This window comes from Falco punctatus (genome assembly GCF_963210335.1).
Source record: "Falco punctatus genome assembly, chromosome: 7".
NCBI classification, from domain to species: Eukaryota; Metazoa; Chordata; class Aves; order Falconiformes; family Falconidae; genus Falco; species Falco punctatus.
Window position 1 is genome coordinate 44,607,372 of NC_137587.1, and position 121,896 is coordinate 44,729,267.

Consider the following 121,896-nt stretch of genomic DNA (forward strand, 5'->3'; position numbering starts at 1 on the left):
CTGCAGTGCCTGACCCTCTCCCCTCCAGCAATGAGTTTCTCCACCATACCCTCAACATATGTCTGCTGAAGCGCACAGACCTTACAGGGCAGAACACAGGAAGGACAGTCACATTCACCACCTCATTCACTCACCACCACAGGCTATGCTGTCCTACACTGGTTCAGCTCCAGTCTAACACGTCTCACAATGTTAATAACCCCTGGTGTAGCCTAGCCCCTGCCCCCGTTTTCCTAGCAAGACGTATCGGAACATCCTTCTTTCAAATTAATGCAAGAGCAATTACTTTCATTATTAAGAGGGCAATGAGGTTATTTCTGAAGTCGGAACCAGAGATTTAGCTTGAAGGCTACAAGAAAGAGAAGGCAATCATGTCTGCGGTTTTTTTTTCCTCTAAAAAATTCAGTGATGTTCATTAAAAAGAGATCAGAATTCTACCTTAAGCAAAAGCCTAAGACAAGCCCCAGAAAAGCGCAGCCAACGGTTGGCCAAGCACAGGTCGCTCCCTCAGTTTCCTGAAGAACAAGCACAGTGCTGAGGTTTGAACCTCACACCTTTTACAGAAGGTGCTTCTGCACGCATTGACCCAATGGCCCACTTCTCATGCCACCCACCTACAGACAGCACTTACGCCCTGGGGCTTCCTCTACCTTGCCTGCCGTAAATAAAAACACCCAGGAGGCTTCAGAGGAAGCTTGTTCCACAGCTGCCTGCTTTGCCCAGTACTGCATCCAGGTCCAGTCTGTAAGCAGGGCCAGTTCCCCACACAAACCCATTTTTCCGGCTCAGCCATCACGCCACCGGTAGAGCCTCCTTCCTTATCCACCTGAGAAGACAAAAGCATATGACTTGGGCCAGGCATTGGGGGGGGGGGGGAAAGCCTTCCAGGCTAAGGGACAGGTGGGCACCATGACAGATTGACTGAGGAGGTTCCCACGGGTGGGTTAGACACGTATTTGTCAGGTAAAATGAACAGGGAGCTGGCTCTGCCCGGGAGCAGAAGGACAGACCAGGTGCCCAGGGAAGGTGTCTTCCCCTCCTCTTCCAAGGATTTTGTGTACGTTCTTTGACAGCAACAGGGTGGAGGGGTTTGCTTACACAACACTTTCAGGAACAAAACTGTTAGATGTGTAAGAACATCTCTAAGGATGTGATTAAAAGGAAACCAGCTTCTGACAGCTGATTAGACATCAGAAGGGCTGAAATCCTAGTCACTGCAACTACTCCTAGTCTACCAAATTTTTTCATTTACAAAGTAAGGGAGATAGAAGCTTCTGCTCTTTCAAATGCCACTGGTCCTCCATAACACAAAGATAGCTTCTGGTGCATGAGAAATGTCATGACCCGTTCCTGGTCCTCATTCGGTGCTCATTTCAGTAACCTATTGCACAGATGCAATGGATTTTTGAACAAGATCTATTATGTTTCCTGCCAGAGGCTCAAATGTGTACAGGTTTTCAAAACACCTTGCCAGGTAGTTGCTTTTTATACTGACTCAGTAGGTGCCGGCAGTTGCTGCCAAACATTAGCTCCATCTTACCAGTAGGCTGGGAAGTCAGCACTGCTAATGAAATTCTTCATATTATCTGAAAGATCATCCTCCCCACCCATCCTGGAGCAAAACTCAAGTGATTCTCACGCTTAAGGACCCCCTCCAAGGCAAAGAGGTGGGATTTGTGATACCCAAGGCAGAATTAGCGTCACCTTTTCTGCCCCCCTCTTGCCCCCAGCCCAGCCCCACACAGCACGTGTTCTGCAAAATCCTGCAGGGCTGGAGCTGCCGTATTGCCCCACAGAGGAACTCCGTCCTTCACGTCCCCTCATCTCAGAGACTGTGTATTTATATACTTTGCTTTCAAGCCCAAGCTCTCTCAGTATGACCTTGGGAATGAAGGTGGCACTGTCTCATTCCTGTCCTGTGCCAGCCAGGAAGCCCAGAGCCTGCCAAGCGCCAGCCAGACACCACAGAACATCACAAAGTGCAAGGGAGGTTCTTCCCTTCCACGGCCCAAGCCAAAACAGCCATTTGATAATTAACCACCCGGATCAAGCCAGCCAAGCCACGATGATGAAGGTGAAGATCACAGTGCTCCCCCCCACGACCTGCACCCCGCGGGGTGGCGGGGAGGAGGTTGGGGGCTGACCCCAGACCTCCCTTGCAGACAGGGCAGCAGATGTGCTGGGCTTCCCCACAGCTCCCCTTTGCCTGGCAGATGCTGGCCTCTCTGGGAAAGCGCTAAATGGATTCTGCTGAATCACTGCAGCAGATGGTTTGTAACACCACCTGGATAGCACAGAAAAGAATTAAAAAAAAAAAAAGAGAAAAAAGAAAAAAAAAGAGAGATAAGGAAGGTTGGGGAACAGAGAGTACCTAGTGTGTGGGCTGAGTTATCCCTAGGGATAAGTAACCTGTGGATAAGGTCATCGTTTGCACTCTTGTTTCCCCAAATTCCTATGTTATTAAGACTGATGACACCCCTTTCCTAGCAATTCTGTCCTGAGGTCTACATTATACATTGCTTCAAACCCTTTGGGAAGAGCCTGGAAGACCTCTCGGGATGCCAGAGCCCACCTTCTGCCGCAGGAAAACGCTGGCAGGGCTGCCTGGCACAGGCTGCTTTGCCTGGTGGCAGCACCCACCTTCATCCCTGCCCGCACCACATGCCTCTCGCTGGGTAGGGCACCTGCACAGCTGACGCACATACAAGGCCCAAGAATATTAACAGGGGGTTGAGGTTTTTTTACGTTCGGTTTTGGTCTGTCTGGAGTTTTTTTTCAAGCTACATTGGCAAGTACTTTACTTTTCTGCAACAGATCATTTTTTGAAAGGGCAGAGGAGCCAGCTGTGTACAAAGCATGCAGCTGTATGAGAGGGAACAACAAACAGGAAACAGGTAACAGTAACTAACATGTTTGCTCACTTTCCTCCTGTTAAACAGCATTAGCAATTATTTTAAATTTTTTTTTAATTGGGATGAAAAGAGCATGTTAGGAAGAGAGCAGAGGGCTACGGCACACACACAGAAGGTGCACGCTTGGAAAATGCTCAGCATCCATCTGCAGCCACTTACCCCCACATATGAAAAGTAAGAAACCAGGATCCATTGGTCCAGTTGTTATGGAAGCTGCTCAACCTGCAGCACTTCCAGCCAGGCCCGCCCTGGCACAAAACATCAAAGTCATTTGACACAAAACGTTCTCTAGGCAGGTTGGTCGCAACCCCACTCACAATTCCTCCTCCCCCCAGGACAAGGCATTTTCACACACTAACTGCACGGTAGGCTCAACTCTGTTTCACTTGAGCCCAGCTTTGTCCTACATCGGCTGTTTTTGCTGGGTCACACCTGCCATTGATTGCCTCAGATAGCAGCTGCTGTTTCACATTCTGCTGTGCACCTTGCTCAGCAGAACGGCGCAGTAAAGTCCTCATGGGCCAGCGAAGCTCAGGGTGGCACAATCTGATCCTGAGCACCAGTAGAAGCTGCATGGTGACAGTACTACCAGCAGGCTGGGCAATACAAAGATCCCTCTACCTCAACTCCTTCTTATGGGCATCATCTGTTAATGAACAGACTTGCAAGCTCATTTCACCCACAAGAATCTAACTTGGGCAATCAATATGGTCCATCTGCACAGTGCTTCCCACAATGCAGGATCCAACAGCACCAGGGACCTCACCTGGTGACATCCCCACTGGTCAGCATGAATTCTCCTCAGTGGCTGGGAGGCACTCCATCCAAACCCGCATCCCACCACCCAAGCTAGGAAAAAGCCGTTCCTCTGTAGTCTCCAGCTGCGCAGTGGCATTCGGTGACGCATGTCCAGATGCACCCAGACATCCACAGCCACCCCTGTGCATACCAAGGCCAGACGACCTCCAGAAGGCACTTTGCACTTCAAAACAAAAGCTAAAAATAAATAAAAATGTCTCACACACACTCACTCCAAGGAGAACCAGGCTGCGCCAGGGCAGCAGGAACCCAAGCAGCTGGCGTCGGTAGGACTGACCCTTGCCAGCCCTGAGGAGCCCGTTACGCAGTGCTGTAATCCTGGAAGATGACAGCTCTTGCGGCCTGGAGTTGGGACAGCCGATGCTCCTGGGGGACACCCCCTTTCCTGTAGGGAAGGGCAGCATCACTCCCAGCACACCCATGAGCTGGCAGGCAGGGAACCCTGCCTAGAGGGATCCCATTGCTTATTTGGTACGTACAGTCACCCCCCCACACACACCCCTTTCCAGTATCCGCTTAGTGGCCCGGTTTCTTCTCAAAGCTTTTTATATTTCACATTCCTAAGATTTAATTATGTTATCAGAACAACAGGCATCAGGATTTGGAGTGCCAGAATTCACATTAGCAATTGCTATCAACAAAGAAAATGGGCACAGCATGCCCATGCCAGAGTAGATGTGGGCTGCTCTCCTCAATCTACTCATGGTTATTTATAGCCTGTTTGCAAGCCATCCACCTCCCAGGTTTAGCTGCAAGCTTGCTTCTTGCTGAGCACTCCTTCCCTCAAAGAAAAGCCTTTTGCCTCCCCCTTCCCTAGGACAGCACCCAGATTTGGACACATTGATTTTTTGGGGAGGGGCACTGTAAAACACCTTTGAACGTCCTTCCAGACATTCCCAACAGCAGAAAACTCAAAACAGAACATACCACAAATAAGCAGCTGCAGGGACACCCACCCCTCAATGGTAGAAATAATAAAAATATAACATTTATAGTTTCTAACACTTCAACACACTGGAGTAAGACCACTGTGCATCTCTAGCAGCTCTCTGCCCTCCCTGCAGACAGGGATGGAGGCACAAGCACCGCAAGGCGGGACACATGCTCCAACGCAAGAAATACTTATTTTGAGACGATTGCAAAGCAGCAGCTACGTGACAGCAGGAGGGGAGAGGCAGCTGCGCCTCCACTCCAGCATTAACTATAGTTTGCCCATCCTTCAACCAGCCCCATCGAGGCAGTCTGATTCTGCCAGGATCCTTCACCTCCAAATATTTAAGAAAAACAAGATGTGGCGCATGTAGTACAGGCGCAAACCTACCCACCAGCTAACTTTCCTCCCCCCAGCAGCAGCTAGCACCAACAGCTCCTACCCTCTTCCTCCCCATCCCAGCTCTGCTGGAGGCAGCCAAAGTTTTCAAGCTGCCCAGCAGGAGCTGGGTCAGCCCTCAGCCCCCCCAAGCCCGGGAGATATGGCACATCAGAGGACCCCTTCACACAGGAAGCCAAGGTGCCTTGGGTCAGCCCCAAGATGCTGGGATGCCTTGGCCAAGCCATCCTCACACACCGCACCGCCTCCGTGCTTGCCTGCTGGCCACCTGGTGCCCAGCACCAGCCCGTGGCCACACAGCGCTGGTCCAAGGCTTGCTCAGGGCATCCAAGGGAGAGCTGAGCCCACAAAGCTCCCCCGATGCTCAAGTGGTGATGGTGTTAGCCCTGCCCAGTGACTAAGGAAACGCTCCATCAGGGTCCGGCTGAGATACGGCAGCTCCTCACACGCCTAAAATTCCACGTGGCCCTGGAAAACAAAAATTATTATAACACACAATAGTAATTTCGACAAAAGCAGCACAACCATAACAATGAAATATTCTTAATCAATAACGATGAAAAACCCAAACACCACACCCCTTCCGCTAAAGGGGGGAGGAGGAGGCTCAAGCTTACAACTCTAGCACATTTTATTTTGTGTAAATTTATAAAGACAACAATCCTAGTCACGATTGTCACATTGTACAGCACATACCAATACAGTTGCAAACAGAACTCCACGCAAAACTAAGCGCTAACAGTAGCTTGAATCACTCTTCCTGCGATTGTCGTATCTAGACTAACAGTATTACACTAACACTGAAGAAAAAATAGTTCACTATAAAACAGTGATAGAACGTTTTTATAAAATATATTCCATTCCAATAGCTTTTCTACATACTGTATACTATAAAACTCTCCCACAAAAATTAGTGTCTTTAAATATACATATTTAATCTGAACTGCACCAAGATTAAAAACAATTAAAAATATCAATGATTTTTTTTTTTTACATTAACTTCACAGTATTTGTTTGTAGAAGACAAATCCAGTGTTTAAAATGTGGAGCAGATCTGTTCCCTACAGAGACAGCCACCACCCCACGGTGAAACAGTTTATGAAGAGCCGAGCATTAAGTGTGCCATGGTTTTAGTACTTCTCTGTAGAGTTGTGAACCATTTTGAAAACATGCTCCAAGCTATTGCAACTTAAAAAATAAGAGACACACACGGACAGATAGCCAAAAAAAGTCACCTTAAGAACAAAAATAAGTGCAAACATTTTTTTTTTTTTACTTTAGAAATTCAAGCTATGAGGAGTGGGAACACAAATACCAGACTATGAGAACAGTGTGTTCGTGATGTAGTCAAGAACGAGAAAGTCTTTTTTCTTTTTTTTTTTTATAAAAAAAAAAAAACCTTTGCCCCATATTCACTGCAGTACAGAGCATGCTCATAGCATCAGTTTCATGATTTATTTCTACACTAAGATCAGACACAAATTTGTTTCAACTTTTCCCTGCTCCATACGCTCATGATGTTCTTATGGCACATACTATTTTATGATCTTAAAAAAAAAAACAACAAAAAACAACTGAAGACTGAAATGCAAAAAAAAGCGTCACAAGAATGCAAAATTAAGATTACCAGCTTAAGTAATGCTGACTCTACATTAAACTCTTTACATGTTGTTCAACATGCAAAAACCATTGTTATGAAATTTAAAGTGAAGTGTAAATTAACTACTTTTGAAATAGATTAACAGTAATAATTCCACTTCAAAAAAAAAATCTAATAAATACTATATCAAGTATCTTCAGGAGAAAAAAAATAACTTAATTTTAGTAGAAAGAAAAATAACTTAATTTTAGTAGATTTTGTTCAGTGCTATTTCCAATCACAGCAAAAAAAAACAAACAAAAACAAAAAATGATTAAGTAGGATAAGACCACAGTACCAAAGCCACTTATGTTCAAAATACAGTACTCTCCCACAACTTTCATATGTAACAGGTTCAGCAAAAATATTTTACAGTCAAGAAATTCGACTGAAAACAAAACCCAAAACTATAAATAGAAGCAAAATTTCACATTACATGTACATTCATAGTTTAAGAGATGAATAATAAAAGGAGGCTGTAACAAGTATATCCTGATTTTCTTTAAAAAAGGAAGTACTTATTTAAAAAGCAACCAAAAAAAAAAATCCCGTATTATTTACGTAGGTAGTGCTCAGGTTTTGGACCAGAGGGGGAAGGCATTGGGAAATTTTTTCTTCTTAAGATGAAATACAGCATTTTAAGCACAACTTTCCAAAACAATCTAACTCAGTGCTTCAAATGAATTTTACATAAATGCTCAAGTTTCACAAAACAACTCCAGGAGTGTCAGGAAAGCTGGTGAAGCAACGCTAATGCAGCAGAACAACATTCAAAACCCTCAGGTATTATTATATTTCAGTCCCGTATACATGTACCTTGAATGGGTAATTTGACTGGAAGGGAATAATCTGATATTTACTGACATGCACAGACCAAAGGATGCTCTATTAGGCAAGTAATTGAGTTATTTGGAGTAAAACTGGTTATAATTACAGGCAGCCTCAGTTTACAAAAAAATGAAAAAAACCCAAAACCAAAAAGCCTAAAAATACCCCACAAACCTCCCCAAAAAGGTGGGACATGGGGGGGGGGGGGGGGGGCGGAATCTTCAAACTGCCCCTTCAAAACACCGGGGATTGCACAGAATTTGGCTCTGAGGGAATCAGTGACTTCATAAAAAATCCCACACTGCTGATTTTAGCATAGCAGCAAACTTTTCGGACAAGATAGCAGGGCATCTCCTAACACCCACGGTACGAGCTGCCTTGAACTAAGAAACCCCAGGACCTGACACCTGGAGGGGTTATTTAGCCGCTTTGGGGGTGTTGTCCCAGCGGGGGGCACGCCATCAGCCCCCGGGTGTCAATACGGGAATGCAAATATTCGCACATCCTATGAATTTTTATTCATATGTCCTAGCGTGCATCCTTCAACAGTTCGGGAATGGATACGCTGCAGATTGAAAAGAGTCTTTCCATCCATGTTTTACGCTCAAAAGCAGCTTTTCAAGGAGGTCATCCTGGGGAGGGGGACGGGTGGGAGGGGGAAATTTCAGTCCAGTCCCAAGGCAAAAAACTTCTCATTCTGATTTTAGGAGCGACTACAGAACTATTCCAATATAATAAAGAGAATCAAATGTGACCAGCACCAAAGATGTAGCCAGGAATTCTCAAACCCCCATATAATTTGGGCTGATTTATAGAGCTAGACGAGACCTTAAAACAAGAGTACATCCGCTTACTCTGTGATATGCGGACAAGTTTCTCTACCCTTAAATGTATTTAAATCATAGTTCATCTCTTCAGATGTTTCTATGCAACACGCAGAGAGCATTAGGAGAGCTTAATGGAATCCAAATTTTTCTCCGGAATTTGCTGATAATCTTTTTTTCAAACTAAACAAAAAAAAAAAAAAAACAAACACCCAACCGACCAACCAAAAAAGCCTGACCACGAAGCAAGTACTTCCAGCATGAAAACAGATGCTAAATCATTGCAGAATTACTTAGATCATTTCACATTAATAATGTAACATGGGTGCGCAAGAGAAGACCTAAAGGACAGTACTGGAAAGGGAGGGTGGCAGGGGAAGGGGGGAGATGGAGAAGTGGAAGGATTGCATTAAAAGGCCTCTGGAGTGTACACCTCTGCATCTTTTAAAGATCATATACCTGAAGTGAGTATCACCAAAATAAAATAAGGGGGGTGCGGGAAACAGTAATTCAGATGCTGCCTCTTTTTTCCTGGGGGTTTTTTTCAGAAGGGGGGGAGGATTCAAAAAAAAAAAAAAAAAAAAAAATCACGCCTCTCAAACAACCAAGGACTTTACAAGGCCACAATGAAATTTGCGGATATGTCTGTACAAATCCCCAGACTGCGTGAACCGTCTCTCGCACCACTTGCACCCGTGGGGTTTCTCCCTGGTGTGCACGACGGCGTGGCGGCTGAGGTTGTGGGAATACTGGAAGCTCTTGCCGCACTGGCCACAGGTGTAGGGCTTCTCCCCGGAGTGAGTCCTCTCGTGCCTCTTTAACGTGTACATGCAAGAAAAAGTCTTTCCGCAGAGGGTGCAAGTGGGGACGGACCCGTCAGGGGACAGGCGGGTCCGGGAGCCGTCCTTGTCACGGAAGTGAGAGCTCAGGTGCAGCTGAAGGATGTGCGGGCTCGGGAACACCTTGCTACAGAGGGGGCAAATGCAGATATGCCCAGGAGGCACGAGGATGCCTGAGGAGGAGATGTCCGACGAATCCATGTCGTCCTCGCTCTCGTCTCGCTCTTGATCTATATCCTCCTCTCGGGCATGAGAGCTGCCATTCCCCGCGAACATGTGTCCTAACCCTGTCACTAGGCTTTTGGCTGAATTCCCAAAATGCTGACTCTCCGGACTCCTGGCTTCGCCGTCCTCCTGATCTGACAGCAAGTCTTGTTCATCTTTAACAAGTGGCTCGGTACCCTGCTGCTGGCTGTCGGAAGCCAGCTGTCCAAAGACATAGGAGGGGTGTAAGGAATCTCTCCCCGGCACGGGCTTGAAAGACAAATCCAGCGCACAGTCCACATCACTCGAAGCCAGGGGATGGTTAACAGACCTTTGGGACAAAGGTCCTGTGGAACTATTGACATTAGCCTTTGTTTTTCCAGCTGCTGCAGCGCACGGTTCTGCCTCTGTCGGCACAGAGCTGACACTTATATGATCAGAGGACCAGGCGGGGTGACTGCTGACCTTTTCTTTGCCTGCTGCTCTCTCGTATTCTGCAACGCTGAATTTTTGTTTGTTTCCTGGGTCAAACTCGTGGACCAGGGGCACTCCAGCATCTAGAAAATGCTCCGCTTTCTCCAAACCAGCCGCCTCATCATTAATCTTCTCTTCCAAACATAATTCTTTATCTTTCAACTTGCCCTTGCAGACTTTCACAATGTCATACATGTGAAGGTAGCTAGCTGCAGCCAGCACATCTTCGACCGGGAGACTGTTGAATTCCAGCTTTCCCTCGTACATGAATTCGAGCAGCAGGCTGAAGGCAGGGGCCGTGACAATGTCACTGTTCAGATGCACAATATCCCTTTTGTCTAACTGGTCCCTGTAGAAAAGATGGAAGTACATACTGCAAGAGGCAAGAACGGCTCTGTGAGCTCTGAATTGAGCTTCTCCAACTAAAACAGTACAGTCACACAGGAAGCCCTGGTGACGCTGCTGACTCAGACACTGCAGCAACTGGCGGCTATGGTCTGGAAACTCCATTCTTCCTTCATAACCTGTTCAAAACAGGAAAAACTTGAATGCTACTGTAAACTAAAGCCTCCTAGCAGCTGTAACAAACAGATCGGCTTTTCGGTAACACAAGCCAAAGAAACAGCCTTGGAGATAACGTTTACTGTTAATTGTCTGTGATAGTTTGGGGGGGGGGGGGGGGCGGAGAGAGAGAGGAAAAAAAACCAGAACACAACATGCTTCTCATCCTTTCGCACCTGCTCTGAACAGGAAAAACTTGATTGTAAGTAAACAAAAGCTAGTAAAGCAGCAGCCCCTCCAACCTTTGTTTCTCCCACTAAGCACTTTAATAAAATTAAGAGGAAAGCACACACACACACGAAAAAAAAAAAAGCAATTAAAAACAAAAAGCATAAACTCCCAGGCTGTCTGTCTTCCCGGCAACACTAACTCGGGGCATCTTTTAATAAAGCGCATTACCCACGTTACGCGCGCACACGCACATTTAAACTTTATCCTCAGTCGTTACGCACCGAACCACAACCGGACCGCGGCGGCGGCGCGGGGCAGCGGCGCTGCGGGAGGGCGGGCGGGGGGATGCGGGCAGGGGCGGGGGGGGGGGGGGGGGGGGAGGGAAGGGAGGGGGAAAAGTTTCCCTTGAAGTTATTAAAAGGCAAGGAGGAAAATGGGCGTAAGGACGGCGAGAGGGCCGGGCCGGGCCGAGGCTGCAGCCCCCCGGCGGCGGGCGCTTACCTTCCCGCGGGGCGCGGCGGGGCCGGCCGCGGGCGCGGAGCCGGGCGGGCAGCACGGGCGCGGGTGCGTGCGCGAGTGCGAGCGAGGCGCGGCGGGAGGGGGGAGAGAGAGGGAAGGGAGGGAGGCAGGCGGGAGGGAGGGAGGGAGGGAGGGAAGGAGGAGTGCTCGGTTTGCTAATTACACCGCAAGCTGGAGAGTCAGCTGCTCTGACTTCACTGCGATGGAAATGCTACCTCCAGCTGTGCGCCTTTTAATGCCATATGTTACTCCAAATCTCGCTACCAGCCAACCACAGCTTGCTGCCTTTTAAAGTTCCAGCAGCCCCATTTATAGCCCGCGATTAAATCCCACAAACTTGCCCCGAGCCCGCCCCCCCCCCAACGCGCTCCCCCCCCCACCCCCGGACGCCACCTCCCGCCGCAAAGTTGCTCCCCGCAGCCCGCCGCGGTGACCTTCGCCGGCGCCCGGCTCCGCGCAGCGCTGGAGGAAAAGGGGGGGGGGGGGGGGGGGGGGTCGCAGCGCGGAGCCGCTTTTCGGAGCCCCCCCCGCCACGGCAGCCGCGCTCCCCAACTTTGCAGGGAGGACTTTCCCCTTGCGGGGAGGGCGGGCGGCCGCCCCCCGCCGGCTCACCGCCCACTTACCGGCGTGCGGCGGCAGGGCTCAGCGTCCGCATGTGCGCGGCGGTGCGCGGCGCTGCGCGGGTGCGGCGGGGCCGGCGCGCGGCGGTGTTGTGGAGCAGGTTGCTCGCCGGCCGCTCTCGCGATACTTTCCCTCCGAGCCGCGGGTGTGTGTGTGCGTGTGTGTGTGTGTGCGTGTCCCCGCTGGTGCACACAATAGCCCCCACCGCCCCGGCCAGCCCCGCCGCCAGCGGCCGGTGTGCGCTGCCGGCTGCGCCCTCCCCCCGCCTCCCTCCTCCCCCCCCCCCCCCGCCCCGGCCGCTGCATTGGCAGCGCGGCCGTCCCGCTCCCAACTCCGCTGCGCCGCCGCGCAGAGGGCGCGCCCGCCCGCTGCAGCCCGACGTGCGCTGCGCTGCGCTGCCCGGCGGGGAGCGGCGCCGCCTGCGCGCCCGCGGAGAGCCCGGGGGGGGGGTGGTGGTGGGAGTTCCGCGGCGCCTGCCCCGCGGTGCGGCTGGGGCGAGGGGCGAGGCGCTTCCCCGGATTGATCTTCGGTTGCGCGTCAGCTAATAAATACCAGATGCCTACGGATTTTTCAAGATGACCTTTTCGATAGTTGATTAGAATTTTAAATTTTAATTAGCTGTAATCCCATCAAAAGTGAGCGCCTGCGGGGCAGCGCGGGGCCGGGCCCGGCCGCGGTTCCCACCGCAGCGTCGGGGTCGGGGGTCGGGGTCGGGCCCGGTACCACCGCAACGCGCCGCCCACCTCCGTGCGCCGGTAGCGGCGCCGCCGCGGGGCGTCCCGGGCGCTGCGGGGGCGGGGGGCGGCTCCGGGCGCGCTGGGGGGTCCCCGCGGGCACCCTCCCCGGGCCGGCCCGAGCCCCCGGCCCCGCTGCAGCTTACAGCCAGTACGGCGGGGAAGCCCCTTTCCCTTCCTTCCTCGGGGCCGCCTTGCCTGGGTGCTGCCACCCGTAGGGTCGCAACTTTTTCTTTTTTTTTTCAATGTCTGCCTTCTGTGATGTGCAGTGGTAGCGTTAGCACCTTAAAACCTCAGGTTTATTGCTTGGTGTGTTTGTTACTCGTTTAATCCCTTTCCTTGATATTTTATCTTCAGGCTTTCTGTCACAGAGGGCAGGGTCTGCACTGCTGACACCGCTTCTCTCGAAGACCTCAACTGGTTTAACTCCGTTGGCCGCAAATGCTGGGGTGTTGGGTGTTTCTGAACATCAACGACCGCATTGCCACAAAGCACATTGGTAATGCCATTGTCCAAACTGTTCAAACTGGGAAACTCCGGCCCAGAATGTGGACGTGCCCAGCTCCAGCGAAAGAGTTAAAGGTCCTGAGGTTAAATCTGTCACTCTCAGAGAAGCCCAGAGCCTGATCTGTTTGCCCATGATGGCAGATGCGATCAGGGAACGGGAGCTCTCTGTCCTTTGAAAGACGGCATCATCCCACGGTCGCAGCCTGGTAATACAGGCTCTGCCAAAAGTGGAACAATTTCTTCCCCAAAGTGCAAGTGCAGTTTCCATTAAGTTACTCTGTCGATTTGTCGACTTGTGGAGTTTGGCTGTCTCTGTACACTGGAAACGTTAGACAGTCTCTTGTATTCATATGAACTATGCTGCTTGGCAGAAATCCCTTATTTTGTTTAATTCATTGTTCATTCTTCCCTCTCCCCTTTAATAATCAGGGGAGAAAAAATAAGATTAAAAAAAAAAAAACCCAAGGTTTTAATTCCTGTTTGGGTGCTGTAAGCTAGGAATAATTTTCTGCAATCTAGCAGTGTCTTATTTTTAGTAAACCAATTACAATTTCACAGTAAGTCTGTGGTCATTACTGAGTTTGAAATGTCAGAAAACGCAACAGCATCCCTCTTTTCTCTAGGTATCCATTTTTCGTGTTGTTGGCTTGCTTTTTCGGGACTCAGAAATACTATACTCATCTTCACACCAAGGCAGCGATAGATACAATACAGGTGTTGTGCTGATTTAACTATGGCTGTATAAAATACTGGTAGTACAACTCTCTAATGTAAACAAGCCCCAAGTCATTTCTGGAGGCAAGGCAACAGGAAGAACTGCCCCAGAAACTTTATTCCAAGAGCTCCTGCGTTTCTGAGGGCCCTCGTGAAAGCATGGCATGGTCAAGAAACCATTAGCTTCCACCTTGCTGGCCCCCGAGCCCTTTGCAGGCTGAAGGCTCCCCTGCCGCAAAGCCCAGAAGAGGTTCCATGGTCCATCCTTCCTCGAGGGAGCAGAGCCAGGCAGCAGCTGCTTGGCTGATACGGAGCTCTCCGACCATATCCATGCTGGGGGGGATCACGACCGTCATGGGGACAGCTGAACGTGAATGGGGACTGATGGAAGATGTCAAATGGGGACTGATGGAAGATGTCAGGGGCCACCATGTTAAGCATCTTTGTGCAGCCATGAGCATTCCTGGGTCTGGCTGAAACCCTCCTGGGTACCAGTGAGCCTTGTGCTGCTTATGGAGCCTTCTCGAGTTGAGCTGAAAGCCCAGGTTTAGGGCAGAAAGAGTAAAAATCAGTGGTGCTGGCAGGGCTTTCGCTTGCCAAGCAAGGCTAGCCCTGCTCCTGGTTGTTTATGCTGCCTGGACACCAGCCAAAGCCCACAGAAATTAGTAGAAAAACCAACTGGATCAGGTCCATGAAGCCTGAGGACTTGATTCCATCCCTACCCCTTTGATCCAACAAGAGTATATATTTACTGAGCGGGGCCTCTCTAGCCGTCTTTGTTGGCCAAATGCAGAAGTGGTAGTAACAGGTTTTTCATGTGATTTAATCATTTTCTCTCTCACCGCATTGGGCAGGAGCCTCTTTGTGTTTGTTTCTACATGATTTCAGTGCTTTTATGTTCTTTTTTTTTTCCCTCCTCCTTCTTATTTTTTTTTTTTTTCCCAGGGCAACTTCTTTGTGGTAGTCCAGTTTCATTTCAGAGGGAGTCAGGGCCTGAGATTGTTTGATACTTGCAGGATTGAAGATATTTTAAGTGTGTTTGTCATAGCGAGGTTTTTTTGCAGGAGTTCTTCCAAACTTTTCCAAAGGTTGATTTATCCTGTGCAGACAGCAGCGGGCATTAGAAGGACCGAATGCTTCATTCCCTCCTCTGAAAAAGGGAGGAATGTAACACCAAAGGATGCTGAGCCCCGTGGTGGTAAGAGAAGGAGCTGCCATTGGCGTCCACAAATCTTCCCCAATTAGCAATCTACTCCAGCACTTACCCTGCCGTCAAATCCAAGGTCAGCATTCGGGGGGTTGCTCGGTTTGCAGTCAAGTCATAAAAGTGGGCATGACCTTCCCAAAGATCTTTTCGAGCACGTCATCTAAGACTCAAGGAAGCATTAACTTGCACTATTGCCATTCCAGACATTAATCAGAGCATATATTGCAGACAGTCTCCTCAGCAGTGTGCTTATATGAGTCGTATTTGGTTTATGGCTGTCCTGCAGATTCCTCCCTGATAACGAGACCCTGTGTGCGCTGGAGTATTTGTGAGTATATATTGCAGCAGCTAGGGCCGATTGTCAGATCATCCGACCGAATGCATAGGCTCACAGCACTAAGCTGCATATATAATTACGTGTTAAGTTGTATTTGCTACAACACGGCTGTCAATAAGGATACACCGATCTAGCGACACACGTTCACAGCGCAAAGGACTCTGCAGAGGTGCTACCGGCACAGGTCACGTTCGACTCCGCAGCAAGAGCTTGCAACACCCCCGGCCAAAGCAGCCAGGCATTTAACACCACACCTGTACTCAGCTCCTTTCTCAGAGCCGGGAGACTGCTTCCTCGGTCATTCATCCTCCGTAGTTTCACCCAGCCTGCCTAACCCTCAGCTTCTCTCTGGTTTTCTTACAGTCCGCTGTGTTCTGGATTTCTAGAAGTGGTAAATGAAGGTGCTTTTTCAGCCTTTTTAAAAATCCATTGGTTTTTTTTCCGCAAAGGGAGCACGCTTCTTGGTTTGCAGCAGTGAAGGAAATTTGCATGGCATTGATAAGGCACATCCTCTTCTTCGAGAGGTTTTTTTTTTTCCTCTTTCACCCTTGCTCATCACCCTGGCAGCCATATTTTAATGCCTGGCAGCCATATTTTAATGTTGCTTGGGGTTTCGTTGGGACGTTCAGAATATAATGTGTGTTTGCTTTAAAAATCTATTACAATTAAGCATGTTATTTCCTTTTTGATATTTGTTTTATTTATTTATCCATCCCCAGGAAGGAAATCTGAGAGCCCAGGCTATAAATTAATAGGTGTGTAGAAGTTTGTAGCAGGATATATAGAGAATGGCGGTGCAAGGCCATAAATACCAGTGGACAGTGAGAGACAAAATTGGTGTCTGCTTTGGGACCAGGCGTAAGATTTATCAGGCCCAGACAAAAGTCTTTAAATCAGAAGCTGATGCATTCTCAGATAAGCTGAGCAGCACTGGTATAGGGTCCAGCGTAGAGTTACTAATTTCTTATTAAAGGAGAAGTTCTTAATTGGCGTTGCTCTATTTGTAAGCAAATAATACACCATGTTAACAACGCACTTTATTTTAGTAACTCCCAGAAGGAAAGAGAGCTAAATATTGCAGAAGTGTTTTGTTAGATTAGGACTGGGAAATCTCACAATAGAAATACTCACTAAGCAAAAATATAACCTAGAATAAAGGGCTTTGTACTAGCGATGTTCTGGTGCCAGTTTAGCAGCAGTTCCTCAGAAAATGTTTTGTCCCAGGATAAATCAATTTTACCTCCAACTATTAGCCTGAGCTTTGTGAGGCAGAGGGTTGCCGTACCTGCCCTGCTGTCTGTAAAAGGTCCCTTAAGCAGGGTACATTCCTCTCTTGGGACTTGTGGGGCTGCCTGAACATATTCTTAGAATAAGTGTTGTGATCCTCATTAGATAAATTTGCAAACTTCGGGCATAAAAGACTATCTTTTCCCACGTGTGGCATATAATCTTGGTCTTCTCATGGTTTTTGCTTTTCCAATGGGGTTTCCAAATTAACCCAGCCTGAGCAAATACAAACAAGCATAAGCATCCCAGATGCCAGTTAAAATAATAAAATCCCAAACATCTCACTTTTCTTCATTCCCCACACTAAATAAAACCTTCATGTGCTACAGTTCACATCGTTATTGCTACAATCTCTTTGTTGTTGGCCTTGGTGATGCCCACTTACGCCCCCATCCGGATAGCTGCAGCAATCACCTCTGCTATTGCTTTACTCTTTCATCAGGTACTGAATCAAAACCAAGCTCCTTGTCCCACCTCCAAGACCCTCTGTAATTTGGAGTAGTTATACTGACATCACCTTCCAACCCCATTCCCTACCCTCCCTGGACACTTTCTTCCTCCCTCACCCCTATATCCTTTTTCTGCTGTCATATTAGGCCCCCTTCAGCATGAGCATCTGTCTTGCTCTTTGCTGTGCCTCAACATTTCTTTGGTGTCATTCCCAGCCTAGTCAGAGGAGCTGGGCTGAGGATTTTGGGAGAAGCAGCACTGGATCGGAAGGATTTGGGAGGGAGTCTGGGAGCTCTGTGCAGAAAGAAGCTGGGCTCGGTGTGCTCCCAGCCTCTGCCTGACTCCTTTGGGAGCCTGGATGCCAAGCCTGCACCTCTGAAAGTGGTCCAGCCCCCAGGGATGGAGAGAGAAACGGGAGGCTGGGGATGAGGAGAGCAAGACAGACCATTTTTCTAGTTAAAAAGAGCGGGTGTTGTCTCAGGGCTGTGTAGTAGCCATCACACTGGTCGCTCCACTTCCCTCTGATGTATTCCAGGTCGAGGGGAAGTCCAGAGAATGTCATGTAAGAAATGCAAATAAAAATATCTTTCTAGACTTCCTTCTCTTATGTACTGTCTGCCAAAACCTTCGCTCCCCTCTTTTACTGTTTTGCCTATGGATGTGTTTTATGCTTTTATCTTGCTCTTCTGGTAAAAGAAGAAGTACTTGCTGTGAGTTTACATAACTTGCCTTTTACTGCTCTGGAAATGAATGTGGAACTTTGGTCTTAATTAGACTCTCAGTGTAAGTTCTGTTTTAATGAATCAATGAAATATGTGAATATCATTAAGCTTCAGAATACATCTGCAGAGTTGGAGACTTAAAGCTGGTGGCCCGGCTGGGTCTATGGGGAGACAAGTGCTTAGCACCCAGGTGAAGAAGGTGTAGCAAGGGGGAGGGGGCTCCCTGAAACCAGAGTAGGTTTGAGTGTAGTGGCAGGTAGACCCCTCTGCCCGTGGAAGGGTTTTGATTTCAGAGCCCGTAATTGTGCACTGAGTGCTTTGCTCCTGCATCACGGCTTCACCACAACGAAGCGACGGACTTCACAGCATCAGAGGTTCAGGCTGCAGTTTGAGAACCAGGCTACTATACTAGTGAGTTCCTCCTGCCACGCAGCGAAGAGCCTGAGCTCCACCTGCACCCGTGGAGGAGAAGGTGTTTAGTAGTTTGCTCATGGAAACACAACAGGATGGAAGAGATGTCAGAAAACATGCAGAACCTTGGGGAAAAAATACCAGCTCTTTAAGACATACTGCTGATGCTTTCGCGAAGTGTTGGTCTTGTCTGGCGAGCCCGGTGATGCTTATTAAAGAGCGTTTGGAAAAAAGGCTGCCAAAAGACACTCAGAACCGCACTTAACTGGAGATCAGCCTGTAACAGTTAATAAGTGAGAGGAAACAACCTGGAATGGTAATAACCTGCCAGGGATTGTGGGTGTCACTGGTAGGATGTCACCCGCTTGAAGCAGGGTGGGATGAATGGACCACTGTCATGGCAATGGTGCTGGTGACAGTATTTTCCGTTTCAGTAATACAAAGGGGTTTTGCAGCAGTTGGCACGATGATGAAATGTCCCTTTGCAGAAAACAGAAAACAGACTAAACTAACACTAAACGGACTAGGACAGTTGCAGAAGAAGTAGTAGTGGGCCAAAACCCTGTGGATTTTACATCTCTCTTAGCATGGCTGACCTTCAAGACCCAGACTTGAGGATGTGCCTAGGTGATCCATTTGGCTGGGATGACTGTAGGATCTTTGTTTGCGTAGCCAGCAGCATATACAAAGTGATGTGCGACTGCTCATGTCTGCCTTTAATTCCATAGTCCAAAAGGCTAAGTACTTATTTTCAGCTGAGTGAAGCAGAGATAGCCTCCAGCTCAAGTCCGGAGCAATGTTCAAACTACACTTTGTAACTGGGATACTCTCAGGCTCCCTGCTGCGTCTTAGGGATGGATATGGGAGAGGATCTGCGACTATACACACTTAGACCAGACTTGTAAGAAGGCAGAGGAAGGAAAGTAGAGGTCCTTTTAAGACCAGTTACAATGAAAAAAGCCCTGGAATTTTGGGTTTTTTCTTTGGTTATTGGGCATTACACCTGAACTCTCCCAGCTCTTCCAGTGCTGTATTTGATGCAGAATCAATACTGAGAGGACTGGCTCTGATGCAGAAACTGAAATCCAAAAAATTTCTCTCTCCTAACTGGGAGATCAGATTGCCGATTTAACTCATGTCTGCAGGTAACGTGGGGAAATGTAGAGGGATTTATATGGAAGAGAGATTGGAAAGAAAGAAATTGCAAATTAGATGGTGTTTGAAGTGAACTCTGGGGAAATAGGCAAATCCTGAAGAGCAGCAAAAGGATAAAGATGGTGAAGTTCTCTAGAGATGCTGAAAAAAGTACATTTTATTTACTGGAAAAATAAGATGGGTAAAGGCTAAATCCCACAATCCCTTACTCATGCAAAGAATCCTGTTGACTTAAATACTTGTGTAAAAGTATTTCTGTGGGTAAAGGATTTGTTGGACTGCATCCAAACCCAGGTTAAGGTTGATGCTTTCACAGAGACAGAGTCTTTTGTATGCCACCCCAGGCAGTAAACGACAATCATGGGACACATTTTACAAGACGTACCAAATAAAAAAAACCAAAAAACCAAACCAACCCTTTGCCTAAGTGCGTGGGAGGTTCAGGGTGGCAGGGGGCTAACAGGAAGGTGACTCAGTGACCTGGGAGGTGGTTACGACTCTGCCGTGGCCAAGTGCGGACCCTCTGCCGGAGAACGCTGCTGCCAGCACAAACTAGCCCAAGTAGTTTTGGCACCTGGCCTAGAACAACATGGGGCTGTTTTTTCCCTTTTGTGCTCAACTGCATTGCACTGGGACAATGTGAGATTTTCAATTTTATACGCAGAAGGAAGAAAAAAGGCAAGCTTCTTTCTTTTTTTTTTCTTTTTTTTTCTTTTTCTCCACTGTACTTACCTTCATCTGTGGTAATGTTACAATTTATATTTGTAATTTAATTTTTAATTAATATTAAATAAAAATAAAAATTTTAAAAATAATAATTGTGGCAATGTTACAAAGCTGGGTCAGCAATACTTTATTCCGGTGACAGGTTTTTGTGCAAAGGTCACGGGGGGTGGGTGGCTCTGAGTGACCAGGACGCCTGTAATAGTCACAGAAGAGAAAACCCCGGTTGTGCTGCCCCCCACCTTTACTTTCTGTAATAGGTTCCTCAGCTGTGGGCTGCCAGGTCCAGCTGATGCGGAAAGAGGGAGAGAGCAACAAGCGGGAGCAGGAGCAGCGGGGTTTTAGGTGCCAAAAGCCTGATAGACAAATGAGATAATAAGTCCCATCTCCCCCATGCCCTGCTCTTGGCACCATTGACTCAGGGCACCAAGCTGCAAATCTTGCACTTGTCCAGGTGCGCCTGGGTGGAGATGAGTGACTGGCCATGCACGACTCTTCCCACATCTTCAGCGCAGCTGTCAGTGACCCTTGTGCGTGCCTGCACAGCAGCTCCAGGAAGGGCTCCACTCTGCCCACATAAGCCCAGTTGGAGGAAGGTGAACGAAGAATTGCTCGTCACCCTCATCCTCCTCCAGAACTTTGCAGAAGGTGCCGTGAACGTGCACAGCCCCAGTGTCATTGAGGCTTAGCACTAAGCAGGTGCTCCTCGGATCAGGACCTAAACGGTTAATTTTCAAGTGGCTTCTTAGAGCAGATGTTCCCATGTGTATCCCCTCCTTCCCTCTTCTGACACATTTCCTACACAAACAGCAGATTGCATTGCTGCTGTCCTTTTGATCTGCAGGAGGGGGAGGAAAATCCCACACAAATGATATTAGTTATCTTCCAGGCAGCCTGGTGACGGTGCGTGCGGGCATGTGCCTCCCTCCCACCTTTCTCTGCCCAGATGTCTTTTCTGGGACTTTATTCTTTAGCCTCTGCCCACTTCTGGAGCTGCATTTAAGGTTGCTTACCTTAAGGTCTGGAAGGAAAGAGTAGGTAAGGTTGGGCAAATTGTGGAGAAATTCTGATTGCAAAACATTGCTGTCTGTCTAAACACATGCAGAGGCTGCGGTACAGGCTGATCCATCTGCTGCCATGCTGCTGGCACTCATGCAGTGACTTGCACTTAGGTACCTGCACTCCTTGCGGGTGCTGAGGAATTAAACCACACTGCCTGGGTGAGGCTTAAGGTCCTACCAGACAGGAGACTGTCTTTGACAGAGCTTGTGTCCAAGACACTGGACATAACACAATCCAAAATTTGCTGTCCGGGCTGGTTGGATGTCAAACCACTGTGCCCGCGTTGCCTCAGAGCGGTTGCAGAGGGACAGCTCTTGCAGCCTTGGTGTGAGGTGACTAAGGGAGGAAAGCAGGAGCCTGCAGGATCAGATCAGTGCAGGGAGATCAGCCTGTCCCTCTTTCTTCTATGATCAGAAGCAGGGGCAGTAGATAAACCTGGCAAGATGGGAGGTTCGGGATGAATTAAAGGAGGTGACTCTTTACAGGACTGTAGTTAAAGTGTGGATCTCCTTGGTACAGCACCTTCAGGGTGCCAAGACTGCAGGCATTTGGAGGACTGTGAGAAAATTTCATGGTCAATAAATTCACCAAAAGGTGTTAAATGCACTGCACCAGTTTGGGCTTAGAAAGCCACACGGTGTTGACGCTGTGAAGAATATTCTGGGGAAGCATCACTGATCTCTCACCCTGTTCTTACATTTGTCCCTCCATATCACCGCTGTTCTTTGTCAGAGAGGAGGTGCTAGGCTGCATGCACCTTTGGTCTGCCGCGGTATGGCCTTCTCCGTATTCTTAACCTGAGATAGGGAGGAAAGCTTGCTTTCACTCTGCTACTGGTGGAAATTGCAGAAGCCCTCTAGGCGTATGGTGGAGATGATGGAGGTAGGTGTGGTGGCCTTCTAATTCCTTCCTGTGACTTGACTGGTGCGAAAAGGGCAAACAGCTCTTCCTGAGCTTTTTCCTAGAAAGACCAGGCATCGTTGTTCAGGAAGAGCCTTTGGGATGGCTGGGATGCTTAAAGCAGCTGGTGTCACTGGCCTTGCCACAGCAGTGGGGTAGGTGCACCGATGCAGGGCAGGACACATGCGTGAGCTAGCCTAACACTGAGCTGGCTGCCACTGAGAAATCTAAATGTAGCCAGCGGAGTTTCGGAAATTGGATCTCTTTCTTCATTTAATTTTGTATTCTTTTCCTGCTTTAGCATCATCCTCATTTCTAACCCCCAGCAGTAGGCTTATAGTATCAGGGCTCTCTCCTGTTGTCTTTGGAGGCTTCTGTAACAAACACCTAATTATTACGAGAATGATGTTTCTTGAGGCAGGGGATGGGAGGGCTCAAACCTGATACTGTGACCAGCCGAAACAGCAAGTGACTGATTGAAACGCTCTAAATAACAAATTCTTTTAAACCAAAAACAATTCCAAAGAGACTCAGCTTATTTGCAGATGTTACTCATATAGAAGGAGAGTCAAATATCATCAAATAACCCACTAAGCCTGACGTGCTCACTGGCTTAGAGAGGATACACTAAGCTTTGCACTTTGTTTTACTCGGTTTCTTGAGCTTGTAACCAGAACCAGGTAGTTTGCAGCAGTCAGCCCGCATGTTCAATTCAGCTCCTTCTCTGTCATTAAAATTGTTAAAATTGCTGAAGAGTATGTAATGAAACCACCTCTGCGCGGCTGTTCACCGGCATCTCTGTACCAGGCATAAAGTACACGTGGATGTTGGGTGGGTCTGTGTGGTTGCGTGTATCGAGGTGGGTGCATGCAGCAATGCAGGCTGGCACGGGCAGCGCCAGCACCAATGCTTTCCCAGCGCCAGCACCCCTGCTTTCCCAGCCCCAGCACCCCTGCTTTCCCAGCGCCAGCACCTCCGCTTTCCCAGTGCCAGCACCTCCGCTTTCCCAGTGCCAGCACCAATGCTTTCCCAGTGCCAGCACCTCCGCTTTCCCAGTGCCAGCACCAATGCTTTCCCACTGCCAGCACCTCTGCTTTCCCAGTGCCAGCACCTCTGTTTTCCCAGTGCCAGCACCTCCGCTTTCCCAGTGCCAGCACCTCTGCTTTCCCAGTGCCAGCACCCCTGCTTTCCCACTGCCAGCACCCCTGCTTTCCCAGCACCAAAACATCTGCCCCTGGCACAGAGCACCGGCACCAAGCAGTGCTGCTCTTGGGGTGAGCCCAGGCCTTTGCAGCACTCAGGCAAAAAATACATGTAGCAGCAACAGGCAGCCGCGGGGAAAGGAAAGAACGGACCTGTCACACTCCTGGAAAGAAAAGTGCAGGTTGTTTTTTGTTCACGGCATTTCAAATGCAGCGCCTTTTCCAGTTATATTTGGGCTATTTCTTAGGTGGCGATTTCCTGATATCCTTGGATTTCACAAATTTCTGATGTTTAATGATTCACCTTGGCTCCAGGGGAAAAAAGAAACCTGCCCAGTTCTTTGTCTTCCCCATTTACATTTTCTCGTTATTCCTCCATTGCAACCCTTTAAGTGAGCTCTCATTTCAAAAAGTGCAGGGGTAGAAAAGCCAGAGTTTGCTGTACTTTCATTTCCCTGTAACTTTTCTGAAGTTGGTGAAATGATGAGAAGTTAGACACTGAAAAGAAAAGCAATCTGAAAAATGGGGACAAATGAATCCCTCCCAATCCTCACCCTGGCATCTCCCCAACATCTTTCATTTTATTTTGTTCAGCAATAACAACAATAAGAAACAGAATTATTTATCAAGTAATCAAATGTCCTTTGTGACTGCTCAAAAAAGTGATTTTTTTAGCTTATTTCCATAAGTACTGGGCTTCATTGTTATACATTCTCAGGACTATTCAAAAAGAGGGTTGTTTTTTGGGAGCCCACTTTTAGTTGAAAGGACACCAGAGCTGCCTGAAGCAAATTAATTTCAAATTCAGATGGAATAAGGTGAAGGAGGGGGGGAAATGGGAAAAGTTAAAAATAAAAGCTTTGGAGAAAAGCAGGTTATGGTAGGCACACTCCCAGCCAGGAGCTCAGGCTGAATATGGGAGACAAGGATTCATCCAGAAGCGTGGGAAGACCAGGGTCTCCACAGACCATGCAAGTAGACTTACTCTTAGATATTATTCTGTCCATCAGACCACATTCTCTCTATGATATCAGTAAAAGCTGCAAGCAATGTCTTTGTTCGTTCTTTTCCCAAAGCTGCCGGCACCCCCTGTTCCCAGCCCGCAGCTGGCCCATCGCGTGGTGCCGGCTTTCCTTCCCGGCTGCTTTTACAGGTCGTCCTGGGAGCGTTACCAGAGCTCTGGGCTTAGGTGGTTGCCCTTCACAGCAGAGAGCATATGATGCATTTCAGCATTTAAAAAGCTAATTTTATCAGTTTCATTGCCTTGTGTGTAATAGATATTTATGAAGTCTGTGTCCATATGATTTCTACCATTGAGCTCCTAACTCGGTGGCAGCCCTAACGCTTAGCAGGCTTACGTGCAGCAAGACTCAAATTCTTTCCTTTTAACATCAAATCATTCATTATTGTGTGATTTATTCAAAGGCTGCAGCATGGAAAGTAAGAAATGCCTGTTGTTGCCAATAATATAATCACATGTGGGGCTTAATCCTGTAAACATGCACAAGTAAAGTTACTTACACATCTAAGTCTTTGGTGCATGCAGCCGTTTGAATAAACTCCTCAGCCTGAATGTGCATCTGTACAGTATTTAACGCGAAGGGTTTAAGCCAGCCTGGGGTCTTTGTGCTAAATATATAATAATTATTATAATGAGGGTATTAATGATTTGTTTGTGTACTGTTCTTACATCTAGTGCCAAATATTATATAGAATGTGTATCTGGGAAGCATGTAGCCCTTCGTATTTTATATCTGTAATAATCCATGACTGAGTTGCTGGATTCCATCTCATTTGTATATGCCATATTTTTTTCCAGAACATCTGTTTAAACCCACACTGGATAGCTGCCAGATTAGTGGAAAGGATATGGTATAAAGAAGACTTTTGTTTCCTCTGAGCAAGGAGAAAAAATGAGTTACAAGTCGGTGCATATTGCCGAGAAGCAGCAACTTTTTCTCTCCAGAAGCAGATGTCCTGTAGTGTTTGAAAATGAAATGTTTTTGTGTCTCGCAGGCAAAGGTTCTGCGCTTCAACAATATTGATTGTCAGTTAGTACAGGCTGTCAGCCTGCCGTGGTTAACCTACCAGTTGTTGGAGAGACAATCATGAGCAATTAAGAATCACATTTCGCTGTTTCAAATGCCTCCATATTGCCACTTTATTCAAAATCCTTTTTTTCATGTTGGAAAGTACGTTGGTGAGAGAGAAGGAGTTTTCTTTTTTCCCCCTGCCAACCATATTTTCATTGCTGGCCAAGTTAAGAGAGATATATATTGCTCATAAACTTGCTGCAGTTTCTTGATTAAAATCTTACATCCAGCCCTCCTTTCAACATCAATCTATAATAATAAGGAAGGAGCACATTGCATTGCATGGCTTTGTATTATGCCTTGGATGCAAAGCACCAGGGAAAGACTGAGCTGCAGAACAAGCAGTAGCAACATGAGCCAAGAACTGTTCTGCATGAGGATGGGCCTTTGTGATTTGAAACGGGGGAAAGGACAGGAAGATTAAAACCAAGAAGAGCCAAAGGCTTAGCAGCCGAAGTTGCAACAGTGCTGGCTCTGCAGCCAGTTGTGGGAATGACTGGTAGAAGCGAGGTAGCAAAGTGCTGAAATCAACCTGTTTCGCCATGAAAAACAGCCCATGTGAGATGAAAGCGAGTGCTACACAAACCAAAAGCCAGCAGTGCCTAGAAAGCTTGTGGCTCTTGTCACCCCACTGCCAAGCATCTTCCGAGGCTTTGGTAGCTGGTGGCCTTTTGGAGAGAAGTGTCAGAGGCACTGGGGTCTGGGCACTCCATAACTCAACGTGTGACAAAGCCTGGGCCAGGCACTATGCACCTTATGTTGTGACAAACGGTGTGCAGACCGTCACCTCGGCTGCTTGTTCTGGTCCAAACACCTGGGAACCATCTCAGCCTCGTGAACCAACATGACTTAGAAGGACTTTAGGCAAAGACAAATCCTGTCTCCTCTTCCAGAACTTTTCCAAACCAAGGAATTTCCTAAAAGCAACAAAACCCCATAAGCTCTTCCAAGGGAACACACCACTCACGGCCTCACAAGAGATTTCTGACCAGCAGATTACTGCCTCCACAGGGTTCCTCAGCACCCTGAACCTCACAAGCCCTTCCCACACCTCTGCCCCCAACCACTCATGAAATCCATGTGTGGTCTGGGTCCATAACGCTCAAAGGGACGGGACCTGGGGCAGCACCAGCAGGTTTCACTGGTGGGAAAAAACCCCTTGCAGAGCATGAGGTTCTACCCTACACATGGGGAAGGCAAGTAAATGCCAAGTTCTAAGCAAAACCGTATACATCATTCAGGGATTGTCAAGAGCAACTAGTAGAAAATGTCAGCACACACTTCACAATTAAGAGGCTAAAAAAACCAAGTTGTATGTGAACCCGTCCATGGAAACGTTTCATTCCCGCCTCACACTCCCCTCCAGCCCATCACCAATTACAAAAAACCTCCCCAAACCTTAGGCAACAGCAAAAGGCACCAAGGCAGAAATGGACCTGAGCCAAGTCCCACAGCGCTGCCTTGGCATTGCAGCACTGACCGATGAATCAAGTGAAATCTTTGTGATTTAGGATCTCAGCAGAAGTATTTCAGAAATTATCAACAATTTAGGGCAGCAGTACTAGCACGTGAAAGGTGCTGAAAATGGGGAATCACAAGAAAATAAAAGAGAAATTATGTAGCTGAATAATATTAAGAAATCATCTCCCACGCACATATGTACCCAGGTTCTGATACCAAGGCTGGTGTGAGTACAGAAGTGAAGAGTTTCATCTTTACTAAGATTTTGCCAATTCAAAACTTAGATTAAAGGGATTTCTGTGCAGTAGCTCTCTCTGACCATCTTCACCTCTGCTCTGTGCAAAACACAAGTTTGTCGTCTCACAATCACATTTTCCTATTTTTAAAAAAATTTCTCTGCCATCTTGCTTTGTGGGAAAGACACTGAAACTGCAAAAGAAACTGTGTTGCTGGAGGAAACTGAAATGGCTTCGTGTCTGACATGTGAACAACAGAACAAAGTAAACACTGACAAAAATAGAAAGCAGTGTTTTATTTTCTCTCTGATCTTTCATTTTTTACAGGATATTATGATTACGGAGAACTTCCAACATTTCAGGCAAATGGGAAATTTTTAAACAACTGATGTAACAGAGAGTTCAGGTCGTAGCATGCAATGAAACAATATCTCATTCTTGCTGACAGCAGGATACAAAGATTTCTTGGATTTAGGACTCTTCCTGAAACTAGCAAGAACGATGGATAAATGTCTTTAAGCTGACTGCAGATCTTTGCATTATGCTCAGTCACTAAATGCTCTGTGTCTTTGATTCTTCCAGGATTAAACATCCAGGAAGACTAAACATGATTTTCCCCCCTCTCCCGTGTTTGCCTCTGAGTTGAGGAAAAGTTTTCTATCAAGCTATTCAAGCTGTGGCAAACGTCAGGTACCCTGAGCACCTTGCTCTGATTTACGATCCCCAAAATCTTGATCCTGATACCAGAGATGAGAAACGTGGATCCCTATCGAGAAAATGACTTGGTCTTATGCTGATCTCGATCAAACTGTTGACACTGGCATTAATCAAACATACTATGGTGTAATTACATTTTACACTGATCTATGAAATATTCATGCAATAATAACGAATACATACGTGCAATCATACAATATCATCATCATAAACTGTGGTCAAATACGTATGATATTTGCAATGCTTATACCTTGTTCATATAAATAAATATTCATTAGAACTGAAACTAATTACTGCATGGTTGATGACAGCTGAGAATATTAAGCACCGATACTGAATTATGCCTTCAAAGGCAATTTTGAAATGACATTCATTTTCAAGTTGTGGGTCAGTTTATTTGTCCAGCTATGATAATATTTTTTTCCAATGGAAAGAATAAAGTTTATACTAATTGTCATGAGAATGCCTAAGCATTTTCTGTGACTAGTAATCAAATAAGGGAGCTGCGAGTGTCTGTAAGTGCACCAATGTTAGTCTATTTTCGTATTTAAAATTGGCCTTTCCCACAGCTCATTCAAGTTTATGTTCTAGCCACATGTCCCACAGATAAATAAACAGATGCTCTATATAAAGAGCTAGATCATATTCTGAATGAGCGAGGAACATATGTCATCATTAAGGGAAGCTTTGGTGCCAATGCTGGCATTAAGGTAGAGGAAAGAAAACAAGGAAGAACTTGAAATAGAGCAACATAATCCCAAGGAAGTTGTCAAAACCAGAAGAGAGGTTATTTGTGCTAGAGTTGGCAAGAAAATGTTGTTCGGCAGTTTTTGCTGAAAAACACAAAAGAAGAGCAAGAGGAATTTTTGATTTTTAATTAAAAAACATCCTCTGTTGTTGGTAGTTTTGGGCTGAAACCGAAAATTATAGGTATTTTACCTCAGCATGCCCAACCCCTAAATTTTGTTTGACCAGAACTTTTTGCGAGGGATTTAAGGTGCCCAACGAAAATGACAAAACGAATAAAACTGAAATTTCCCAAGAATATTTCTCTTTGTTAGAAATTAATTTTTTTTTCCAGTAAGAAATTTTCATGGTGTTTTTTTTTTTTTCACACGCCGCTGATGAAAGGAGGATATCCAGATATAGCTGATAATGGATCTTTACTGTCTGAATGCAACTAGATGACATTGTTTTTATTGTTGCTATTGTGTCGTGTGCTTCATAAATAGAGACTGGAAAGACAGTTCATGCCCAAGAGATCATTGTAATCTAAATATAAGTCTAGAGGCTTTATTTATAAAATGTACAGAATCAGGGTTTTTTAATTGCGTGCAGAAATATTGTTCAGAGAAAAATACTGTGCACGCATAAAAAGAATTTTAGTTCCCACGTTTTGTGAAAATCATAACTGAAAAATCAGGCTGTAAGTAAGAAAAGGAAAAAAAAGAAAAAGTTAGCTGCAAATGCCTCATGAACTTATCTGCAATTTGATCACATCAAATGAGCAGGGGACTAACAGAGAAAACCTGCAACAGCCCAAAGAGCTCCCTGAGGTACCAGACGAGGGAGTGGAGTCTGTGATGGGCAGCGGAGCGATCGCTGGTGCAGTTAGAGGGTTTATGTAGGACATTGTTTCAGGCGTCCGTCGATTTCCTACTAAGATACATCCAAAGGTGTGCTGAATAATAAAGCACAAAGCACTGGAAGGACAGAGCTGCTGTTACAGCAATTTGTATCTCTGAATTCCCTAAAAAAGAGTTTATTTCTTGCATGAAATCCACAGGAATTGGGGGATCCAAGAGTGGGAAGGGAGACACTGTCTCGAGGGAAGGAAAAGACCCATTTCCTTGCTATTGGTGTAGCATCGTGGCGTTGGGAAAGTGGGGGGCAGGCTGGGGGGCTGCTGGCTGGTGGGACGCGGTGGAGGTGGGGTGCTCTGCTTTGGCACATCGTGCATCACCTCCGAGGAGGCTGCTGGATTTAGCGAGACGCTTTTGGCTGCCAGTTGCCTCGGTCAGTGGCGGTGTGTAAAGATTTGGCAGTACATGGGCGGATCTGTGCGAGACTTGGCTGCCTGCACCATCTTTTTAAGCACTTAATTTGAGAAATGAGTACACAAGAGAAATTTCTGGTGGCCTGACATGACACAAGACATCCAGCGCTCTGTAAGCTGAAAACCTCTCATAAAGCCCCAGATCCAGGTGTAGTCCTATCTGAAGGAAACATCCACCTGGTAGTCCGGATTTGGGAAATAAACTTTACTCGGGAAATTGTCAGAAGGTTTTTTGGAAGAGGACTGTTCACACCAACAAGCTCCGGGCAATTTCCACGGTTGTGCAATTGCCCTGCTGCCCATGGCTTCAGCACCACTAAAGGGGTCCCACACCAACCAGCCCCTGCCAACAAGTCCTGAACATTTGGGAGTGAGGGAAAGGAGCAGCCTGGTCTAGGGTGGCCACTTAAGCTGGTGACCACTCCCAGCTGTTGTGGCTATCACGATCTGCTCTGGGGCTCTTGGCTGGGCAGGTCTTCTGAGGTTGACTGGAAGAAGAGCAGAGCCATGGTTTGCCAAAGGCAGTCAGCAGGCGCTGGCAGCCGGTCGGCAATCAGGTACGTTCCTACCTCGCTTCAGCTATTTCATTTATGTGACAGTTTGTGGGAAACATCTGGCACGGCATCTGACTGACACATCTCCAGCTACAGAAAGCTGAGAAAAATCAAAGCAGCCACCAGGGATAGCAAAATACGGGTTTATGCATCTTCAGCCTCATTCTCTTCTCTCAGCCACCAGACCTGCGACAGGGGTAATTCAGCTAAGTGAAGTGAAGGGCAGGCTAAAGATAGCGTGAAGTTTGGTTAAAATGTTCCTGCTTGATGAGACTTTTCCTGAACCAGGCCACCCAGGTTCCCCTATCTGCACCATCGCTGATTTGGTGTATGATCCTGGGCAAGTCGTTTTCCTTTCCCTCACCTCACTTTCTCTCTCTAAATGAGGGAAACAAGAGACTGCTTTGGTCACACATGTTGACATCTGCCATGGTAAGATAGTGACAGCCATTCTGGCTCCATCGATGGTTGTATGTAACTTTTGGTGATAGTTCAACAGCCAAATGTAAACCAGGAACAGAATCTGGAAGGTGAAATGTTTCCAGCCCAGCCTGAATGTGCAGAGCATGTTTTTAGAGCAGATGATGAACTGCTGCAATGGCTTACCATTGCCAGTGGTGGGGACTCCAGGGAGAATATCTTCAGGCAGCCTGGATGGTTTTCTGACATTAAAGGCAGAGGTTCTAGAGGACTAGAAATGTGTTTGAACATTCAGCTTTCCTTCATCCAACAGCTGATGTCCTCACTACTACAAATTAAAGGTAATACTATTATGTGAGGGAAACCCAGGTCTCTGCAGGGCTCAGACGCACAACCCAGTTACTGCTAGCAAACAAGCTACCTCATGTCAGCTGGGATGTGGTAACTCTGCAGGTACTTGCTCCTGCAAGCAATAACAATAGCTCCCTACAGCAACTCTGTGCTATTTCAGTTTTGCTTTCCCCACCACAAGAAGTACCATTCCACTGCCTTTACAAGAGACGAAGCATGCACGCGGTTGTAACAGTTGCCCAGCTCGGTTGGGCTGACAAGCACTAGCTTGTCAAACGGCAGTAACTTGATCGAATGTCTGAGCACTAACTTTGCAACTTCACTTAAAATGAGAAGACCTCTTTGGAGATGTGTTCATTCTTAAGACATCATAAAAGTGGATGTGGTTGTACGGCAGCAAAGTTCAAACAGGTAGCCCACAATCTTCTCCCCACGTCTACATGAAGCTCTCCAGCTTCTTAACCACTCGCTGCTGCTTCTATCCAAAGTCAATGCTTAAAATACTCTCTGCTGTTGGAATACACCAGAACAGCCCTCCTCCCACATCCAGCCCCCACACAGAACCTAAATGCAAAAGAAATAACAAAAAGAGTGGTTTTGGAAATAATTAGGTCAATTAGAATGTAACAAGGAGAGTGGTCTAGACATAGATGGCATTTACATTAGCAACAAACTGCTCCATTTGGGTTCTTCAGTTCAACCAGCTATTTAATCATCAATTCATCTATGTGAATTCTTAGCAAATTAGAGAATTTGCTAATTTAATGTACCCTGAAGGTGGTGACTAAATTATGTATCAGTCACTGATGCCTGCTCTGTCTAAAGCATAAGAGAAATGCAGCCAGATTCTTCAGAGAGGGGCTTTGGTGTCACACGCTCTCCAGGGCTCACACAAAATGCTGCATTTTAGAAGGGTCTGTAAGGTTGAAAAAGACAATTGGGTTCTGCATCAGCCAGTCTCAGTTTTGTTTAAACTTTCTTCCCTGAAACCAGAAGACCATGCGCAAAGCCACCAATAAAAGAGAGAACTGAAATAAATTTCATTCTCAACATGTCCCGCACTGCGAAGTGGCAGGTGGCCATTTTTGAAGCCAAAGGTAACGAACAATAATCACTTCTGTAAGTGACACAGTATAAGCAGATCTAGAAGCAGGAGATGGTATAGGAAACCATAGTGTCCTCTTGCATGATCTGCTGAGACACTAACCCTGTGGCTTGTACAGCACTTCTGCCGGGACATACAAGATGCCATCAGCCTCTCCTAGTGGGGCTAACCCTTACCTGGGTGAAACCAGCCCCTGTGGAAAGCCTGCACAAGGGTTACCCATCACTCGGGTCACTCCTCTAACTGCAAGTGGCACATAAAATACTATCTGTCCTGGCTTTATAATTGATGCCCTGCCAGAAGCCAAAGTGTCCTTCCTCTGGGGCTCAGACGTGATCCTCTCATGCCCTTCTTCAGGACTGACTTCAGGTGAGACTGAAGTCGAGCTCTGAAGAAAACAAGTGTATGGCACATCTCTGAAAGGCATCTTTGCAGAAAACATGGGTGGGGAGGGAATGGGAGATGAGGAAGTTGAGTGGGGCACAAATGTGGGAGGAAAACAAAACCGGAATTTCTGAAAAGTCTAATTTTATGCTGCGCCACCTGTGTGTTTTACCCTCTTTCTCATTCAATTTCATTTTAGACTCAGCAGTTTGAGGAAGCCTCTACTGTGGCGTGAGTAACAGATTGAGGGTTCAATCTTGGGCCCTGTCTGGAGCAAAAAAGATGGTATTATTTGTCACACACGGTAGCTCTGCTTCAATATCCCCCAGCAAAGGGCATGCTCCTGTCTGGTGAGACTAGGCTGGCAGTCCCAGAGATCCTTTCAGGTGTGGTGGATGGAGTGGTACCTCTACAGGTAAGAGGCAGCATCGTTCCGGTGCGAGGTGCGCTTTGTCAGCACTCCGTCATCTGCAGGGGGTTCTGAGAGGTTCCGTGGTGACTTGAAACCAGGCTTACTGTCAGAGTTCAGGTGCTTCTCGAGTGGTATTCAAATGCCTAGAGATATAGGGATGGGTGCAGCCTTGGCAAGATTTTAAAAGCAAGATAAAGAGAAATGAATAATTAGGCATCTGACTGGAGCTGAAAATTCACATCCCTCCTCAGGATTGGTGAACTGCTTTGGCTAAAATAAGATGCAATTTGAATCTTTGCCAGTTGCCTGTATTAAACTGAAGTCTCTTTTTTTTTTTTTTTTTTTCCTCCTTAAGATCAGAGATTGCTTTGTTCAATGTTGGAGCACGTCAGAAATTCTTCTGTGATCCTTGGAAGTCTAAGTGGGGGGAGCAGAGAAGGAGTTGCCATATTGCTGCATTTGGCACTGGGTGCAAGCGAGCGAATGCTGCCTGCAGGTGTGTGATGCAGTGGGGATTTTGATAAATTGAAGAGGCTGCAGAGCTGCAGGTACCCACCTTGCTACCTCTCCACGCCCGTGTTGGGACATTTGGCTTGGTTCAATAGAAATGCCAAAGGCAGCGTCCCCCTACCGCCCCGGCGCTGGCTGCTGTCAGAAAGGTTTGCCCTTCAGCCCAGGACCTTGCACGGAGCCCAGCTTTCTTCCACAGCCACTTGCTGGCTTTAGAATGACTTGCTCCATTCCCGGACGGACCTGATAACAGCACAGAGCTGCCTGGCCCCAGGCCCTCGGGAGAGGGGTTACAAGAAAAACACCCCTTGACTTCAGCAGAAGTGAGATTATTTGGGCAACAAATGAACACAGCAAGTATAGGCTAACACAGCCAGATCTGAAATGAAAATAAAGACAATTTCAGTACTGGGTTGCAGTGGCTGGTTGAAGAATTTGGTCACATGGCAGGAAAGGTCACTAAAGAGAGCTCTTTTAACAGAAGCTCATTCGTATTTTAAACTGGTCACATGCCTTTTCATTTGTGTCTTCTCTGATGCAAGTCTCCCCTTCATCTTTATTTACACTGGTCTCTTTTCATATTTTGCTGTGAATTGCAAGCAGACTTTTCTCTATCAGCCAGTTTGAAGGGGTGGCAGAGGCATCCCCACTCAACTCCTGTTTGCCCTGTGTCCGAGAGGAATCATTTTTCCTAATGAAAGAGCATTATGGCAATCACGTTGACATGACATATGACAAAACACATATGCTGACTGATCAAGATCAATTCTAGAAACAAAGTGTAGCACGCGAGTGTTTCTACTTTTCCATTTGTCTCTGCAGCCAGGCACACGTCAAATATATTCCATCTCACATCACAGACCAGAACAAGAGGTTTGCATCTAAAACAGCAGGACTCATAGCTAACATCATCGGAAATGTTGCATAGTGATGCCACCGTAGCGAAACACAAATTTCTATCCGAGAAACATATATCATGCTCGGAAGGATAGCAGCGTTTGTAAAAGCATGCAGTACATAATGAGAATTTCATCACAAAGAGCAAGGAGACACGTCAGTGGCTACAAAGCAATAGGTTTAATTCATACCTGAGAATAATTTGATCCCGGGTTTTCCTCCACACTACTCACTACGCCCAGAGAGCTTGTATGAACTATTGATGGGCAGAAATTGTTGGGGACTTAGGGCATTTTAAGATCTGACTTTCTCAGCAGTTATGAATGCCAGAGTGGAATGCTGATTAGCTCTAAGATGACATATGCATTAAAAAAAAAGGACCCTGAGAATATAATAATCCAAGGCTACTTAAAATGAAATGTGTTTTTTTGTAAACATTATGCAAATACTGATTTGGGGAATCTAAGCTCCGTTGAAAGCTGGGCTGAATGCATTCCCAGGGAATGTGCAGTTAGTACCTGGACTGTGATAAGAATACAATAAGCGTTTTCGACTATTGCTAACGACGAACAGAAATTCAAGCTGTGTGGGTCAACGTGGTGACTCAGCAATCAAAGTTACTTCATCCTGCTGCAGTCAGGGGACTGCAGTTTGGTCTCCAGCACCACGTTTAGGATTTCCAGGGAGAACAGGAGATGAGTCAGGGAATTAGAGCAACCTTGCATTACTTAACTAGTGCTTGTGGCTTGATCAATGGCACTGGGAAGGTTCTGCTGTACGGAACCCCTGCAACAGTGTCGCAGTGTGCTTGCTGTTACAGAGTGCTGTGGAGGCTGCCAGTGCTGTCAGATGCTGGGGGGAAATAGGGGAGAGAAGGAAAAAACATACGGTCAGCAAATAACATGAGAATTTCAGTAGCATCACATGGCAGATAGTATTTACCTTATTATGCATGAACTCATGCATATTGTATCCCAGCTGTGATGCCGGCAAACACAAAACTTTATATCCCATGACTCAAAAATACTGCTGTTCTCAAGGTACAGCAGATCAGCAGTAAACTGGAACACACACAAAACCCACCACGTTCCTAGGGCAGGAGTGTGTCCTCACCAGTCAGCTGCAATGTCAGGCAGGTATTTAACAAATGCCTGGGTACAATGAGCAAGGTCTTGTTTATCAATTAACATACATACTATTAATTGGCTCACATGTCAATTTTAATTGAAGTGATTTGTATTAATAACGGTCGTCTGTGCAAGTTGTATGGCATACCTGCAGGGATCCGTGCTTGCTCCTGGGCTTAACTTTTAGCAGATATTCTAACCTAGGAAATATCTTCACAATTTCAAAATACGAATTTTTTGAGCGATAACTAGCTGTGTAACTGATGCCTATTTGTTAATAGAACCTCTACATGGAAACCCATCACCTAAGAACTATGTCTGAAACAAAACCAGAATAACAGCATTATGTAAGAAACTGTCTAGCCGAAGCCCTGTCATAAAAAAGCCCCAGTGACACACATAAGGGGGGTAACATTATTTGCAAATTATAATAATAGCTTTCCACATCTGTTCTCATGAAGAGGGAAAGCTGTGTCGCTGCTGGTGTTTTATTTAAGGTTTGAACTCATCCATCTTGCTTTACATTTTGTAAAAAAACCCTATGACTCTCCTCATTTTACCTTTTCTTACTTTGTTAAAGGCAATGTTGTAGCTCAGGTTACTCTGGGGTTGTCATCATCCCAGGATCAGGTTGAGCCTCTTCTGGAAGTGAATTGTCCCAGGTGTGCTTTCAATTTAAAAATGACTCTGTGAGGACAAATATTAGGGTAATCACAGCTGCTTCTGAAGATGATTGTTATTTTACCATTTAGAAGATTGCCAGAGCTCCCTGGTGCTATGCAGCGTCCTGGCACCTTGCAAGAGGTAACGTCTATCCCCAAGGATTCTATAATCAAAAACCAAAGAAGGGACTGGGGGAAGGGAATTAATCAGTGATTGACTTTCTCTGCATTAAATACAGGAGTGTCTGAGGTACGGATGCAGTGACTTGGTTACGTTATGCAAAGAGGCTATAAAAGAATTGGGAACTGAAAGTAGCCCTCTTCCATCTAAATTCGGACATGCTGAGTCATCAGTCAATAACAAGACTGATTTCCATGGCAGTAGTGTTTGGAGGCTGTAATCAGCCTTCATGTCCTATTATGCTGGGTGCTGTGTAAATATAGAATAACAGATACTCTCTGTAGGCATGTCCTTAAACAGATCCCCGCTGATTTCAGTGGAACTCTACACATCCAGAAGGATACCCTGGGGTAGATCTGATTTTCTAAATAGGGATGAGATGCAGTAGGCGGGAGTATAAACCTGCAGGATTTATAGGGAACAGGTTATAGGTAATGGGATCACAGGGGTGCCTGTGTGAGGTATGCAGTGTAGCAACTTTGTTGATCCTTGTTTTATTTTTGAAGAGGGTAAAGGAACAAGGGAAAATCATAAACTTTTTTCAGTGGGAGACTGGAACCTGTATGCTTTGAAGTATCTGAGTACCGGTGTTTTACTGACTTGCAAAGTTTTCCTGGCCAAGAATAAATCAAAAATACTTCAAACAACTGCAGCAAAACTCTTTTTCTCATTTTTTCTCATAAACCGTCTTTAGGAAAGAGTAACCTCTTTGCTGACTTAAAAGGTGACATGGTGAAAGGTACATGGAAAATAAAGATGCTATAATGAGAAGAACCGTGAGCACGTTCAGAGGACATCTGCTGAGATGTTATCGGTGGCACAGAAGCCCTGCCCATTCCATTCGGTGACATCATTTTCTACAACTGCCAGCCTGTCCTGGCAGGCTCAGGGGCTGCAGCGGGAATGCTGTGTGAGAGCCAGGCTGGATGTAGCAGAAAAATACCCTGGGCCCGATTCCCTCCCGGCTGGCAATGAGTGTGTGGCCAAGGAGCAGCCGCTTCTCCAGCTGAATGCAGATGGCAAGGCTGAGGGCAGGGAAGACTGCAAGGCAGGTCAACAGATTGATTTCTTTCACAGCTGCCTTTATTATTTTTATGTTTAGTATCTGTTAGATAAGCACCAAGAAGGTCCTGCAGAGACTCCCCTTGGCACTGGGCACGGACGTGCCAAGAGGTAGGTCTTGTTTCACACAGCCCCAAAGGGATGGTCGCATTGTGATTTGTGCAGGCTCTTGGTGGACCCAGCTTAATGGGTGAGCATTCTGTTCAAGGCTGGGTTGGGAATTTCAGCAGACAGGCAATGTCGGACAGCTTGAGGCCCAAGAAAACCAGTTATGTGCTGCGTATGGGGGGGGGGGACGGGGCGGGCAGGACAACTAAATAGGTCCTTGTTATATCAGCACACAAGCAAGTTTTTTAGCCTGAATTTTGCAGTGTTTGTGCATGTGCCTGATTCTTATTCCTAGTATCTTCTTAAACTACTACTTCTTCCTAGTATCTTCTTAATTTCTGGATGCCTTCAGCTCATGTGGCAGCAACGTTTTCAATGCCTGTGTCTACATTGAATCAGGAGTGTGCTTTTAAAGCAGATCTCCTGATTGTACCGATTCACTGTGCTTCGGTCTGTATCACACGGACCAGTCTAGGAGTGCATGAACTGGGCCTCCTTCCAGTGAACCTAAACCAGTGAGATCCTTCAGACCAGTCCACATGAACTCTGACCACCACTGGGCAAGCAGTCCCTGGGACCCCGTTACAGCTAGCCCGAAGCCCCCCCCCCCCCCCCCCCCCCCTTCACTGCAACACCTTTGGTGTGGAGATGGGATCCTCAGCTCCCACCGGATCACTCCAGAAAACCACTCCTGTGGCCAGTGCTGCTCATGCATCATGGGTTGCTGCTCACAGGGAACTGCAGGCTGGGGTAGGGGAGAGGAAGAGGATTTGGGCTTGGAGGGGACCCTGTCCCTCAAAACAGGACGGGCAATAACTCGCTCCGGCCACAGGGTGCAACAGCCACAAACCTCTCTGTAGGTGCAGCTAAGAAACCCAGCCTAGATGTAGCCAAAGGGTAGCAAAAGCACTTGAAAGCTTTGTGACAGTAAGAAGTCAAGCAGAAAAGGAGACCTCAGTGATTTCAGTGAGGGCAAACAGTAGCAGGAGCTCAAACTTGGTTAGACATGAAAGAGCTACAGGACAGAGATACTTAAGCAGCAAAAGATATATTTTAAATATATATTTATTTAAATTAATAAATGATTTATCGAATATAAAAATTACTATCAGGACTCTTCTTTCGTAGAAGTGCTTCTTGTGTGATAAATAAGCAGAAACTCATCTGGGCTTTTTCCTCCATAAGCTGTTGCATTTTATTTGGTGTCTGATCAGCGTGGCTGTAGAAACAAGTACACAACAGGGCTCTGAAGTAAAGAGTGCACCAAAGATAGGAATTTCTTTCTTCGCTTTTCCTGTTTTTATTCATGGTAGTGTCATCTCTTACCTATGAGTGTGAATACAGATGAAGACATCGCTAAGTGCAATTTTATGTCTGAAGTAGCCAGAGGGTCAGACCAGAACGATGCTGAAATGATCACTTCTGCCCTTAAAAGTTTCCAAAGGATACAATTTTGAAGTGATCCAAAGGACAGCAGATCTTCACGTGCATGCAGATGCCATTAAGAATGCACTGAAGAAATTAAAAGCAATCCCTTCTCCTCTAGCGTTAACATGCAAACAATAAAAGCCCCTACCAGTCCACTGGATAAATGTCATATGTATGACATTTTAAAGGATCTAGGAAGCCCCTGTCACCATGATGCCTCAAACCTTAACAGCTCGATTACAGCTCTTGATCTCTAGGAAAACTGCACGTATCATGAGGAAGATGACCTGCTCTGCACTGGCTTTCCCCTGGAGCTCAATGCAGCCAGGACCAGGGCCCCAAGAACCCATGGCTGTGCCAGTGTCCACATCCCGCAGCGTGGCCGCTGCTCCTTCCACGTTTCCACGTGAGGACTTGCAGGGGTGATCAGCCACTGCAACTGCATCCAAAGGAATATGCCCACATTGTATTCAACTCCATAATTTTGGGTTTATAGCAGAATCAGGGTTGGGTGTGTGAGAGTTGGGAAAGCAACAGGAACCTGACAAGTTTTTATTTTTCTTTTAATGTATGTCTATACCTTCAGCATTTCAGTCTCAGAGGATTTGCCTTTCTGACTGTAGTTAAGAGCATGATGTTTCCTCCCACAGATCATTGAAATTTCAGCATTTTCAGGTATCTTCCCAGAACTAAGAACTCCCGACATGTTACTTTATAAGCAGTGCAGCGGTTTGAAGCAGACTTCAGTCCTTCAGATCAAAGACCATGGCTTATGATGTGTCTCTACAGTGCTAATGCTGCCTGGTTCAGACTGGGGCTTGTGGTTAGTACTGTAACAACAAAAGCAACTGCAGTGGTGTATGGGACAGAACTGATATATTTGCTATTTTTATATGTTCTATATCTAACTAGCGCATTTTCTATGCAAACCAATGCAGTTCCTGTTTATATACCAAATTCTCCAGAGCGTGTTTGCTGCCCCTTGTCATGGCTATGCTTATTCCTGGTGAAGGGGGCTGTGCTGCTCGCACCGTGGAGTTTGTCAGCAGCATTAGTGACCCAGCCAGAAGAGCTCTTTGCTGGACTCTAAATGCAAAACGTGCCTTCTTCCTCCCGCTCCAGCTGCAGAAAGCAGACTGCCACCCCGGGGCTGCCCAGCTTTAGCATCCTGGTGACCAGGAACAGAAGCTGGAAACCAAACCTAGGTCTCCTGCCTGACCTCTGCCAAGGCCTTTAGCAAGCCGTTGGGAAGAAGAGCTCCCCAAAAATGCTTCAGCAAACAGGCATCATTCAGCTTGCTGCTCTTCACGTTACCAGTTTAGCTGATGCTTATTCTTGTAGGAAATTCGTTGGGTAATTACAAACATAGTCATACAACTATTGATTCACAAAATTAATTTCTAAAAAGTAAAACTACAATGTTTCAGTATGACTATATTTATTATTTTTTCCAGATAGCCTGTTATAGTTTTGCTATTGAGAAATAAACCTTCAAACACTGGATTCGTTCAATTTTAGAAGCATAACTTGTGTTCATTATATTTGGTGCTGTGAAATGCACTTTTAATATGTATTTTTATTGAGCTATATTTTTGTCTGAGACCAAACCTGAGTTGTTTGTTTAAAAGCTATTAATGCCTAGACTGAGATACTAGCTCTGTAATTCTAACAGGATGTCATATAGTCTCTTCCTTTGAGTACCTTTGAGTACAGCCCACCTTTTAAAAAGGGAGGAAGAAACTCACTGTTGGCCCATAAAAACGCTGTCATTACTTGCAATCATGGAACAGAACTTGTCCTACTGGGGTTTAACTCAATAATTCCACTTCATCTTAACATGCTAGTCTTTCTTCTTATGCTTGACTGGATAAAGAACGTTTTTATCCAAAGCTGCAGAATTTCAATGTTTTAAAATAACTTCAAGAAGTTACATTGAATTACATGTTACTTACCTATATATATGTTTAAAATGGATGAGAACAGGAGTGCCTGCTCTCCTGCTGTGGTATCAATACACTGTTTGGCAATCAATCATTCTTTGCCACTAAACCCCTGTGTTCAGTATTTTCAGGTAATATAAATCTAAGGAACAATTGATGCTCCTTATTCTGAAGCACTTAATAACCTGGAATCAACACATATGAAATTTGAGGAAGCGCTCTGGGAAATCTAGGGACTTCCCTGAAAATTAAGGTTTATAGACTATAATCCTATTGATGATAACTAAGTGATAAAACCCACATTGTTTGCATTTATAACAATTCTTGAGTGATTTCATTGTTCTCAAAGGAAAAAAAAATGCTGCTTTTGTTCATTGTTAATACAAAGTCACTTTTGTTGTTGCAGACCAGGCACTTCCTACTTTACCTGGGTATTTTTATCCACAGCACTTTGCTGTGTTTGAAAGATAAGCCCTTACTCCAGAATCTGAATTGCACTTTCCCCTCAAATCTGGGGCATGTCAGGTCCAGATCGGGATCCAAACTTTCTAGTTTGGGCCTGTCTTTCATCATGGTAAATCAACAGTCGGCAAATCTAAACAATCTGTTCGTGTTGAAATTTTGGGGTTTTTTAATGGTACTTCCTTTCTAGCAAACAACAGAGGTTTATTTTGTTCTCTTCAGGATGGAAAACTGTTTACTGTATAGCTTTATTTTTTAAACTGCTGCTTCATTTGCAAGGGGAAGTCCTAATGACCTTGCTCACCACGCCGCCTGGGAACTTATCAATCAGGACAGGATTTGGCAGGAAAGCAAGAAAGCTCTCCTGCAATCAGATATATTACCAGAGATCCCCCTGCCTGGACAGAAGTGTCTTACAACCAGTGAACTCCTGTACTCACACATGCTCTTTATTGCTAGGTGTAACTGCAGTCTGAAGACTCAACATGAGCTCCTAAATGAATTTCCTTCTTGTTTTTGTGAAGTTTGGTACATGTCCTCTGAGCTGCCTGCAAGATTTGCATACTGTCGATTAATTTAAGTTTCAATATATTTTTAATGTCTACCTCCATTTTAATCTACACTGGATATTCTGTACATAATGCACAGTGGGTCGAAATGCAATCACAAACCCAGGTTTTTCCTTTCCACGGCCTTTGCATCTTAGAGACCTCTCACAGCCATTTCATTCTGCCCCGCTATCAGCAGAAATCTTTCCACTGACTGCAGCAGATGAAGATCTGACACTAAACGAGGTAACTGAGCCTGTACCACGGGGTTTGCTTATTCTGCTAATGCCTGAACGGTACATTTTTAAAACTGTGCTGAAATATGCCACAGTAAACCTAAAGGTGAACCACAAAAAATACAATGCTGGTGTAGCAGGAAGGGCTGTTCCTTGGTGGGAAAGGCAGTCTCAGCCTTTATCCCTCCACCACGAAGAAGAGTGAAGCCTCTTCTCCTCTCTCCCAGCGTTGGCTCCTGTAGCACACTGGTATACCCAAAATCCAGCCACCCATTTGACGCTTGGGAACCCTTGTGACAGATACGATTAGGCAGACCTGGCTGATCAAAACGAAAGAAGAAAGTGAATTTCACTGAACATGTACAATCATTCAACTGATGTGGTAGAAAAGCCTCTTATGATATCAAATAGGCTTCCTACCCGTGAAAAGGCAGAGTCGTAGTCCCCAGCTTTACCACTGTAATGCGTTTTATGCACCTTTGTGTTGTTAACAGTGCAAAGCTGTGGGAAGATGTGCTGTTCTCTCAGGTCCAGCTAGCTTCCGAGTGCAGAAATGCAGTCATTGGTGATCCCACATTTCTGAAGAAACCCCATCAGTTCTTGCAGCCCAGTTGGTGTTTATGGCACTATCAATTAGGAAATAAACAAAATCCCTTAATGACCAAAGAGGCCAAATTTTGATGCTGGAAGTGCGGAGAAGTAACAGATCTGTTGAAGACATTTCCACAACATCGTTCTTCAGAGCAGAACGGCTCTTCAAAAAAATCTCACAATATGTTGCTGTGCGGTAAAGCAACAGCTCAAGTAACTGGTGGTGGTGGGAGCCATTCCTGCTGGGAGAGCGGGATAGCCTGGAGCGCCGCACCCGTGCTCACCGGCCCGGGCCCTGGGGCCACCGCCCACCCTCCCCACCGCTCAGGCCCCCCTGCTGCCCACCGGGGGGGTGAAAAGCCCGCTGGGGCCCGGGGCACCGTGGGGTGCCATCAGCTGGCACACAGGCAGGCTCCGAGCGCAGGTGAGCGCGCTGGCACCCCGCGCTGCCGCTGGTGGCCCCCCGGAGGTTCACGGGGCCCTGGTCCTTCCCCGAGGTTGGAAGGCGGGGGGCTGCCGGGCCTCTCCCCTGCGGCCGGGCCGGCCCCCGTGTTTGGGGCGAGTTGCCCACGCCCCGGGCGCCAGGCTCCTAATGCTGGCGGCTTCCCGCGAGGCCGGGCTGCGAGAGGCCAGAGCACCGCGCAGGGCCCGAGCGCCCGGCCCAGCCAGCCGGGACCGTGCCGGGGGAGGGGAAACCCCCGCCGCCGGGCCGGGCCGCGCCGCGCCGGGGTCCGGAACCGCCGCGGGGCCGGCCTGGCGGGTGGGCGGAGGGCGCAGCCCCGCCGCGCCGAGGGGCGCTCCGAGGGCGGCGAGGCGGGGGCGGGCGGTGAAGTGCCCCCCGCCCCGGAGAGCGGCGCGGCGCGGGGCGGCCCCTCGGCGCGGCGGGCGGGAAGCAGCGCGGCGGCGGTAGGACCCGGCGGCCGCTCCCCGGAGGATGTGAGCGAGCGCCGCGGAGACGCGTGTGGGACGAGCCCGGCCCCGGCTGCGGGAGCTCGGTCCGGTGGCGCGGGGGGAGGCGGCGGCGGCGGCGGCTGTGGGGGGGGGCTGCTGAGCGAGGCGAGGGGCGGCCTCCCCCTCCCGGCCGGAGGCAGGGCGGCGGCGGGGGCGAGGCGGAGCGGCGGGGAAGGCGAGCCGGCAGCCGGAGCGGGCGTGTGAGCCCCATGGGCCGAGAGCCTGCGAGAGGGGGAGGAGGAGCCGCCCCGCCGCCCGCCGCCCGGGGATGGTGAGGAGGCGGCGGCTGCCGGCAGCCCAGTGAGGCCTTCGCTCGGCACCCGCCGGAGAGCCCGCCTCGCCAGCCTCCCCCTTCCCCCCGCTCGCTCGCTGGCTCGCTCCCCCCTTCCCTCCCCTTCCCCTGCCTCCCTCCCCGGCTCCCTTCCCCTGCCGCCGCCACCCTCCCATCACCTCCTCCCCGGGCTCCAGCCATGTAAGTGACCCGCTCCCCCGGCTGGGAAGGGCTGGGGGAAGGAAGCGACGGGGCCGGGGCCTGCTCCGGTCGGCCGCGCCGTGCCCGCCGCATTGTGCGAGGCCGGGAGGGGAAGGGAAGGGAAGGGGGGCGGCCGCCCTCCGCCTTCCCCGGACGGCGGCCGCTGACCCGCCTAGGCCGCGGCGGCGGGTGGGGGGCTGCCCCGCCGCCCCACCGGGCACGGCCGGGTTGCGGCGCGCCGGGGCGGCTGGGGGGGTGAGGGGGGTCGGGCTGCGGGCGGCCCCCGGCCGGCGTCCTGCCGGCGGGCCCGGGGCGGGCAGCAATCCGTTGGCTCCCGCGGGATGCGGCGGGGGGGGCGCGGGGGGAGCCCCCGGCGGCTCTCGGACCTGCCCCCACCCGGCCTCCCTCGGAGCCGCGGCCTCCAGCGCCGGCGGGGGCTGGGGCCGCCCGGGACGTGCCCGAGCATCCCCCATGGAAACGGGGGTGGCGGGGGGGTGTGTGTATTTCTAAAACTGTGGCAAATAAAAGTAGCCGAGTGCCCCCGCTTCTCCCACCTCACCCGCCCCCATTTTTTCCCCTTGTCTTCTGTAGCCGCGTTGTTCAGCCCAGCTCCGCTTTGCGGACCACTGTTTGCCGACGGGGGTGTGATTATCTCCGTGGGCATTTGGCGTGTGTAGGTGGCTGTGCAGCGTTTGGGGACTTGATTTTTATTTTTTTTTTTTTCAGTCTTGTTTTGCAGAGCTGTAGGGAGCTGTCTGCAGATACACCCACCCCCCCACCCCCACCTCAGGTGAAATTCTGCAGTTACCAAAATGTTCTCGGAGACTTCTAGGACTTTTACTTCTGTTTCCTTCTAAAGCACATAATTATAATCGAGTATATGAGCGTGCTGTGACTTTTAATATATTTTACTGACAGTATGCTACTGATGCTGATGCAGCTTGCACCTTACAGTATCCCCCCTGCTCCTCCCACCCCCCTTGGGGAAAGTATTTAACTGTTATTTTTGCTTTGCTCTCCTACCACCTTTTAACATTTAAGAAGCAAATCCCTGATTTGCTCTTGTTTGTTTTATTTATACCACAGGAGGGATGTACATTTCAAAATACAGTTATAAAGGGGAGTTACTAACACTTAATTCAGAAGAATATTTGTTTACAGGTAAATAAATTTGACATACTGCATGACTAGTAATTACTTTTATGTAGTAGTTAATTTCCTGATGACAGCCACAACATTTGTCTGAGTTAACAGACTTAAAGATGCTGTGGAACTACCTTTGATTTTTTTAAGTAGGAGGGTTTTTGTTGTGTGTGATGTTTATAGAACTGGTTTTGGTGTGCAGCGATGGTAAATCAAATTCAAGAATTGATCCAATGTCCACAAATAACTTATAGCTCCAGCATTCACTTGCTGGCTTATAAAAATGTCCTGTAAGTGATTACATTAAGAATTAAATAGGTTCATGACTGACGTGGTTTGTTTGGGGACAGAACAAAACTTCTGTTATAAATACGTCAAAATGGAATTTGATTAAATGCATCTCAAGTTGGTACAGAAGTTCTGAGCAGCACAGTTCTTAAATTATATGAGCAGAAACTGTAAAAGGGCTTGTTTGGGAACATAAAGAGGATTTTGTCTGGGCTGTGTCTTTGACAGAGAGGGTATGAAGAAGTCTCTTTTCTGCCATCATTCAGTTTTGAAATAGCTTAGTTTGTCCTATCAAACCGTAGTTGTAGTTGCAGCTCGGACAGCTGGATGTCGTAACTCTGGCCCCCTCACCTGAACAGTGTCAACCTCCTGTCTATTGATCAGTGAAGGCATGAGAGCACAAGTATTTCACATTACAGTTTTGTAAACCTAGATTAGATGAACAGATTGAAAGAAAAGTGGATGTGGCTTTAGAGATTTTTTGTTCTCCACTTACCATTTTCCTTGTAGCTTAGTATCAGAGAAGCCTTTCTGAACCTTGTGATAAGCCGCACTTGCTGCCATGAAGCGTAGACGTGATGTCATTCGTCGCAGAACATACGGTAGCAAATATTAGTGACCACACCTAACTCATGGGCCACAGTATGTTTTTGTAAAGTAAGCTAAGATGCTGGAACAACCTGGTCCTTCGAACACCGTCTGCCCAGATTCGGTAACTGGGTCATGGTGCGAAGCTGCTGCAGGCTTAGAGGGCCCTGAGCACATTGGAAGTGCTGCTGCTCCTGCGAAATATCCAAGGCAGGATTTGTGCAATGCAGGAGATGTACTTCACTGGTCAAAGCCTGGTGGGGACACGTTATCTCTATGCTCCACTTGAAATGTTGGCTGGAGCCCAACTTTGTTGTGTCAGTGCTGTTCAGGTGCAGTTGGCTGTCAGCTGTGAGCTTACGCTGGGATGTGGGATCTGCTGTGGGAAGAGAGCATAGGTTGCTCATGGTATAAATGTAATGGGCCCAAACACACACACACACACCCCGCCCCACTCCAGTTACTGCGTGTCTCATCTGCTCTCATGACAGTGTCATGTGGCCAGGGTATGCAGGCATGAGCAGCTGGATCCTTTTTTGCCTGGTGCTGGTGCTGTGCATTGTAACAACACCTGAGGATGTGTAGTGCGTTAGGAGGGCTCAGGGTATTCTGGGAGCATCAGGACTGTGCCACACCAGGGCAGCGGGCATCAGTAACTGGTGGTGTGATGGGCAAACTGTTAGTCCTGGAGCATGCTTTGCTCTAACCTGCTTTCTGATCTGAGCTAACTTGTAGAGCCTGAGCACAGTCTAACGTGCCAGGTGAGGCAGTGGCAGGACTGAGGTTGGTGAGTGTGATCCACATTAAGTCTCTTGCTGTCCCTCATGAAGATGAGGTGATGACCGTAGATGCTGCTTGCATCCTGTAAGCTTAGGTTTTGGCCTCAGTATTATGGAAGAATTCCTTTCAGAAGGTGAGCATAATAAATGGAAGAGAACGAGCGAAGGAGCTCTGATGTAACTCTCCCAAATACGGAAAAGATGGTTCTGCTCCACCTTCAGTTGGACGGTTGGTTTGACTGACTCCTTAAAGCAGGTTTTGCTGCTGCTGCAGTGCCTAGGGAAGTGAGTTATCTCAGTATTTATGAAGAAGTTAATAACCTTTAAGGAATTAATATACACGTAAAACCAGTGTCACCGTGATACGATGCTGATGTGCTGTTCGTGATTTACTGCACTTCAGCATGTGAGGAATACGTTGGTATTGAAAAAGGTATTACAGAAATGCATATTGAAAAACAAGCAAACATCAGGCTAAGAGAAAGACTGAGTTGTTTAGCTTTTGACAGTATTCAGTCATGTGCAGACACAGGCTGGAGCAGCCAGGTCATACTTACCTCAAATGCCCTCAGTTCGCTGGGAACCATTCCTAGATGGCCATAAATGAGGACTGTAATCATTCTTTTTTTTTTTTTTTTTTTTTTTTTCCTTTCCCCCTCTAAGGATTTTATGGAAAAGGAACTTTCTCTGGTTTACGCATCTTCAGTAGTACATTGACCTGTAGTTAACTTGCTCTTCTATTCTGAGAAATCGCTCTTACTTGCTGCCACTGTCTTCAATAGCATCTTTTACTAAAATAGATATATTAGGCACAGCTTGAACTTAGTTTTAAAATATAGCAGATAAGAGTGGGTTTGCTGCTGTTGGAACTGTATATGGACATCTTTTTGGACAGCGAGAAGGGATCCCCAGCTCTTTGCAGTGTGAAGAAAAATAAGCTTAAGTTCCCCCTTACAAAATACGTGCTCTGGCATAGCTGACCGAAGGACTGAGGTGGAGCCCATGCTGCAGTTTGGTGTCGGGGAATGTTTAGTGTTTTCCCACTTTGTTGTGCTGTACTACCCAGTCTTCTGTGCGTGTCTCATTTATAATACCCCCTACCAACTTCACCACCCCTCTCCCCTGGAAGGAGACAGGCAGGTAAGGACACATCCATGATAGCAGGGTTGCGGTAGCGAGTGGGGAGTGTTTCTTGGGTACAAGTTTTAGGGAAAAGGCAGTCCAAACTTTTTGAATGCTGCAGAGAGTAGAAAAAAGTAGTTCCTCTGAACTCTGAATTTCTTTGTTGATCTGCTTTTTTTGGGCTGTATTGTCATTCAGATTAGGAGATTTCAGTTTGGATGGGAGCAGGAGGCTGCCAAGTGGTAATTTTGGCAAGCGTTAACCCAGAAAACCTGGCGTAAGTTAGCTGCAGATTGCAGAATTTTGGGCCTTCGCACTTTTTTCTGTTTTTAGTAATAGAATTGGCCTTTCTACAGACTAGTTTGGCTTGTAGTTTCCTTCTTTATGTATGGTTATTGAAAAGGATATTGATTGTTTAATGCAACTAAATTGTTGAATTCAAGGTGCAGAGGTAGGTTGCACAGTCCCTGTGTTCTATTATGGCACGTTAGAAGCATTAACTTTCACACCTGGGTGCTGCATTTCCAGATGTAAGCTGTGATAATCTTAGGGGTTTTGTTTAACACCTTGCAAATGGCTTGATGCTTAAACGAGGCCTCTAAATGAGGTCTGGTCTACCCTTGACACGAACAAGTAAGTCTAGCTTGCGTGACTATTGTGCATGCAATTTTGAAAGGAGAATGAAAGCCTGCAGTGGTCGTCAAGTTCTACCCTAATTCCTCTGGAGCCAAAGGAGTTTGTTCCAAGGTAACTCTGGCAGCTGTGGGTTACTGGTCTCTATTCTGCAGCATATGGTGTTCTCATATTTATTAATGAAATTAAGGCATTCTTACATGTCTTTTGTTCCAATGTCATTTTTTTGTGTGTGTTTTCCCTCCCTCAGGCAAACATCTTATCTGTTTCTCGGAGTTGATAATTATAGCCAGTGAGATATGGCAGATTTGTAATTTGAAAAAAACCAGCCCCACAACTCCTTGTTTCTGGGGGAAAACCAGAAAATAAAAGTGTTACTGGAAAAACTGAGGAATAGTGATAAACCGTGAAAGTTCATAGGCAAAGTATCAGGGGAGGGACTTCCTTTCTCCCAGTCTATTTCTGCTGGCAGTGGTGGGACTTGTTCAAATTTGGCCTCCCTGCTTTGAAGGCTGCCCATTTCAGAGCACTGGCGATGTACGGTACAGAGCCCTCTGGCCCAGCTGGGGTTTCAGTTCTGGGTTGGATTCATTCAGATCACCTGTTTCTTCCATCCAGGGTTGTGTCTTAATGAGTTATGGGGAATTAGTTGCTTTTTTAATCGAGTTTCTGATGGATGGATATCACCTGTGTGCTCAGAGATAATTGATACATGTGTGCCAAATGCATGCAGAGATGGTAAATATTTTTCAGGTGGGAATGTGATGTCTCTGTGGTTCAAAAGTGACTGCAGTAAAAAGCAGGTCTTTGGTGGCGGGTGACAAATGCTGCTGAGTTTTGTTTTATTAAACTTCTTCGTTACTGCTGGGAATTTGTCACCAATTACATTTTTTTGATCACCCATGTAATACCAAATTGAATGGCGGTATGGACACTTTGGAGAGCACAAAAGTCATTAAAGAAAAACAAGCAGAGAACGTTTGTACCACAGGCAGAAAAATAATCGGATTCAATTTAGAAAAATAATAAAAGCTAATGCATTTGGGAAGAGATTACTTTCAATGAGGGAGAAAAACGCAAAAAACATTTCTGTGGTAGTCAGCCATGAGCTAGACACGTTTTCAATAAGATACGGCAATTTTAAGCTATTTAGATAGGGACTTCATCTCATAAAGCAGAGGAGTAAAAATCCTAAGTTGTATTTAGATGTATTTGATTGCAAGGAAGACAGCAGCAAACTGCGATGCATTCAGGGAAGAGCAATAACATTGATCAGGGTGCTCTAAGGGTTGATTTAAGATAACAGAAAGGTATGTGAGCTTATCTGAGACTTTGTGTACCTCTAGCAGAGGCAGGAGTTATAAATAACAAAGGTAGAGAAGACACTTCCTGGGGAGTCGAGGAGATCTGAGTGGGATTAACAGGATGATGGTGAAGGTAGGAAAATCTGAAGCAGGGTATTGGGAATTTTTACTGCCAGAAGTTTATCTCTAAGATGCCTGTGTGTTGCTAGTTGATAGACTACTATACATTAGACTGTAAAAAAAACACACCTTCCAGAAGAGGTTCTAGAAGTCGTCTTATCAGGAAATACTGAAAACTGGACTTTGTGAAATCTCAGAATCGTTATTGTTGTGGAGAGTGAGGTGGTGTTGGAGAGATGGAGGTCTGCTGGGCAAGAGCTTGCATCAGCCTCTTACTCAGACAGCGTCTGGTGATATTGTGAGTCTGTCCACAATTGATCTGCTCAGTGAAGAAGCAGGACTTCAGCAAGCATGTATTTTGTCATCTCCACCCACGAGATACAAAAATCCTCGTAAAGAGCTAAGCCCGCATTTAGGATTTATAATAATAATAATAAAGTGCCCAAACCAACAACCCAACAATGAAACCTACTCCCTGTTGTATCCCTTACTGTACATATGTGACATACATCAAAATGACAGTTCACTCTTCTTTTGATCCTTTTAGAAATAGCTGAGAAGGAGGAAAACGGGAAAAAAAACCCCAAACCATCCCTTTTGTGGAGCCTTCTGCAGGAGTTCAGGAATTTCAACAGAGTGATCTTTTGGCATAAACTGGTTTTTCAAGAGACATTCCTGCCATTATGAATGAAGTAGCAATAGTGAAGGAAGGGTGGCTTCACAAACGAGGTAAGTGTCTCTTCACTCCAGGACAGTAGACTGACTTTCGTGTGATGATCTGTCCTTTAGCAGCATGTCCTCAAATAGTCTGCTATTTTTCCATTCACCCTAACGGGCAGTGGCATGTAAGGAGTGTGCGTGACTTTCTCTCAAGTTTGAGAAATCACACATAGAAGGGGTTTTCTTGGCGTGTGTGCGTGTGTGTACGCTCACTGAAAAGTGTCAGCTGCTTTGAAAATGGTGATAGAGATAGCAACTTAGGAGGTACTGCTTGGAGCATTAAAGGTTAAATTGTTCTAAATTATTTTGGTTTATATGTAAGTCTGCAGCTTTTCTTTTTATGTTGGAAGGTAGAACTGTCTTGAGGTGGATCTTCATTTGAATGGTGAAAAATACGCCTGTATTTTGTGAGCAATGCTGAGCTGTTGCAGAGACTTGCTAGAGAATGCGCCGTTTGGTTTGAGTCTGAACCGTTCTTGGTACCAGTGTCTTAGGAAGAATAACCTTGAGTTTGTGCACCCTGTGCATTTCTGTTGTACCACTAATGGTGTTTGATTTTTATTTAAAAATCTTTATTCTTGACTGGGTGGCAAACATGAAATAACATAGCTATTAGACTTCAAATGTCTGATTCCCAAAACAGCGGGGCTGTTTTTTTTTGGGGGTAAGGTGGTGTTTGTTTTCAAGTACTGCAGCATTGCTCCTATAAGGTACTTGACTTACCTGTTTCTTTGTATTCTGCTATTATTTCTTGGAAGGGATTGAGCAGTGTTAGGTACTTTCCGTAATACCGTCATTTTTTTGGACCAAAAACAGAATCTGTGTGCTCCAGCAGTAGGGAAGCTCACATGGTTCTGCAGGCTCAGGATTTTTCTGGAGGGTTTGTAACAACTTGCCTGAAGGTGCAAAGGTGTAGCATAATTATTTCTGGAAGAAAATGGAAATATATTATCATAACCTTGATAAAGGCTGGTGGTTCTTCTGCAACAGTAAGAAATTTCTAAGAATTTGGAAAACATGATGATAATCTGTGTTTTAAAAGGGTGAAAATAGAGATTTCTAATAGCTGGATGTGCAAGCCTAGCTTAGCATATTGTCTGATGATGTGAAAATGTTTTGATAAAGTTCTTTGTTTGTTTGGTTTTTTTGTTCTTGTTTATTTCGGGTAGAAATGCCTTTCCACTCATTGTCTTAACTCATTCAGTAATTTTGGTGTACCCAGGCTACCTTGTTCTGATGAAGTATTTGAGAATTATGCTGTGTTTGGGTAAAACAGGAGAAAGTAACACAGAATTATGCTTCCCATTCCCATTTATTAATTTAGAAACTCTTCAAATCAGAGAGATAAGTTTTTAGTTTTAAATGAAGTGATTAAGCTTTTTTGTAAACTAACTGTTGTTACAATTCTTTCTGCACTTACCTGTAACTTTAAAAAAACCGAAGTGTTACTCTGAGGAGCACTGAATGAAAACCTGAGGGAGAAGCATTTGTTTTAAAAAGTAAAAAATCCTGGGGAAGAAGCATTTATTTTAAAAAGTCAAAAAATCTGGGGGAGAAACATTTATTTTAAAGTGTGAAGCTGGCTTTGCATTGTCAGGATGATTCAGAGGCAGATGTGCCTGAAACTTTGAAACAGTTGTGTTGCATTTCAAGCTTGTCTGTATTTACTCTTGAGAATTTACTTTTCATTGTTTCTAGGATTATGATAAAGCTACTTTCAAGTAAGGAGACCTCTGGAGGAGCTCTTAGTAAAAGATGTCCTGATATTTTTTTTTATTTTTTTTTCAATTACCTTAGAGAAACAGATTATGATCTTTGATGGTTTGCTGATAATATTATGATGAGATTATCTGCTGAACCCATTTCCAAAATGTTACTCTGCATGTTCTGCATATTTGAGACTGCAAATTTGTGCCCAAATGCCCAAACTGTTAAGCAGGTGTTTTTTGCATGCCAGCTTTCCTAATCTTTTTAACCTGCTCCCCAATGCCTTTTTGCCTTCTTGGTATGTGCGGTGACACCTATTGCATTCCACTGCATTGACTTTCCAGCTGTTAATTTGGCGTTGTCCATGCAAGGAGGATTTTAGAAAGCAGTGCTATCTCTCCTCCTCAGCGTGCCAGCATGTCTGCTCCGTTACTCTCTTCTTGGTTTTTGTAGCTGTTTCAGGATCAGTTGACAAATTCAACTTTGGCTGGGGGTGTGGGGGAGAACAACTGATCCACTTGTATGCGCGTGTGTTTCCTAGAGGGTTGTGTTTTTTTTGATCATGTACGTTCACTGCCAGACCCTATCAGTTTGCTGGCTCTGCAAGATCAAGTGCTTCAACCACAGGATGTTTCCAAAACTGATGTCTGATACTGTGAGCTTCTGAAGTTAAGGCATAAACAGTAATTACTGCAGGGAGGGACTGCTAAAGAAGGATTTTAGATATAGGAAACTTATGTTGTTTGCCTTTTGGATCATTTATAAAACCAAAAGTTGCACTGCATGTGTTCTTTAAAGATCCTAGGGCTTTCCACATGCAGATATTTTAAGTAGTGACTGGCCAAAATCCAGTTTGGGCAACGATGCTGTCTACCTAACGTTCCCCTATAGCTTTGGTTGGATATGGTGTTTTGTAGTTCACGTCCTGAGCAATTGAACAGCATGACTGTGTGCATTTAAAACAGTTGGCTACATCTCACCCCAGCAGTGGCTTAATTTTGGTGGGTTTAATGATTTGTGTATGTGTAAATCAGGCTGCAAAGTGCTCTGGAGCCCTTCTGGATGGCAGGTGTACATAAGCATAAAGCAGTCATTAGCAGGAGCAGGTGTTTTGGCCTGGCAGGGAAATAGCAGGGCTTTCTGGAATTGTGGGGTTGTTTTCTTCTGTCAGCATGCTGTACATTTCTGTTTTTGTTTCCAAGATTAAAAATACAAATGGAGAAATGAAATTAAACATCGCTGCCTGGCCGAGAGCTCTCAGCAGTTCTGTAAGTCAGTCCCTTAAAGGAAGCTGTACTTCCAGTAGTGCAGATGTTTGTTTATGCAGGGGCCAGAGTCATCTCCATGACATGTCTAGTCTCAACCAGGCAGAAATAGAATAATTAATGAATGAACTTCTTTTTCCCCTTTTCCCCATTGGCAGCACTTTGGTGCTGTTACACAGTGAGGCTATACTCTTGTGTGAAGACGGAAACAGTAGTGAAAATACTAACCACTCTTTGAATAACTGCGTGGCTGAAGTATTCCAGCACACACGTAGAAAATGTGAAGAAACTCAGACTTGGAGTTGGTGTATGTGTATGTCCGGAATGTGTAGTTCCTGATTGTGTTACATTGAAGGTTATTTTAGTAGGAGAGGATGGGGAAATGGGTCGATGCAGAGGTGCTGTAATTGTGATTGGATATGAGGGGAGAAGGAGAAAATTATCTGCCCAGATTGCTGCTTGTTGAGCTCTGAGGTTATAGATTTTCTGCGTATGTGTCGTGAATATCCTTAGTTTTGGTTATGTGTTGTAAAAGAGGTATGCCCAAGTGTACTTTAGTTGCTTTACTGATCCGTTTTAAAGATCTTGTTGGATTTCTTGCATCTTTCTGCTCTGGTCCTTGTTTATAAAGGTCCTTCTATTGTCTTCAGTCTTCATCCTGTTTTTTTTTTTTATTATTATTTAAAAAAAGTCTTTCTGCAAGGCTAACAAAGAGGGGGATTGTGCATTTTGATACTCTGTCATCTCTGTCTTCCCTAGTATGTCCGGCTTTCTTATTAGGGCATAAACTTGTATAGAAAAAGGAACCTTTTGGAGGCAGGGAAAGAGGGGGAGGGAAAACTGTACACTGACATTTGAAAAAGGAAATAGAGATCTTGATTTCTCACTCTGAGAACTCCGAAGCAATTATAAGCAGCAGTAGAGACTTGTGTATTCATCAATTAATATGTAGCAGCAAATGTGGAGCTACTTTTTGCTTTGTTTTTAAATAGGTTATAAACACCATACAGTAATTTTAACAGTGAAAACCAATGTTAAGTTGTGCGGACTTTAGGCAGGTAAAACTGTTTGGTTAGGAGTCAGGCTTCCAAGATGATGAAAATTACTAGAGGTCCTTGAATGAGAAATTACACACAAGATACTTATTATAGGAATTATACAAAATATCTTTATTCTACTTATGGAAATACAACTTTAGTTTTGTTCAAAGACTTATTTCTGTAATTAAATGGAGTGATACAAATGTCATAATAAATAACCAGTAGTCCATTGTGATTTGTCTTCCTGTAGCTTCATTCATAAAATGAATGCGGGATCCATATGTAAAATACAAGCCAGGAATTAAATGCTAATTGTTGCTTTTTTAACTTTCTCTAGGAGAAATGCACAGACTGTGAACTTTAGCTTTGTTATTTTGAGCACAGGTTCATACTTTGGGTATTCTGTTAGTATGAACCAAAATGGGATCTTATAAGGTACGAGCAAAGTTAACTTTTTTTTTTTTAAAGCCAGCAGATCTCTTGTGTTGCTGTTTTTCTTCACCTCTTCTTTCTTCTCTCTTTTCTGTTCTCACCATGTTCCCTACCTCTTTGTGTGTGTGTGTATGTGTGTCTTATTTTGGGGTGTTTTTTATTTTGTACCATGGTTTCTGCCTGTCCCTGGGATGTAGCAGTGCACTTTCTTGATGGCCTGTGTAGCCAGAACCTTTGAGGTTCAGATTAGTTCAAGGAACATCTGCCTTTCATGGTATTTCAAAGGAGTGGCTGTGGCACTTGATACAAAGGATCCTAAGACACATCTGAACTCTGAGGATGCCAGCTATGGAGGGCACAGCTGCTTCAGAGGAAAAACTGGGGGGAAGAGGAAAGGTAAGAAACAAGGTAGGGGCTCAACAAAGAACGGAGGGGTTGTAACAGAGGGAAAGAAACTGATGCCACTTCCAGAGCTGAAGGGTTGAGTTTATAGGGAAATCTGTTGCTCTTCTTATTGGAAACAAAAGATAAGCTGTGTCAGTTTGTGGTTTTTCTTGTGTGTCTCTTTTTCAACACAAGGGGCAATAATTTTGCAACGCTAGCTCTCGGTTGCTTTTATTTTGCTTGCCTTGTTCTGGGAAAAGGAGATTGGGGAGGAACCAGGAAATTGTTGACCAATAAATCTGACCTTGGTGGTAGACAAGATGCTAGAGACATTAAGAAAGGATGAGATCACAAAACATCTGGAGAAATATGAGCTGATAATGGCTAGTCAGCTAGACTTTTGGAGGGTAAATCTCATCTGATGGAATTATTTGTGGAGAGATCACAGGAAACAGGCTGGATCCAGTGTACTGTGAAAAGTCTGTTTTGGATGACAGGGCATTCAGATGCTGAGAATTACCTAGTACAGTGTAACTATACTGTACTACATCTTTGAAAGAGCTAGTGTAACCTCGAGATTGCTCATCTTCCTTCCACTGAGCAGACTTCTTAAGTCTTTGACCATCTTTGTTACTTTCCATTGTCCTAGAAAAGTCGTTGTTCTGGAACATTTTTTCATGTAGCAAAACCCATTCTTTAAGCCACAGCTTTACATTTTTGAAGGGCGAGGTATTTATTTTTTTCAGTAAAAATTACTCCCCCAAATTTTTATTCTTACATTTCCCCCCACCTTTTTTGCAGAATACTTCTAGTTCTTTAGAGAACTCATGCTAGGTTAGATGTTTTTCTTTGTGATTGTAAACTGGAATTTGCATGTGAGTGACACCAAACACACTCCTGCTTTGAATGGCAAAGAGGATGAGCTCAGGTGTTGATGCCCACAATATTTATGTCAGTCCTGGAAGTTTACTTTCATATTCTGTTTCATTGTACATCAGAAGCAAAACAAACCAGGTCTCAATTTTATCTCTAAAAGTGGGGTAGCATCATAAATTACTGTTACTTGTTGTTAAAAGAGATTTGAGAATGAGAGATGTAGCACGTTGCTAAACCTGTTAAAGTCAGTGTGAGAATGGTTGGGTTATGCAGAAACTGCTTGAATTGGCTTTGATCCTCTTTTTTCATAGTTCCCTCATTTTCAAGAAGGAAAAGGTAGGCCTGTGCAAAAAAAACCCCAAAAACAGTTGTCCATATGTGGTTTTCTGTTCTTTTTTTCTCTCAGTAAGCATATTGAGAAGTCATCAGGTTTGGATTTAGGAAGAAAGAAGTACTAAGTGAGTATGCTATTTTGAGGTAAGGGAGAGCACGAGAGTAAAGCTTGTTCGTTGTTCTTGCAGGAGTGGTTTTAGGCAAGGTACAGTGCCACGCATTTTAAATTTGGTGCCTTGTCCTTACTTGAAAATATTTTCTGTAGCCTCTGTGATGGATGCCAGAATGTTCCCTCCCTTCCAGCATTCCCTGCTGGCGGTCCCCCTGCCTAAGCACCATCATTTGCACTCCTCACTTGTGCCCATGGCTTCCCCTGCCTAAACTTCCTCTGTGTTAGCACACTTAGCCCTAGACTTCACCATCTGAACAAGCTGGTTAGGACTTTGCTCTTGGAGCAATACATGGTGACGTGCACTATATCTTCTTTTATCCACTTTTTATGTTACTAATAATTATCTTCAAAGTTAGGATGTTCATTGGTCTCAGACTCATTCAGAAAACAAACCTGGATATGTATTGGAAAGAGAAATTTGCTTAACATTCGAACATTTAATTTTAATGCATTTTAAAAGACATAGCATTGTCAAAACAAACAACTGTCAGCCTTCTGGGTTTTTTTTCTCCCTTTTAATATTAAAGTAACTGATTTACTAAGAAAAAATAGTTAAATCGTATTTAAGTAGTCTTCTCTCATGGGGGAAAGACAGGAGGGATTATTATTTTCAGATGTATTATGTTACAGGTACAATGTGCCACTTAAAGGGGGAACAAAAACCAGGAAACTATGTGAGGAAAGAGGAAGAAAAAGAATGGAGAAAGAATAGCACCATATTAGGTGTGAAGTACTGTGCTTCTGTGAGAAATATTTACTGCAACTGAAAGGGGGAAATAATGAAGACCAACTTTGAGTGCAGTTGGAAAACAAGTTACGGAACTCTGGGATTATTCTCCCACCTCTTCAAGTTGAGCCAAAAATGTGCAAAAGATAGCTGGTCAAACAATATTGTGAAATTTGTCAGTTTATTCAAAAGTGCATGGTCATGTTTGAGGACAGCTGAGATAAACAATCATCACAGACTGTGGGCAAGTCGCTTACTGTTTCCCTGAGTCTCTTGGGTAAGTGAGGAGAGCGTGTTTTGAAGTGCTGTCCAAAGCCCAGGCCTTTGGTGAACTGCATGTAGAAATATGCTTTGGAGTCAGTGGTTCTGTGAATGAGTGCTGTGGTGTTTCATGCTAATAGCGAGTGCAGCATCCAGATCATTTACAGGGCTATCCTCTGCTTGCGTCTTACTAATGTGCTCTTAACGAGGCCCACAGAACATGCATACAAGAGGAGTGGGTTTTGTGTCAGTCGTGAACCACCTATGAAATACCTTCGTAGAAGATAATTGTTTTGGGAGAGAGCTCTGGTCTTAGAATGGTTTGGGTTGGAATGGACCTTTAAAGATAATCTAGTCAACCTCCCTTGCCCTGGGCAGGGACATCTTTTCAGTAGCTCCGATTGCTCAAAACCCCATCCAACCTGACCTTGAATGCTTCCAATGATGGGGCATCTATAGCTTCTCTAGGCAACCTCTTCCAGTGTTTCACCACCCTCATAGTAAAGAATTTCTTCCTTCTATATAGGTAGTCTAAATCTACTCTCCTATAATTTAAAACCATTACCCCTTGTCCTGTCACTATAGGCCCTGGTGAAAAGCCTGTCTCACTTTCATACAAGCCCCTGGATGTAGTGAAAAGCCGCAGTAAGGTCTCCCTGGAGCCTTCTCTTCTCCAGGCTGAGCAGCCCCAGCTCTCTCAGCCTTTCTTTGTAGGAGAGGTCCTCAGGACAAGGATTATTATGCTAATATGAAAGTCTGACTCATGAGGTTGACAATGGTGTTACTGGAATGGACTTCAGCTGCTGATGGAGGTCAGGGCTGCTTAGAAGAATTGCTGCTAATTGTCAAATGTGAAATGAAGCCCTTATGTTTGTGGTGGCTTTATGAATCAGTTCCCACCTGTAGAAGTCACAAGATTTTGAGAGCTTTGCCCCTTTTCCTTTCTGAAGTGGAGGAGCTTGCTAATCTTCATAATGTAGAAAAAAAAGTGGAAAACATAACTGGAGTGCCGCCTTCACAGTTTAGACAAAGGAGAAGAAAAAAGGCTCTTTATTTATTAGTGAAAAATCTCAAAAAGTAGAGGATTTAAAATAAATAATTTATAATGTGTTTTTATTTTTCTGAGCTCTTAGTCTTAGTAGTATACCCTACTATTTCTGCGGTTATGTCAGAGCATCTGGGCATCAAGAAATGCATCCTGATTACACTTCAGTAAGCAAGTAATATGAAATGACAACTTTTGGTTTTTTCTGCAGGAGGCTCAGTGGGTCTGATGGCTAATAGAAACATACAAATGAAACTGACCGATAAAAAGGCAGTTAAAATATAAACTGCAATTAAACTAAATCTCAAGATGTAAGAGAAAAGTATTTAAAATTTTTGCCATGTGTTTTGATGTGAGCCTTTGTACATGCCATATTACGCCTGCCAATGTAATGCCACCTTGTTGAGAATGTTGTAGTTACGCTGGTGTGGAAAATACTTGCACTAGGTACGGTTTATGGCCTCAACTATAAGGGTACACGCTATTCTGTATATTCTTCCCATTATGCCATAGTTGGAGCTTCACAGTTGGAGTGTCAGTAAGAAGTTACACCCTTGAACAAACCTGAGAGGCAGTTCAAAATCCATTGTCAGGCCTCTTCATAGCTGCAAAGTGGAAAATGCTACCTGTTATTTGCTAGTTGCTTTTCAGGGGCTTCCAGGCATGGATTGTCTGGACTCGTGGTTTTTTGTGTGTTTTATACATACCTGCATCTGCCTGTGGTCTGTAAACCTTTTATAAATAGCAGTCAGTTAACTAAATGAAAGTGTAATGCATATTTGGGGGGGGGGGTGGTTTTTGTTTTTTTGTTTAATTTTTAACTTTCAGTCATGTAGTCTCTTTCCCCTTCTATTCTTGTTAAGTAGAAATGAAATTTCTGGGAACACCAAGAGAAGAGAAGGCATTTGTTTCTTAATTCAGTAGTTGACTTAAATGTGTCATTCCATAGGTTTAGCTATATTATATGTTTCTTATTCCACTGCAAGTTTATATGTGGAGCAAACTAGAATTCAGTTGTGATAGTCTATGGTGACAGTGCTGGTTCTGGGGCTTGGAAGTAGTTTTATAGGTGGAAATTGATTTGTGGACATAGGATATGAATCTTTTGCCACTGTAAATTCAGTAATCAAGTCATTCTGTGGTAAGTGTTCTTTGTGCTGCTCTGACAGTGCCTTGAAGACCATGCTTTAGATTGGGAGGTTAAATGCCACTAATCATCATGACTTTTACTTTTGAAGAAGAAATCTTGCCTTTTTACATGGTTGCTAATAGAAAAAAAAGGTTTCACTGCTTTAATACTACCTTTGGTGGTGTGTTTCAGACAGTGAAGGAGTAGGATAGCGCTTGACTTTTTCAACTTGAAATTTTGTGTCAGACATTGTAGTTCTAGGTCATCTTTTCTGGTACAGATACATTTTCACTATTGTATGAGTATTTGAAAGGTGTACAGCTGATACATCTGGAGTGGAAGTCAAAGTTATTACAAGAAAGTTGTTACTTGCATGATATTTATTTTAAATAAGAATTAGGGAAAACCAACTTTTTCATATATGGAAAATCACTGCGAACTTGCCAGCAACAGCCTTCAGCTGACCTGCAGAGATACTGCCTATTGAACAGTGTTGTGACAGCTTGTTTCTGTGGTTTTCGCTGAAGTTTAGCCTGTAAAGTCAAGATATCTTGATCAGAGAGATGGGGAGATAGTTAAATTACATCATCATGGAAGAATACCAGCATACTTAGCTTTAAAGCCATTCAAGACTACATTGGCACCCCTTTGTTGTACAGTGTAGCTGAAAACGAACTGCAGCAATAATGAACCAATCCATCTAAATCACAGCAGCTGAACAACTGACTGTTCTATCTCAAAATGCAAATGCCTTGTGCAGAATGGATTTAATTGTAAATGTTTGCTTAGTAGGGAATATGAGCCTTTTAGTTTGTGACAATAATCGTGAATACAAAGACCCACAGAATTTTAGGGTTTACATAGCTTGTCCCTGTTCTCATAACAATATTTCAAAGTCAGTTTTTTAAAATGTACCATTTGGCTTTTTTCTAGCTAGTGAATAGAACTCTAAATGCCCAATCTCTAAGCGGTGTTTCGAAAACTGAAAGATAAATTTAGCTCTATGTATTTAGATCAGGCAGGATTTTCTGTTGTATTTCTTTCAAATCTCTGTTAGGGCTTTTATATAGCTTCAGATAATAAGAGGGAAAAGTGCTGACTTTCAGAGCTTGGATTTGTTCTTGCAGTGCAGAAATGTTGAGTATAACTTAGAGTATTAGCATTTTCTTTGAGGCTCTAGTACGGTGCCTCCAACAGTTAAAAGGTTACTGTTAGAAATTTATTTTCTAGTCAGACAGACAAACAGTTCCCCTCCATATCAAAATCTTTGGGTTTTGTTAAATTCTTGAAACCTGGCTGCTGAATGCAACTCATGAGGATGAATTTCTGTCACTGATTTGAATAATTAAAATGAAATAGTATTGCCATTTTGGGGGGGGAAGGAAAAAGCTTACCAAGCTTCACAATAAAAAGAGAGACAGCAGAAATACCTGCTTCCAGGCTGTTCCTAGGTATCTTTTTGTATTGGGAAAGACAGATAAAACTTTGAAAACACACACACATGCAAGTGTGCATGTTTATGCCTCTGTTGGCATTTTGTGTGTTCTTTAATAGCCTTCACATGTGGATTAGTCCTTCTGAAAAAAAGAGGGGGAAAAAAAAAAGACAACCGGAGCCCCCTGAAGAATAGGCCTTTGTGACACTGGAGAAGTTTACTGTGCCAAAGTTATGGTAAGAATTTGTAAATTTTGGCTGCTGGAGTACTTCCTTCCCCTGCTATAATGCTGGAAACTTGTAAGTGTGGAATAGAGGGTGTTTTTTGGTTTGTATGCATGTTTTGTTGTGTTGTGTTTTTAAATAACAATGCAAACATTCATTTTACAAACTAAACTGCCCGTTCACATGATGCTGCTGGCTGTATATAAACACCCTGTTGATCTTGTTCTGCAGAAGTCTTCGCTGGGCTTCCTGAGTCATACAGAAATGCTCCGCTGCTCTTCTCAGGGCTGTGCTGTGGGCTTAGGCTGTATCTGCTCAGATTTATTTTGCCAAATTAATGTCCCTGAAAGAAATATCTTTACTTGGAACAGGGCCCTCAAAGCTGGGATATTTGTCTAAGTCTCTTTTTTCTCTGTGTGTTTAAAATATTTCATTCTGCTGTCTTGGGAAGGGTTTTTGTTTGGCCTGTATTCCTGAAATAAAGCTGAACCTGTTGGGGAGGTGTTTAGTATGTCTGGTTTTGTGGGTAGGAAGACTAACTTGGGCTGAGAGGATGCTGGTAGCCATGCTGCCAGGTGAGCCTTCCCGGCAGCCCGGGATGCGGTGACAAACTGTACAACACAGTTGACTTCACAGGGGTGTTCTGGAGTGACCGAGGGCAGAATTCGAGTCCAAGGCTAGACTGTCATGGTGACAAAATATTTAGAAAACATTTTCTTGCTTGAAACAAAAGCTTGGATTGTGCAACACAAAGTACTGTCCCAGTGTAATAAACGATGTTGTGTGTTTTTCAAGGGTTCTGTGTGTTCCCTGACCGTCAGCTCTTGCCAGATTCAGCATGTTCAGGTAAAATGAGGGATTTTTTCCTCTGGACTGTTGCCTTTACAAGCTGGGTTAATTCTCTCCCTTTGCACAGTGGGGTTGCAAAGATGTAGCAACCAAATATGGCCTTGCATTTTGAACATAGCAGCCAGCCCTGTTAAAGAACAGATATGATGGAGCAGTGTCTTCCCTTCAGCCATGGTAGCTCAGCTGCATTAAGAGCAACTGCTTAAAACTTACACCTTGTCATTGACACAGACTGATCTGATCACACATGAGCTCTAGAACTAGACTTGCTGATTGCTTTTATTGGGTTAGAACGTGCTTTTCTTGCCTGTGTTAGGAACCTTTTGTATTGTAGGTGTTTCTTCCTTCCATAGTAACTGCTATAACTTTTTTTTTTTTTTTTAATGCCTGAGGTTTTGAGATGTCCCAGCCTTACTGGTAGCCACCCTCTGACCTGAAAGGAAGCCAGTGGTCTAAAGTGGCTGTAGTAGATTGTTCATTGGGAATAATATGAAGTTATTTTGATATGAGCAAACCTGTGACAATTGAGTGAAGACTACTAGCCAGCCACGTACAGCTCCGCTCAGCCTAACTGCACCATTTGGAGTTAGTGCATTTTTTCCCAGACTAGTCTGTGTTTCCTGGGTAATATCAGTTGTAATTTCTGAGAAAAGCATGATTTTACATGTATGCCACCACCTCTGCTTAGAGCAGCAGGTGGCCAGATTTCTTTCTGAAACAGTGACTTGTCTCAGCTCTACAGCAGCTATAAACCAGATTGTCCGCAGTGTCTATATTTTTTGATCCTCAAAGAAGTTGGTGTTTTCTAAGTGGCTGTATTTGCTGGAGTATATACTGTTACTCACAAAAATGGAAAACAAAAGCTAAACGTGGAGGGCTGGGGCGGGGGGGCGGGGGGGGGGGGGGGGGGGGGAGGCGGAATATACTTCTTGAAGGTTTGCATCATCTTGTATCTTTGTATGCTTGGCATGTAACAATGTCCCATTCAGAGTGCTGGCCTGAGCAAGGCAGAGCTCGTTCTTTTTGCCTGCTGCTTTGTTGCTATCTGCTAGTTCCTCTGTTGCACTGAGCTGCAAAACCAGCTGCTTTTGCTTTTCATACCTATTTTTACCATCTCTAATTTGCTATTAAGTTGTTAACTTCTGCCTTCAGTTAGCCTAGCATGTCTCTATACTGCGACTACAATGCAGGGGCAAGCAAGCACTTCTGTGCTTTCTCTTGTGCTATACTTTCACACTTGGGAAATGGTCCCTGTAAACAGCTGCAGTACTGCTTTATTATCCCCTTTAAAAGCTCTTGCTCCTTGTGTTGCTTATAAAAGGCTTTGACGAACTTGCAGTGCATGTGTACTGAGACTGCTGTTCACTGTGATGCCCAGTATTGGTCCCCCTTTTTTTTTTGTGTATGTGTCTGTCTGGCCTTCTGTTGTCCCTGTCCTGTAACAGTAAACCCTGCAGAGCAGGGGCTGTCTCGGTGTTTTATTTGTACAGCAGGTGGCTTGGCTCCAGATGTGTGTCTGAAGTTGCAGTGTACTGCAGTAATACAAATCATCATGTTATAGAAAGATGTATCTAAAAGGGGGGGGGGGGGCAGGGGGGAAGAGATTTACTGTGATAAGTTTTATCTGCTTTTAAGGGTGTTTTTTTGGTAGTGTTTTTTTTTTGTGGTTGTCTTTTGGTTTTTTTGTGTTAACCCTCTTCACAGGTTACTGGCAGGGATGTGCAAAACTTCGAATATATGAAGTTTTCTTCCCATTTTAAGGAATTCTCCTCCCTATGGCCAGAGGAAAGCTGTCTTCTCAGTAGCTGCTCCAGGCTACTAGGAGTGGGCTACTTCACAACACCTCTTGTTGGGGTCTTGAAGAGGTTTGTTTACTCCCATGACTAGACTGGGTGTGCTTATGGCAAAACCTCATGTTTCTGGAGACTTGTCTCTTTTCAGGCACTGTTTTAGAAGGGGAATGACACACAACAGGATATGTGGTTGTAGATACATGTTCACACTTCAGAGGCCCTGCATACCTTTCTGACCATGTACAGTCCTGTGCTATTTCTCTCATCATTCATGTGGTGAAATAAAACATGGAGGAACACAGAATTCATTTCTCGTTTTTATGCCCAGTACACACACAGAATGTTTATTGATACTCATCTTTCTGCTGACTCTTATAATCCTCAAACCAGTTACTGGAGGCAAGGAGATTAAAATGAGGGCACATGGCCAAGCAGACTTGAGGTTTTGTTCCTTGAATTTGATTTGAAAGTTGCAGTTTGATAAAGTTGCATTCATTCTATTTTTTGCCTTTGTATTTTTATAATTCTCCTGAATTTCCTACACGTACTATTAGTGTTAGGTTTTCTTTTGTAGCATTTTGAATGGCCCTGCTTTGAGTGGACAGTTGGACCAGCTCACCTCTAACAGCTCCTTTCAACATCAAGTATTCTGTGATTCTGTGCTGCTTTGATATTGGGAATCTCATGCAAAGCCCAGCCTGATTTTGAAGGAGAAAACCAACCCTATTTGTGGAAGTGTTTGGTTTTAGTTTTGATATTCCTTGTGATGGCCGTCAAACAGAAAATAAATAGCAATTCTTCTGTTGTCAACAGGCGTTTTCATTTTTCAGTGTTGGCTGATCTGTTCAAATACAGAAGTTGAGGTTTTTCAAGGAAAAGGTTCAAAACATGGAATAATAAACAAACCTTGCTAATTTACTACTTGTTAGTGTTCTGGGTCTGTGCTTTGGAACTAAAAGTTGCTTTTTGCTTTAATTACTAGAATGTCTAGTTTACTAAGATTGCTATGTAGCTGTGAAGCTGCTGGGAGTTTTGCTTTCTTTTGTTTGTTTGTTTGGCTCTTGTTGCTGTGAGGCTTGCTTTCAGAAAATAGAAATGTTTCTAACCTCATTCCAGCCTTTCTCCTTCACTCTTTTGTAGTCCTGGTGTAAAAGAAGGGGGAGAAATAGGGGTAGCAGTGTGGGTCATAGGGCTACCTCCATTTTTCTGGTCCTCTCCAGGCAAGGCTTCAGTTACTTTATATCACTGATGGAAGTTGAATTAGGTGCCATTAAGGTCACCTTTGGCAATAGCTGGTTGGCTGCAGCTCCTTGACAGTCTGACCATGGCAGAGGATGTGTGTGTTACAGGTGGCTGAAGATTACAGCAACAGCCTGTTATAAAAGTAGAGGCCTGGGCCGCAAGGTCCACCTTGTTGTCAGCAATTTACAGGATAGTCTACTGATAGCAGAGGCAACCTGGAAGCTGAGCATGGCTGATCTGGTGTCCTTGGCTAGCACCAACGCATAAATTTCTTCCTTTGTCCCAATCAGTATAGTGACCGCATCTTTCATCAAGGCCTTTTTTGTAATGGTTAGAGTAGCAGTCTGTCATCTTTTGGCTGTTATGATGAGCAGACACCTTTTGGAGTCAGACCCAATAAACCAGGTAGTCCTTAGGGTGATGGATCTCTGCTGTTTCTTCCAGGGTAATAGTTACCTCAAACAGTTGGCATTAAATGCTGCTTTAGGAATACCCTTCCTTAAGTTATAGAAGCTTATTTCACAACTGGCGCTCTGGATGGCTGCAAGTGGCGTCCCAAAGGACAGAGTAAATTTTGGACCTGGTGTGCCATTTCACTCAGAAAAGAGAGCCTTTGAGGGCAGGGTTGAAATCTTGCTGAGCCAGAAATGGAAAACCTTGAGCAGTCTCCAACCTCTGGAATTTGTTTTATCTGAGACAAGATTGTTGTGTGAAGTGTGGAACCAAGGTGTCCATATGAAACCACGTCAGATTTGTGTTTAGATCTGTGTCTGAAATGAGATAGCTGTAGTTCCAAAGAGATTATTTTTTTATTATTATTTCTTATTGTTTTATAACCTAAAATCTCCAGGACAAGTAGGTTCTTGAAGGATGCATGTCTAATACCAGCTTCCTATTAAAACTTTCACCAATTATTTTAAAATTGTGCTTATGACTTGCCATGGATTATTTTTTTTCCCTACTCTGAAAACTTGATACGTCTTCCTTCCTTTTCCCACAATGCCAGGATAGTGCTGACTATTTTGGAAATAGTTTTCATTGTTCAGATTTGGACTTCTGAAGGCAAGCAATGCCTGCATTGCCTATTCCATTTTTGCTGTGCTGTTAGTAAAAGCTGTAGTAGGCATTCCCCATTCCTTGTTGCCCAGGGGAGATAGGCAGGTTGGTCAAAATGAAGGCAGAGCACCTAGAGTCTGCAGAGGTGGCTGGTGTATTAGAGTACTGTCCTGGAACTGAGAATCGAAGTCAGCCCCCACCACCACCCCGCTCTGCCACAAACTTCCTCCTATATGATCATCTCGGATAAGGTTATTTTTATCTCTCTGTGCCCCAGTTCCCTATCTGTAAAGTGGTGATAACAGCACTTCCCTACCTCACAGGGATGTTGTGAGGACAAATGCAGCTCAGGTTGTGGGGCTTTTGGATACTGTGGTAACTGGGAGCACAGACGGAAGAAGGGAAATGTTCTGCATAAAAGCTTTCTCTTTTTAAGCTCGGTGGTAGGTTAGAGCACTGGTGTGAGTGTGGCTTCCACTGAAGTCGCGGCTTGACTGGTGTTAAGCCTTTTCTCCGAATGTTTCTTAGCTCACTACGGCATGCATACCAGCAAACCACTCCTTGCTAAATGCTGTTGTTAGCATCCTTGGCTGCAGGCTCTGAGAGCCCAAGAGCCTGGGTGAGACTTGCTACTCCTGTGTTTGCCAGTGTGGGCTGCTCACAGTGAGTGAATGGAGTATGTGCTTCTGGCAACAGCCACCTGGTGCATGTCATAGGCTTGCTCAGACCCTGGAAGGAGTTAAAAATATGTATGAATGGATCTTCACTTGCGAAATTCAAACTACTGTGGCAGTTACTCTGAGCAAGCCCTGGACTGCAGCCTGACCAGAAGAAAGCAATTGTCCTTGACATAATGGGTTAAATTTCATAGAAACCACATCCTTTGTGTTGCCACTGACAACATAACATTCCTTAACGTTTTATTTTCAAGCTGTACATGCAAACATACTTTCTTCCGAAGAATTTCTGTCCGAAGACACCAGAGAAGAGTGCAAACCTTTCTGTTTTACTGTGGACTTTGTTGTGCTTGTTTATATATAGTACAAGCAGGTAAGAGACAGGAAACCTATCTGCTTAACATTTACATTGTCACATGTCCGAAGGGAAGGCTGTGGTGAGCTGCGCGTTAGTTCAATCAAATCTCGCTCATGCAAATTGAAGTGTGTTATTGGGGAGTTTTTTGGGCCAGGAGGTAGGAGTGTACTTTGTTCATTGCTTGCTCCTTGAAATGTGTGGCTCATGTCATCTTCCTTGTTCACCTGCTTTGATAAATTCTATATTTAGTTGTCTCTGCCCGTCCACTTGAACAGGACAAAAATAACTTCAGTGTAATCCATCTTCTCTGTCCTTTCCTCTCCACCCCTTCCCTCCCCTTTCCTGCTGCTGGGTTTAGGGCATTCAGTTGTTTGGGAAGTGGTGGATGTTTTGTTTGTTTTGCTTTGTTTCCTTACAAGTAGGGTTGGGGGGCAGGAGAAAACATTTACACCCTGCAATAAAATTGTTGTGAAGAGTATGCAAACTGTCAGAAACACTTCCTCCTCTCTTATAACATTTGCTGAGGGGTCAGAGTGTGTGCAGAGTCCGTGGAGGGAGGTGGAGCAGGGAGGTTGGGAAATGACTTGCATGTGGCATACATCTGGCTGACAAAAAGCCAACCGTGCCAGGGGATAAATGGACAAACAAATAGCGTTTCTGTTCTGAACTCGGAGGTTGAACCTAAAGTTTGCGCAGGAGCAACTCTTCAGATAAGTTTCTGATGGACCTTGACTCCTGTTGTGCAAACATGTAGTAGCTAGCACAGAGGAGACTGTCCTCTAAATCCCTGCTCAGGAGAGATCAGTGCATAGGCCATGCTTTGCACGGCTTCTCCTGTGTCCCACGATGGGCATATAGATATATATATGTAGTCATGAAGTCTGACACGAATCACCACTGGCCAAATCCCCCCGAAGTATTTAACTGCCTAACCCCTTGACTTTGGCATTAATTAAGCACAAAGTTACTTAAGCACTTCTGTTAATCTAACTGTGAATGTTGACTGGTTTTATCTGTGAGCTGGATAGAGAATGTCCATTGAACTTACCAAAATGTTTGCTGCCTATGTTATCTGAAATATTATTGTCTTCCATTATTAAACTAATCAGGATTTGAGGGAAACTGTATTGTTTTGGTGAAACTGCATTGAGATTCAGCCTGCCAAGTTCTGTATCTTAGACTGAGTGTTGGGTATGTTGTGCCTGACAGAGACATTGTCTGGAGATATAGGAGGGGAGTGTTTGTTCCTACAAAAAATACCACTTTTTGTAACTTAAGCAATTTTTAGGTTGTGTTAAGGTGGTGATGAGGAGCAGAAAGACTGGGGGGAAAACCCCATAGGATGCCCGACAGAATTAATTCAAGTTGTTTCTTCGTGGAATTTTTCATTCAGTATCTGCTTTCGAAAGAAAATGAGATTTTTTTATTTATTTATTTTTTTGCTTATTGTTGCTTTTGTAGAATTACTGCAGGACAGGAGGAAGAAACAACTGGTTTTGAAAACTGGTCGCAGTGTTAAAGATTAAAATTCTTTCTTCCTCCTCTTTTGCTTGTGTGCTGATGGAAACCTGAGCCCCGTGGCAGTGCTGCCCCATTTTGACTTGCAGCACCCCAGGTGACGCAGGTGTGAGGGACAGCTACTTGGAGGGCACCAGATCACATAGGGGCTTCTGCGACATGTGGACGTGTGTTGGGCAGTACGGTGAAACTGCTAACCAGACCGGGCTTTCACTTAGGAGCCTAAATCCCTGTTTGAACCCCCAGGCTATGAATTTGTAACAGGACTGGCTCCTGGAGCCTGCCTTGCCACCTCACCTCTGTGGGGTGGCATGTGATTGCCTTGGCCCCTGTGCTCGGTCCTGCTTTTAAAGCAAAGGGCACTTTAGGTTTTAGGAATGTTAATTCCTTACTTTGCAAGCACAAATATATGTGCTGAGTGTTTGAAAAGGAGAGGGCCCTGTCTTACACTTCAAGGCATAGTGTAATCCTGTTAGGAGTCTGGGTTGCTGGGATGGTACGGAGTCTGGGTTGCTGGGATGGTACTGGGCAGGCCAGGCTGCCTTGCAGGCATCTGCTTCTCTGCCTATTGAGTCAAGTCAATATCCTCAAAACTGTAATTTTCACTGTAATGATGGATTACGCTTGTCATAGTTTACAGATTTTTGTCTTGTGTGTTTAATAAAAGAAAACAGATTCTAATGCTTATTATTTCTGAAGTCCAATACGTCTGAACTAAAGCTCAGTGTATGCAAGACAAACTATGCTTTAATTTTACAATTGTCTGATGGGACTTCGCGATTTATTTGTTGTTACTTCCTTAATGATGTTGCAGTCAGAGGCACTGTTTTGCTAAATGTTGTGTAAAAAGTAAATTGTAGCACAGCAGATGTTGGTATTTGGATGGATGTCGGTGCAATGGGGGGACAGCAACAGTCATCTCTGTCAGCTGTCTTCAGGCTCGGCAGGCCTGCTGCGTGGTTACTTTGGTGTGTAAAAACAGCTCGTTTTGCAACTGGGAAGTTTGGCATTACATTTGGCACCGAGCCATGTAACTGGGTTAACACAAGTGTTTATCCAGCAATTTTCTGAAAATTGGTAACTTAGAGAAAATGTTTATTAAACTTCAGTACAAAGGAAAGGGGAAATATGGCTGGACCTCTTATTTTTAAAAGGTACTGATGTTTGTAATGCTAAAACCCATTTTTATTAATTCCGTTTATTTCCCCCACCCCTGTCTGTCTTTTTGATGTTTCATCACCAACCTTTATGCAGCTTACTGTTTACAGTTTCCTTTTTAAAGATTAAAACAGGGAGGCATGCCTGATGAAATGCAGAGTATATAGAGTACCATAATCACTTTCTCTCCATCCTGTATTCTGTCATGAATTAGGTGCAAAGAATTGAGGACTGCAAATGAAGCTATTTAATTACCACCAGCCCCTGTTTGGAAGAAATTCCAACTGCAGTATGGAAAGGGAGCTCTGACCTGCAGGGCAGTTGATTTTTATATGATAGACTACTGTAAATTTTACCTTTGACCTAAGTACAGGAATCCCTGCAGGCCATCAAGAATTTTTCATAGAACTTTTGTCAATATCAGACATATTTGTTCATAGCAATAGCAATTCAGACTGCATTTTTAGTGAGGAGGGGCAGGAGAGAGCAGTAGTTTTGCAAAGCAGTAGCAGTTTCAATCAGATTTTATACCTGAAATTGGGAACCTGTTGATTTAAAGTTCATTGGGAAACTTTATTATAATGGAGACATTTAATTTGGATTAATTTTTCTAATCCATTTAAATCTTGTTCTGCCCCCGATTCAATAACTTAAATGTTTTCATTGTGTAAAGACTCCCATTTCTTTTGGAAAAGGGAAGATGATTAAACTAAGAAATTTGGATTCTTTGGTGAGTGGAAGAAGAGTATGAAGAAAAACATGTTCTCAAACCAGTGACAGTGACCCAGTAGTGGACTTGTGCATCAGCTAATTTTGTCATTGGACTGCAGTTTTACCACTAAACATAGTATCATGATGGTAATTTTCATGTGGGTCCTTTTGTTCTTTTTTTTTTTTGCCCCCCTCTTCTTTTTTTAACGGAGAGGGTGTTACCTGTACCTTCTCTAATTTCTGTACTGAAGCGTGGCTTCGTTTAGAAGACCATAATTTACCAGATCTGCCCACTACAAAGATTTGTTTAGTGTGCTGTGGATAAACAAAAATTGCAGATTAGCCACTGCAAGTGTGCAGTAAATGCTTTTTGGAAACATTTGGAAACAAGTCTCTTCGCTTGATACTGAAACTGTAATTCCAATGTTAAAATGGTTTTCTCACAGTATGGAGGGGGAAATAAATGCATGAAAGCATTAATTTGGGAATAATCTAAAGTTTATGGCTTTCTCAGACCAGAGGGTGGGCCGAGTGTTCATGGCCAGTCTGACTTTTGAAAGATTTCACTGTGAGTGTTGGCCCCCCTGCCTGTGAGGGAGTGGGGTCAGTGTGCAGTGCTCATGGCCAGCCTCTGCGTTAGCTCTGTTCAATGGGCATGCATAGGGGTGTGTGTATTTCTAAAGGATGTAGCTTTGCTGTTTAAACTTGCTTGGATTTGGTGATGTTTCCAGAACAAGATCCTGAATGGGGAGCAGTACTCTCTCCCTGGGCTGGATGCAGCCTGCCCTTCCAGCTCCCCCCGTTGCTGCTGGGATGGGACCAGGACCAGGACCTGTGATGGCCACATGCAGAGCTGGTGTGGCCTGGGGTGAGGGTTAGGCTGCCACCTATCCCTGCCCTGCTGGCGCTCTCAGCAGCCCAGTGCCTTCCCCCCTGACCAGCAGAGGCCCACTAGGAACACCCCCGCTTGTCCCTTTGTCAGCACCCTCCTCTCTGATGCAGCAGACTCCAGCTATAATTTTGGTACCACATCTTGGCTCATGTCTCTCATGCTCTTCAAACCTCCACAAGGTGCCTCTGTGCTCCCCCACTCTCCTTCTCCCCTCCTGCCTTGCTGCAGCAGCAGTGGGGTCTTCAGGGTGGCCTTGGTTGGCTTGACCCCCGGGGCAGCAGAGGAGCCCCTAGCAGCTGCTGCCTGAGCTGATAGCATCAGATCAGGGACCAGTGGAAGAAAGTGCTGCAACCAGTGTGTGCTAAGCATTGAACGACAAAGCAGGGGCTGCGTGCAGCGCTTTCTGTACATGTGCATGTACCTTCCTTTGCAAAAGTCCCTGAGGCATGAACGTTGTCTCAGATGACCTTCTTCAGGAACATTACCCTGCGTGACCTGTAGGATTTTTCTCTCTCTTTTTGCCCTTTTTTTTTTTTTTAATTTTAAAAAAATATCTTAGAAACTAGACAAAGCAAAAAAAACCCTCCTATGAGTTCAAAGCTTTATTTATGGCTTTCTGATGTCCTCATGCTCAAAGTATGGGAATCTAAGTCTCCTGGACAGCTGCTGTGGTTGTTGGAAGTTCTCCTACAAACCTGAAGAGTAGCTGCAACCCAGCTAGGCAAGGGATGTGTTTTGATGTTTGTTTTACTTCTCCTCTTTGGGGACATGGTAGTAAGAGTCAGAAGATGAACAACACAGAGCAGACTGCTCAGTTACAGGTTGGAGCTCTTAGGATTCACTTGGTAGAGGCAGTCTTCATGGTGTGCTGTGCTTGGAAGATCAGTTGCAGAGGAAAAGTGGGACTGATGCAGCAGTCCCTGACCTCTGAAAATACAGTGAAGCAGGTGCCAGGTTTGATGCCCGTGGAAACTGGTGTGAGTTTAGGGCTGACTGGGGTTAGAGGGTAATGTTTGTTTTCCCCCTGGGAATAGGAGCGGTTTTAAAAGAGGAGTTTGGAATTTTTGCCATGTCTTTCTCAAACAACAGCATATGGCATTGCGGGCTGGAAAGTGTAATTGAAGCTCCTATCTTCCTGTGCCTGTCTGCTTTTTGCTTCTGTGTGGTATATACCTTTCATTTTTGATACTTTAGATAAAGTGAAGAGTGGCTTTAATGTACCAAGGTGTTGTTGCAACATGAAAATTAATTCATGGTAACAATGTCAGGGCAGGTGGGTCTTTATTTCATTCTTCTTATGTAAGAAACGGATTTTTGTGTCACTGGAATGCATCTCATCTGGGGCTTAAGCTGTTAGGGAGAGGTGTGATGAGTTTACTATAATAGATTACTTTGGGGTTCAAAAAATAATAGTCACAGTTGTATGTATGTGGTTTTAGTAGTACATATGTATATTTCAATATTACAGGGCTAAATAGTGGTACTACACAATCCAACAGGAATTTTGCTCTTTGAATATATTGAGACTCGGTATTTTTTGTGATGTATTGTGAAAATAAATTTTAATAGTGTTTAAAGTGATGGAAGTGTGTCTAGCTGAGCCTGTGTCCCTTCTGAGGCAGCAGCATGGATTGTGCTCAGCTTTACAGTGACGACACACCTCAGTCCAGAGCACAAAAATCCCTGGCAAAGTTTCTTATGTCAGTGTTACTCAGCTGAGCTTAGCACCAGAGCTGCAGTGACAGTTTGCTCTCATGTTACCCAGCGGTGAAGTTGCTTTAATAAATAGTCAGTATGCAATTAAGTTACTTTGCAAAATTCCTCTGGACTGAACTGTTATCTGGAGGAGACTTTCATTGCTGAGTTTGGGGTAGTGACTCAGTAAAAGTTATCTGTGGAATACTAAATTTGGAGGTGTAACCAGGAGGTTGCCATGATAACAAATACTAGAACTTGCTTTCTGGGAAGTGCTTGTAATTTTTCCATTGATGGCCATTAAATGGCTCAAGATAAATGAAACTTTTTCTTAGAACTAACATGGTCTCCATGTGCTCCTCCAGGGTTTTACAGACTTGCTAGTGATGAAATGAAGAAGGGAAATGCAAATTAGCCCCAGCCATACAAACAGTACACTGCTTTTTTTATATTGCTTCTTATTTTTGCCATTGAAATATTTACTTAACTTGGCTTCTATGCATCTTTCTATAAAATATTTACCCAGTAACTGTTTGTATAAACATGTTTAAAATTTTGCATTGATTTTTTTTTTTCTTGGCACTTTCAAAGATTTCCTGATGCACAGCATGATCACACAATTGCTGGTAGAGCTTTTATTGTAAGTGGCCTAAAACAGCTCTGTGTATTTATGTTGAAAATTGGGACTCAAACCCAGAAGCTAAAGGATAACAATACAATGTGTTAATTTCTTACCCTCCGTGAATTGCTTATTTATAAAAGTCCATGTTCTGCAGCTTAGTTTTTACAAATAGAGCTTTTTTTCCCATTTCAAACTTCCTCTGAAGTTTGTCCATATCATCTGTTTTAAAAAAGCTGCTGTTTCCATAAATCTCCCCTAATGTCCCTTAGCCTTTTTTCACCGTTTCTTTGCAATTCCCAAAGGTTTTGATTTGCTTTGTGAATGACACAATGATCTAGTAATGGGAGCCTAGAAGAGCAAGCCAGGGACTTGGGAGTCCTCCCCACAGATGTTTTCTGCGTGGCTGCATCCTCTTTTTCCCTCCCCTGCTCTTGCTTTCCTGTATGCGCTTACCCCTCCAAGTTACCAGCTTACCTCTCAGCTTCACCAGCTTTGGGATTTTAATGGGGAGACTCTGCTGAGTATTTTTCAGGTTTAATGTTTGCAAAGCAAATAAGTCCATCATAAAAATCAGTCTTGCCTGAGTCTTTGGCTCTCCTAATTTTTTTTTTTAATGTGACAGAGTAGGGGAAGGGACCTAAAATAAGTTTTTAATCAATTAATGATGCTTTTCCTGAACATCATCTATGTGTATGCAGCCCTAGGAATACAAGCTAAAACTGTGCTTTTGGACTTATTTTGTTTAATCTCTGGAACAGCTTTGGTTTGTCTGCATTTCTTTGCTTTGTCCCCTTTTACACTATCTGTCTGGCTCTAGACAGGATTTACTGAAGAACAAAACTGAGTATGTCATATACAAATACAGCATGTGTTCAGATAAGCACAAGAGTCACAGCTAAGGATGCTTATGCTAAGAGGTAGAATAATTAAATCAGCTTTTAGATGATGTCTAGAAAAGCCCTTCCTTGTTCAAATACATCAGGGTGTGGTGTGTTTGGTGTTTTTCTTTTTTTTTTTTCTTTGCATTTTTAGTAGAGATCATAAAATCTTTGGAGGATTAAGTCACACCCTTTATATAAATACATGCAGTGTATTTAAGAGCCTGACTTGCAGAAATACTGATTGTATTAACTTCATATTGAGCTCGAGGAATAGTTGTAGGTACCTCCCTCCTCTAAGGGAAGGTATTTTAAAAAGTTGAGGAGGCTTATTAGCTTAAGTGCCTTGTTAGCTGCTTGTGCTATTTTCCATCATAGTGTCAAGGTAAAAATTACTTGGGGAGAAATAATTGTTCCAAGCATGCTTAATTCAGTTCAGTGAATGTGACACCTCCTCTGTCATTTTTATTTATTTATGAAAATGACAGCGAGTTGGGCACCTGTCAAAGCAGAGGGATACGTGACAGCACTTTCTGTTACGGGAACGTTTTACTTTGTTAAAATGCTGTAGCTGCTGGTGAGCATATTACTGAAAAGATTTCTCTCATTGTGTTGGACAAACTCATGGTAGTTTTAAGTCCTTTTGCTCCCACCATGAGGTAGTGGAGATGCAATTCACTCTGGTTTTGGTGTAGCTTAAAAAATCGCTGTATACTTTGCTGTAATTTATGTAGCTATCATTAAAACTGCTGTTTTTAATGAAACTTCATTTACATCTTCTCCCACTGGAGACAGCTGTAGGTTAAGACTGGCCTGACTAAGCTGTGCCAAAGGTAGGAGTAAGGAGTTTTTTACATGCTGATTAATTCTCTTTTGCTCCTTTGGGAATATCTGGTATTGCTTAAATTGATTGCTGTAAGCAATATGGCAACATTTTTGACCTTCTAAACTGAAATTCAGCAAAAAAAAAATAAAGAAAAAGATAAGCCTTGGTGTTTCAGTTTTACGTAACCCTACAGTGATAAAAAATACAGAGGTGTCATCTTCTGTGGTGGTGGTGTTGGCTGGTGAACTCAAACCCTTGGACAGAGATGGAATCGGGGAACGTGGTAGTTGTCCACTCCCTGCATGGAGAAAGTATTGGGTGAGAATCTGTTTTTCTTTCTCCCCAATCTGACTTCTGATCTCTCCCATGGCCTGGCTTTGTGAATCAGAGCACCAATTCCTGGCCTTTGGTGGGTGTTGCCCATCCGCGCTGTTGTGTAGCTAAAGGCAGAGGTAGCCTCCCATACGTGTACTTTCCGCGGAGCTCTGTGGGAGGTGCGAAGCCAAGGCTGTTTGTGGCTCTCTGAAGTTCAGGTACAGATGTGGGGTGCCAGGTGACCCGGTGGGGCTGCCTTTGTCGCTCGAAGGCCAGACCGCTCAGCTGTCCCCTCTCGCCCCACCTCCAGGTCCCCTCTTCCTTCCCTCGCTCCGCATATTCCCCCAAGATATGATAATGAGGCAGGTGCCCTGTATTGCAGCTTTCTGTGAGCGTGAGAAACGGCAGCGGGTTTAGAAAAGCTGGAGCCGAGAGGAGGAGGAGGAGGAGGAGGCATTTCTTCTGAACCTGTTGGCAGCCCCGTCAGTCTCGGCGTTGGGCACACCGCGCGGCCCTCCAGCTGCCCAAGGGAGAATAAAGCGGGGAGCAGATTTGCCGTGCCCTGAATTAGCCCGCCGTGACCGTGGGACCCCGTGAGGGCCGCAAGAGGCGCGGGCGGCGAGGCCTGGTGCGGGCGGTGGGCTGCGGGCTGACCTCCCCGGCGGCGGGCCGGCCGCCTCATTGAGATGCAGGGCACAGGCAGCGCCTCCGCAGCTGTACACTGGAGGCGGCCGAGGAGGCATCCAGAGAGGGGCCAAAAAGAAAATCATCAAAGAGCCAGCCCCCTTCGCTGCGCCTCTGAATAGGCAGACAAACCAGAGGTCCTTCTCTCTCCACGAGTGTGTTGGGAAAGACATTAGCATAACCTCCTTTTTTTCCTCCTTTTTTTCCTCCCCCCTTTCTTTCTTTTCCTTTTTCCTTTTTTCAAGCTACCAAAAACCTCGCACCGTGTTTAAATATCTTGTTTTGACAGTTTGTTGAGGGAAGGGAAGAGTGTCCCACCAGCCTGATGGGTGTCTCTGCAGCTGTTTATTTTTTTTTTTAAATACATATTTGAAAGAAAAGATTTCATTTGGGTCACCCTAGACTTAATTGTTTGGTGTCAAGTTGTTAAGATCCAGAATTAGCTTGCCGCATTTGGAAGGGACTTGCTTCCGAGTGCTTTAGAAATGCAAAGGCAAGTTTTCAAGTCCGGCTTTCTTTTTTCCAAATCTGTTTTGATTTCAGCTGTTTTTGAAGCAAGCGGACACTTACCCTATTTACTCAAGCAGCAGAAACTAACTCTAAATCCCCGTCCCACTCTTCAGCACACGTGAGATGGCAGCTTCTGAAAGCTTCTCGTCTTTAAGGAAGCTGGCATCTGTTTCACCGAAACCTTATTAGGCCGACAGGATGCGGACCCTTTCTTGTGACCATTGAAGGCTCAGGAAGGAGTCAGTCCGCCTTGGACAGGTGGCACGTTAGCACTGCGACTGGCACACCTTCCGTGTTTCCCTCGGACGGTTCAGGGCTGCACGATCGAGGAACATCGTATGTCTTCGGAGCGTGTGGGACCATAGAGAAGGCTTGCCTAACTGAAAAGCTCCAATATTTTGAGTGTTAACCTTAATTGTAATTAATGGTGCTGCTTCTGATGCTCAGAGCAGAAAGTTTAATGCATTATTCATTCATAGATTTGTGGTAGCTACTTGAATGCATTTCATATCACTGAGACCTTGTTTTCAGGTTGTTCTGGTTACTTTGGAGCATAAGAAAGTTAATAGCTGGTCCAGTGCTTTTGTAGATATCAGGGGTATCATTGGATACTGACTTGGTTAACCTAATGATATTTTTTTTTCCAAACAATTGGTATTTATGAATTGATTTAAAAAAAAAACCAAAACGACCAACAACAAAACAGAGGCTTCTTAAATATAGTCTGTTCTGAATTAAAGGGTGTGGTGTTGGCTTTGAATGAGCTTGATGCAGCAACAAGCATGCAGCAGTTGGTAAATAAAGATGGATTTTCTTTTGTTCTGCTGGTGCTTGCTGCTCATTATTCTCCACTTACCCCGTGAGCTTCCCAGGGAGTGGCAGCTGTTTCTGATGTTAGACACTCTATCAGTGGTAGACAGCTCCAGATTCGGTGAGATACTGTTGTGGGGAGGAGAGGAAAATAACCTAACCCTGCATTATTGTAAATCCTCAGTAGAATTAACTTTTCATGAACCAAAAGAGTTTTGTGTTTAACTTTTCCTGAAATATTCAGGCGTAAGTGTGCTTCGCAGTGCGTGTTGCTGTAGAAAAGCTTTTCTGGAATGAGATGGATTTACATTCTAAGTGTGTGTTAAGTATTTTAATGTGCAGTGTGTGGGGGCAGACACAAAGCAATAAAGGGAAATCGGTCTATAACAATCTTAGTGGATATTTCCAGATATATACAGTTTGGGAATCTTTGCAATTTGGAAATTGCTTGGAGTAAACAGAATGGTACATAAAGATTTTAAATAATAAAGCTAGCAGGCTACAGAGGAGTCTATTTGGTTCCAGGATTTTATATGTAGGATTTATAACCCATGCTTTTGCTTTCCTGTCTCTGCAGTGTTAGCATTCTGTTACTGAAAACAAAGAAGGCTCTGCCAGGGCATTACACAAGCAATGAATCACAGAGGAAAAAATGTTTTGCTTTGTAAATTGTTCACTTTTCCATGGTGGTTAGTTTTTTTTTGTTTTGTTTTGTTGGTTTTTTTAGTGTTGTCTGATAGAATTTGCCACACATGCTTGCATTTACTGAACGCGGTACAATCCTTCTAGTGTGACTACATAACTACTAATATTAGTGACTTCAAGTAACTTCTTGCTTATGATTCTTAAAAACAAAACCGCAACAGGAACAAAAAACACGGGGCAGAAATTGAAACAGCTCAGTTCACTCTTCAGGCATGACAGCTTACTGAGTGTATCAGAGGAAGGAAAAGGTGTTAATGTTTTTCAGTCAGCTTTGTCCCAGCGGTTCCACATAATTATTTTTTGTCTGTATTGACAAACTCCTTGTCTACCTAAAATACTCAGATTTGCTGTTGTGACAAATGTAGCCCTTCTCACTTTAGCTGATCAGAAAAAATACAAACTAGTTTCTTAAAATGTACAAATTCCGTATTCTTCTTGATGACTGCATTGGTGATTCTGTGTTTTGGAACTTCTGTAGAGGAACAATAGTTTGCTCAGGCTTGAATGTAAAATTATATTTACAGATTGTCTAGTTGGGAAGTCATACACCAGGCAGCATCTTGCCACTTTGCTGCAAGGTACTGAAATATAACCTCAGTGTGTTATATAATAAATTTTATACCACAGATGCTGCAGTGTGCCTCACACTGTCCTTGGCAAGAGCAATAATTAATAACATGTATGCTTGCAATAGTACAGTATTCATTAAGCTCCAGAGATGTGGAAAAAGTTTGAAATCATGTTACTTATTTGCAAATTAAAAAGGTGGATCAGGAACCAGAACCAGCTAAAGCAATGAATAAAGGAAGGTCCAAGTGGAATGGTCCTTGCCAAATGCCTGGCGGTAATGAAATCCTTGATTTTTCACATAGAGTGAAGAAAGAGTGAGTGTGGAGGAGGATGCTATATATGTACGGAATACACAATTTTAAAGACTGTGATTAATCCTGTTAGATGATGTGTTTCTAGCAGAGAAACAGATCGGTGGAATAAAGCTGTAAGAAAGTATGAGAGCCAAACATAAGCATCTAATCTAAGAGGAAGAGTCTCTTGTGACAGGACACTGTAATTTTGTGTAAAATTATTCATACTTCACTGAAAATAACCAGATAATAATTTCAGAATCTGCAAAAAGTAAATGTCTCCTCTGCAAATACCGATGGGGAAGACATGTAGCATAGATAAGGGAGCAAGGGAAATGGAAACTCTCTGTCTTGCCCCTCTTCAGATATTTTTCATCCCATCCAATTTGGATTTAGTCCTAAATGCAGGTATGGTAAGGGACATGTGATGGTTCCTAGGTCTCCTGGCAGTGCTTTATGCAAAAGAAGGAAATACCAACGAGTCACGTATGTAACAGTGCGTTCTAAATTTGTGATAGTTTGGGCAGCCACCTCCCTGACCTGCTTACCTGGCCAACCTCTCATCAAGAGCTAGGCTGAGCATGCCGTGTGTCGTCTTGTCCCTGTAGTCACATCTGTGGTGTTATAGTAATGAGATTGGAGTAATCTCACTGATCTGGGCTGAGTTGGACTGATAATTTAAATGTGAAAGGCTTCACAATCTCCTACTGATCCCAGAAAGTTTTCAGCTTTTAATTAAGGTCAGAATTAAAAAGATGATGATAAGAAAACCTTCTACATTTACTGCCTGGCTTATAAATGTTAAGACATGACAGCTATAGGCTACTTCTGAAATTCCTAAAGTGATGGTGACATTTTTGTAAACCCCTTATAGATGAGCGTAACACAGCTGTGACAGACTTCTCTAAAAGAAAGGCTGAGAAGGTCTGTGCTCACTCCTTTTCTTCTTGTCTTTCTTGCCTCACGCCCTGTTTCATCAGTGCTAAAGGATGTTTTCTGCAGACATGACTGCTGGCAAGCTAGCTCTGCGCAACTCTCTCCACTGGTTCAGTAACTTGGTTTTTTGCTTTAGATTAGAAAATTAAAAGCCTAATGAGTGCTGAACAGCTGAAAGCAGCAGCTAGGGGTGTGTGCACCCATGGCTGTGTGGCACAGGCATTGGGGTTGCTTGTGCTTCTGTGTGTGGGAGAGAAAAGTGTGAGTCTGAATGAGTGTGAGTTCTTCTGAAATGACACAGCTGGTACCCGAAGGAGGTTGAAACTGCACTGCAGAAGGAGAGGAGGTCTGCGGGGAGAGGAAAGAGGCAAAGCAGCTGCAGGGGAGTTACTGGGGCAGGGTGCAGATTGCTGGGAGAGAAAAAACCAGCGGAGGAGAGCTGAGCAGCAGGAAGAGAGGGTGTGAGCGGAGCCTGGGAGAACAGGAGAGCAGCAGAAGATTGCCAGAGCCAATAAATCTGGGGAGCCTTTTTTTTTCTCACTGCTCCTCAGCGGTTGTATGAAGAGCTCGCCAGCAGATAAAACCGTGGGCACTGGGTACCAGCCGCTGCAGGGGCAGCATCACCCCGTGCACAGGCGTGCTCCTGCTGTGGCAGACCAGAAAGAAGCTTGGCTCCTAGTCTGCTCCTTTGTCCTCTCCCTGATGTTGAACAAACAAGCAAGAAACCATACTGGAGGGAGCAAGGCATAGCTCTGCCCAGCTGCGGGTGCTCTGTAGTGACCACTTGTTTTTTGGTGGGTGGTTGTTTTGTATTTTTTTTAATCAGTTGGTGGGGTAAGCAGAGTTGGAAAAGTGTGACTGGTTTGAATAGCACCTTGAGTAAGGCTATTGTGATTCAGCCGAATAGAAACATTATTGCAGGATCTTATAGGACTTGGGGTGCCCAGTGTAACACCACATAAAGCTGTTTGAGGTTCTGGGGAGACTGCCTGAGAAGGTGACAACATGGACAATCAGCCACGGGGGAAGCTGAGGCACATTAATAAAGTCACGCAGAACAGCCCCAGGTGGAACCCTGGTCTTCCTTCCCTGAAGCCCAGCTGAGGAAATCCATTGATCAACTCTTTCCTTTTTATTCTGCTGCTGGACATTTTGGATGTGGCCATAACACACATAACTATCACCTGTGCAGATTACTCAGATGAGCAGTAGCATGGTGTAAGCAAGGGATGCTTTCTCTGACAAAGAAAGGTGGAATATCTTTTGGAATGGATGTTTGTTTTCTTCTTTGTGGTGGCTATACATCATCCAGTGTTTTCCCATTCATATTGTGATATATCATCTCGTGTTTCATGCTTGAGATGTTGTGAGAAGGGTGAATGATGTTATGTAACACAAGCAGAGAATTATCTTCTAATGTTCTAAAAGTGACTGTTGGTTTGATAAAGCAGTTGACTAATTAGTAAATTACCCATTGTTGTTTGAAATACTTGCGCTGCAAAATGTAAACGAAAAAAATTTCTCCACTTGTCAGTATGAAAAATGACAATAGCAAAAATAATACATAGGACATCTGCTCTGATTTTTTTTTTTAAATTTAAAATGCATTTAAGGCAGATGTTGCAGAATTTGAATGGAAATCGGAGTAGATGGAAGAACAAAACGTAGCTGTTTACCTTTTATGAAGTCCCATTTTTATGGTTAACATTGCTAGCAATATCTGACTCAGTGCCTGTATTTTTCCACTGTTTGTATTAGAATGAACAGAATGTTCTTAAAACTGCTGCTATGTCAGGATGACATATAGTTTCAATATTAAAAATAAAATTATTGGTGAGTCAGTGTTTCGGGGTGTTTTCTGATGTTCTCTCCCTTTGCCCATCCTTTCTTTCCAGGAGAGTACATAAAAACATGGAGGCCGCGGTATTTTCTTTTAAAGAACGATGGCACATTCATTGGCTACAAGGAACGACCGCAGGACGTTGACCAGCGAGAATCACCTTTAAATAACTTCTCAGTAGCTCGTAAGTGTTTTTACCTGTTCCCTCATCCAGTTTGGGGGTTGATGTCATCTTGCAGTCAGAAGACCAGTAAGCTGCGTCAGTAACATTCAAATCTGCCCAGAGCGATGTACCTAAACACTAAATGTGTTTGAGATGATAAAACCCTGCTGTGTTTCTCAGGAGTGACTGTGATGTGCAGGTTTGATGCTGTGCTTTCCCCCCCCCCCCCAGCCCCCCTCCAGTTTTCTACTAATTTACACTTTCTGGTTATAGAATAAAATGGGTTTATTTGATAACATTTTGTATGTCTGCTATTCAGCAAGCTGCTTGAAAGTGAAAAGTAACCCAGGTGCATGTCTCGGTACTTGGCAGGTAGGCACAGCCAAAGCGTTTCAGCTTCTGTTCTGCTGCCAGATCTGGAGTCAAGTGGCGTTGACATAGGTCAAAGTTACTTGATTGTTAGCATAAGAGAATGCAGAGTGAGCGCTTGTTTTAATGAAACACGTTCAGTTTTTCATAATTTTGAACACAAAACCATATTTCTTCTGTTAGAGCCAGCAAAAGGGTTTGGAAATAATAACACCTCCTAACCTCTGCACTCTGTCCTATGCAAACATTTCCGACTTTGCTCAGGTGCTGCAGCAGAGGATGTGATAGAAGACGCTGAAGATAATTTCCTTTTCTTGCTCATGTTTTTAACCTTTCACTGTATACTTCCAGCTTTTATTTTCTCCTGTTCTTAATCTTTCCTGTCTCATGATCTGCCTGTATCTCGTTCCACCACTTAAAAATAGATCATTGTGGCACCTGTTATTAACACAGATCTGTTCTGCGTTCCTGGTGACTAGTAGAAGTGAAGCTCTGCAGAGAGAAGGCGTAGGGGCTTTCCTCTTCAGTACAGGGTAGCTTGAAATATATGGGGTCCATCTTTGTAGTTGACCTTCAAGCAGACAGATTTGTTTTGGAACACCCTGGCCCTAGAAGAGGGCTGGGCAGTACTAGGAGTTAATGCAGATGTTAATTTTTTTTCTGCTGGTAGCAACATATACCTGTTCTGACTGATGATGGGAATAAATAATGGACATGCTGTTGCCTGGTGCCTCCGTGCAGGATGCCAAGAGTGCTTTTGGGTTTTTGCCTTGTTTTTGAGAGAGAATTGTTGTAGTGTTTTCATTTTGGTAATGACACTGTACTTTCCTCTTTAGACTGGTATCTCCTTATGGATCAAGAAGGTAAAGAAAAGCAGCGGAAAGCCATTAATTCATAAATTAATTCAGTATTTGGTCTGTAGCCAGAGGCTTTTAACAAATGCACTTTTTGCGGGACACTTCCATCCTGTTGCTGCTAACTGCATTTACTTACCATAATTATTTACTGCAGCTCCGTGCTAAGGAGTAAAAAAAAGATCTATCCGTTGCCTTCTGTTAGTCGCAAGTTCCTTTCAAAATGGGTTAACTTAAATTGGTTTTCACAACAGGAATATGGTGCTTTTTTTGGCAGATTAAGCCCATCAGTCTTGGCATTTATAGATAAACAAGTTTGTTACCATGGTATTGGAGCATTGTCAAAAAAGATGTGACACATGCTTACAGAGTAAGGTGTAGCCCCTGTGAAGGGGGATTGCGGGGATGGTGGTGGGTGGAACGATGTTCCAGTGTTGGCTCTTGCCTGGTGAACCAATGGCAGGTTGGGGAAGGACTCGATGATTAGAGAGGGGGCCTCCTTTCTAGCAGTCATTATTGTGGCTTTGGGCTCACAGAAGCAGCTGTTGCCCCACCAGGATTTAATTTCTCATGTAGGCACTGGCATGCGGTGCTGCCAGCACCTGATGTGTGGTTCCCTTCTGGGTGCCCTCCACGCTTGTATCAATTGGATGTGTTTTGCACCACAAGTTTTCCCTTTGAACATGCCTGCCTGGTGTTTTCATTTGGGTTAAATTGTTGAGTTAGCGTGAGTGAACTCCAGCTGCCTCTGGAGGAAGGCTCAGGCCAGAACACAGCCTCATGCGCCTGTAGAAGCCTTCTGCCAGTGAAAGGTGGGGGAAATTTAGCTTAAATGTTTTGTAAAAATTAATCCTTCCTGTACCCCCCGAGATCATAATAGCCCTGACTTTTTTGTTAATTAGTGAATTAGAGATATTTCTTTTTTTAAAATGAGATGGCAGGCTGTCTCTGTCAGTCTGTTCTTTGGAAGTGGTCCCATGTTTCTGATTAAAATCTTTACCTTCTTCTGTTGTAAAATAGTGTAGGCTTTTTTATCTTTGCAAGTAAAAGGTGCTTTTTTTCATGACTAGGGGACTTTAGTGTACAGTTTTCTTACACTTTTAGTGTAAAATTCATATTGAGTGATTTTTGTCAACCCATGAGAGGTAGGAGACACTCAGTCCAGGAGAAAACAGTGAAAGAAGGTAACACTTAATGATCTGTCCTTTCTCTTAACAGGTATGAGGAAAGTATTAGCAATAAATAAAGTGTGCTTTCTGTGCGCTTGACTCTCTTCTTTCTCCTACCCTAGCCTTTTCCTTTCAGTCTGTGAGGGGTTTTGATCATACGTCTTTGAAAACTTGTTTCTAGGACCCCCCAGTGTGTAAAGAGAGGCTCATATTTTTAGGTACCTTTTTCTCCACTTAACTTTACATTTAAAATAGCCATATATCTATGTTTTAAATTTAATAATATGTTGAAGGAGTTTATTTTCTTTGGAAGTTACCTGTTGGTGATTTATTTAAAAAAATAAACAAAGGCAGAAACCAAAATCAAAACAAAACTTCTGAAAGATGGTGCCTGAGCATTTAACTGTGATTTTTGAGTAATATTTGTGTTCATGCTAGCAAGACAGAAGGAATAAAAAAGCCTGTACCTAAATAGTTCTGCTAGACCCTGCAGATAAAATAACCAATAGAGCCTGTGTTGTAAATCTGCAAGATAAGTAGCCTTCATACCGATTGTAATCTCGGATTATCATGTATGTCTGCCTATTAGGTTATAAGCCTTTAAAACCATATAGCTGAGAAGAGCAGTATATTGTGAAAAACCACATGGAGAGAGAGGCTATTCCTGTTAGAAAGAGGGGATTATTTCTCCGACTGCCAAAAAGGAGGGTGGACTGTGGTAGTTTTGTTGTACAGCTGAAAACATAATTGATCAACAATATGCGCGCTCCTTTTGGGACAGGACTACGTGTCTGCAGTCAAGCATTTATCAGAGGGCACAGGATGGCCAGATTAGCGGACAGATCTTTTGTCTGCTGTTACTAGAGGCCATCTTAGCCCAGGTCTGTAACGCAGGGCTCCCAGCTCCTCTTTTTTGCCATGCTGAGCTGTTTAGGGGCGAATCTGTCTGGTGGTTCTAGCAGAAAAGGAGTACTTCAACATAATATTCCTGTTTCCCTTTCCAAAGTTTTATTTGTTCATCATTATTCTTGTCTGATTTACCTCCTTTTTTTTTTTTCTTTTTTTGTCTTTCCCCCCTCATTGCCTGCCTTAAAGAAACCAAAGCAGGAATGGGAAAGACTTTTCCTTGACATTATTGTTTTAAGTGTGATGTCATTATATAGGGAGCAGAGTTTGACACTTTCATCGTGAGTAATCTGCCTTTTAGCTTAAGTGCTGGGGAAGCAAATATTGTGACATTTTAGAAAGTCACTGGGATAATACTAAGTGTCTTTCAAATACAAAATGGTAATTTACATTTGAATGCCTTGGTGTCTATTCCTGTTAGGAACAATTTCTCTGTCCTACTTACTTTAAAAGACCAAAGCCAGGAAAGAATCAAGAGGTTCTTTAGAGCAATTTAAATCATTTTTAACAGGCTGCTGTTTATAGTGCTTACTTTGTTGCAAATGGGGGATACTTACATTGGCCTGTTTGACAGGAAAAACTGTCTTCAAAACGGGTAAGTGACCTTTAGCCCACGTTTGAATGTTTTTATAGCAGAACCCCCAAACATGCCATGAATCAGACCTAGCATTATACAGCATCTCTCTCTGTGCTCTGCTGTAGTAGTGCATGTTGTGGTACCTGATTACAGAAGGCAGGTTTGGTGCTTCTCTAGCTTGCCAACTACAGGAAAGAGCATGGAGTTGGTTTCAAAAGAAAAAATCTGCTGCTTCATCGTTTTGCTGATAAAATCCATGTGATTGTTGTATATGGGGAGAACTAAGTGGTAGCTTCAAAGTTTCTGAAACCTATGTGTCACAGCACTTTGGTAAAGCAATTTAAAAATAAAGCCTTCTGTATTTCTTGATATGTGCTGTTATGATTGAGCAGGGTAATTAGACAGCATATTGTTCACTAAACAAAACACTTCTATGTGACATACTTGAATTATAGTGGTTATTAACTGACAAATCTCTATTATTCATCTTGCTGTATGCCTTAAAGATTGCTGGATCAGCAAGCTTAACAAATATCAATGGACAGTGCTGATTTAGGGGAAAAGTGGTGATGTTTAATTGGTCGCCTTCTATGACAGAAAATGCCTTGTGTGGTTTATTATGCTGCAATGAAATGGTTAAAATGTAGGGTTCATGGCTAGTTTAAATACTGTGCTGCTACTTCAGAATGCTTAATCTGAGACACTAAATGTGAATCTAAGGTCTGTTTTAAAATAATAAGCAAAACCTCTCAGTTTATTTCTTTGTAATGTTGCACTTCTGGATTAGTATAGCAGAACAGTTCTGGATTAGCACGATCCAAATATACTGAATTTGGCTGAAGAAGAAAATTGGGTTCTGTTAGGGCTGTGTTGTGCAGGCTCATAGAGGACAACCACAGCCTTAATCGAACGACATTAAGCAGACAAAAATGGGAGGCAGAACAAACAACCAAAAAAAAGAGCAGCTGAGCTAAGGTGAGCGATCAGGAATGTGATCTGTTGAGCTGAGTTTACCAGAACTGGGCTTACTGGGCTGCCCCAGCTCGTGCAGTTATGTTCGGCTTTCACTGCCATTCTGCAGAAGAGGATGGAGGTGGCTGGAAGGCTAAATATGGCAAGCACGGCTGCGTCGCTGTGTGGAAGTTCTTTAATCTTGGTGAATGAAGGAGTGCCGTTCATCACACTAAAACCTTTTCATGACTCATTAATAAACTTTCTTTTATCTAATTGCAGTGCTTTAGTAGGATGCAGTATAACCTCAGTGTGCTAGTAAAGAAAAATTAGATTTTCTCGTCATGAAAAATGCAAAGTTACTCATTGAAAAGCTTATAATTCCAGTAACAAATGAGGCGTGAAATATATTGTCAAAAATACAGCACCCAAAAACATTGGTGGTAAATATTTTATCTTGGTGCTAATTAAGATCTTGAATTTAAAACTGAGCATTCTGAATTTTCACAATAATAAAATTAACCTAATGATACCAGTGTAGCCTTAGTAACATGCACTGTTATTTTGGCCAGATTCTGTCCTCAAATTGTGCATTGCTGATGGTGGAGGATGTTCATAGCTAGCAGTAAGCAAACATTTCTTCTTGTCTTCATAGCGCCTTTTTATTTACTTGGTAGTTGATTTAGGACCTGAAGACCAAATAAAAGCAAGCTTGTGGTTTCATTAACAGCAAGGAAAAGAGTTTAATGTAAAAAGAAAAAAAAAAAAAAGCCCAATTATTTCCCATCCCCACCCCGCTCACTTGGTTTCTTAATTTGACTTTCCATTAACAGGAGCTGTTTAATTAGCATTAGATTTTCTAGTAATATGAATCTGAAAAATGTGGTGTTTTGCCTTCTCTTGTTATTTCATTGATTTTCTTTTGTTTTTCAGATGCTCTTTTTTAGTATAGCTAGTGTACCTTTAATAAGGGGCATTTTCAGGCCCAAATCTGAAGGATAAACACTCATAACATCCTATGAAGTTTTAAATAGTAGGTGTGATTTTAAAATAAAAAATAGAAATTCATAGCTCGAGAGAGAGCATTTTTATGAAGGAAGCGGCGGTTTTGCATGCAGCCTTACTTCTGTAGCCTGTTTAGGTTGTGTTTAATTCCTGGCAATGATGGAAGCTGTTGGCTGCCTGTCCTGGAGCATCCAGCAGCTGTCCCGAAGGCGTTTCGACGGGGTCTTTCTGGGGGTGCCTGTGCAGTTTGATGTTCCCTCTAGTGTTTGAGGACTGGAAATGCTGAGTCTGATGATCGTCTGATTGCTGCAAAAGGCCAAACACACTCTCTACCAACTCCTTGAAAGCCAAGGACAGGGTTTTATGTCGGGAAAGTCAAAGGGAGGGAATGTGGGGGTTTGACTTTAATTTCAGTGGATGTAATTGCTGCATTATCAGCTGACTTAGTCTGTGTGCCGTGCTCTGGATGACCTTTGGAGTGTAGGACCTGAGTCTGAATGGCTTCTGTGTCATCACATCATGTTTCTCCTTACCTCTATGGGCAGACCAAATGTGGAGCCTTTCTAAGCAGAATTTGATTTCGGTGCTGCTTAGATGACTATCTCCCAAGCTATTTATTGGTTTCATCAACACAGTAAATTGTCTCAAGTCTCCTGAAGAAGTACTTACAGAGATTTCTATGGCTGATTAATTGCAACAGTTTGCTAGATAAGAATAAAGACAAATGATTATTTAAACCTGCTTATGTACCATGACTCTTTCTTCCTTGATTGTGGTAGAGTGCCAGCTGATGAAGACAGAACGACCTAAACCAAACACATTTATCATTAGATGCCTCCAGTGGACCACAGTAATTGAAAGAACATTTCATGTGGAGACTCCAGAGGAGCGGTATGTTTCATTCATATTTAATACATAAACTACTTGCAAAAGCAGATGCAAGTGTTCAGCATTAATAGCAAGTCCTTTGCTGAAGCTCTTATTTATCAGATGATGTACGTCTAGACTGAAAAGCAACAAATAATTTCTGAGCGTCTCAGTTTCAGAGCATTCCAGTATAAAAGGTACCATAAGTGGGGTTTCAGGGAGTGGATTTCGAGTAGTATTTGTAAATGAAGTGTTGTTACGTTGGGTATCCAAAGCAGACAGATGCAGGTGTGCGCCAGCACACAGGTAGTTATTTCTGGAAACTTAAGGTTCATTTCTCACTGGGAATGTTGTGGTATGTGAAATGAAGGGTTTCTGACCTGGGAGTTTCTGGAAGAATGAGCACCAGTGAAACAGAGATTCAGGCAGAGTTGAGTTGTATTGAAATACTGACCTTATAGAGTCTTTTTAGACACCTTGTTTTTAAAGGAAAAAAGTTAGTTGTGTCATTGCTGATTGCTAATGTTTTATGCAAATTAGATAATAAAGGTGATAGTTATCTGCTGCAGGTGCAGATTTCTGTTTCAGCTGTTAGGAAACAAAGCTAAGAGCATGCATCCTGTGCTCTCATCATTGGAGAATTGATCTCTTACCTCCTGAGAGAACAGTTTTCCAGCACAGCTATTCTACAACTACAGAGTATTTAAATATTTACTTGCTCTTCAGGAACTGAATTTAAATTATTCCAGTACCATTGCCCTAGGGGAAGGGGTATTTTAAAACCATTGTCCTCCCTAGATATGAAACCGGTACATGTTTATTTTGAAGACCAGCGAATTCAGCCTAATATTCTTGCTTTTTTTCTTGCACAGCCTTTGCATGCACTGATTAAAAGGAAGTTTCTGTTTGTTGCTTTTGATTCTATTAGAATGATCAGAAGGAGGTGAACTCGAATTAAAAGCAAAGAAAAAGAAACTGGTCCTTGTTTCTTTTAGTAACTTTTTGGTCAGTGACCCTAAAGCAAGTGAATAACAATTTCCACTTGGGGGAAGATTGTGTTGCAGTCTTGTTTTGTTCCCTCCTAGCCAATTAAGTCAGCTTTGTAACACTTCAGGGCTCAGAGTGTTAGTCACCTCTGTCGTGTAAGCTTGAGACTTGAAAGCTGAGGGTGAAATGCTGGTCTCCCAGAAATCAAAGATAATCACTCCAGGAGAGCCGAGATCTCAACCAAGTCAGTAACAAATCTTAAAAGAGATGTGAAATGTCTTTTGCTTTCTCTGTGCCTTTAAAACCAACACTTGTTTTTTGAGAGAGTTACAGAGATAAAAATATAGAAGAAAAAGTTCTTCTTGTAATCACTCTGAATATGAAAAATTACCAGTAAGTAAAGGAATGTGTTTGTGATGGTGAATGAAGTAGTCTGTGCTGGGAGTATAGGGGGAATGTTCAGAATGTTTAGCATTACCTTGGTGCCCCAGACAGGGCTGGATAGTGCATGTTCAGACAAAATCACAGATAAAAAATGTACAGGGTGGGAAAGACCTTATGTGTCATTGGTGCAGTTTTCATTAGAATATTACATTGGGTACCTTTTTGCATGGACTTTGCTTCCTCTGGGGTGATCTGCTTCTTCCGTCCATCACAAACTGAAATTCACATGTTCAGATACGATATTTCAGATTTTTTTTTAATAACGTCACAGAACCAGTGAAATGTTTTACATTGCTAAGGATGGTATGGCTTCACTGCAGATTGTGTGTAGAGTTGTTCAGTATTGGCTACTTCTGTTTCTGCCCCAGTAGCAAAGTTTTACCTGCACTGTTTTTGGGAGAAGAGTTTAGCCAGTGCCCGGAAAATATGAATTAAACACTATGTCCTTTTCCCTATGGATGCAAAGGTAGTAAACCATGGTAAATTCACATAGCCCACTGAATATGTCTTCAGCCCCTCTATGCCTTAAAGCCCGTCCCAAAACCTTGTAAAACCTTACGAGCTGTGTGCTTTATGTTCAATAAAATTGCAGTGAAATGAAGTGAACGCCAAGAACTTTCACTTCAGTAGTTCCAAAGGTGTGAAATTTCCCAAAGAACACTGGAGTGGAAGTGGTCTCCATGGATGTCGAAGGGGTCAGTATTAGAGCACCCATTGCTTGAAACAGCTGCGGAAACTTTTATTATGACCAAGACCTGTGCCTGTGCCTAAGATAAAATGTCACTGCTTTTGCTGACATTCTGCTAAACTATACACAGGAATTGCTGTACTTCTGTCATCATCTTCAGAATAGAGGAATAACTTGACTATCCTGGGCTTTAATACTTTCTTCTAGAATACCCCTTGCCATTAAAATTCAGGATATGTGTGCAAAGAGGTGGCACAGTGACCCCAGCAGTTAGATATGTTTGTTTCAGTGTGCCACAGAAGTGGAGAAGCTGTGTTTAATTGCTTTGTGTTGCATGGGAACCTGTTGCTTTTTGGTTTTGGCAACCTGTTTTTGTTATGTAAATCTCTATCACCAGGTTATATCTGTAGCCGCTGATTGAATGCCTGTTAGAAATTCTGTTCTCAGAAAAGCCTTGTATTGTATCCAGACTGGGAGAACTTCAGTTGTTTCTTGTTTTTAGTATGATTTATAAAGGTTCATGTTAAACGTGCTCTTAAAATCCATTTTTACAGAGCTTGGAAATGTACATGATTCTTTGTATGTTGCATTGATTCATCACCAGAGAACGTTAGTTGCTCTGTATTCCTTTGTGACCCTTGCCATGGCAGACAGTAATCTAACGTCACAAGTAACAAATGTCTTTGATTATATATTGCCAGGGAAGAATGGACAAAAGCCATCCAAACAGTAGCAGACAGTCTCAAGAAACAAGAGGAAGAGATGATGGATTTTAGATCCGGCTCTCCCAGTGATAATTCAGGTGCTGAAGAAATGGAAGTTTCTATGACAAAGCCAAAACACAAAGTGGTAAGTGAGCAGAGCCAGGAATAACAGTATTCTCTAGGTCTTCTTGAATGTAGACAAGGAATAGCCATGAAGACATACCTGTTCCCATAACAATTACATGGTTGTAGATGCTGCTTCTGGAGAAAACAATTACCTGATCTTAGCAAGTACCAGGCAAAGCCTGTCTGGGTCCACTGGAGTTCTGAGTTCAGATGTCGTCACTGGGTGGCCTTTAAAGGCCAGCTCAGGTCTGGATTTGGTTTGCCTATTTTCCTGTGGTACAGGGCCTGAAATCATAGCTCCTGCTGGACCGTGTGACGGTGTAAACTTTTGCAGGTTGGTGCAAAGATATTCCAGTGGATTTGCAGGATTTAGGGTGGGTCTAGTGGATTTAATTGCTCTGGATTAAGGGTTTAGGCTAACTCCCAGACAGATGCTGCAGTGTGTGTCCATAGTGTTCCTAGAGCTTGGGTTTTTGCATCAAGCACAGCATTGCCTGAATGCACAGGGACAGCTCAGCAATGGCTTTCCTTGAAAGGAGTATGTGCCAGAGGAGATCTTTGCCCTGTAGAGCCCTTTTAGGTATCTGTCTTCAACATCCCTTAACTTCTTTCTACCCCCTTGTGGTCTTCTGTTGGGTTTCCATTGTCTGAACCATTTCCACCCACTCTTGTAAGAAAGAATTGATAGAACCTTCTCCCACGTGAGTGCTATGTCGGTGTATTGTACCAAGGCACTTCTTTGTGTCCTTACCTCACCATCATCATCCCCACTTACTTTCATAGGTTTGTTTCAGTTTTGGGAAAACGGATGAAGTTTTTAAAGAAAAAAGATATCCATCCACCAGCGTCATCACTAAGTATGTGTGTCACTCTTGTGTCACAGGAGCAGCAATTGTAGCTGCCATTAGACTTCTGTGTCCTTGACTGAAGAGATACCATTCTTACTGGGCAGCTCTTCATAGAAATGCAAGAACCAACTTGTTGGTCAAATATACACGTTCTTCTGAGACAGTGACTGTCTCTGGGCATGTTAGTGAGGATAAGCAAAATGATTACTGGGGTTCTGGATTCAACAGTATTGGAATAATGATCAGAAAGTCTCCTTATCCAGCTTTGGAAAAGAATATGGAGGAAGTTTGCTGTTGGGAGCATCTTAAGGTTTTTCTCTGCCTGAGGCTGCAGTAACCTTTGGCTGCGTAAGTCTCACTGTTGCTGTGTTGGCAATGGTCATTGGTGTGACAGTACGGAGACTATCCTCAGCCTGCAACAGATTCTGATCTCCCCCAACATTTTTTTAGTGGTGAGACAAATAAGAGTGAATGGCTAATCTGTGAGGCGGGTTTTTTTCTGTGGGTTTCGGTGCTGTTCAATGAAGCACAAGAAAGCTGGTCCCCTAGAGCGGTGGGGAACATCAGAATAAAAGAATGGGTTTAATCTCTGGAATTAGAGCAACGTGTGACTTTTACTAAAAGTCTGCACTGACAAAGTGGTCAAAATGTCTATGGAATATATGTTGAGTGGTACTTGCAGTTGAGTGTCGAGTCATGTGAGAGTGTTCTCTTAATTGAAAGCTTACGGTTTTCCCTAAATAGTTTTGTTGATTATCTTTGGGAGTGCACTGGTACTCATTTTTGTGGAAGAATCATTTCTGCTCCTGAATTCTACTAAGCAAAAGGATTAAAAACCTCACATACGCAATATATGCAAAGCATTCTCATGTGAATGAGAAGTTCTAGTCTGAGAATAACATACTTCTTGTTGGTTCATGTCATTCAGTTCTTGTTTATTTGTATCTTTAACAGACCATGAATGAGTTTGAATACCTTAAACTACTGGGAAAAGGCACTTTTGGAAAGGTCATTTTAGTTAAAGAAAAAGCAACTGGACGGTATTATGCTATGAAAATTCTGAAGAAGGAAGTTATTGTAGCAAAGGTGAGTAGATGGGAAACGGGAATGTGGTTCATCCTTGATATAGCCTTCGGGAAAGTCATACCAAGGATTCTCTGAGTACTTGTAGATAATTGCTCTGTTAGTGTTTGAAATGAACCCCTGATCTGGGGAATCACTTTGCCGATTTCCTTCTGCTTGTGTTGCAGGATGAAGTAGCGCACACGCTGACAGAAAACCGGGTTTTACAGAACTCGCGGCACCCATTCTTAACGGTAAGCATTTCATCCTCTTGAGTGTAACTTGACATCGTGACAATCAAGGCTTTCCTTATTTTTTCTGTTTATTTGTAGAATACATCTGAGATCTGTGTTTTCAGAGCAGCTGTGTATTTTTGTATCTTTCCGTTTTTGGGTAGCATAAATTAAAACGCTTTTTCAAGCCTTCTGATTCTTGCAGAGCAGGTCCTCAGTACCTCTTAAAGACAGTGTTTCAGGGTGTGGTTTGACTTGCTGGCTCCCGTGTTTAATGGCTTCTATCTCTGGGAGAAATACCGGCTTTCCTTGTCCTCCAGATGCTTTGTCTCTTCTCTGTAGCAGAGATCAGGGTGATCCTGATCTTGTGACAAACAAATTTAGGAAGATACAGTGGGGGAAAAAACCCTTTAATTTTGCCTTTATTTGTTGGTTTTTTTTAAGCTCCCAGAAGCAGCTTGCTATGGAGTCAGAGCACTGGTAATGCCAGCCAAAGGATAGTGGTGGGAGCATGTGGGATGGGGCAGGAAAGAGCAAGACCATGCTTTATCTGCTGCTTTCCTTTTGGATTGGCACAGCTGTAAAATCAAACCATAGTCTCAGTTTAGTCCTCCAACACCAGCGTTTCCCTGGGTTGAGTTCAGATACCTAAGTTCCACCTCAAGATTGTTTCTAGTATTTGTTACAAGTTGGGTCTGAATTGTTTCCAGCTGCTTAAGCCCTGTAAGAGACCAGTGTAGGATCCTGGTTGTTTCCTTTGTCCAGGTACACAAGGGCTTAGCTGGAATTTAGACCTTTTAAGCGTGGCCTCTGGAAGTAAATATTGGCTGTATTTGGTATAATCAGGAAATGTTTGTTGGCATGTCTAATACCTGATCCTCCCTTTCTCTGCAAAAATATGACTGGTTTAAAAACGCCCTCTCTAGTAATGAAGACAATGATATCATATGTGGAGTTTTCTTTTCTCTGATTTTCTTTCATAAACCCAAATACCCAAAACAAGGGCTGTCTTGAGAGGTCAGCTACCAGACTAGGTTATGACCAAAAAACTTAAGACTCTGACAAACAAGTTGATGTTACTCTTGCCACAGGAGCACACGTGACAGGACTGTACAAAGGCACCTTGTGACGCTCCATCACACCCTCTGTCTGGTCTGTTTTTGTGAATTGCTCACAAATTGGTATTGACAGCATTGCTCAATCCTCTGGCAGGTTGTCAACGGGGAGCAGTTGCAGGCAGCAGGGCAGAGAGCAGAAGGCTGGTGTGTCTAAATACATGTGTTTCATGTAAGAGGGCTTGTAGCCAGGACAGTAAAACCTTGAGCTCTGGCGTTTGGTTGTGGCCCCTTGTCTGTGAGGTGAAACTGTGGGAGCTTGTGGCCTGGGGAGGAAGCTTCAGAGCTGCTACTGGGACGTTTTGTATCGCTGCTAACGAGCCAGGGCTTTGTCTCACAGCATTATAGATAGGCATTGCTGATTGCTTCTGCAGGGGAATGATTTAACGTTTTATTCAGTTTATTTAATGAAATAAGCTGGTGGTGGATCAGTTCTCAGCTGCAACAGGGAAGTGTAAGTATTATATAAGATCCGAGGACAAAAAGTCCATTAAAATAGAAAATCTCATCTCTGTCTACATTTCTGAAAATCTATTAAAATGCTTTTATAACTGTTGGTGTGACTTGTCTTCTAAGCTTTGGTTTGAATCTGTTTCAGGCTTTAAAGTATTCCTTTCAGACACATGATCGCTTGTGTTTTGTTATGGAGTATGCTAATGGAGGGGAGGTAAGGGAAATGTAATAATGTTTAATACTTCAGGATTTTCCTTTACTACTACTAATTCTGCTTGATGTTATTTAGCTAAGGTCCATGTTTGCAATTCCAGTTAATCCAAGTTGTCCCAGTTAAACAGCTGTTTGCAGGTTTAACTAATACTAAGAATTAAGACTCTTAATTTTCTTAACTCCATTTTTAGAAAATAGAGATTTTGGGTGTAGCTTCATATTTTACGTGACAGTAATGTTGTAATCTGACATCTAGTAATTCAAGAAGGCAAGGCTGCTTCCTAGTTGCTCTTTGGACAACTTTTAACACTTTTTAATGAATACTGTCAGCGCTTGTTACTTTGGAGGGAGAACCAGAAATAGCAAACTACTGTTAGACAGTCAAGAAGGGGAAGCTGGAACATTAACAAGTCTCTAAATCATGGATTAAACTGTAGTTTTAATGTGTAAATGTAGTTCAATCAAAATGAATTTTTGTCATTTTCTGTACATACAGGAATGTGCAACACACAGACTAGTTATCAGTGTGCGTCTGTGAATATGAAATATAATTGTTTGTTTAATGTATGATGCTTTTTAACGCATTTGGGAACCCAGCTGGGTGAGGATGGGAAGGGGGTTTCTCTCGGGTACTACCACATTCCAAGCAGCATGGCCTGCAAAGTGCGAGACAACTCAGAAACGTGTGCAGTCTAAGGGTAACGAATCGTTGTTCTTGTAGTTGTTTTTCCATCTGTCAAGAGAGCGTGTCTTTTCTGAAGACCGGGCTCGGTTTTATGGAGCTGAGATTGTTTCAGCACTGGATTACCTGCATTCAGAGAAGAATGTGGTTTACAGAGATTTGAAGGTATGTAGAACAGTAATTTCATAGGCTTTGGGGGTTTGGTCTTTTTGGTTGTTAGTCGCAAAAGCAAATGAGCCTGAACTATGAGAAAACCTTTCCTGACTGAACTTTTACGTAACAGTTATTGCAGCTGTTGGATGGCTGAACACTTGTATAGTCTAAGAGGTTGTACAGTGCAGTTATCAGGACCCTGGCAGCATTTAAGAGAATACGAAGGGGTACCGAGCTTCTTGGGTTTCATTTTCACTCGCCTGCTTATGTTCCAAGAGAAACCTTGCTGGCTCTTCTGTGTGGCGGAACATAATCCTGGGCTCTTCAAGCCAGGCCTCAGCAGATAGCTGCATATTCGTACTGCATGGCTGTTGTGCTTCCTTGCAACGTGCTGCACAGCACTCTCTTCATAGTACCTGCTTGCAGTTAGAAAATTGGGTAAGCTTGAAGTTGCTGATTTGTTTGGTGAGCACAGAAGGGGAAAAAAAAACCCCAGCCAAACAAGAAATCTGCAAACCAGCTTGGGAAGTTCTTAAGGAAAATACAACAATAGCTTTCCACACACCCCCACCCCCACGTGTTTGCAGGAGAGGATGAGGGGATACTGGTAGTTCATGTAACGTTTTCAGGCTATGTCATAGTCATTCTGGGATTTCTGCTGGGATTTGGTCTCCCATATCACCATGATTTCTTTGAAAGACTGCTTTATTTCATACACAGTGGAAACTCTGCCCTGAAATCTGGATGACTTTCTCAAAAATTAGTGGCATATGCTAGGATGAACGCCACGTGCTGAGTAAAAGTATAAAGTGATTCTCACGTGAAGAGTCTTTTTGGAAATGGTTCTTTAGCCTTCCTTGCATTTGATTTTTGTTTCATTTGCTATCATTTGCTGGTACAGGATACTTCATAAAATCACTTAGGGTAAAAGTAGGGATGGAGCTGTATGAAGAACGGGAATACTTCATATACTTTTAAAAAAAACAGGTGTTCTGCTTGTGATAATATTGCAGAAGCATAAATACAATGCCTGCATACTGCGTTGTTTTTGTATATATGATCAGTTAGTCAAAAGACTGCAAATCAGTTACGTAAGGTTCCCTAAAGAACTGAGGAAAGTGACACAAATGTATATTTACATCATACCTGCTTTGGCAGGTACTATGGTTCTGACCCCAGTGAGAATGAGGTTGAAAACTGATCTGCAGAAATTATCTTTCGTTGGCTTGCTCAGGAGCCATGTATGTTATACATAGTAATGTCTTTCATTTGGATTTTCTTCTCAGTTGGAAAATCTTATGCTGGATAAAGATGGACACATAAAAATAACAGACTTTGGACTATGTAAAGAAGGTATCAAGGATGGAGCAACAATGAAGACTTTCTGTGGCACTCCAGAGTATCTTGCACCAGAGGTACACTTATGTTGGCTGTTGTACTAAATTATCTTTTCAAATGCCATCCATGATAGCGGCATGGATGCTAAAGTAAAGAAAAATTCCTGTGCCATAATGTGTTCATGCAGTAACTACTGCTATGTCAAAACACATACTGAGAATCTTTTATTCATCATGTTCTGGGACTTATCTTCAGCATAACAATATGTAATAATTCTTGGGCAGAGTAGTATTTTCCTTCCACTTCAGGCAATATTTACATTTTACTGGAACAGTGCTTGCTGCTTGTGTCAGAAATCTAATTAAAAAACCCGGACTTCTAAATAACTTCAAATATTACGTGATGAATTGATGCTTCTTTTGCAGTTTGTTTGCTGTGTGTTGGCCTGTTTGAAAGCTATCAACAGGACTTTGCTTAAGATGTGAAAGTATTGTCCAATTCTTTTACTCTTTGAGGATAGTATAAGGCCACATTTTCAGAAAGAGGACAGACCAAGCTTTTTCTGCAGCATTTAGAATGGTATGCATTAAAAGTGCTGACTGTTTTGTGACTGTAACAGCACAAGATGTTTTCTCAATGTTAATTTGAACTTTTCAGTTTCGGAAGAAATAAATTCAAGCAGAGGATCTCTTGATCAAACTGTATATGTTTTGCGGATTTTTTGGTACTAATTTTTTTTTTTTTTAATGTGGAATGCAAATGTGTGCTGGCAGCTTTCATCCTGGAAATAATCCTAAAAGTTGTGCAACGCAGGTGGTGTTATAGCTGTGAGTTAGTTACGGGCAGATCAAAAGTGAAGTTGTGTGATAGAGGATATATGTATACATGGTATTTTGCAGGCAGACGCTAGTTTTCTCTGCCCACGCTCTGAGCTGTCTGGAAGCAGACTCACGGTATTAGTAGGGCACGGAGCCTGAGCTAATGCGGTGTGTCTCGCAGAAGGGCTGGTTGCCTTGCAGTGGGTGCTTTGCTACCCGTGGTGTTGAGACTTCCATCTAGCTCAGAGCACAGGCAGAAGCAAGTCTTGGGGCTGCTGGCAGATTATGTATTGTTGGCACAGCCAGGATGTAGCCTTTCTCTGGGATGAGAGGCTTGGGGATTGCAAACCTTTCTCGAGTTGAAGTATGCAGAAGTACAAAGTATGGAAAACCAAAGTGGAGGAGGAATATTTCTAATGAGAGCTGATGTCTTTGCTGATCGGCGCTTTTGCGCTCTCTGCTTGCATAGCAGTGTGCTCAGTTTTTGTTTGGTGGTTGTTTTTTTGGTTTTGGTTTTTTTTTAACTCCCAGCTGCTTCCAAGGGCCTCCAGTCTCTTTGTAATAATGAAGAACGTGGGCACCTGTCGAAGTAGCTTGCAGCAAGGAGGTGGAGCCAGTTTCATGATAGCTGCCAGCTCTCCATGGATCACTAGAAGTCTTCAGTCAATCTAAATTGGGGTTCATGCACCACAATTTGAGTTTTACTGATGCAGGGAGTAATTAGCAGCATGGCAGAGTGTTTATTATTCATAAACATTGCTGTTATTTTAGCTTCCCACTTAAAATCAATTACTGAACTTCAGTTTCTCATCAAGGATTTTATGAGGAGACTAAAAATATTTACTGTTTTGGTTTTGTTTTTTCCTAACTTGGAATGTGGGGATTCCCTGTGCAGGCGTTATGTTGTTCTTTCTGTTATATTATTTGCTGCTATTTTCCTTTTTAATATTTATGATGAGTTGGCTCATCCAAAACCCTGAAGGACAAATCCTTTTGATTAACCCAGCACTCTCCCTTACTTGCCAATCCCATCTGCGAGTTGGAGTGTTAAATTCTGGAGGCTTTTGTCATCTGGTCAATAGCATGCAAAAAATCTGGGAAATTGTGCATGAGCAATATTCCATGTGTCTAAGGTCATACATCCTTGAAAGCAGGGGTCTCAATCTTCTTGTCTGCATTTGTAACTTGAGTCCGACATAGCAGTGTGTCTGTACAGTTGTTGCATCGTTGGGTTTAGGCTCATACTGGCATCTTGTGCATGGATGACAGTGACTGAACCATGTCAGCTTTGATGTGTCAGATGCATCGATGGCTGTGATGTTTACAGCTGTTCTGCCTTCTCTTTCAAATTCCATCTCACAGCAGTCTAGAGCTGCTCGTTAGGAAATGATGATCCTTTAATTTAAGTTAAATGACCTTGTTACTTTACTGCTCCCCAGCTATCCTGTGTGTTGCAATAAATCATGGATGAGTGGAGTACCTTTTTTCTTACGGTGTATTTTTGATACTAACACCGTTGCTGTGTTTTGTGCAGTCACTAATATGAGTGTATGCTGGTTGTGATAAAGAACTTCGAAGAAACAAGCATTTTATATTCTGTTTAGAATTAATGGAGGTGAAGGAAAGAGTTGTTAGTAACCTAGATTATAATACAGACTATTAATATGTTTACTAAAGTAACGTTTGAAGTATTTGCTGCATTTCAAAAGCACCTGTAGCATTTATTAACACACACAACAAAGGCCTCTGTGGTTTTCTTCTTTGAGTCTCTCCTACTGCAGTTCTTGCGGCAGTTTAAAAAATAAAAATAAGAATTGGAGGCCCAGTGACTGTTTTATTTTAGGTAACCCAAGTGTAGGGGAGTGCGAACAGGAAGCGCTTCTTGAACAGGGTGACTCAGGGCGGTAACTGCGCTGTCACACAGTATGTCCTGCGAGCTGGGGGGCCGCTGCCTCGGGAAGGACAGGGCCGGCTCCTGGAATTCTGCTCCGGCTGGCAGCTGTGTCGCCGTATACATATACGGGGCAGCTGCACAGCCAGCTGTCGTTTGGTGTGAATCATACGTCAGGGGATGCTGTAAATAGACCAATGTGGGGTAATCTAATACCTGGCAGCCTTTTGATTTTTACTGCAGGCCCTTTCCCTCGTTCAGATAATTAAGGGGAATAATTAGTGAATAAAGAGAGGCAGAGTGCAAACGGTTGTTACGTAGAGTGTCTCAGCACTTCTTTTTTGTGTGCTTAACTTTATCAAGGTTTCTAAAAGGTTCAGACCCTGCTGTTGTTAAACTTGCGTTGATTTCATTTGGCTCTTTCACCCTTTTAATTTTGGGTGTGAAGTACTCTGAATTGTAGCAGTGTAAAGCTCGCACAGACACAGTGCAACCAGAGAACATGATGGTGGTGGTGTGGTCATGGTCTGTGCTCTTAGCAGTTAAGTGCAGGCCTGTGAAAAGAGTAAGGATGACAACTAAAACCTGAGGACAGGGTCTGGAACATGAGACTCCTGGTGTCAGCTACAGACAACTGTGTAGGAGACACAAAGTCTAGAGAAGTCCTCGTAACATCCACTCTCCAAGCTGCAAAACACTGTCTGCTCCCCTCAGCAACCTGCAGTGCAGAAGATCAGAAGAAATGCACAATGACAGGGCTTCTCCAGGGCAAGCGGGAGAGATGGAGGGCACTGCTGGGGTCCTGAGTCCCAGCCACTAGCTGGGGCTTTTTTAGGTGGAGGGACCTAAAGGGGAAGGGAAAAAGGAGCTGCACTGGACTCCTTCTGCTGTGAGACCTGGCAGAAGTCCACGCCACTGACAGTTCCTGAGTTTGCAACCCTCTAAGCAGAGGCAGGAGTGCTAGAGCTTGCAAGCAAGTGCCTTTGGAGGGAGGCAGAGGGGAGGAAGGGAAACATTTCCAGACAATTTGGCCACTGTTTTACATCTTTACAGCCCATCAAATGTTAGGAGTGGCATTCTGGCTTTTAGTGCTTTAATGTAGATCAGTCATTTCATATTTGTGCGTGGTCTTTCAGGATGTGCAGAGCCACCCTTTAGGGGGGTGCAGGTTGATATGAAGAGGATGGGGATGTTTGGCTTGTCGCTTTGTGAAGTAACAGGTTGACTGTCTTTTCTCCCTGTACTGGTTTCTTGGTGGTTTGGGGGTTTTCTAAAAAATTGGATCCCATTTGGAACAGTTTGCGATGAGTAAGTGGGAATTTTAACAGCTGCCTCTGTAAGATGAGAACAGTTCTCAGCTTTTGGGCTTTCGAAGGTTGTGCTTATCATGACCATAATGTGAGGGAGGGTGGGAGGAAGAGAAGAAGGAAGCTGCCATAATGTACCTGCTGCCTCCTTTTCCCCCTTCTGCTCACCTAGAGCGGTGAAGATGGATGCCAGTTCTTTTCAAATGGGTCTTCTGCAAATGCTCTGCTGGTAGATTCCACTGTGATGTGAAAAGATGAACTTGCTGGGGTAAATTTTGCCTCTCAAGTTCTGTGTTCATGCCTCGTTTGGGAATGTCTGCTAAAGCCTTTTCCTTACATTTCTGCAGGTGCTGGAAGATAATGACTATGGTCGTGCAGTGGACTGGTGGGGTTTAGGAGTTGTGATGTATGAAATGATGTGTGGTCGGCTCCCTTTCTACAATCAGGACCATGAAAAGCTCTTTGAACTCATCCTTATGGAGGAGATCAGATTTCCACGCACTTTGTCACCCGAAGCAAAATCTCTCTTGTCAGGTTTGCTGAAGAAAGATCCTAAGCAAAGGTGAGACTGTTGCACTTTTAAGCACTTGTGTCCTCAGAAATACCAAAAACAACCCCCAGGAGAAAGAATTCTGTTAAATGTGTTAAAGGCTTCACAGAGAAGTTAATAATTGTGCTATGCAGAGGCATGTCTATGAAAGGGAACTATCTGTAAGACAGGTGACTTAAAAGTGTCTGGTTTTGTGCTGCCATGTTAAATAACCATATAGCCATCATTGAAAACCAGTTGAAAATGGTACTGCACAAATGGCTTTTTTCTTTATTTAAAGTTGAGGAAGGTATTTCAGACAAAATTGCAGTTTTGTTTCTAATCGATTCAAAGTGATTATCCAGCAAGGTGCAGCAAGTGCACCTCCTCATTTTTTAACTTTTGACGTGAGCTGATACCGCAAATAGCAACATGAAGCAGCTTCGGTGATCAGAAGGCTGAACTTCAGGGTATGATGGCTGCCATTAATGCAGAACTGTAGCCTGGGACAAAGCAAGCTAACTGTCTTTGGCTATAACGAATCCAATGGCTGTTGTGGGTTATAAGCTGCTGTACTCTGAAGGCTTTCACCTTCCGTCCCAGTTCAAGTTGCTTTCCGTTTTCCAAATTTTTGTTTAAATCTGTGCCAGTGATTTAGCATCCTGCTTTGGACAGTAGGTGGTGGTGTTTGTACCATGTTTGTGGTGGAGTTTATGCCATGCTTAATCTACTTCTGTTCCCTCCTTCTGGTTTTGTTTTTTTGATTTTTTTTTTTTTTTTTTTTTGCTATGCTATATTAAAGTAACTCTTGATTTAAAAACAGAAAAAAAATCAAAACAAAAACCACAAGCCCTTAAAGCTAACAGAAAACAAAACATGATCCAAAAAGGGACGTTGACCCTCAGACAAACATAGATGTCCGTTTAAAAATCTGCCATCTTGTCAACCCACACGTTTCAAAAACAAGTAATATTGTGACTCTGCCCTGATGTCCTGTTGCAAACTTTCCACTCTAAATGGGCCCCAAATAGGAAATCTTTCATGTGAGGTGCAGGCGGAGTATTCTGCTGTGCTTTCTGATGTTTGTTTAGTCTGTGTGTGTGTGTGTGTGTGTGTGGGCTTAGCAGGAAAATGTTTTTTGCCAGTAGATGGATACTTGTAGCAAGGATTTTTGTCATCACTGTAGGCTGTTTCCATTGCTGTTTTTGATGGCAGATCCTGTTGTGAGGTCTTCTAATGCAAATCCACAACTTGTACTACTGGTGGATTCAACTTTGCAGTGACATGGGGAGCTGGGAACAGTTGGAATCAGGAACATGGCCAGCCTTGTACTAGGTGGCAACAGCTGCACACCCCTCCTGAAGCCGGTGCCTGCAAGGGGATCTCCAGGAGAAGGTTGTGTAACTGATCAGCAGCCCCCCAGGCACTGTGCTCTTCCAGCGTGGTTGCAGCCCCTGCCAACGGCAGTGTCCTGTCCGGGAAAGTGCTGGGTTAAATACAGTTGTGACCCTTTTGTAGCTTATTCAGGTGGGGCCTTTCAATCATTGGAAACACAAACAGCATCTGCTGTAATTTGTTCTCTTAAAGGAGCATCTCTGATGAACCAAAATGCAATTTGTTTACAAACAAAGAACACCCACTTGTTTCTAATTACAAGGTTTTCCCAATGCCAATAATTACTCCACAATATGCTCACTTTATACAAATAGCCACTTCTTCACATGTATCTTCTGCAGGCTTGGAACCAACGATGCTCTGATCTGTTGGACAGATGATTTTCATGCTGCTGATAGAAATAACTATAGACTAGACAAGCCTGCACACATGCCTGCAGCTTGCTAATTACACTGGTGCTTCACACGCTTTTTGGCTCATGGACCGTTCTTAAATACAGGTTTCTCACCAATCACCGTTGACTGAACTTTTTAACTGAAGTTGTGATTCTGCAAATCCCCTGTGCTTCGTGCTGTTTCAGGTGGTACAGAGAATGAGCTGGAAGCACTAGGGGTAGAAGTCCTGAGTCCTGGCCTTGTAGTTTTATGTTCTTTTTACTGTGTGGTCTGTATGCTGGTGTGGACGCCTGGCATACTTGGTAGTTGACTCATAGTTCATGGAGTCATATTGAAGAAAAACAGCCAGATAGCTACAAAAATACATGCAGTGAAAAGTTAAATAGTGTGTGATAGTCTGGTTGGCATTAGTCTGTTGATGATGCTTTGGGGAACCATTGTGTGATTCAAAAGAAGTCCCCTCTTCCACAAAGCCCAGTGGTGGACAGAAGTTGGTGTCATCATAATGATGTATGTGGCAGAAAAACATGAGAATTGGCAGCATTTAGTAACTGCTGATGAACTTCAGAGTGGGATGAAGGAGACAGCCCGAACCATGAGAAAAATGAAATTGGGAGATGTTGTCCCTTCCTGTAAAATTCTCAAAGAAACCCACCCCAAAACAACCCACTAGCCAAATAAGGTTGATACAACGAAGCTCAGTGACAAGGACATTTTAAGTTAAATATCAAGGAACTAGGGAATTGTGACCTGCATCAGTGAATTAAATCTTAATAATTACCTGGTATAGCTGAGCTGGATATATAGAAGCAGTCTTAGCACTCTGCATTCAGTAATATCGGTTCAGTCTCAAACTCACAGGCATATGGGGAAAATGTGAAGAACAGTAAATTGCATTCTGCTTTTAATAATGGCCATTTTCTAAATTTGGTCATATAAAATCCATTTTGTAAGAGAAAAGGAATTTTGAAGTTCCTTTTGGGATTGATATAAGTTTATTAATCTTGCAATGTGAGCCCTAATTTTCCTAAGAAGGAAAAAATGTATTCTGTAAATATTCCCTTTTAATGTGACCAGAAATTCTCCTTTGCTGCTTTGTAACATGCATCAAATGGAAGGAGGTAATCAGAGCAATTTTTTTCACACATAAAATAGCAAAGTTTTTTACTCTTATTATTCTTTCTCTAGATAGGGAGACTGCAATCTGTGAAAGTGGGTATGGATCAGTTTGCCCTGTGTAAACAGGCTTGCGGGTGGGTTTGTAAGCAGCAGGGTGTCTCGCAAGCTCTGAATCTTGGCAGGTTTAAAACTTGAGAAAACTTCAGCATGGTTTCATCTGAATTTCGATGGTGTTTTCATTACATTTCATTACATGTGTTAGTGCTCCCTGTCATAGGTCAGCGTCATTCAGCCTGTTTCGTATGGGGTTTGTCACAAGCTGCTTCATCTACTTCTGTCTTCTGTGGTGCTGTTGGACCTTGCCATTCAGGAAGAATGAGCAGAAGAAAATGAAGTATTTCAAAAAGCCTGTTAAAAGATGTAATGACTTCACAGAGTTGTAGTTGTGGCTTTGGAGTGCTGAAGGTAGTCACTGGGAACTGGTGATCAGTCCTTGCAGAGATCTGACACTTTGTTCTTTCCAGTGAAAGTGGTTCTTTCCACATCCAGAGTGCAACACTGGCTGCAGATGCTCAGGTATATCAGGGTCAATCAAGCCTTTGCCTGTATGAAAACCAGACTACTTGGGTTTTTTCTGTGTGAAAGGAGGTGGTTTGTAGTTAAGGTGTATGCCTGTGTTCTCTGTGATGCTCTGCTGTGGGAGGGGTAGATGGCTTGAGCAAACTTGCTGTTCAGACCCAGCTAGGTCTGCAGTCCACGCAGCTGCTGCTGGAGTTGGAAGAGGTAGAGGTGACAGTCATGGGGACTGCAGGATCCTGGAGGTGGTCCCAGGTAGCTGGTGGCAGGCAGGAGGAGGTAGCCTTGAGTAGCTGGTCCTCTTAGGCAGCAGACTTCATGCCTTATGGGCATCTGGAGTTTTGAAACCACACGTGACAGGTGTCTCATGTTTGCCCTCAAATGTGTGTGTCTTGAGTACAAAAGTGTTTCTGTCTCCAGATAACTCCGGTGTCCTGGGCATCACTTGAGGTGCAGAGTGCTCATCAGGACTGCAGACGTGTTTCACCAGGTGCTTTGAGGTAGACTGAGATTTAGCTGCTGTGTATGATAGTTTTAGTCTAAATTGGTTCAGTCCAAAGCTATTCAGAATGAATCTGGAAAAACTCGCACAGTTCACCTATAAGAGATCCAGATTGAAGCTGAGGAAAACATAAAAGGCAAATTTGAAGAGGTTCCCCCACCCCACCCCAGCTTTCTAGAAATCGGTAGTTTGGAGACTTCCCAAGCCTCAGCATCCTCACACGTGACTCCTCCGTGGTTACTGGTGTTGAGGAGGGGGAGTGTTCCCAGTGTTACTGGATCCGCTATGTTTATGTCTCGTGCATGTGCTTAATGAAGAGGTGGGGGAGTAAAGCTCCGCACAGAGCTGGGAGATGCCTTAGGTTTTCCAAAAGGCTTAGTATTTGAGCAGGAAAGCCCCCAAAAACTGTGTGTATAGGGCTTTGGGAAGAATGTGGCCTTTTCCTTCTGAATCTGGAGTCATGAAATCCTGCTGTTCCCAAAGCCAGCCAGAACTTCTCTGTGCTGATAGTGCGGGTCACAGGAAAGCGATGTAGATGCAGTTCCCAAATCCTGTGGCTATTAGACGCTCTGAAGGTCAGAGCCATGGTAAAGTATGTTACTAGTCTCCATCCTGACTGTATCACAGAAGGAGAAATTACACGTCTTGTGCTCTGAGCTGGTGAACGCCAGTAGCTTTTGCCAAGCTGATTTTCTTGAGCCTGGTGGGTTTATTTGCACTGTAGAACCAGGTTTGGCGTTGGGGGGGAGAGTCAGAGAAATCATGTGAAGACAGAATGGTAACAGAAGCGGTGCCTAAAACTGGCTGTCCTCTCAAGTGAGCCTGGTGCGTGTGCAAATCTGTCAGTGAAAATTATGACAATCTCTTCAGATGAGGATATGCCCGCAGTCAGGGTCTGTATTGCGGCTCCTGATACGGTGAAGCTTGAGTTTGTGAATGGGGGTTTTTGGCAGGGCAGTGAAGGCAGTTGCTTTTTGCTTTCCTGCACTGGAGCCTGGCTGTCTTTGCTGTAGAAACTTCTTAACTTTAAAACTAGAAGTTTGTGGGTTTCTTCTTAAAGAGCTTGCAGTGGACCCAGGTGCTGAGCACTGTTTACTTTTACACAGACAAGTAAAGAAACAGTATATTTTTCCTGTGGTAATAATACTTGCACTGCTGAGTGTGTGCTTATACGCTGTATTTATATTTTTATCTATATATAAAACATAGTACAAAAATTTAAAAAAATATTTGCACATGATTTGTCTGTGGAATGATAGCTGGTTGCCCTTGATTTGTGGAACACAGGCTTTTGTCGTTAAATGATTAAAGGAACTTGCAAGCGATACACAATTTCATAAAAATTAAAAATGTGGAAATGTTTTCAGTTTAATATTGATGTTGCCCTTTATTAATTTTCTCCTTGGGATTTAGCTGAAATAGAGAAACAAAGGTTCCCAAACACAGATGGAAGTTAAATGAATAACCACAGTTGTTTGACAGATTTTTTTTAAGGAGACCAGTTTAGGCAGAAGTTTGCATTTTGAGGGTGTTGGGGGGGGGTATTGCTTTTTGGCCTCTACACTTCGTCATATTTCTTTGTGTACTGTAAATCTCAGTAGCTTTTTTCTTTTTAAGTCCTATTTATACTATTTTTGGTCGGTTTGAAGGCTTAAATGCGCAGAATGTAACTTTATTGTACAAGAATCTTTTCAAGACTTTTAGTCCTGCTATATTTCTTCAGTTACTGCATGTCCTTACAAAAGACAAACCTGCTGCTCTTTCAGTTCTCAGTGGTGCTTAACCATGATTTTTGCGTTAGCTGCTGATTTTAATTCTGTTCTCCTTGAAGAGGGTCCTTTCACAGTAATTCTGAAAAACAAGAGTGTATTTTGGAATAAGGCCATATCCAAAATACGAGGTTTCTGTTGTTTCCCATTTGCTTTGAATGGATTTATTCGATAGTGTAGGTTTTTAAAAGGTAAGTAAAACATCTGGGGTTTTTCCTGGCATTTCCCTGAGTATGTGTTTGCCCTTCATGGAACAATCGTGTTGGGTAATGTATTCTCCGAAGCGCTCATACATGGCTGCAGCCAGCCGGCCTTCCTGCGTGCTTCTGCAAAACACGATTCGCATTCTTCTTAGCTCACAGTCACTCCTGAACTTCTGTGCAGAAGTGCAGGCTGTTGACATCTGTGGATAAAAACGATTAACTCCACCTGCTTTTTGACCGGCCATCGTCACCTGTGCTGGGGAAGTAACAAGGAGCCTGGTAGAGACTTGGCAAAGCCTCTAGATCTGCGGGGAACCAGCCGAGAGATGATTACTCAGTTTGTCTGTGTTCCAGGCTGTTCTGCAGCTGTGTCACGGGCTGCCAGGCAGGTGGCTCTCCCTGGCTTGGGTTGGCCTGTGGGGACTCGAGGGTGAACTTAGGCTTGGTCTTAGTGCTTGCCTGGGGGGAAGGAGAGTGGCGCCCAACACTTTGCTACTGGAGGACTGGGAACCTGTTCCACTGGGCATCTCCTGAAGGAATGTGAAGGAGGAAACCCTTTAGTTTGCTATGCCACTGGATGGAAGAAGGCCAGGAAGCAAGCATGGACTCCGAACTGTCAGGCACCTCTTCTGCTTGGTCTCTCTGGGACACCTGTGGCCTCTGCCAGCTTGTGTTCTCCGAAGACAGTGCTTGAGCATGGCTGAGAGGGTTGCATGCCCCAGGAGCCATTGCCAGTTGGCAGTATGGACAAAGTGTCACCGTATTTGACTCCTCTGCACTAAATGATTGTGCAGCACTGTCCCAATAGCATTGTCCCTTCAAGCTACATCCCAGAGCATGCAGCTCAAGTCTCAAGCTGTAAGAATACCACTTCAGTGGGCTTTAGCCCAGCTGTCACGTCATCTCTGATATTTTGAACCAAAACTCTGCCCTCTATCCCCAAAGAATCATGTATTAGGGCCACAGGTTACTGCATGTCATCTGGAGGCGATTCAGGGCCAACTGCTGTGCAGCACCCATGAGGCCTGACCAGGCAGCTTGGCTTCAGGTTCCAAGAACAGTCCTTGGCCCTTTTTCTGTAGTGGCGTAGCTCTAGCCTTGGTCATGTAGAGCCGTTTTTCCAAGCTCTTAAACAGGGATAATATCTCAGTTTGCCAGTGGCACCAAGAACCGGAGAGCAGGCAGGCACTGGAGGTCAGCCTTGATGAACATGGTGGCACCTCTTGTACTTAAAATCCCAAGCGTCGTCTTCACCTTGTTACTTCAGACTAAGTCTGCAGCTGATCGCTCAATATGCGTTTTGTTTTCTTGGTGCATGTCTCTGCTTGCAGACGTGGCTCAGTCTTTTAGAGAACATTTTAACCTCCACAGCAAAATTTAAGCAGCTGTTAGCTCAAGACTGCACCTAAAATGATTACATCTATAAGCTGTGCAGACAGTTTTTATTTTGGAATAAAAGTGCTTTATCTTGATATACCTTAAGTCAATAAAACACCCTTTGTGCTTTCGTGAAGCCGAGGAGGAGGAAAGATTTGCATACAACATGGTATTATCACTGCAGTTGTCAACTGTTTTCTTTAATGGAAATTTAAATCAGGTTGCATAAATCAGTTTGTCTTTAAAAGCTTTGCCTCTCTTACACTTCAAAATCAAATTCAGTTTTACTGCTGGCATCACTCTGCTCTAGAAATTTCTAAGGGCTGGTCACTTGTTAATTTAGAAAGAGACAAGGGTGTGTGGCTCAGACCTTTTACTTGCAGGATCCACTGTGATCTCTAGGACAGCATCTTTCCTGAAGGGCAGGTCTTTTGAGTTGTGATTATTTTTCTTTTTATTTTGTTTGCTTGTTTGAGAGACCTTTATGCTATTTGTTAGCATGTTTTCAAATCTCTTCGTGGAACTCTGCTGAAGCCTAAAATAGACTAACCTGCAGCCTTTACGCAAAACCTAAATATTAAACAAATGCTAGAGCTGCTCCCAGATGTATTATGTAAACTCAGAGTTTCTTCACTACCATTTAATAAAAATTGTATGAGAAAAATAACTCTACTCAAACATTTAATTATGTATTTTGCCCCAAACAGGTTAGGTGGCGGTCCTGATGATGCCAAGGAGATTATGCAGCACAAATTCTTCGCTGGCATTGTTTGGCAAGATGTATACGAGAAAAAGGTACTTACACAACAGTTGTCCCAAGGTGAACTGTAGCTATGGATATACTGAATGGTTCAAATTTTATTGCCCTCTGTAAAGTATGCAGAAGCCATCCATGGAAGAGGTTTGCAGTTGTTTTTAACAAGGCTAAATTACTTCATGTTTCTTAAAATACTGTAATCAGATTACTTCTGAACCAATTTTTTTTTTCACAATGAGACACTTATTTCTGTGACTGAATAAATAGGATGTAACCAAAATTGCTTCCAAATTTAGACAGTAGATAAGCTTATAAAATAGCTTTTCCTGTGAATTTTTGTTGCCATTTTTTGCTGTCAACTGACATATCCCTTGCAAGCCCAGGAGTTACTGTTGGTTCCTGAGCATCTGAAACAAAACTTCCTAGAAACAGTAGTGGAAGACGGGCTGTTTGTTCCCTTTGCATTTTTCCTGCCTTGAATGATGAAATTAGACTGAACAGGCAAGTGCAGAGAAGTGTAGGCTTCTACATCAATCCAAGACGTATTTTTTTTATTTATTTCCTTTTGGTAGCAGAGGGCTGATGCGAAGTGTCTGCAGTTCATGGTGTTTCTCATTGGTTTTCCTTGAGACCCAGTGAGTTTGTAGGCTCTCCAGTGCAAGCCACTGAAGTCAAAGAGCCCATCCCTTTCCATATGAGTGTATTTCATCAGTTGTCTACGCCTCACTGTTCCTTCATTCAGATAACTGATTCCACTCCTCCAAGATGCCCTGCTTCACACTGTCAGGGCAATCTGCTGTTGTCCTTTCCCATTTGATTCTCACCAGCCACATTTTCCATGATGCTTATGTGAAATGTAGTTAACTAAAACCTAGGTCTGGTGATTCAAGGGTCCCATCTACTGGTGCCACGTGATCTCACTCAATTCCAGCCTTTCCCGATTTCGTTCCTTCTCCCTGCAGTCCTTCACGATACCAAATTTCGTTCGATCTCTAGATAACATTTAGTTTTCCCTCCAGTTGGTGGGCACAGGTAAGAAACGTAGCAGAAACTGAGTTTTAGTTCTTAGTTTTACCAAAAGAATCCAACACAGTGATGTACTAGCAAGGTTTGTATGCTTCAAAAAATAGAGTGTAACACCGCTGGTTTGCATACCGTAGTGGGAGAATTGTCCGGTGCCTGTATACAATTACAAAGCATGCTGTTTCCTTCTCATCTCTCACTTCCTCACAGATTTGTGTCGCTAAAGGGAACTGAAAAATTCTAAGGTTTTCTGCCTTGAAAGTGTAGATGGAGTTTAGACCTGTCCTTTCAAAGCATCCCGAGAGAGAGAGTTGCTTGCAGTCATGAGGGCAGGAGGGAGTTGTGTGCAGTTTACTCGGTGTAATGTAAAAAGGATGTCAGAGTTACTGTTCTGAACAGGAGGTTATCCCCATTTTCACCCGGCTGACAAGCTGAATACTTGGGGTTTTGCTATTTTTTGCAGTTGAAGGAAAAAAGTTGTCTTCAGTGAAGTTGTTATTTGATGGTAGTCCTGGTTCCCTGTATGCAGGCAGGAGAAGTCACAGAAGCTGGAGGCAACTTATTTATCCATAGGACTGAGAAAATTCCTAAGTTGTCCTGTAGTAGTACTGGCTCAGATTGTTGTGAAAACTACCAGGAAATTCCAAATGTTACATATTTTGGAGAAAACGGTGTGCTAATTGAGACTTATTTCTGACCTTGGCATATCCAAGAAGGCTCGATTCTGGTTTTGCCCCTGTCCTGTTAGCATGTGCATCTGAAATAGTCCATGCTATGCAACTGAAGAGATTTCAAAAAGCCTGTGAGTAATTGCTGCCTACGTTCTAGGTGGTCCAAAGAGACTCCTGCAGGATTTACCTGAAATGCAGTCTCACGGATAAAAGCTGAATTTTGTCAGCTGCCTAGAGGTGTTCATGTGCTAAGCTTGGTTACCCACTATCTCCAGATGATGGTGAATATGTTTATGAATATAGGCTTGTGGTAATTGAGAACACTTACTTTGTAATTAAGCTTTTTGGAAACACAGCTTTCCTTTGAATTATAAGGAGTTTTGAATAGCTGGGGTTGTCCCAAGAATTTTAAATATTCATTAGACTCTCCTGGAAGAGTGGTGTTATTTGTCTCTAGTGCAAAGGAGGTGTGATTTAATTTGCAGTATTTTGCCCACCCACGAGCGAAACATACACAATGAGATTTTAATCACATGTTTTCTTCTGGTCTTTTTTGTCTCTTAAACCAACATAAGCCTGCGGGTGTCATGCTGGTCTGCAGCAGTGGGAGGCTACAGGTGGCACCTCTCTACCAGTTGAACCGCAGAGCTATTGCAGTGACAGCTTTTCAGTAAAGCAGCATATTTGCTTGGTAAAGCCAGCGTTAGAGCTTTCTGCGGCTTCCCCTCTGTTTCCAGCTTAATGTTCTGAATTTGACAGCTAGGGGGAAAAAAAAATGTCTTGTGGGTGCATCATAATCTGTCTCAAATTGCTTTTAACAGATACTAAAATAAAAAGGAAAATGATACAGGCAGCGCTCGCCCATTACACGTGTGTTCTTACTTAGGATCGCTGCTCCAAGTCATTCTGATGTGCATAGTTCAGGTGTCTGTTGCAGTGCCCAAGTCCTAAATCACTCTGTGCTGTGCACAGCAAGCAAGAGCAACTGGGAGTATTGCGGGTGCCAAAACCACCATTAGCTTAAAAGGACAGATAGAACTTCACAGACATGTGCACGCACAGTTCGTCAAAAACAAACCAAGGTTCGCTTTGAGGAGTAGGCAGGAACTGCTGTAATGAGAAAGGGAATAGAGTTAAACTGTGAGAGAAAGAATGCTCATCCTCAGCAGGGTTTTTACATATAATACATTTGTGTGACTTGATTGAGAATACTGTTATTAACATTAAAATGTGAAGTATTCCCTCTTCAGTAGCTTTAGGAGGACTGTAAGGCTCAGAGTGACTTTGGGATATCCTGTTTCCGTTTCCTTTTAAATTCAGGACATAAAGACCACTTCTAAGGCCTTTTTTTTTTTTTTTTTTTTTTTTTTTTGGACAGGAACATTTGCAAGGTTGCTTTAAGCCATTCTTGTGCACAGAAAATCATGAGTAATTAAAAAAAGATGATGATGAATGTATACTACAACTGTGCTCTCTTATAACAAGCAAAATTTCTATATTCCTTAGTTTTTAAGGATTGATTTTAAACAGTAAATGTTTCTTTGTATTTGGAAATACCACCATATATGTAGGTTACATTTCTTAAAAGTCTTTACATTGAAAATGAAGGAGCTTCATTGGATTGTTGTTTGGAAGATGGGACAACACTCTTGTTAGGTGCTCTCAAAACAGATCAGAAAGACGATCCTGGAGACAGGGAGCTTGAAGCCAGTGCTTTTCTAATTTACCAGCTTGCCAAGCAAATGATTCTTCAGATCTATGCAGGAGGAAAAACTGGGGATGGGGAAAGATGTGTTGTGTAGTCAAGAATTGCTGATGTTTTCCAGATAGCGATTTCTGTCGGTGTCATTCTTATTTCTGTAAGAGCAGAAGTGCGAGTCTCGAGGTCACTGCTTAATTCCACTTGGAGCAGTTCACCATTTGCCTTGATAAACCTCTCTCTGCAATGTCAGGTTGGAAGCCGTATACTTCCTCAATCACGCTCCTGAATTGTTGCCTGGTGTGGCTCTGCGCTATTAAAAGATGGCCATGCTTAACCCCAGTGGTGGGCGAGCTGAAGCCCAGCGCCGAGAGCTATTACATGTCCTCTGTGGGAGGGCTTGGAGCAGTGTTTACGTTCTGTTTCCACCGCATCGTGCAGCAGGGAGGTGAGCAAGACCTGACTCCCAGCTCCGTCGCCCTCCGAAGCTGTACGTGTTCCAACTCGGTGCATCTGTATGCAGCCAGCTCCACCACGCCGCTTCCCAGGCACACTCTTCCTCCAGCCCCAGTCAAGCAGCTCCGCTCCATCTGCAGTTCCTCCTGCCAGAGCTTGCCTAGGTAGACGGGGATGATTTCTAGCCTGTCTGCCCGAGCGAGTATCAAGAGTAAAACCCAAATAGTGCGACTCGGGGTGTAACAAGACGAGGACGTTCACAGCTAGGTGTGCTCGGGTTTTTGTAAGCACGGCAGTTTTTCTAAGTTCAGAGTTGATCTCAAACTGGTTTGGGGGACTGGAGGTATAAAAGCTTAATGTTGCTTCTGCCTTGTCCTAAATTCTCCCAGTTTGGTTGAAGCGACAGCACAGTTGCTGTCAGGGCTGCATGGGCACAGGAGCTCTGCAGCTGAAATGTTACTGTGAACGTTGCAAGCCTTGCGGGGATCCTCAAGTCTAGCTGGTCAGTTGGGCACCACTAAACATCTCTCTTACTTCTTTTCATCCTCCTGAAGCGTAAATCTGACTAGATGCAGTTGGCCATTTCCATATAATTGGGTGGGGAAACACTATATACGGTTATTTTTAAACATTTGTAAGCATGTTAGTTATTACTTGCAGAAATAAATGTTAGGATTCTAGGTTTTATTCTGTGCAATTAAATCCTAGAGACAAAATGCCTTCAATGCCCCCTAAATAGGAAGTGTATACCTAAATAAATACATTTTTCTCTATACAATTCCTTCTTTACAAACTGGTGCTTTTAAAACTTATTTTAGGAATGTAGGAGAAGGCACAGTAGCTTGTAACTTTATTTTAAATTCTGCCTGTTTCAAACAGTACTGCAAGAACCTGTGAATAGACAGTGTTTGCCTTTTTTTTTCTTTTCACAGCTTGTACCTCTGTTTAAGCCACAAGTTACATCTGAAACAGATACAAGATACTTTGATGAAGAATTCACAGCACAGATGATAACAATCACTCCTCCTGACCAAGGTAAAGTTTTCTCAGATGTCTCCCGCTGTGTTCTCCAGGCCACCAGAAATAATTTCCTGCAATGTCACTTGGTCTCTTCAGACCACGTGAAGAAGCACTGGTGTAAACTTGCTGGTTTTCCATATACGTATTTGACCAAGGAGTCAGTAAATTAATGTGAAACTTAATTCCAGTTTGGGAAATTAAAAACACCTGTTTTAGAAGACAGTGAAATTATTTGTACTGTTGTCTTTTCCAAATCTGCGCATTTCCACTGGGAAATAATTCTGTTCGTGAGTTTTGCCTGTGTACGTCTGCACACACGCTGTGTATATGCGAGCAGTCAACTGAGTTTGGACTAATGTCCATATTCAATCAAAACCCATTTTATTTTCATGGTAACTGAGCATGTTTGATGCTCTGAAATAGCAGTTGCCAGAAATTCAGACCACAGAATATGGGTTTAGGCAGTGCAGCTCCTAGCAGTTTTAAATGGACATCCAACCAACTGTTTACGTACAACAATCAGAATCTTCTGTGGTGCCCATTTAATGGGGTGAGATTTAAGACTTCCTGTTTCTTTGTCCTTTCAAGTTGTGGAAGAAAAGGTGACAGTGAAATTTTCTGAAATAATTGCACCATGCATTATCTTACTGTTTGTTTACTTAAAATCAAAAAGGTAGCAAATGTTATCTACTGGTTTGTGTTTTTTTTTTTTTTTTCATTTTTCAGATGACAGCATGGATTGTGTAGATAATGAGAGAAGACCTCATTTTCCTCAGTTCTCCTATTCAGCCAGTGGAACCGCTTAATGTTTTGCAATGTTTTCCCATTCAGAAACAAAACAGACTGCATTTTGGGGACCTTACTTCAATGGACACTAGAGAACTTTCTATATTATCTGAATTACAAACTGTGTTTGTATTACGATTTAGATGAATTTGTAGGAAGCCTCACAGATTCTGTATTTAAAACAATTCTTTGATGCATTTTTGAGAAGGAAAACAAATCCATTCTTAAAGTACTACGTCAAGGCTTTTATGCTGAATGACTGTAGGTTTTTAAGAATATACACCAAAACTGTTTACTTTAGAAATAATTAAGGTATTCAACATATCAGCAACTCTGACCAGAAAATCCCCTTATTTTATTTATTTCATACAGTTCATTATCTAAATATAGAATCTGCACTCTGAACAATTAGATTTATATAGGAAGATATAAGACTTTAGTAGCTAGTGCAATAATATAAGCAACAAAGTGAACAAACTCTGGAGGGTTAAGGTTCAAACTCATTTTGGACAGCAGTGAAGTGTCATCCAACTCCAGAAAACCAACTATAGGAACAGCATTAATGGCCTCAGTGAGGTAAATCAAAAAGCAAAAGTTATTTTTGTTATAACATCTGCTACAAGACATTACATATCAAACGGAATCCAGTGGAATTGCCACATCGTACAGATGAGTATTTCATTCTTGACAGTGCATTTAATTATTCCATTTGCATAGAGTTTAGGAATACTTCATAGGATTGGCTTCTCAGAACCTAGAAAATGCTTGATTTACCAATCTAATATGAAATGCAACAATGCAAAATCACCCAGTTTCACCACTGTTAGAAATACCGTACAGGTCTAAGGGAGAAATCACCTTAATGAGTGAGTCAGCCAGACAAAAGTACATTTTGGCACTGAAGTAATGACTTGTTGCCGCTTTTTTTTTTTAATGAAAAGATACATGAATATATATAAACACTTAATGATTTTTTGCGTCATGCCAGATCATTTCTTCTTTCTTGAGTGCATTAAAGGTATCAGCCAACAGTTCATGGTGCCTTCTCACTCTTGAAGATTCACTTTAACAGTGTTTCCCATGTATAAGAAAAAAATAGGTTGAAACTTCATATGTGTTTGAATAATAATGGTATTCAAAAACTGATTTTTTTTTTGTTTTGTTTTTCATTTTTAATCTTAGTGGAAAATTCCCCACACCCTATTTTTGTTGTACCATGTTTCTTTGTAATTTTCATAAAAGCAGTCTTATTCTGTCTCTGCTGCGAATGAATTTATTCCATTGTAGGTTGCGTTCTCTTAAATTGCTTTTTTTTTTGTTTTTCATTCTCTTGACTGTATAAAAAATGATGACATGTACTAGCATTTTTTTTTATATATTTGAAAGGGAGTATGTTATGAACATCTTCGCTTTCCCTTTCCATCAGAAACTGCTGTGTTTGCACAGGGAGCCCATCATCTTGACTTTTTCTTTTTAACAACATTCAACTTTAGTATTTTTACTCATGATATGAAATTTTCCCTCCAAATACTTAAATAAAAATTGCTTTAACAAGTTAGGTTCTTATTTCTTGTGGTAGGAGCCTTCTGAATTTGTGGAGATGCAACAGCTGCTCCAGTTCCGCGAGTTTGATGTGCATATAACGGAGGGATTTAGGCTTTTCTGCCCCCCCTCAGTTGTGTCATCTCTGTACTGATCATTATGCAAAGATAATTTCGGAAAGTTTTTGTTAAGTATGCTCTGTGCCAGAAATAGTTTCATCTTGAGGTGAACAAGGACAGGCCACGTTTTGCTGTTCTCTTGATGCCACTGAGGTTGTGTTACCGAGGCCCTAAGCTTCAAAGATACTTCTGTTCCAGTCACTTGGGCCGGTGTACAATATGTAATGCTGTGTTTCCTTTCTAGGGGCTAAATTAACCACCTCTAGGAGGTAATTGTACAAGGCTGGAATGTCCTCTTTCAAACAAGAACACAGAGAAAAATACAAGAATGTCCAAGAACAACTGCAGTATGCTTCAAACTAAACACAGAAGTTGCAACTGTAGTAAGCCATTAAACATCCAAAACATTTTTTTGTCCAAAGAATAAGCTATAATTCCCAGTACAATTTACTGCATGTTTTATGCAAGGAGGCAAGGTGAAAGAAGGGATCTGTGTCTCTGTACAGACTGATGCTGGACAGCCTGTCCCATTCTGCAAATGATCTCTCCTAACTGCTCTCCTTCCTTTGCTTCCAAGCCTTCATCCGAGTTGCCAGCCAGCCCAGGGATGAAGTCCAAAGAACTCTTCTGCAAGTCTGCAAGCCCCAGCAAGCTCTGAACTAACATACTTTGTGCATCCAAATATAGGCAGCACAAATGAGCAAAGGTTACCGTAATCTGCCCCAGGAAAATCGGCTCTTTCAAATGCAGGAACAGACACGGATCAGGTGGTTTTGTTGAGGTTGATCCTGTCTCAGAACAGTATTTTCCTGCCGGTTGTTGCTAACGGATTTTTGGTTTAATTCCCATATACAAAATGGAGCTCAAAACCCCCCAAAACTGCTAAAAAGCTGAGAATCTTAGTACTGTCAGCAGCAGAGAGCTGGGAGGGCCACACCTGAATGCAGGGTCTTCTGGATGTTTCCCTCATTTTGCCTGTCGTTATTCAGAACACCGTGCCCGTCATCTGTAACTGAGTGATTGCCAGCGTTACAGCTGTCTACCTGCACATGTAGAATGTGTTCTTTACATTTTGATTTAGCACAAAAGCCTGTGACCTGAGTGTCGTTCACCTTGGATTGCTTTGGTATGATATACGCAGAGACTGCTTAAATCTTAACATTCCTCGAGCTCTTTTATTTGGAAACTTAAAAACTTCCCTAACTCTTGGTACAGGCAAAACCTCCTCATTCTTCCTTCTGGTGCTGAAAAATGTCATCTTGCTCTGGTTTTGTGTATTGCAGCAAAGATGGTGCATCCCCAGTGCAGAACGCTGGTAGTATACATGTGTTACAGCCCAGGAACTTGGTTGTAAACTCAGGCTGGGAGAAAAACAGACAAAAAAGTCACCTTTGCAGGAGCAAATAAGTAACATGCAGTTCTCTGCGTGCCTCTGACTGCCGACAGAAGATGAGGTCAGCTGAGGTCTGGTCAAAACGGAGGCAACGCTGCTGCTTGTGCTGTTTGGGGTTAAGAGACATTGGCAGAAGCCAGGTAATTGTGGAAAATTTCTTTTATATTCCCTTGTGTAACTAAAACATGCAGTACAGTCCCATTAGGGTATGGCAGGTTGTTCTCCCTTTAAACTGGGTGAAGATCACTGGTTTATGGCATTACAAACTATGACCTCCCACCCCCACCCTAATAAATTAAAACTGTTCTTTGTTTTTCTTCCTACACAATTGCCCCTCCAGCAGGTAACCTCCACCTGCTGCCCCGCTGCGATGCAGACCTCGAGTATCTCAGCTGCTATTTGAATTTGGTCCCTATTTGCCACATGAGAAACAAATTAAGAGAGTTTTTGGAGGTTTGAGGGTAAGAGGTTTATGTGTTCAAACTGGATGATCTTTGTTTTAACTTGGGTTGAATTTCCTTGGCTGCTACTTTGGATTGTTTATGGGCGTTTAAATGTTCAGTTATGAGAGTACTGTGTTCTTCTCACTCCTAAGCGTTTGTGGTGTTTCTTTAAATCTTTGTCAGAGAAAAGACCCTTTGCTTCCTAGAGGGCATATACCAAGCCAGATTTTTATCTCCAGGAGCAGGATTTAGCATGGTGGTTCCACATTAGAGGTCACAACCTATAGTGGGAACCCAAACTCCAAGGAGATGGAGCTGCAGAGAAGAAGCCCGCACACATAAAGCGCCTGTGAAAGCTGCATGGGTGTTCTGCTCGTGAAGTTTGGGAAAGGATAATTTAGGAGGAAGGTTTGATTTATTTCACTGTAAAAGCTTCAGAGGTAAAAACACATCTGAAGGAATGGGTGAGCATAAAAGGGTCTTGTTTCTTCTGTGTTGCAAATGAGTGTGTTTGTCTCCCACTTTTAGCTCAATTTTCTTAATAACAGGGAGGTTAATTGCCACTAGAAGTAAAACGAAAAGAACACACAGTGCCTATAGCAAACAGGAGCTTATTATCCCCAGTGCAGCTGAGTGTACAGACGTTGGGTAGCTGTCTAATGGAACATATGCTGCATTCTAATCAGGTGATGACTAGTTGCTCTGTGTCTGACATCATTTTTAACAAAACAGTCTTGTTGAAGTAGTCCCTGCATGCCACTTTTTTTTTTTTTTTTTTTTTTTAAATTTGAATTTTTGTAACTGCTGGTCGCCATCCTAGTTTTGTGAGCGTGGTGGGTTTTTTCTTGAGGACCCGATCAAGGACTTTGTATGTGAAAGCGCTGCTTCCCTCTCTGTTTTTTCAGTGCACATGTTAGCTGGGTTCTCAGCTTCTTCGCTGAAGCACCACTTCATGTGGTGGGCTCACTACTGTTTTCTCTAGCAATGGACTTTATGAACTTCTGCCTGTGTTAAATGTAACCCCGGTCTGTGTTAAGGTTCCATTTTTATGGCTTTTTCCACACTGTTTCTTCGTATCTTCTGTCATATTACTGTAACTGCTTGTGTTTTGCATCTTGATTAGGTCTTTGTTTCAAGAAGCTAATGACAACCCAGACAGCAATTGCTGTATTTTCCGAATTCTGAGGGTCTCTCAAATTCTGCACATTTTTAAAGCAACGCGTAACTTTTGAGGATGAGACTGAAAATTCTTCACAGAAACAGAGGAAACAATTCCTACCCAAATATTGTGACCTTTAGTTATTTGTAAACTCTACCGTATTTGTTCCCTTGCGCTATCGTGCTCCTGCAGTACTGATGCTGTTAGCTGCAAAACTGTTGCATAGCACTGAAAGAACCTGTATCAGAACCAGAAAATA

General features: G+C 43.7%; 2 protein-coding genes and 2 long non-coding RNA genes across 8 annotated transcripts; 2 read left to right on the forward strand and 2 right to left on the reverse strand.

Moving 5' to 3' along the window:
• Positions 1 to 6,447: 6,447 nt before the first annotated feature.
• On the reverse strand, positions 6,448 to 11,880 carry ZBTB42 (zinc finger and BTB domain containing 42). 2 transcript variants are annotated; one of them, XM_080397301.1, is made up of 2 exons: positions 11,744 to 11,880; positions 6,448 to 10,393 (listed from the first exon to the last, which is right to left on the reverse strand). In XM_080397301.1, the coding sequence occupies exon 2, from the start codon at positions 10,377 to 10,379 to the stop codon at positions 8,949 to 8,951; it is 1,431 nt and encodes a 476-aa protein (XP_080253427.1). In that variant the 5' UTR covers positions 10,380 to 10,393; positions 11,744 to 11,880; the 3' UTR covers positions 6,448 to 8,948. The 2 variants fall into 2 exon arrangements, with proteins under 2 accessions (XP_080253427.1, XP_080253428.1); XM_080397302.1 differs by lacking the exon at positions 11,744 to 11,880 and adding an exon at positions 11,103 to 11,183.
• Positions 11,881 to 30,709: 18,829 nt separating this feature from the next.
• Positions 30,710 to 45,196, reverse strand: LOC308067835. The gene is made up of 3 exons (XR_013929770.1): positions 44,095 to 45,196; positions 42,523 to 42,728; positions 30,710 to 42,422 (listed from the first exon to the last, which is right to left on the reverse strand). It is a non-coding gene; the product is annotated as an uncharacterized lncRNA (long non-coding RNA).
• On the forward strand, positions 43,491 to 118,240 carry AKT1 (AKT serine/threonine kinase 1). Of its 4 annotated transcripts, none has more exons than XM_080397338.1 (15): positions 43,493 to 43,629; positions 45,203 to 45,277; positions 50,641 to 50,822; positions 82,837 to 82,965; positions 89,555 to 89,666; positions 92,463 to 92,610; positions 94,394 to 94,525; positions 94,690 to 94,755; positions 96,448 to 96,516; positions 97,237 to 97,362; positions 98,637 to 98,765; positions 103,052 to 103,266; positions 111,277 to 111,364; positions 116,108 to 116,210; positions 116,922 to 118,240. In XM_080397338.1, the coding sequence occupies exons 3-15, from the start codon at positions 50,777 to 50,779 to the stop codon at positions 116,999 to 117,001; spliced, it is 1,443 nt and encodes a 480-aa protein (XP_080253464.1). In that variant the 5' UTR covers positions 43,493 to 43,629; positions 45,203 to 45,277; positions 50,641 to 50,776; the 3' UTR covers positions 117,002 to 118,240. The 4 variants fall into 4 exon arrangements, with proteins under 4 accessions (XP_080253465.1, XP_080253464.1, XP_080253462.1 ...); XM_080397337.1 differs by lacking the exon at positions 43,493 to 43,629 and adding an exon at positions 43,986 to 44,116; XM_080397339.1 differs by lacking the exon at positions 45,203 to 45,277 and having other exon boundaries at positions 43,491 to 43,629.
• LOC308067834 lies at positions 50,829 to 57,911 on the forward strand. Its single transcript, XR_013929769.1, has 2 exons — positions 50,829 to 55,653; positions 56,924 to 57,911. It is a non-coding gene; the product is annotated as an uncharacterized lncRNA (long non-coding RNA).
• Positions 118,241 to 121,896: the final 3,656 nt, after the last annotated feature.

Coding starts and splice junctions, on each gene's coding strand:
- AKT1 (XM_080397339.1), top strand. CDS start 50,777: ATGAATGAAGTAGCAATAGTGAAGGAAGGGTGGCTTCACAAACGAG. Junction 82,966..89,554: donor AAATAACTTCTCAGTAGCTC/GTAAGTGTTTTT, acceptor TGATTGTGGTAG/AGTGCCAGCTGATGAAGACA. Junction 97,363..98,636: donor TGGTTTACAGAGATTTGAAG/GTATGTAGAACA, acceptor TTTTCTTCTCAG/TTGGAAAATCTTATGCTGGA.
- ZBTB42 (XM_080397301.1), bottom strand. CDS start 10,379: ATGGAGTTTCCAGACCATAGCCGCCAGTTGCTGCAGTGTCTGAGTCAG.